Source organism: Oncorhynchus keta, chromosome 33, assembly GCF_023373465.1.
Source record: "Oncorhynchus keta strain PuntledgeMale-10-30-2019 chromosome 33, Oket_V2, whole genome shotgun sequence".
Classification (NCBI taxonomy): Eukaryota; Metazoa; Chordata; class Actinopteri; order Salmoniformes; family Salmonidae; genus Oncorhynchus; species Oncorhynchus keta.
Window position 1 is genome coordinate 20,193,268 of NC_068453.1, and position 144,179 is coordinate 20,337,446.

Genomic DNA, 144,179 nt, shown 5'->3' on the forward strand with positions numbered 1-144,179 from the left:
AACATACAGGAACTCAAGTCCTTCTGTTCACCTGACTTAGAATTCCTCACAATCAAATGCCGACCGCATTATCTACCTAGAGAATTCTCTTCGATTATAATCACAGCCGCATGTATCCCCCCCCCCCAAGCAGACACATCGATGGCCCTGAACGAACTTCATTTGACTCAATGTAAACTGGAAACCACATATCCTGAGGCTGCATTTATTGTAGCTGGGGATTTTAACAAGGCTAATCTGAAAATAAGGCTCCCTAAATTCTATCAGCATATCGATTGCGCAACCAAGGTTGGCAAAACCCTAGATCATTGTTATTCTAACTTCCGCAATGCATATAAGGCCTTCCACTGCCCTCCTTTTCGGAAAAGCTGACCACGACTCCATTTCGTTGCTTCCAGCCTATAGACAGAAACTAAAAGAGGAAGCTCCTGCGCTCAGGTCTGTTCAACGCTGGTCTGACCAATCGGATTCCACGTTTCAAGATTGCTTCGTTCACGTGGACTGGGATATGTTACACATTGCAGCGAACAACAACATTGATAAATAAGCTGATTCGGTGAGCGGGTTTATTGGCGATGTCGTACCCACAGGGTCAATTAAAACATTCCCAAACCAGAAACCTTGGATTGATGGCAGCATTCGCGCAAAACTGAAAGTGCGAACCACTGCTTTTAATCAAGGCAAGGTGACCGGAAACATGAAAAAATAAAAACAGTGTAGCTATTCCCTCCACAAGGCAATCAAACAAGCTAAGCGTCAGTATAGAGACAAAGTAGAGTTGCAATTCAATGGCTTAAACACCAGAGGCAGGGTCTACAGTCAATCACGGACTATAAAAGGAAAACCAGCCCCGTTGCGGACCAGGATGTCTTGCTCACAGACAGACTAAACAACTTCTTTGCTCGCTTTGAGGACAATACAGTGCCACTGACACGGCCCACTACCAAAACCTGCTGTCTCTCCTTCAATGCAGCCGACGTGAGCAAAACATTTAAACGTGTCAACCCTCACAGGGCTGCAGGCCCAGACGGCATCCCCAGCCGCGTCCTCAGAGCATGCGCAGACCAGCTGGCTGGTGTGTTTACGGACATATTCAATCAATCCTTATCCCAGTCTGCTGTCCCCAAGAAAGCTAAGGTAACTGAGCTAAATGACTACCGCCCCGTAGCACTCACCTCTATCATCGTGAAGTGCCTTGAGAGACTAGTCAAAGACCATATCACCTCCAACCTAGACACACTCCAATTTGCTTACCGCCCCAATAGGTCCACAGACGATGCAATCACACTGCACACTGCCCATACCCATCTGGACAAGAGGAATATCTATGTGAGAATGCTGTTCATCAACTACAGCTCAGCATTTAACACCATATTACCCTCCAAACTCGTCATTAAGCTCAAGACCCTGGGTCTCGACCCTGCCCTGTGCAACTGGGTCCTGGACTTCCTGACGGGCCGCCCCCAGGTGGTGAGGGTAGGTAACATCATCTCCACCCCGCTGATCCGCAACACTGAGGCCCCACAAGGGTGCGTTCTCAGCCCTCTCCTGTACTCCCTGTTCACCCACGACTGCGTGGCCATTAACTTCTCCAACTCAATCATCAAGTTTGCAGACGACACTACAGTGGTAGGCTTGATTACCAACAACGACGAGATGGCCTACAGGGAGGAGGTGAGGAAAATAACCTCACACTCAACGTCAACAAAACAAAGGAGATGATTGTGGACTTCAGGAAACAGGGGGGTGCTCCCTCTGCTATCCACATCGACGGGACAGTAGTGGAAAGGGTAGAAAGTTTTAAGTTCCTCTGCATATACACATCACGGACAAACTGAAATGGTCCAACCACACAGACAGCGTGGTGAAGAAGGTGGCTGAAGAAATTTAGCTTGTCACCGAAAACACTCAACTTTTACAGATGCACAGATGCACAAAAGATCATCAAGGACAACAACCACCCAAGCCACTGCCTGTTCACCCCACTATCATCCAGAAGGCGAGGTCAGTACAGGTGCATCAAAGCAGGGACAGAGTGACTGAAAAACAGCTTCTATCTCAAGGCCATCAGACTGTTAAACAGCCATCACTAAAATTGAGTGGCTGCTGCCAACATACTGACTCATCTCTAGCCACTTTAATAATGGAAAATTGATGTAATAAATGTATCACTAACCACTTTAAACAATGCCACTTTTACATGTTTACATACCCTACATTACTCATCTCATATGTATATACTGTACTCTATACCATCCACTGCATCTTGCCTATGCCATCCGGCCATCACTCATTCATATATTTTTTAATGTACATATTCTTATTCATTTCTTTACACTTGTGTGTATAGGGTAATTGCTGTGAAATTGTTAGGTTAGATTACTCGTTGGATATTACTGCATGGTCGGAACTAGAAGCACAAGCATTTCGCTACCCTCGCATTAACATCTGCTAACCATGTGTATGTGACAAATACAATTTGACTTGATTTGATATTCAGCATCTCAGTCTCGGTCTTCAGAAAGAACAGCACACTGCCAGCTCAAAGAACAGGGAGCTGTGAATGTGTCTCAGATGCTTCCCGCCCCTCGGATCCCCTCAACTAAAAAAAGAAACCTCATCAAAGTGCGACAAAGCATGTTGGGTATTTAAGTGCACTTTGATCTGCCGTTCCCTTTATCACTCGGAGGATATAAAAGAGCCATCTGGAAGGGCGGTGTCTGAGACAGCCAGGAAATAAATAAAGACCTGTCGGTATAGAGGTACATCAGACACATGCTAGGGATGCAGGGATACACACCTGGACACGTCTAGAGCAGCAGAGTAAGAGACAAACGAGAGCAGGAAATAAGGATCGGGTCACACAAGGAACCGTTTACTGCAGTGGGCTAAATGAGGGTCACACAAGGAACCTTTTACTGCAGTGGGCTAAATGAGGGTCACACAAGGAACCTTTTACTGCAGTGGGCTAAATGAGGGTCACACATAGTGTGGTAGTCTTAAACAAATCTAACTTGAAACAAAAGTACACACCTCACACATGGTTTTAAAAGAAAGAAGACACCTGTACCATGTCAGATATAGAGTTGAGATGTATTCAATGTTGAGTTTGCATCCCAATATTACACTTTATATACATCACAGAAGACTGAAATATAACAAAACTGTTTGACATAGAAACACCTGCTTTTAATAAAAATAAACAATTCTTTATTAATTATGAAATGATGAAAAATATGAATAACATTCCACCTATGAGGCCAAAGATAGTGCTTTGGTCACTGTCTGCAGGAAAGGGCTACACACATTCACTTATCAAGAAGGAAACTGTTTAGTATGTGTAAAAAAAAAAACAGTTTGCTTACAATACAATTTCACGTTACCTCTACTTTTATGAGCTGGAAAATAAATACTCTGAATCTGAAATGTAAAAATGAATTAAACTTTTAAACAAACAGAGGCACAGACCAATCCCTGCATCAACATCTCTAATCGTTCAGTTGGATATGGAGCCCATGCTATTCACAACTGTATTGGTTTGTTTGTCATTTGTTCAATTTCTTTTTGCCTCTTTCATTTTAGATAAGGGTGTAATCAGCCTTGTGAAGAGAACGTTGCAAGACACTGCGCATTGGAATGATTTCACACTAACAATGCAGAGACTCAAATCAAAGCGACGTGGCTTCCGAAATGGAATGTCACAGTGTTAAAAACGTGAATTTTCCATTCTTTTTGCCACTTTCTTTTCGCTCCACTTGAAATGAGTACAATTGTCGGTTCAGCGGAGATTGTTGTTCTGATGGATAGTTTGCCATGTTTGGGGATTGGTGCAATCCACACACGAGGGAGAGGATGAAAAATAGAAAAAGACAAATGGATTCCATTATAGAGCTAGTTTTGAATGTAATTATGCAGCATTTTTTAATGTAGAAAATGTGCTGTATACAGTGGGGCAAAAAAAGTATTTAGTCAGCCACCAATTGTGCAAGTTCTCCCACTTAAAAAGATGAGAGAGGCCTGTAATTTTCATCATAGGTACACTTCAACTATGACAGACAAAATGAAAAAATAAATCCAGAAAATCACATTGTAGGATTTCTAATGAATTTATTTGCAAATTATGATGGAAAACAAGTATTTGGTCACCTACAAACAAGCAAGATTTCTGGATCTCACAGACCTGTAACTTCTTCTTTAATAGGCTCCTCTGTCCTCCACTCGTTACCTGTATTAATGGCACCTGTTTGAACTTGTTATCAGTATAAAAGACACCTGTCCACAACCTCAAACAGTCACACTCCAAACTTCACTATGGCCAAGACCAAAGAGCTGTCAAAGGACACCAGAAACAAAATTGTAGACCTGCACCAGGCTGGGAAGACTGAATCTGCAATAGGTAAGCAGCTTGGTTTGAAGAAATCAACTGTGGAAATCAACAATTATTAGGAAATGGAAGACATACAAGACCACTGATAATCTCCCTCGATCTGGGGCTCCACGCAAGATCTCACCCCATGGGGTCAAAATGATCACAAGAACGGTGAGCAAAAATCCCAGAACCACACGGGGGGACCTAGTGAATGACCTGCAGAGAGCTGGGACTAAAGTAACAAAGCCTACCATCAGTAACACACTACGCCGCCAGGGACTCAAATCCTGCAGTGGCAGACGTGTCCCCCTGCTTAAGCCAGTACATGTCCAGGCCCGTCTGAAGTTTGCTAGAGAGCATTTGGATGATCCAGAAGAAGATTGGGAGAATGTCATATGGTCAGATGAAACTTTTTGGTAAAAACTCAGACTTGTCGTGTTTGGAGGACAAAGAATGCTGAGTGGCATCCAAAGAACACCATATCTACTGTGAAGCATGGGGGTGGAAACATCATGCTTTGGGGCTGTTTTTCTGCAAAGGGACCAGGACGACTGATCCATGTAAAGGAAAGAATGAATGGGGCCATGTATCGTGAAATTTTGAGTGAAAACCTCCTTCCATCAGCAAGAGCATTGAAGATGAAACGTGTCTCAGCCTCCAGTATTTATGCTGCAGTATTTTTATGTGTCGGGGGGCTAGGGTTAGTTTGTTATATCTGGAGTACTTCTCCTGTCCTATTCAGTGTCCTGTGTGAATCTAAGTGTGCGTTCTCTAATTCTCTCCTTCTCTCTTTCTTTCTTTCTCTCTCTCGGAGGACCTGAGCCCTAGGACCATGACCCAGGACTACCTGACATGATGACTCCTTGCTGTCCCCAGTCCACCTGGCTGTGCTGCTGCTCCAGTTTCAACTGTTCTGCCTTATTATTATTCGACCATGCTGGTCATTTATGAAGATTTGAACATCTTGGCCATGTTCTGTTATAATCTCCACCCGGCACAGCCAGAAGAGGACTGGCCACCCCACATAGCCTGGTTCCTCTCTAGGTTTCTTCCTAGGTTTTGGCCTTTCTAGGGAGTTTTTCCTAGCCACTGTGCTTCTACACCTGCATTGCTTGCTGTTTGGGGTTTTAGGCTGGGTTTCTGTACAGCACTTTGAGATATCAGCTGATGTACGAAGGGCTATATAAATACATTTGATTTGATTTGGCTGGGTCTTTCAGCATGACAATGATCCCAAACACACCGCCCAGGCAACGAAGGAGTGGCTTCGTAAGAAACCTTTCAAGATCCTGGAGTGGCCTAGCCAGTCTCCAGATCTCAACCCCATAGAAAATCTTTGGAGGGAGTTGAAAGTCCGTGTTGCCCAGCAACAGCCCCAAAACATCACTGCTCTAGAGGAGATCTGCATGGAGGAATGGGCCAAAATACCAGTAACAGTGTGTGAAAACCTTGCGAAGACTTACAGAAAACATTTGACCTCTGTCTTTGCCAACAAAGGGTATATAACAAAGTATTGAGATAAACTTTTGTTATTGACCAAATACTTATTTTCCACCATAAATTGCAAATACATTCATTAAAAATCCTACAATCTGATTTTCTGTATTTATTTTCCCTCATTTTCTTCCCCTCATTTTGTCTGTCATAGTTGAAGTGTACAGGCCTCTGAAAATTACAGGCCTCTCTCATCTTTTTAAGTGGGAGAACTTGCACAATTGGTGGCTGACTAAATACTTTTTGCCCAACTGTAACTATGTGTTATATATCTATGATTAACTTGGCTCTTTTTGGCACTTCTCTTCCGACAACGTTACCTCCTGCTACCTTGGTGTAGTGGAGGGTAAACACAGCTTGCCCACTTTCTTTTGTGGGACATTTTGTGGAAAAATGTTTTAGAAGTATAGGTAGCGTTACCTTTTCACTGCAACTGGTGAATCAGTTTACCCACATATTTTTGTAATACTATATCACAGTTAGCATATCCTCTATACCATTACAAACAACTTACTGCCCAGGGGTACGACTTCAGGAAGTACAAAAGACCTTCCGTTACCCTATGAGAACGTGCAGCAGTTTGATTCGCTATCGAGTCCAAACTCCTGGCTTAGCGAGTTCCATCATTAGCTAGACACTACTGAAGACAGGAATAGACTGTTTTCCAGGCTCTATAAAAGTCGGATGCATCTCACCCCAGGAGTCAGCCATCCTTGACAAATGAGAACAAATAAATGTGTGTTGTTTGTCTCCTCAGTCCTATTTTGAGGGATGTTTACACAAAGTTCCCACAGCGTTTGTAAGACAAATGCATTATCAGAGCTATGCAGACAAATGTTTTTGGAAATCGTCTTTGAGACTACCCTTTTCTTATCTCTAAGGGGTGAACAAACATCAGATGTAGAGTATTTGCCAAATAATCCCAACAAATTACAGTGCAGTACCAGATGCTCATTAGCACTAGTCAACAGTACAGGCTTTCCCATTCAAACAGGTCAAAAATACAATGACTTTCTATCACTCGCCGTGAGTCATACCTAATGAGAGTGTAACTTTCTTTTGATTTGCCCCAGAACTTCCAGCCTTGAGCTCATAATTGTGGCAGTAGTCAGTCAGTCACTCATTGCGGTGGCACCACCAATGAAAGGCACCTTGTTGCAGGACTCTTGGACTGTGGGGCGGGCCCCGGCCAGCACGATGACCTGTCACATTAATGCAGCGCTGTCACTTAGGGAAAGTACAGAGATTATTTTTATTCTCCCATGGCCCCCTTGCTCCTAAAGTGGTGTCTGACACGCTCCACAATGTAAGCATTTCGCCTCGCTCTGACAAGACGATAATAAGAATTACTCGCCCCCTCCCCTGGACTGGAAGGCATTATGTGTTCTTCCAAGTTTAGAGGGCATAATTGATGATAATTACAGTGCATAGAACCAAACATCTCCAAAGGGATCTTGCATGTGCACAACTATGCCAGAATTCTTTTTACAAATGAACAGAAATAGAGAAAATGTTGGATTTGAAGTAGTCTTCTCTGCTAATATGTGTTTTATATCAAATGTGTGTTTATACCTACAGTATTACATTTACATTTTAGTAATTTAGCAGACACTCTTATCCAGATCGAATAACAGTTAATGCATTCATCTTAAGAAAGCTAAGTGGGACAACCACATATCTCAGTCACGGTAAGCACATTTTTTCTTAATAAAGTAGCTATCCGTAAAGTCAGTGCTAGTAGTGGGGAAAAAAGTGAGGGATTATTTATGATACTCTTTGAAGAGGTAGAGTTTCAGATGCTTTCGGCCTCTGAGCAGAAGGGAAGGGCCGAGACAGCCAGGAGGAAGGGAACAGTGCAAGTCATAGGATGCGTAAAGGGAGGAAAGTGGTGACAAAGAAGCAGAATGAGGAGACAGGAGGGAGAAGGATTTAGCAGAAGGGGGAGATGATAGAATAGAAGAGGACAGGGTAGTGGGAGAGAGAGAGCGAAGATTGCGATGGCACATGACCATCTGGGCAGGGGCTGAGTGGGTGGGGTTGGAGGAGAGAGAGTAGTGATCATTAATAGTGAACTGGAGGGGGGTTGCAATGAGATTAGTAGGTGAACAGCCTCTAGTAAAGATGAGGTCAAGGATATTGCCTGCCTTGTGAGTGGGAGAGGTCTGGGAAAGGGTGAGGTCAAAATAGGCAAGGAGGAGAAAGTAAGAGGTTGAAAGAAATGAATCGAAGGCAGACGTTGGGGATTGAAGTGGCCCAGTGCGATGAGCCATCATCAGGAAATGAGCTTATCAAGGTGTCAAGCTCATTGAGGAACTCTCCAGGGGCACCTGTTGGGTGATAGATGACAACAGTGTTACACTTGAGTGACAAGTGATAGTGACAGCATGGAATGCAAATGAGAACATGGACAGGTGAGTGTGGGAGGGAGGGAGAGAAGAGAAAATCTCCACCTAGGACAAATGAGTAACCTTGTGCCACCACCACGCGCGACAACCGATGCTCTCCGACTATGAGAGAACACGTAGTCAAATGAAAAGAGAGCAGCTGGGTGATCCATGTCTCCGTCTGGGGGCAAAAAGTCTAGGGACTGAAGGGCAGCATAGAGTGAGATGAACTCTGCGTTCTTGACTGCAGATCAGCAGTTCTAACCAAACATTGCAAGAGACCAGGAATTATACATGGGTTGTGCTCGCAGGGTACACTAAATTAGAAGGGTTGCAGCCAAGGGGTGGGACGCATGTGTAAAGCCTACAGGAAGAGGAGTAAACAGGTATTGAAAACACACACATAGTTGACAAAGCTACAAAAGACATTTGATAATTTGAACCATACATTTGATAATCTGAAATATATATTTCATCGCTTGGAAGGAAGAAAAGCTGCAGTAATTTAACTTCCCACTAGTGCCGAAAATGCACTAGCGGGAAGTCTAAAGTAAAATATAGTTTTGTATGGGTCTTTATATTTTGTATGCCTCAGTGTAATGTGAATAGCATAAACAAACATAAAAAATATAGGTTATGTCAATGTGTAAATCACGACAAACTACAATCTCCCTTGATCAGTCTGACCAGACACAGTATTGAAGCTTCCTTACTCTTTCTCATCTCTTTCTGATGAGGATAATATGTACACTGGGCAGAGATGTTTTGATCTCTCAGTAAGGGTACCAGATAGCTCAACTTCCTTTTGATCGACAACATGGATAAAAACAGGCTAAAGAGGGGTGGTTCCATTAGTCTCCTTGGTAATGAAAGCTACCAAGTAGCAGTGTTCTCTGAGGTGAGGTCCTTTACTTTACTAAAACCCCTGTTAGCATTTAGATGCATCGATAGTCAGCGTTGGCTAATAGCTCCACATTGGCCTATTGATGCAACACGTCATTAAAGCTTTGTCATTTCCTGAGCGTCTGATAGTTCCTGGCATTCACTCAGCAGGACTGCTGTTAGAAGAGTACTTGGAGGAGAGAGGACTGGAATAACGACAGCAAACCACCTGCTACATCAGCTTCAATTTAGGGGAAATTGCAGAGAATAATCTCATTGTGCCCTCAGATTGTTAATATTAACGAGGTAGACGGCGGGGGAAAGGAGTGTTTTATCTAAATGATAAAGATACAATAGGGACGTGGCACGGTATGTCACCTGATGCTGTTCTCTCCAATAGGATGAGAAACAATACAACAAGCGGCCGTCTATTTCCGATCTGGTGATTTTCAATAAATTATTTCCTAAAATATAATTCCAAAAGCATCCATAGATAAACATTGCTGTTTGAATACAGTAAATCTGTGTTATGTCAAAACAGAGATTAGAATGCAATGCACACTGATTCACCAATGTCCAGGACCTATTAGTGATCTCACTGTTTTACTGATCTCACCTATCTCACTCTTACTGACAGCTGTGGCTGCTTCGCTGTTGTCTGTGCCCAATAATGTTTGTACCATGTTGTGTACTGCTACCATGTTGTGCTGCTACCATGTTGTTGTCATGTGTTGCTGCCATGCTATATTGTTGTTGTCAATGACGTGCCTACTGGGAGCGGAGTCAGATGCAGGAGAGCAGAGAGTTGTGAATAGGTAAAAAATGTGTTTAGGCAGGAGAAACCAAAAGACGGACGCCACTGCAGTCGAAACCTCCATCCAATATGCCAAAGTGCAAAAACGTGCAAACAGTCACAATAATAAAGTACAAACAAATAAACATACCTTGTGAACAATATATTGGGGAAAAACACACACCGGAAAATAGCAGTCAAAAATTACACGTAGCAAGAAACAATCACACACAAAGACATGAGGGGGAACAGAAGAATAAATACATGTAAAACCAGGTGTGCAGGGAACAAGACAAAATGAATGGATAAATAAAAAATGGAGCGGCGATGGCTAGAAAGCCAGGAACGTCGACCGCAGCCCGAACAAGGAGGAGCCGACCTCAGCGCAAGTAGTGACAGTACCCCCCCCTTTGACGCGCGGCTCAAGCGGCGTGCCGACACTGGCCACGGGGATAACCCGGAGGGCGAGGAGCAGGGCGATCCGGCCGGCAACGGTGGAGTTCCCGCAGCAGTTCAAGGTCCAACACAACCGCCACCGGAGCCCAGCACCTCTCCTCCGGATTGTACCCCTCCCACTCCACGAGGTACTGAAGGCCCCTCGCCCGACGCCTCGAATCCAGGATGGAACGGACACGGACGGAGTACGCCGGGGCCCCCTCCAGAGGGGGCGGAGGAAGCTCTCGCACCTCAGACTCTTGGAGCGGAACAGCCACCACCGGCCTGAGGAGAGACACATGGAACGAGGGGTTAATATGGTAATCGGGGGGAAGCTGTAACCTGTAACATACCTCGTTCACTCAGGACTTTGAATGGCCCCACAAACCGCAGACCCAGCTTCCGGCAGGGCAGGCAGAGGGGCAGGTTTCGGGTCGAGAGCCAGACCCTGTCCCCCGGTGCGAACACCGGGACCTCGCTGCGGTGACGTTCTACACTGGTCTTTTGGCGCAGCGCATCCTGCTGGAGGTGACCATGAGTGGCTTCCCATGTCTCCTCCGCGTGCCTGAACCAATCGTCCACCGCAGGAGCCTCGGTCTGACTCTGATGCCACGGTCCCAGAACCGGCTGGTACCCCAATACACACTGAAAGGGGGAGAGGTTAGAGGAGGAGTGGCAGAGCGAGTTCTACGCAATCTCTGGCCAGGGCAAGAACGCCGCCCACTCCCCCGGCCGGTCCTGGCAATAGGACCGCAGAAACCTGTCCACATCCTGGTTGACTCTTTCCACCTGCCCATTACTCTCGGGGTGGAAATCCGAGGTGAGGCTGATCGAGAACCCCAGACGCTCCATGAATGCCCTCCAAACTCACGAAGTGAACTGGGGACGGACAGCCGACAGAACGTACTGACGCCCGAAGAAGCGCACCCCGTGCATTGACTCAATCGCCGTGGTGATAAGAGGTGACTGTACCTCACAGTGATCTGATTTAGGCCTCGGTAGTCAATACACGGGCGCAGACCTCCATCCTTCTTCTTCACAAAAAAGAAACTCGAGGGGGCGGGTGAAGTGGAGGACTGAATGTACCCCGGACGCAGGGATTTAGAGACATATGTCACCATAGCCACCGACTCCGCTTGCGACAGGGGATACACGTGACTCCTGGGAAGTGCAGCGTCTACCAGGAGATTTATCACACAATCCCTCCGTCGATGGGGTGGTAATTGAGTAGTCTTCTTTTTAAAGAAGGCGAGAGCCAAATCGGCATATTCTGGGGGAATGGGCACGGTGGAGACCTGGTCTGGAGACCTGGTTTTTCCACCGTGGTAGCACCAACGGAAACCCCTACACACCTCCCGAGCACTCTCGCGACCACCCCGTGAGAGCCCTCTGTTGCCAGGAAATGATGTGGTTATGACGAGCCAAACAGGGAAGGCTTAGTACAACGGGAAACGCAGGAGAGTCAATGAGGAAGAGACTGATTCTCTACTCGTGAACCCCCTGCATCTCCATGGCCAGGGAGATGGTGGCCTCCCTGATTAACCCAGACCCTAAAGGTCGACTATCCAGAGCTTGTACTGGGAAAGGTCTAACCACAGGAATAATGGGGATCCCTAAACTAAAAGGGCTAACGCTCTGTCGATAAAGTTCCCAGCTGCGCCTGAATCGAAGAGCGCCTTATGCTGGGAATGCGGGGAAAACTCAGGAAAACAAACAGGTACAACCAGCTGAACAACAGAGGATTCTGGGTGAGAGTGGTGCAAACACACCTGGGGTGACGCCAGAGTGCCCTGCCTGCTGCCTCTACTCCCAGAGGGACCAACCCGGCACCGACCGGCAGTGTGCCCTCTGTGGCCACAGATGGTGCGAGTGAAGGCCCCTCCTCCAGCCTCCCTACGCGCAGCCCCTCCCAGCTCGATGGGCACCGGAGCAGGAGTGCTGGAAGATGGAACCAACAGAGCCCCCTCTGGACGTCCGCGGGTGACCAGCAGGTTATCCAACTGGATCCAACTGGATTATCCCTGCAGGCCAACTCCCGTCGGACGTCCTCGCACAGGCTGCATCGGTAGTGGTCGATGATTCCATCCTGCTCCGGCGGCCAAGGTCTGGAATTCCAGTGCAAACTCCTGTGTGCTCCTCGTCCCCTGCCTCAAATGGAAGAGCCGCTCCTCCGCCACTCTCCCTTCGGGTGGATGGTCGAAGACGGCCCGGAAGCTGCAGGGGAACTCCTCGAAGTGGTCCAACACCACGTCTCATTCTCCCCATACAGTGTTTGCCCACTCCAGAGCTCTCCCGAGAGGCATGAGATGAGGGCAGACACTCTCCCTTCCTGAGGGAGCTGGGTGAATGGTGGCCAGGTATAAGTCCAGTTCTAGGAGGAACTCCTGGCACTGTGCTGCAGTCCCGTCATACTCCCTGGGAAGGGAGAGACGCATCCCACTGGAACTGGATCCGGACGGGACGACCCCAATTGCGCTGGTCGAGGCGCTGGAGAGACTTCCTGTCTCTCCCAGCGGTCCATGGTCTAGACAACACGATCCATCATGGCACCGAGTTGGTGCAGCATTGCTGAGTGTTCCTGGACACGCTCCTCGACTCCTCTGACCGCGGTACCTGCTCCTGCTAACTCCATGGTGGGTGTGAGATTCTGTCAATGGCGTGAGTACTGGGAGTGGAGTCAGATGCAGGAGAGCAGAGAGTTGTGAACAGGCGCACACTTTATTTCGTCAGGAGAAACCAACAGACAGATGCCACTGCGTCGAAACCTCCATCCAATATGCCAAAGTGCAAAAACGTGGAAACAGTCACAATAATAAAGTACAAACAAATAAACATACCTTGTGAATAATATATTGGGGAAAAACACACACCGGAAAATAGCGTGTCAAAAATGACACGTAGCAAGAAACAATCACACACAAAGACATGAGGGGGAACAGAGGAATAAATACATGTAGTGTGATTGGGGAATGAAAACCAGGTGTGCAGGGAACAAGACAAAACAAATGGATAAATGAAAAATGGAGCAGCGATGGCTAGAAAGCCGGTGGCATCGACCGCCGAACGCCTCCCGAACAAGGAGAGGAGCCGACCTCGGCGGAAGTCATGACAGTTGTCTTAGGTCTCTATGTAGTGTTGTGTTGTCTCTCTTGTCGTGATGTGTTTTGTCCTATATTTTAATTTAATTTATTTTTATTTTTAATCCCAGCACCCGTCCCCGCAGGAGCCCTTTTTCCTTTCGGTAGGCAGTCATTGTAAAAAATGATTTGTTCTTAACTGACTTGCCTAGTTAAAAAAAGGGATTATATAAGATAACTATTATATATTACTGTATATAAAAGGCAAAAGCTAGTAATGACTCTTCAACAATAAAAAGCTCTCTATGTTGTGCAAAAAAATCATTATTCTGGATGTACTCTGTGGTGGACGGCTGTTTGATTGACCAGTGAAACGGGACTAGAAGGTGAAAGGTGAACTGATAAATGACATTGGAGCAGTGACAGACAACTGGCAGTCTGCCCTCTTTTCTCAATTAGAAGAAAAAAAACAGAACTCTACAGTGACATTATTATAAATGTGTCTTTTCTAACTTGTTTTATTATTGGAAGACATGGACATCACTTTATTTTTGTCCCCCGCGATGAGGAGGGGAGGGGACTGTGTATCTGTCTGTCTTTTTGTTTTTTTTATGTGTACATATATGATGATTGCTCTGTGTTATTGTTGGTTTGGTCTGTATGGAAAATGTCAAATCAAATGTTTGAAAGAAAGGACCATCACAGGTAAAAGGGTTGATGATGGTTGATGCCAGACTGTTATATAAAGCCATCCCATTAAAACCCAACCAGCGTTTTATAGACGGCACTTGGGAATTGCAATTCTCAATGATCCGAGTTATGACCATCTTATATAACATGTTGTCATGACTACCGTGCAAAACACCACAAAAGTAACAGAAGCAGGTATTTTGTTTCATTGCTGTTATTGCACTAATTTTTATTATTGCAATAATGTGATATAATTCTGTATCTTGACATGTACCTTGAAGGCGGCTTAGTATTTTCCCTGACTGTTTCCCTACTTTATTACTATCCCAGGTGTCAGTGCAATATGAATGATCTAGTCCACAAGGGTAGATATACACTGCCTTCAGAAAGTAGTCACGCCCCTCAACTTTTTCAACACTTTTTAATGTTACAGCCTGAATTTAAAATGGATTAAATTGAGTTGTTTTTGGTCACTGGCCTATACACAATCCCCATAACGTCCAAGTGTTTTAAGACATTTTTACAAATTAATAAAAAATGAAAAGCTGAAATGTCTTGAGTCAATAATTATTCAAATCCTTTGTTATGGCAAGCCTAATTAGTTTCGGGAGTAAAAATGTACTTAACAATTCACATAATAAGTTGTATGGACTCACAATTATCTGTAAGGTCCCTCAGCCGAGCAGTGAATTTCAAACAAAGATTCAACCACAAAGACCAGGGAGGTTTTCCAATACCTCGCAAAGAAGGGCACCTATTGGTAGATAGATCAACAGAAAAAAAGCAGACATTGAATATCCTTTTGAGCATGGTGAAGTTATTCATTACTCTTTGGATGGTGTATCAATGCATCCAGTCACTACAAAGATACAGGCATCCTTCCTAACTCAGTCGCCGTAGAGGAAGGACACTCCGGGATTTCACCATGAGGATAATGGTGACTTTAAAACAGTTATAGAGTTAAATGGCTGTGATAAGAGAAAACTGAGGATGTATCAAAACCATTGTAGTTACTCCACAATACTAACCTAACTGTCAGAGTGAAAAGAAGGAAGCCTGTACAGAAAAAAATATTCCAAAACATGCATCCTGTTTGCAACAAGGCACTAAAGTAATACTGCAATTAACTTTTTGTCCTGAATACAAAGTGTTATGTTTGGGGCAAATCCAATACAACACATTACACATTACTGAGTACCACTCTCCTTATTTTCAAGCACAGTGGTGGCTGCATCATGTTATGGGTATGCTTGTCTCGTTAAGGACTGAGGAGTTTTTCAGGCAAAATCCTAGAGAAAAACCTGGTTCAGTCTGCTTTCCACCAGACACTGGGAGATGAATTAACCTTTCAGCAGGACAATAACCTAAAACACAAGGCCAAATCTACACTGGAGTTGCTTACCAAGAAGACAGTGAATGTTCCCAAATGGTGGAGTTACAGTTTTGATTTAGATCTACTCGAAAATCTATGGCAAGACCTGAAAATGGTTGTCTAGCAATGATCAACAAGCAATTTGACAGATCTTGAAGAATTTTAAAAAGAATAATGGGCAAATGTTGCACAATCCAGGTGTGGAAACCTCTTAAAGATTCTTAAAGACCCAAGAAAGACTCGCTGTAATCGCTGCCAAAGGCTGCCAAAGACTGCCAAAGACTCGGGGGTGTGAATACTTATGTAAATCAGCTATTTCTTTATATAATTAAAAAAATATATGTAATAACTTTGTCATTATGGGGTATTGTGTGCAGATGGGTGAAAACAAATATAGATATTTAATCCATTTGAAAATAACAACTAAATGTGTATGAATGCACTGAAGGCAGTGTATATATAATATTCAGACTGGCAGACACAGGCTCATCAGTAGGAGAGACAGACACTGCTGTTATCTGCTGAGGGATTTCCCCTGATTGCAGCTCATCTAGAACACAGTGTATTGATTTCCTATTAACACGACTCTCATATCCGTGGAAAGAGGCTGCTAGGCCTGATGATAAGGTGGGGAAAGGTGGTGGTTAAGGAGGCGGACCGAAGTTATTAACTTCTTATTTCACCTGTATTCATGACATTATCTTGTTTTTGGACAGTAATTGCTTCAATCTTGTATTTGTAATAAGCTTTGACAAAGATTTTATTGTACCTTTTGTATTTCTGAAGTTACATTTCAATATACATGCGACTTGTATGCTCTAGTCGGCTGGCCCTCGCTACATATTCGTCGCCAGACCCACTGGCTCCAGGTCATCTACAAGTCCATGCTAGGTAAAGCTCCGCCTTATCTCAGTTCACTGGTCACGATGGCAACACCCATCCGTAGCACGCGCTCCAGCAGGTGTATCTCACTGATCATCCCTAATGCCAACACCTCATTTGGCCGCCTTTCGTTCCAGTACTCTGCTGCCTGTGACTGGAACGAATTGCAAAAATCGCTGAAGTTGGAGACTTTTATCTCCCTCACCAACTTCAAACATCAGCTATCTGAGCAGCTAACCGATCGCTGCAGCTGTACATAGTCTATTGGTAAATAGCCCACCCATTTTCACCTACCTCATCCCCACACTGTTTTTAATGATTTACTTTTCTGCTCTTTTGCACACCAATATCTCTACCTGTACATGACCATCTGATCATTTATCACTCCAGTGTTAATCTGCAAAATTGTAATTATTCGCCTACCTCCTCATGCCTTTTGCACACAATGTATATAGACTCCCCTTTTTTTTCTACTGTGTTATTGACTTGTTAATTGTTTACTCCATGTGTAACTCTGTGTTGTCTGTTCACACTGCTATGCTTTATCTTGGCCAGGTCGCAGTTGCAAATGAGAACTTGTTCTCAACTAGCCTACCTGGTTAAATAAAGGTGAAATAAAAATAAAATAAAAAAATATATATATCATCCAGTGGATGAAAGCAACAAGAAAAAGCTGAACCGAGGGGCCTGTGGAGCTGTCAGTGTCAACCACGGCTGTTGAAACCCTTTTCTTCCACCAGCTACCGCAATCACAGGGAGGAAAGATGAAATGCTGTGACGCAAACGTATTGATATAAGTGGCCCAAAATAGACGTTTTACCCCGCGGACAAGAGCACACTGAAATCAACTTTCATTACACTTCCCACCACACTGATTTGCTTTGACACAAGCATCCAGTCCCATGAATAACCACGACATGTTAATTCATGTTTACTCCGGCGATGGGGATTCTGAACTACACGTCTTCAGAATGAGAGCTGCTCAAGTCTCAGCAGGGTGCCATGTATGGGCATTTGGAGACAGCAACAGAAACTGGCGGAACATTTTATAGTTGATTATGCACTGAATGCGGTTGTTATTAATTAAAGTATTCTCCTGTGTTGTGTACATTGGGGATAGGGTCTGGGATCAAATGACATCCTGTGGTGAACAGGCCCCCATTAGAGAACCCAAACTATTTACTAGAAATAATTAAGAACATTTTATATCGAAAAAAAAACACATCTCTTCCTCCAATTCATCAAACTAGCTGGAGTATAGGTTATAATGTGCTACTATCCTAACTCCTAATTCAACTCTTGTTCTCTCTAAACAGTGTTTGGCCGTGACGCACACAGGTTTCTCTCTAGAGACCTCATCAGCCAAGGGAAAGACACAATGCCACCTGGCTGGTGTTCTGTGTACCCGTGTGCCTGAGGTACCCTGTTCCCTTGTCTCACAGTCAGTGCTTCACTAAAGCCTGTCTGAGAATGTGTCTGAGAATAGTAATTAAGGGACGTGGGAGGCCTTTTCTGTTTCTGTCGTTTAAATTGTAAACCTGAGCCATCACGGCCATCACTGTGTTATAACCGGTACAACAGGTGCAGTTTGGTGGTACACTCCTGTCACCGGCAAGTGATGATAACAGGATGGAGCTGGGATCAGAGCCCTCCACTTGTTGGGTTGATTTACATGCCGTGCAGAGATGGCGAGGCGGCGTGAATCACCGGGAGAGACAGTGAGAGGACACGGTGGGAGGACATGAACGTGACCCTTAATGCAGCTGTTCATCGAGTCCATCGATTCTCGGAGAGTTACAGCTCACCTCCCGGCAGCTCACTTATCCACAAATGTCCGCAGCAACAGCTGTGCTGGGAAAAACATCCCGAAAACACCACAAGCATGCAGAAAAACTGACGCTGGCACTACTAGGGCACAAAAGATTCCAATGGATCCACACACTACTTACTGGGCTTAGCTAACAATGACTAGTAGATGGATAGCAATTATTCACTAATGGAACACTATTTCTAAATGCAACTTTATCATGATGCATAACAACCACAAGTCGTACCCTGCATACCACAAGATATAGATATTTCAAAAATAATTTCTACTACAGGTTGCTATTCCAGAGCAAATCCCCTTGGGTCCTCTTCACACCAGAGTTCTAATTGCTTCCCTACATAGGGGTCCATTCATTGACGAGGCAGCCAGGTCAGTGGGCTGTGTTAGCCCTGCCTTGTTCGGCTAACACCTGCGCTAGCCGAGCAGACAGCTGATGTCAGACAACTTGTATTGCAGAGGAGCTGTGTTTTCTATGAATGCGCTGCCAGACTCCCACTCCTCTAAAGTGATGAGTCATCCATTGGCCCTGTGTCCTACAGTTTGTCCGTGGGCTCAGCTGACGGTCCGCTGTTAGGTGTAATGAAATGGGTTTATATTTAGTGTACCCCCACATGCCAGGGCGCACACACACACAAACCAGAGGAGCTGGTGGGAGGGGCTATAGGATGAGAATAGTAATGGCTGGAATGGAATCAATAGAATGGTAACAAACACTTCAAACACACGTTTGACTTCGTTCCTGTCACGTGTGCTCCCTCTCCGGCCTCTAGGTCACCAGGCTCGTTATGGCGCACACCTGTCACCATCGTTATACTCATCACTCACCTGGACTCCATCACTTCTTTGATTACCTTCCCTATATATGTCACTCCCTTTGGTTCCTTCCCCTTGGCGTCATTGTTTCTGTTTCATGTCTGTGTGTTGTTCATGTGTCTTGTTTTGTATTATGTCTCATTTAGTTATTAAAACACTCACTCCCTGAACTTGCTTCCATACTCTCAGCTCACATCGTTACATTTCCATTGATTCCATTCCATTCCAACCATTATAATGAGCCTGTCCTCCTATAGCTTCTCCCACCAGCCTCCTCTGCTACATACACATCTACAAAAGTAGAAACAATGCAACAACACAACGTGCACTACATCCTCAGAGGTTTTAGGGCTCTGCCTTAATGAATGAGCTTAACCAAAAAATGCTCAATTCAGAATCTCTGAAACAGAATGTACTGTGCATCTGTTTGGTTTGCCACTTAAGTACCCCTCATTTGTGCACTTACACTGAGACTCACAGAGTGCTAAGTACTGTGTTAAAGCAGTTAGAGATTTTGCGTAAAGTTCACAGGGATTATCCATCATAGTACACACATGAGATCACCCCTATCATCATGCACATTATAAAGCCTCACAGGCTGCTCGGTTGAATTATAGCAGTACATTATTTCCCCCACCTGCAATACAAAGCCAGCTAACACTCCACTTGAATGTCCTCTGAAAGGCCTATGATGAGTTGGGGAAGTGGTCCTAATGGTATGCATGCTGGAGGAGTGACACCGGCTCTTTAAATGGCCAGAGGGATCAGGGCCAGAAAACTCAGAGGAGACTAGGGAGGCGTGGAGATCAATGTCCCTGTCGGAGGGGCTATCTTCTTCATACCGCTGGCTGGAAGCAGGTCCCACCTCAATTTGGAGCTGGGTGGAGATAAGCCCTAATGACACTGTCTCCCGGGCAGACTCATTTATCCACAGGCTAGAGAGAAGCCCCTCTGGCGCACACTGTTTGTGTCACTGCAGTATCTCTGTCTGTGTGTGTATAATGTACAATAAACCTTACATCCAGGTAACAACCCAACCCCATATACCTACCTCACAAGTCTCCTGATTAGTCACAATAATCTAGCAAATATAATTAGCTAGATAAGATTGTTACCTCAGTGCCTCCCTGTGGTTCTCCTAATAGCAACTAGTGGGCTCAAATCAAGCCTATATTGAGGATTCCATACACAGAGGAATGTTTGTGAGTACTTCAAACACAGGTTATTTGATTTGGGTTCAACTCGAGAAAATGTGTGTCTTTCCAAATCCACTGTAAAGAGTGGCTCCTTAGTGGATTCAGCCCACTGTTCAGTGGTTGTTGGGTCTCCATAGAGATGAAAAGATAGACTTATAAACGGCAAATGAAAGAGGGCATAGCTCAGACACATGCTGTGATCACAAGGTGTTTGAAGTTTCTCTCCTTCACCCGCATTTCAATCTCTGTCCATTTTAAATCGATGAGGCTACTTACTCTTAAAATCACTATAGGCCTGCTGATGTGTCCTTTAGTCTACCAGGGATAGTATGTACCACATTCCCCTTGAAATAACAGTTGAGTCACAGATGCAATAACACATCGGCTGTGTGAGTGGCACAGCTCATAATACTTTGTGTCTGAAATGTGGTGGGTAGCCCTGACTTTCTGAGATGCTTTCCTCACTTTACCTTTTCACCAGAGGACACAGACAGAAAATAGTCTCTTCTATTGCGCTAGGTGGTTTTTATGCACACTTAGCTCGACAGAAACATCGGTACAGACTGAAAAGTTATGTTATTATAAGTTGTTTAACCAACTAAAAGTTGCGCTTTTGTAAACAAAAGGCTTCCGTGGATATTTAGCGCCAGCTCCCGATCCCCTGGAGCAGATGTGTTATTTCTCAATCAGTAACTACTTACAGGCTATCTAATCATGACTCCATTTAACCAATTAAAGGCCACTTTCCATTACTGACAATGGTAATCATTTAAAGGCAGCATGCAAAACCTGCAACACACAGGCCCTTAATGAAACTACAGGTGGATGTCTACAGTACAGTGGCATCACCACAGCATGATATCCTTTCAACCGCCCGCCAACCTTCTCTTTCTAAGTCTAATCATGGATCAAGTCCACATTTAGAAAACAGATTTCCTGTTCATAACTAGTATCAACTAAATGCTTGCGATTCTCTGTGTGATCAAGAGATAGCCCTGCCTTATGACAAGGGTGTGTGTTGTATATGAGTGTGTTGTGTTGTGTGTGTGTGTATATGTATGTGAGAGAGTGACAGCTGTCAGTCACTGTGTGCCCAGAGTGTCCTATTGCCTTCGCTGGGCCATAATGAGCAGGTGACCCTGCAGCTGCTGTCACTCCTCACACACACACACACACACACACACACACACACACACACACACACACACACACACACACACACACACACACACACACACACACACACACACACACACACACACACACACACACACGGATGCATGCTCGCACACACGCACATACAAATCTAGCCTCTAATCACACAAACAGGGTCACATTTCAAGAGTGTATGTGCATTCCAACACACTAACAGGAACAGTTTAGGATTTGAAATGCTAACTGATGCAGAATAGGTCTGGTTAGAGCTATATTGTTTTGAAAATGCTCTTGAACAAGCATGCAAACTTTTGATTGGGAACCATTTGTCATTCTGTCAGTTGATGTGAGAATAATTGTTAAGCTAGAGTATAAGACAGTACATTTCATTTCTCATTATCCGTAATGGGCGAAGATAAATAATTAGCAGTTACAGCTTATCAGTTGAACCCAAATACTACATGCATAATCCTTTAACCTAAACAAAGCACCTATAAATCATCATAAACATAACAATATTCAGCGACAATGGATGTTCATTCCATGAATTCAATGCTCACACACCTCCCCACATGGGCTTGCTTGCTGACGGAGAGGCTAACTCAAACTGAATCTAGTAAGTAGATCAACTCCCTCTGAACTGATCCTGTCTGAGCTGTAGTCAGTCCAGACGTTTCTACACTTCCATCAATATCAACTTCCAGCCCTATCAGCCGAGTGGGTAGGGAGGGGCCCTGATTGCAGAGTTGCCCTACCACACTGTCTCTATGGAAACCTGTTGGCATATAGCAACGCCTGGAAGGGTTTCATTTGTTCTTACGGTTACAAGCAGCTCTCGGCAATAGTGAGGCCAACCTAAATGACAATCAAAACCACCCAGCAGAAATATTGTCCCCTATTGCAATTCCTGTTATGATGACACAGCTTTCATTTCAGTTCATTGATTTGTTGTTGTCAAGTGACAATTTGATTGTTTTTCAGAATAGTTCAGAAGTTGGGGGGAGAATTGCCAGTAGAAGCAGGTAATTGTGAAGCACAGAGATAAGGGTTCACAAGGGTAGGGGAAAATGGGAGGGAAGGAAACCTCTTACGGATGAGGTATGTACAGTACTTGTTACGTCAATGAGTGCCAAGCTATGCATCCTATAGACCGTGTAAAGAAAAGAAACAGTTGAAGTCAGAAGTTTACATACACCTTAGCCAAATACATTTAAACTCAGTTTTTCACAATTCCTGATATTTAATCCTGGTAAAAATGCCCTGTCTTAGGTCAGTTAGTATCACCACTTTACTTTAAGAATGTGAAATATCCGAATAATAGTAGGGAGAATGATTTATTTCAGCTTTCACTTCTTTCATCACATTCCCAGCGGGTCAGACGTTTACATACACTCAATTCGTATTTGGTAGCATTGCCTTTAAATTGTTTAACTTGGGTCAAACATTTCAGGTAGCCTTCTACAAGCTTCCCACACTAAGTTAATGTTTGCCCATTCCTCCTGACAGAGCTGGTGTAACCGAGTCAGGTTTGTAGGCCTCCTTGCTCGCACACGCTTTTTCAGTTCTGCCCAAACATTTTTTTATGGGAATGAGGTCAGGGCTTTATGATGGCCACGCCAATACAGTGACTTTGTTGTCCTGAAGCCATTTTGCCACAACTTTGGAAGTATGCTTGGGCTCATTGTCAATTTGGAAGACCCATTTCCGACCAAGCTTTAACTTCCTGATTGATGTCTTGAGATGTTGCTTCAATATAGCCACAATTTCCCCCCTCATGATGCCATCTATGTTGTGAAGTGCACCAGTGCCTCCTGCAGACAAGGACCCCCACAACATGATGCTGCCACCCCCGTGCTTCACGGTTGGGATGATGTTCTTCGGCTTGCAAGCCTCCCCCTTTTTCCTCCAAACATAACGATGGTAATTATGGCCAAACAGTTCTATTTTTGTTTCATCACACCAGAGGACATTTCTCCAAAAAGTGTGCAGTTGCAAACCGTTGTCTGGCTTTTTTATGGCAGTTTTGGAGCCGTGGCTTCTTCCTTGCTGAGCCGCATTTCAGGTATATGTTGATATAGGCATCTTTTTACTGTGGATATAGATACTTTTGTACCTGTTTCCTCCAGCATCTTCACAAGGTCCTTTGCTGTTGTTCTGGGATTGATTTGCACTTTTCGCACCAAAGTACGTTAATCTCTAGGAGACAGAACACGTCTCCTTCCTGAGCGGTATTATGGCTGCATGGTCCCATGGTGATTATACTTGCGTACTCTTGTTAGTACAGATGAACGTGGTACCATCAGGCGTTTGGAAATTGCTCCCAAGGATGAACCAGACTAGTGGAGATCTACATTTTTTTATGGGGTCTTAGCTGATTTCTTTAGATTTTTCCATGATGTCAAGCAAAGAGGCACTACTTTTGAAGGTAGACCTTGAAATACAGCCACAGGTTACACCTCCAATTGACTCAAATGTTGTCAATTAGCCTATCAGATGCTTCTAAAGCCATGACAACATTTTCTGGAATTTTCCAAGCTGTTTAAAGGCACAGTCAACTTAGTGTATGTAAACTTCTGACCCACTGGAATTGTGATACAGTGAAATAATTATAAGTGAAATAATGTCTGTAAACAATTGTTGGAAAAATTACTTGTGTTATGCACAAAATAGATGTCCTAACCGACTTGCCGAAACTAGTTTGTTAACAAGAAATTTGTGGAGTGGTTGAAAAACAAGTTTTAATGACTCTACCTAAATGTATGTAAACTTCCGACTTCAACTGTACATTCACATGTTCAACTGCAAACTTGTCACTTAGCGCCCTCTAGTGATTGTCCAGGCTACTGTCTCCAGTAAGTACAAAACAGCCAGCATACGACACAACTCCAGCCAAATAACATCTCAGTAGTGCAAATTCATCTGATAATAATATGTTGGTTAATACTGTTTAGCACTAAAAGTGGTTGAGTAAATTATACAGCCTCATATATTGGATTGATATGTATTATCTACAGTACATCATTGCCAATGAGTACTATAGATACATCCATTATGTCTCCTGTTGATTGAATGGGGATGGCCCCTGAGATTCCTGACTATAAACACCCAGCAATGGAATGACAGGGGCAGTTAAGATGGTGGGCTCCATAGAAATAGAATTATGGATTATGGGTACACCCAATATGGCCGCCAGTCCACCCAACAGCCACTCATTGACTTGAATGGTGATACCGCTTATAGGAAGTTGAATTATATTTCTATGATGGGCTCATTTAACCCATAGTTAACTCCTTCTGGCCAAGACTGTGCAGGTCAATACAACTGCATTCCCCACCCTGAGCATGGCAGAGACTAAATGAGCTCTTTACAGTTCCATGTGTGCCACACCTGTCAGGGACGAGACACGTTTCAACCCTCAGAATTGGACCAAGACAAACAAATAAACATTCATGAGTTGTACTGTTAATGTAAAAAGAGACACATTTTGCAATGTAGTACATTATCCTTTGTCTTGCATTTGACCGTTTCAGTAACCCTCACAGTAGAAAGAGAGGAATTTAACTAACCAGCTACAAAGACTGCTTAGATATAATAACGACCAAAACTGCATCAAACATTCACATTTTATTCGAATGATCAATCAAAACTGTATTAACATTATTCAAACATTTAGCTTTATCTGTGAATACGATATCAGTAATCATATTCCTCGTGAACGACATTAAATGTTTACATCAGACAACTATAGTCAACAAAGAAAGTTACAGCCTGTGCAAAACCTGTGAATACATTATGTAGGCTGATCAGTTATAGACCTGCTTAGCTAACGTTATACTGTAGAAACCCCCAAACAAACAAACAAGCAGGCCTATAGCCAATAAAGCAGAAGCAGGTGATTGTACTTCAAACGGTCCAAAGACAGCTAGACTAATCTGATAATGTTGAGGTCATTGCTGTGTGACTAACGTAACTTCTTCGCCCCGCGGGTCGCCTTGGCCACCTTGGAGCCCCTCTGGTGGTCGCTAACGCGGTTCCGCAGCACATTCACATCGTACTTCTGCCTCTTCAGCTTCTCGGCCAGGTCAAACTTCTCAGCGTGTAGCTGGCGCAGCCACTGCCAGAGCTCGCGGCACTTCTCCGCCAGCCTCTCCTGGTTGAGGTGGTCGATGTTGAGGGGCTTGCGGCGTTCCAACAGAGCCTTGGTCTTCTTCTCGCGCCCCGTCAGCTTCTTGCCCTTCTTCACGTCCCCCTTCTGTATGTAGCCGCCGAACGCCTTATTGGAGAAGACGTTCTTCTTCCTGGCATCCTCCTCGGCGCGGAGCTTGGCCTCCTCTTCCCGTCGGGTCCGCTCCTCAGCAAGACGAGCTTGGCGCTCAATGTTCTGCTCGGCGCGCACACGCTGCTGCTCGGCACGGTCGGCACGGCGGCGCTCGATGCGGCTGCGGAGGGCCACCAGCTCTTCCTCCTCTTTCTGGCGGCTGGAGAAGTGCATCTCGATCAGGCTCTGCAGGTCATTGAAGTCCTTCTCTAGCCTCTTGCGGTGGAGGTCATCAAAGTCTAACTTCTCACCGTCGGGCAGCTTAGGAGGAGCGATGTTGGTAATGTACTTGGTCCGTGGCTTGGTCTCCCCCTCGCTCCCCTCAACGTGTTCCCTCTCCTCCTCTACCTCGTCCTCCTTATCTGCCTCATCCTCCTCCTGCTCTTCTTCAGCATCCTCTTCCACCGCAGGTGCCTCCTCTACTTCTTCCTCCTCCTCGTTCACCTCCTCTGCATCCTCCTCGTATTCCTTCACAATATCCGCTGTGTCAGACATGATGTTAAAGCCTGCCTCTCAGACAGTCAAGGAAGAAAGACCAGTTGAGACACACACACACACAATACTCAGAGACCAACTTGTGTCAAACAGTCAAGAGGGGAAGTGAAGTGAACTTTCGGGTGCGGTTGCTTGGGCTCTTTTAAAGCTTTACTCTGATCATGTGTCCAAACCCCACTGTCGAGGCAGAAATGTTCAGACAGATGGAATGGAGTCTATTTTCTCCTTCAACAAGTCTGCCCCCTCCCCTGAACCCTGACCCCAGACTCTCCCAATCATTCCTTTCTAAGGACAATCGGAGTGCCCTATTTCAGACGCACAACAGATGCACTCAGGTGCCACTCAAACCTGTGCTCTCCTTCAAGCCCACAATCGAATGTATGCATCACGGTCACAGCATGTTTGTTGTAGGTATCAAGTGAAATTCTTACTCATATACTATGGGGTTATTTATACACTTGGTCATCAAGAAGGAGAAAAAGAGTGACAGAGTATATCCTGTTAGAACTCTAGGGGCAGTATTTCATTTTTGGATAAAAAGACGTGCCCGTTTTTAGCGCGATATTTTGTCACGAAAAGATGCTCGACTATGCTTGGAATTGATAGTTTTGGAAAGAAGACACTCTGACGTTTCCAGAACTGTAAAGATTTTCACTGTGAGTGCCATAGAACAATATCTACAGGCAAAACCAAGATGTTTGAGTGACCAGGAAATCAACAGGATTTTTGAAGGCACGTTTTCAATGATCTCCTTATATGGCTGTGAATGGCACAGGAATCAACGGACACTTCCTATCGTTTCCCCAGGTGTCTGCAGCATTGTGACGTATTTGTAGGCATATCATTGGAAGATTGGCCATAAGAGCCTACAATTACCAAGTGTCCCGCATGGTGTCTGCGTGGAAATTGGTGCGCAAAAGTCAGGTCCCAGTATTTTTCCATCCGAATCAGAGAAGAATGCACGTGTCTAGGACTGGCATTTCAATGAAGAGATATATGACCAAACACCTTGAGGATTGATTCAAACAACGTTTTCCATGTTTCAGTCGATATTATGGAGTTAATTCGGAAAAAGTTCGACGTTTAGGTGACTGAATTTTCGGTTAGTTTCGGTAGCCAAATGCATAGTAACAAAACGGAACGTTGTGTCCTACACAAGCATCTTTCAGGAAAAACTGGACATCTGCTATGTAACTGAGAGTCTCCTCATTGAAACATCTGAAGTTCTTCAAAGGTAAATGATTTTATTTGATCCCTTTGCTGGTTTTTGTGAATGTTGCGTGCTAAATGCTAACGCTAAATGCTACGCTAGCTATCACCACTCTTACACAAATTATTGATTTTCTCTGGTTCTAAAGCATATTTTGAAAATCTGAGACGACAGGATTGTTAAGAAAAGGATAAGCTTGAGGACAGGCATATTTATTTCATTTATTTTGCAATTTTCAGAAATCGCTAATGTTGCGTTATGGTAATGAGCTTGAGGCTGTATTCACAATCCCGGATCCGGGATGGGGCGGCCTAACAGGATATAGTAAGTACAGCATTAAAAAAAAAGTGATATGTATTTATTGATAGTGGCCATTCATTATATATCTATAGATACAGTGACCGTTCATTATATGTATATAATGAATGGCCACTATATCAATAAATACATAATGAATGTCACTATATCTATAAATATATAATGAATGGTCACTATATCAATAAATATATAATGAATGGTCACTATATCTATAAATATATAATGAATGTCACTATATCTATAAATACATAATGAATGTCACTATATCAATAAATACATAATGAATGTCACTATATCAATAAATACATAATGAATGTCACTATATCAATAAATACATAATGAATGTCACTATATCAATAAATACATAATGAATGGTCACTATATCAATAAATATATAATGAATGGTCACTATATCAATAAATATATAATGAATGTCACTATATCAATAAATATATAATGAATGTCACTATATCAATAAATACATAATGAATGTCACTATATCTATAAATATATAATGAATGTCACTATATCAATAAATATATAATGAATGGTCACTAAATCAATGAATACACAATGAGTGGTCACTATCTATAAATATAAAATGAATGGTCACTATATCTATAAATATATAATGAATGGTCACTAAATCAATAAATACACAATGAGTGGTCACTGTATCAATAAATATATAATGAATGGTCACTGTATCAATAAATATATAATGAATGGTCACTGTATCAATAAATATATAATGAATGGTCACTGTATCAATAAATATATAATGAATGGTCACTATATCAATAAATATATATTGAATGGTCACTGTATCAATACATAATGAATGGTCACTGTATCAATAAATATTTAATGAATGGTCACTGTATCAATAAATATATAATGAATGGTCACTGTATCAATAAATATATAATGAATGGTCACTATATCAATAAATATATAATGAATGGTCACTGTATCAATAAATATATAATGAATGGTCACTATATCAATAAATATATAATGAATGGTCACTGTATCAATACATAATGAATGGTCACTATATCAATAAATATATAATGAAGGGTCACTATATCAATAAATATATATTGAATGGTCACTGTATCAATACATAATGAATGGTCACTATATCAATAAATATATAATGAAGGGTCACTATATCAATAAATATATATTGAATGGTCACTGTATCAATACATAATGAATGGTCACTGTATCAATAAATATATATTGAATGGTCACTGTATCAATACATAATGAAGGGTCACTATATCAATAAATATATATTGAATGGTCACTGTATCAATACATAATGAATGGTCACTGTATCAATAAATATATATTGAATGGTCACTGTATCAATACATAATGAAGGGTCACTATATCAATAAATATATAATGAATGGTCACTGTATCAATACATAATGAATGGTCACTGTATCAATACATAATGAAAGGTCACTGTATCAATACATAATGAATGGTCACTGTATCAATACATAATGAAAGGTCACTGTATCAATACATAATGAAAGGTCACTGTATCAATACATATATAATGAAGGGTCACTATATCAATAAATATATAATGAATGGTCACTGTATCAATACATAATGAATGGTCACTGTATCAATACATAATGAATGGTCACTTCCGGGTTGGAGCGAGCGGTCGCATTCGCACTTCGCTCTGCAGGTTGTATAACTTTTTCATTACATTTCATTATAGTACAACGGTTTGATTTGTCTAATCTTAGCAATTCTTCTTAGCTAGCTACATAGCCGTCCTTGTATCAGAGATAATTGCATAATTATCGTATTTCGTCGCCCTAACGTAGCCTTCACTGCTATTCGCCCAGGAGCTAGCAAACGCTAGCTAACGCCCACAGATTAGCATCACTGTAGTGCTATTCACTCAACTGAACGACTTGATTAGTTTAGTGTTAGCTAGCTACACAGCTGTCTTTGTTTCCAAGATAATTGTGTAGTTTAGAGTGTGTAGTCTTGGAGTGATTATCTTAATTCACTGAGGTTCGCTAGCCAGCTATTTGTCGTCCTTAACGTAGGAGACTCTGCTAGCTAGCCAACAGCTAACAGCTAGCCAACGTCACCACACACACGTTACTGAATCGAATTCAACAACCCGGTCAGGTAGTATCACATTTTCATTTCATTACAGTACAACGGTTTGATTTGTTTGATCGTAGCTAGCTACATAGCTAGTTACATAGCCGTCTTTGTTTCAAAGATAATTGTGTAGTCTAGAGCGATTTCCTAGGTTAGCTAGCCAGCTATTGTCGTTCTTTTAACGCAACGTAACGTAAACAACACTGCTAGCTAGCCAGCTAGCCCCCGAATAGTAGCACTGTAGAAACTATTACACTCAACGGAACGACTTGATTAGTGTAGTGTCAACAACGCAGCTACTGCCAGCTAGCCTACTTCAGCAGTACTGTATCATTTTAATCATTTTAGTCAATAAGATTCTTGCTATGTAAGCTTAACTTTCTGAACATTCGAGACGTGTAGTCCACTTGTCATTCCAATCTCCTTGCATTAGCGTAGCCTTTTCTGTAGCCTGTCAACTATGTGTCTGTCTATCCCTGTTCTCTCCTCTCTGCACAGATCATACAAACGCTCCACACCGCGTGGCCGCGGCCACCCTAATCTGGTGGTCCCAGCGCGTACGACCCACGTGGAGTTCCAGGTCTCCGGTAGCCTCTGGAACTGCCGATCTGCGGCCAACAAGGCAGAGTTCATCTCAGCTTATGCCTCCCTCCAGTCCCTCGACTTCTTGGCACTGACGGAAACATGGATCACCACAGATAACACTGCTACTCCTACTGCTCTCTCCTCGTCCGCCCACGTGTTCTCGCACACCCCGAGAGCTTCTGGTCAGCGGGGTGGTGGCACCGGGATCCTCATCTCTCCCAAGTGGTCTTTCTCTCTTTCTCCCCTTACCCATCTGTCTATCGCCTCCTTTGAATTCCATGCTGTCACAGTTACCAGCCCTTTCAAGCTTAACATCCTTATCATTTATCGCCCTCCAGGTTCCCTTGGAGAGTTCATCAATGAGCTTGATGCCTTGATAAGCTCCTTTCCTGAGGACGGCTCACCTCTCACAGTTCTGGGCGACTTTAACCTCCCCACGTCTACCTTTGACTCATTCCTCTCTGCCTCCTTCTTTCCACTCCTCTCCTCTTTTGACCTCACCCTCTCACCTTCCCCCTACTCACAAGGCAGGCAATACGCTTGACCTCATCTTTACTAGATGCTGCTCTTCTACTAACCTCATTGCAACTCCCCTCCAAGTCTCCGACCACTACCTTGTATCCTTTTCCCTCTCATCCAACACTTCCCACACTGCCCCTACTCGGATGGTATCGCGCCGTCCCAACCTTCGCTCTCTCTCCCCCGCTACTCTCTCCTCTTCCATCCTATCATCTCTTCCCTCTGCTCAAACTTTCTCCAACCTATCTCCTGATTCTGCCTCCTCAACCCTCCTCTCCTCCCTTTCTGCATCCTTTGACTCTCTATGTCCCCTATCCTCCAGGCCGGCTCGGTCCTCCCCTCCCGCTCCGTGGCTCGACGACTCATTGAGAGCTCACAGAACAGGGCTCCGGGCAGCCGAGCGGAAATGGAGGAAAACTCGCCTCCCTGCGGACCTGGCATCCTTTCACTCCCTCCTCTCTACATTTTCCTCCTCTGTCTCTGCTGCTAAAGCCACTTTCTACCATTCTAAATTCCAAGCATCTGCCTCTAACCCTAGGAAGCTCTTTGCCACCTTCTCCTCCCTCCTGAATCCCCCCTCCTCCCTCTCTGCAGATGACTTCGTCAACCATTTTGAAAAGAAGGTCGACGACATCCGATCCTCGTTTGCTAAGTCAAACGACACCGCTGGTTCTGCTCACACTGCCCTACCCTATGCTCTGACCTCTTTCTCCCCTCTCTCTCCAGATGAAATCTCGCGTCTTGTGACGGCCGGCCGCCCAACAACCTGCCCGCTTGACCCTATCCCCTCCTCTCTTCTCCAGACCATTTCCGGAGACCTTCTCCCTTACCTCACCTCGCTCATCAACTCATCCCTGACCGCTGGCTACGTCCCTCCCGTCTTCAAGAGAGCGAGAGTTGCACCCCTTCTGAAAAAACCTACACTCGATCCCTCCGATGTCAACAACTACAGACCAGTATCCCTTCTCTCTTTTCTCTCCAAAACTCTTGAGCGTGCCGTCCTTGGCCAGCTCTCCCGCTATCTCTCTCAGAATGACCTTCTTGATCCTAATCAGTCAGGTTTCAAGACTAGTCATTCAACTGAGACTGCTCTTCTCTGTATCACGGAGGCGCTCCGCACTGCTAAAGCTAACTCTCTCTCCTCTGCTCTCATCCTTCTAGACCTATCGGCTGCCTTCGATACTGTGAACCATCAGATCCTCCTCTCCACGCTTGGATTGCGTCCTACCTGACAGGTCGCTCCTACCAGGTGGCGTGGCGAGAATCTGTCTCCTCACCACTCGCTCTCACCACTGGTGTCCCCCAGGGCTCTGTTCTAGGCCCTCTCTTATTCTCGCTATACACCAAGTCACTTGGCTCTGTCATAACCTTACATGGTCTCTCCTATCATTGCTATGCAGACGACACACAATTAATCTTCTCCTTTCCCCCTTCTGATGACCAGGTGGCGATTCGCATCTCTGCATGTCTGGCAGACATATCAGTGTGGATGACGGATCACCACCTCAAGCTGAACCTCAGCAAGACGGAGCTCCTCTTCCTCCCGGGGAAGGATTGCCCGTTCCATGATCTCGCCATCACGGTTGACAACTCCATTGTGTCCTCCTCCCAGAGCGCTAAGAACCTTGGCGTGATCCTGGACAACACCCTGTCGTTCTCAACTAACATCAAGGCGGTGTCCCGTTCCTGTAGGTTCATGCTCTACAACATCCGCAGAGTACGACCCTGCCTCACACAGGAAGCGGCGCAGGTCCTAATCCAGGCACTTGTCATCTCCCGTCTTGATTACTGCAACTCGCTGTTGGCTGGGCTCCCTGCCTGTGCCATTAAACCCCTACAACTCATCCAGAACGCCGCAGCCCGTCTGGTGTTCAACCTTCCCAAGTTCTCTCACGTCACCCCGCTCCTCCGCTCTCTCCACTGGCTTCCAGTTGAAGCTCGCATCCGCTACAAGACCATGGTGCTCGCCTACGGAGCTGTGAGGGGAACGGCACCTCAGTACCTCCAGGCTCTGATCAGGCCCTACACCCAAACAAGGGCACTGCGTTCATCCACCTCTGGCCTGCTCGCCTCCCTACCACTGAGGAAGTACAGTTCCCGCTCAGCCCAGTCAAAACTGTTCGCTGCTCTGGCCCCCAATGGTGGAACAAACTCCCTCACGACGCCAGGACAGCGGAGTCAATCACCACCTTCCGGAGACACCTGAAACCCCACCTCTTCAAGGAATACCTAGGATAGGGTAAGTAATCCTTCTCACCCCCCCCCCCCCTAAAAGATTTAGATGCACTATTGTAAGTGGCTGTTCCACTGGATGTCATAAGGTGTATGCACCAATTTGTAAGTCGCTCTGGATAAGAGCGTCTGCTAAATGACTTAAATGTAAATGTAAATGTAATGTATCAATAAATATATAATGAATGGTCACTGTATCAATAAATATATATTGAATGGTCACTATATCAATAAATATATATTGAATGGTCACTATATCAATAAATATATAATGAATGGTCACTGTATCAATAAATATATATTGAATGGTCACTGTATCAATACATAATTAATGGTCAATGTATCAATAAATATATATTGAATGGTCACTGTATCAATACATAATGAAGGGTCACTATATCAATAAATATATAATGAATGGTCACTGTATCAATACATAATGAATGGTCACTGTATCAATACATAATGAATGGTCACTGTATCAATACATAATGAATGGTCACTGTATCAATACATAATGAATGGTCACTGTATCAATACATAATGAAAGGTCACTGTATCAATACATAATGAAGGGTCACTGTATCAATAAATATATAATGAATGGTCACTGTATCAATACATAATGAAAGGTCACTGTATCAATACATAATGAAAGGTCACTGTATCAATACATAATGAATGGTCACTGTATCAATATATAATGAATGGTCACTGTATCAATACATAATGAAAGGTCACTGTATCAATACATAATGAATGGTCACTGTATCAATACATAATGAATGGTCACTGTATCAATACATAATGAATGGTCACTGTATCAATACATAATGAATGGTCACTGTATCAATACATAATGAATGGTCACTGTATCAATACATAATGAATGGTCACTGTATCAATACATAATGAATGGTCACTGTATCAATACATAATGAAAGGTCACTGTATCAATACATAATGAAGGGTCACTGTATCAATAAATATATAATGAATGGTCACTGTATCAATACATAATGAAAGGTCACTGTATCAATACATAATGAAAGGTCACTGTATCAATACATAATGAATGGTCACTGTATCAATATATAATGAATGGTCACTGTATCAATACATAATGAAAGGTCACTGTATCAATACATAATGAATGGTCACTGTATCAATACATAATGAATGGTCACTGTATCAATACATAATGAATGGTCACTGTATCAATACATAATGAATGGTCACTGTATCAATACATAATGAATGGTCACTGTATCAATATATAATGAATGGTCACTGTATCAATATATAATGAATGGTCACTGTATCAATACATAATGAATGGTCACTGTATCAATAAATATATAATGAATGGTCACTGTATCAATACATAATGAATGGTCACTGTGTCAATACATAATGAAAGGTCTCTTATATTCCACATATAGAGTGATATATCAAGCACATATATGGGTCATGCACCAAAGATAGACCATTGAAAAGGCTTGTTGCTAGTTAAAGTAGCACTTCGTTGTTAGAATGTGAACACCAGACAATGTATTTGGGGTCACCTCACTTATGCCAATACGTCATAACCACCTCATCTCGACTGAAGTACATTCATCTAGATCCTTGTTTTTCCACTGTGACTTACAGAGCTTACCGCTGAGCATATCCAAGAGCAAAGCACATCATTACAATATATGAACTACCTTTTGCAAGAACACCAAAGCTGTGTATAATATTTTCATATACCCTGAAGATTTACGTCCTTCCTACAACTATTTTAAATATGTTCACTTTGCTAATTGACACCTCAAATGTGTATCTCTGTCTTTGTACATCAATTTACCCTTAAAATACATTTTAATAAATAACAAAGAAACTATAAAGAAATACTTGACCACTCTTCCATTTACATGTTGCACTGTGTGAAAAAAAAAAATATCTTCCAGTTTGCCAGCCAAAGACCACCCTACCATAGGAAATACTTTGAGCGCAAGCTTTCAACTGATCATCCTTGAGTTCTGACAGAAAACACCTGTCAAGGAAAGACGGGCCCTAAAAATACAACCTCCAACCAGAACAATTCCTAAACACTGTCTCGTCTCCACTTCGGAATGTAATTCAAACATTCTTGCAATGGAAGACTCCAGCTTTCAGGGTCGAGTGCATAACAAATTCATTGCTTTTTTAATGTTTACTTCTCCGGCACTGACGGCAACAATAGAATATATAGTGTTCAGCACTTAAATATCCAGCCCTTGAGTAAGGAGTGCAAAAGGACAAATGTGGTTTTAGTATGAGATAATTGACAGGGATAAACAGGTGCTGTGTGTTGTCCATGGGTGTCCCCCATGAACCCTGAGAATTCCAGTAAGTCACTGTGCTGTGCAAGATTGCTCCTCTTAGTGAATATGTAGCCTTTTCCTCAGAAGGGGACAGCAAAATGGCAGAGGATTTGGGGACAGAGAACGGAAAGATTTCGAAAGTGTCCCTGCACTCCACAGCCTAAGACTCACTCCTGAAGATTGCCAGCCATTACCCACAACTAAGAGTCACAGTATTAAGGCCAGTACGGAGCCTCATTAAAATAGTAATAGCATCAGAACAAGCATCGTGTGCAACACAGATGTCAGTTTAAATGGGTTGAGAGAACATTTCAATCGTTTGTGGACTAAAGCTCTTCAATTTCTAGGGGAACGCCCCCAGTCCTCCATACCTAACTATTTGCCAATTGACACATTTCAATGAACAAAAGAGGAACCCTCCATCCCAAAGAAAAAATGTGCCGAACAACCCTACTGACTGGTCAATTATGAGTAGCAGGTGGTGGTCTGATTTAAAATGAAACCTTTTGGTCACTGATATCAAGGGAACAATTGTGTCTATCAATAGGAGCAAGGAGAAGCACAATTGACCAGGCCTAGGCTATAAATAGCCACACTACTGCCTCCCCACTCTTCAGTATTAAGACTCGTGAAATGTGTCTTTTAATTTACAGTATTGTTAGTTGTGTTACAGTATTGTTCCTATTAAAATTAGAAGCTTACCTGTTTTTAAAACAGATTATCATCATCTATTTTGTAAGGCATTCCAGAGTAGTTCTTTGTCAGCCTCTAATTCAATTATATTATAAATAGATCCCATTTACGATTGTTGCATAGATCTGTCAGACCTAGTATACTATATAGTATACTATATACTACATCTCCAACAGGTCAACCCAAAAAATCATTTGCACTAGAAATTAAGGAAATGGTGCCCTCAAATGGTCAAACCATGTAGCTATTTTATACCAAAGTAATTGCTACATTCCAACACAGTACTGTATGACATAATAGGCCTACACAAATACAGTGATATATAAACTATCTTGAGGAATTGTTATCATTCAAATGATTAATGCTGTATCCTCTTATGTCTAATACAATCGCAGATGTCAAGGTACAGTTTTACCATTACAAACTCTTAACAAAACTGTGTCTGAAATGTTTTACATTAACAATAAAGACCACAACAAAAACATATCAATTCCCATAGAAATCATCTTCACACTTGTGTATTGTAGTGCGCTGTGGACAGTTTAGATGCTAGCTAGAACATGTAAACATTTAAAAAAGCAAGAGCACAAAAACAAAACATGGCCCTGTTTCTAACATCGAGAAACCCCTCATGTTACCCAATCAACACAATCCTTATCAAACTGCACCTTTCTGTTTCTCAACCTCAACGGACTCACACACTGGAGAATCCTGCAGTTCTTTACGGCTTACCTCTACTGGGTTTTGAATGGCCTCTCCACTACAAAAAAAACAGTGCCATGACTCTGCAAAGAATATGTAGTACCTTCAGAAAGTATTCATACCCCTTGACTTATTCCAAATTATTTTGTGTTACAGCCTGAATTCAAAATGTATTAAATGTATATATTTTATTACCCATCTACACACAATACCCCATTACGACAAGGTGAAAACATATTTTTTGAAGTTTTTGCAAATGTATTGAAAATGAAATACAGAAATATCTAATTTATGTAGTATTCACACCCCCGGGTCTTTCTGGGTTCATTTGCCCCTAATTATTTTCAAAAATGTTCAAGATCTTTCAAATTGGCTGCTATTGATGACTGCTAGACAACCATTTTCAGGTCTTGCCATAGATTTTCAAGTAGATTTTTAGTCAAAACTAACTCGGCTACTCGGGAACATCACTGTCTTGTTGATAATCAACTCCAGTGTAGATTTGTGTTTTAGGTTATTGTCCTGCTGAAAGGTGAATTAATCTCCCAGTGTCTGGTAGAAAGCAGACTGAGCCAGGTTTTCCTTCAGGATTGTGTCTGTGCTTAGCTCTATTCTGTTACTTTTTTATCCTGAAAAACTCCCCAGTCCTTAACAATTACAAGCATACTCATAACATGATGCAGCTACCACTATGCTTTAAAATATGGAGAGTGATACTCAGTAATGTGTTGTATTGCATTTGCCCCAAACATAACACTTTGTATTCAGGACAAAAATGTAATTCCATTGCACATTTTTGCAGTACTACTTTAGTGCCTTGTTGCAAACAGGAGGCATGTTTTTGAATTTTTTTATTATTATGTACATGATTTCTTCTTTTCACTCTGTCAATTAGGTTAATATTGTGGATTAACTACAATGTTGTTATCCATCCTCAATTTTCTCCTATCACAGCCATTTAACTCTGCAACTGTTTTAAAGTCACCATTGGCCTCATTGTGAAATCCCGGAGTGGTGTCCTTCCTCTACGGCGACTGAGTTAGGAAGGATGCCTGTACCTTTGTAGCGACTGGGTGTATTGACACACCATCCAAAGTGTAATTAATAACCAGCTCAAAGGGATATTACATTTCTGCTTTTTTAAATACTTTTTTTTATCTAAATTTAATCCATTTTGAATTCAGGCTGTAACAACAAAATGTGGAACAAGTCAAGATGTGTGAATACTTTCTGAAAGGCACTGTAAATATAATTTTAGACACAGCAGCAGAACATAATGATACTTGTCAATAAAGGTGTGTGTACACTGTTTGTCCTGAAGTTGCACAATGCTACCTCTCTCTCAGGGGTCCTCTGGAAAACAACAGCCAGAGAGATACAGTTCCAACGCAGAGGAAGAGGAGGAGGAAGGGGAGGAAAACCCACAAGGCTACTGGTACAATGGAGCGCTGATCAACTGCAAATAGGAAAAACAGAACCTTTACTTTCCAACAATCTACCCTTTCTTAAATATTATAAGTAAAAATAATGGAACATAATTTTGTGTTGAAAACAGAGCTGGAGATATACACTGAGTGTACAAAACATTAGGAACATCTGTCCTTTCCACGACAGACTAACCAGGTGAAAGCTATGATCCCTTATTGATGTCACTTCTTAAACACACTCAAATAAGTGTATATGAAGGGGAGGAGACAAGTTAAAGATGGATTTTTAAGCCTTGAGACAATTGGGACATGGATTGTGTATGTGTGCCATTCAAAGCGTGAATGGGCACGACAAAAGAAGTAACTGCCTTTAAAACGGGATACGGTAGTAGGTGCCAGGAGCACCGGTTTGAGTGTCAAGATCTGCAACGCTGCTGGGTTTTTCATGCTCAACAGTTTCCCATGTGCACTAAGAATGGTCTACCACCCAAAGGAGATCCAGCCAACTTGACACAACTTTGGGAAGCATTGGAGTCAACATGGGCCAGCATCCGTGTGGAACGGTTTCGACACCTTGTATGTAGAGTCCATGCCCCAACGAATTGAGGCTATTCTGAGGGTAAAGGGGGGTGCAACTCAATATTAGGAAGGTGTCCCTAATGTTTTGTACAGGCAGTGTATGTTAAAGTTCTGCAGAATGTATGCTTCAAATAAATTAATTAAATGTCAAGACGGCTAAGTTACACACGTCATTACCTTTATGCACATATAGGAAACCAGATGCTGCTCCGTATGAGTTGGACACCTCACAGCTGTACAGACCACTGAAGTCAGGGCCGAACCTTCACTAACACCAACAAGCCCCCAGTCTCATTGAGATTTGATATATTCAGTCTAAGACAAATGTAGACGCATAGCAAAACATAGATGTTGACACTGATCCTTAGAAAATGGGTTGGGGGAAATGAAATACTGTGAACAACTGACCTCTTCCATGTGAACTCTGTTGGAGGGTGGTTGGCGTCTACTAAACACTGAAACGCCGGTGCCTGGGGTGCGCGTTCATTCATGATTTTGACCGAATTCTTTGTCTGTAGAACAGGCAAAAAGTTGTACCACATTATTTCTGTGCTGTTACTGTTGTGTATAATATGGAGTAGAAACACTGCGGCTGTTGTCATTCAGAATACTCACAGTGTACATCTAGCTGGTAGGGGTCAGCTTCCTGCTGGCTCAGAGTGGTGTGGTTCACCAGGCACTGAACCTCCTGTTGGTGTAGGACTCTGGAGGGCTCTCCCTTCAGGTGGACCCTCACGTGGTGGTGTCGTCTGGGTTCAGTATAGTGTTGGTTGAGGTTGTCAGACTCAGTGGTTGTCTTGCACTGGCCGTGCTCCATTGTACGTCAGCGGGGGGCTTGGCGGGAGCCGCTGTGCATGTGGCCAAAATGCTCTTCTGCCCCTCAGCAACCACGGGAAGTCTCCATAGCAACTGAAATCACAGGAGGAACTATTGGGGGAAAAAAACACATTAAACACATTGACAATATGAATGTACCTTTTTATATACTTTAAAACCTAACCCTTGAATAGCAGGTAAAGGAACACCCTTAACATAATTGTATCAAATGATTAATTCCATTGGGGAAATACATGATAAATAACCTCTTACTTTTGACATTGAGGTGGAGCTTTGCCTTGTACGGCCCACTGGGGAACACAGTGAAGATGCAGGTGTAGACGCCCTCATCAGTCAGGGACACATCCCCCAGTCGGACAGAGCCCACCAGTGCTGTGGTGTTCCCAATGAAGCCCACCCTGTCCCCTCGCCCTTTGACATGTGATGGACCATAGCTAGGAGTGATGAGGAAGAAGTTGTAGTTGGCACGGTAACCCCTGGTACTCTTCTGCCATGAGATCTGGATGAGCTCGTCTGTCTCTAAGAGCTCACAGGTCAAGTCCATAGCTAGTCACTGTTGGGCGGCCATTGTAAGATGACTCTGATACTTAAAGGAATATTAGCAAGATGCATAAGAGAGCAAATTCTCAGACTCTTCTTGATATTGTGGAGAACAAATGTTATGGGTTTGCTTTGCATCGTTCCTACACTCACCAACTCCCGTCTGAGTCAGCATGAGAAATATGTTTGATTCTTCATTGGTAGGCTCGTGTATGACAACTTCAAGTAAACATTCTAATCTGGTGGGGGGGGGACAAAGTTTAGGCCTATGCATAAGCAAAATTAGAATGAAACGAGCCTGAGATGTAGACCAAGTGGAAAGATAACAACACCAGTAACCTAAATATGGGTCCAGGGGCGGAATGGAACAAGAAACCACACCTACGCATTCTTTTCCTTGAGGCCCCCATTATTAGCTATATACTGAGAATAATAACATGCAGGCTAATAATTCAATGTTATACTGATTGCAGCAATAGGCAGAGTTTATCATTACTCTGATTATCTTGATTCAGCATTGGGTCATAATCGAAGTTAGCACAAGCCTAGAATTCTGAGCAATCTTACTAATTATTAGGACATGTAAACACCTTAAATCGGAGTTCTAGCAGTGTATTGGATCTGCGCATGTGCTAGCACCAGCTAACCTCTTTTGCGTGAGTAAAGTCGGTTCTGAAAAACTTAAAAAGTATGCGTCTTAGAAATTGTTTTCACATTCAAACTTTATGTCCAAACTCAGATTGAAATAACCTTCCCAAAAAGAACATAGTCGCTGTGATAGAATCTTTATTTTGATTGCAGATGATTTTCAGCATTTATCATAGTCCCATCAGGTAGCTTGATTTCAGATGTGTCCATGTAAACAGGATTACTATGGAAATCGTTCTTCTTGCAAAGCATGTAAACATTTGAATCAAACTAATATATTCATCTGCAAACAAAAACAAGTTCAACAGGCCTATTGGGCTAAAAATGGACCAGCTCATCTGGCATTTGCCCAAAATGCCAAACGGCCAAATTCTCCATTATGTCTACTGGGAGAAGATTTAATAAAGTTCTGGAACTTCCGCTCACCATTGCTGTTAGCCTATATTTTGCCTTCGGTCAGAGCCGTGTCTATTGGTCTACTACAGGGTTCCGCAACTGGCGGTGGTTTTATTAGGCCCCCAAGTTTTGTTTTTGTAAGCAAGTTGCAAGTTTGAAATTACGAGGTTTTAGCCAAATATGATATCTGTTTGGGATGCTTGCGGTCAATTTGCAGTCTACAAATGATTTGTAATTATGTTCTGGACCCGTGACCATCCACTCAATAAAGGTTTTTATGTGAATGAATCTACACTGAACAACATTACAAAAGCAATATGCTACAATTTCTAAAAATTGAATGAGTAACAGTTCATATAAGGAAATCAGTCAATTGAAATGAATTCATTAGGGACTCATCTATGGATTTCACATATCTGTTGGTCACAGATACCTTAAAAGTAGGGCGTGGATCATCAAACCAATCAGTATTTGGTGACCACCCTTTGCATCATGCAGCGTTTGCACACGGATGTCGGTGATAACGCAGAACTGCAGTCAGGTCAAGATCCTGGTGGAAATTCCTGCAGTCGTGCCAATTGCACGTTCCCTCAAAACTTGAGACATCTTTGGCATAGTGTTGTGTGACAGAACTGTACATTTTAGAGTGGCCTTTTATTGTCCCCAGCACAAGGCATACCTGTGTAATGATCATGCTGTTTAATCAGCTTCTTGATATGCCACACGTGTCAGGTGGATGGATTATTTTGGAAAGGGAGAAATGCTCACTAACAAGGATGTAAACAAATTTGTCAACAACATTTGAGAGAAATCTGCTTTTTGTGCATGTGAACAATTTCTGGGATATTTTATTTCAACTTATGAAACCAACACTTACATGTTGCATTTATATTTTTGTTCAGTACAGTTGATAATCCCTGTGCTAAAGTGTAATTCCGATCCTGGCTGATATGTAGATTTGTATTTGATTGATAAAATATTTAAAAACGTCCGAAATAAATTAACAGAAATTATTAAATTAATTTCCATGACTTCTATCATTTTGCAAAACTTTTCCAGGCCTGGAAAAATACATTTAAAAATGCCATTACTTTTCGAGGAATTTCATGACTGTACGAACCCTGAAAGATAATTTGTTCTACAACTCGTGTGGCACGATTGAATGATCATAATATATACAGTACCAGTCAAAAGTTTGGACACACCTACTCATTCAAGGGTTTTTCTTTCTTTTTTCTATTTTATACATTGTAGAATAATAGTGAAGACTTCAAAACTATTAAATAACACATGAATTCATGTAGTAACCAAAAGTGTTCAATTCAAAACGTATTTTATATTTGAGATTCTTCAAAGTACCCAGCCTTTCCCTTGATGATAGCTTTGCACACGTTTGGCATTCTCTCAACCAGCTTCATGAGATAGTCACCTGGAATGCATTTAAATTAACGGGTGTGCCTTGTTAAGTTACATTTGTGTTATTTCTTTCCTTCTTAATGCGTGTAAGCCAATCAGTTGTGCTGTGACAAGTTAGGAGTGGTAAACAGAAGAGAAACAGAGGATAAGTTCATTAGAGTTAACTGCACCTCATATTGCAGACCAGGCACATCTCAACATCAACTGTTCAGAGGAGACTGTGTGAATCAGGCCTAAAAGGTCGAATTGCTGCAAATATACTAGAGGTCGACCGATTAATTGGAATGGCCGATTAATTAGGGCTGATTTCAAGTTTTCATAATAATCGGAAATCTGTGTTTTTTTTACACCTTTATTTAATAATTATTTAACTGGGCAAGTCAGTTAAGAACACATTCTTATTTTCAATGACGGCCTAGGAACGGTGGGTTAACTGCCTCGTTCATGGGCAGAACGACAGATTTTCACCTTGTCAGCTCGGGGGATCCAATCTTGCAACCTTACAGTTAACTAGTCCAACGCAATAACGACCTGCATCTCTATCGTTGCACTCCACAAGGAGACTTGCCTGTTACGCGACTGCAGTGAGTCAAGGTAAGTTGCTAGCTAGTTAAACTTATCTTATAAAAAACAATCAATCAATCAATCATAATCACTAGTTAACTACACATGGTTGATGATATTACTAGATATTATCTAGCATGTCCTGCGTTGCATATCATCTGACTGAGCATACAAGTATCTAAGTATCTAAGTATCTGACTGAGCGGTGGTAGGCAGAAGCAGGCACGTAAACATTCAATCAAACAGCACTTTCGGGCGTTTTGCCAGCAGCTCTTCGTTGTGCCTCAAGCATTGCGCTGTTTATTACTTCAAGCCTATCAACTCCCGAGATGCGGCTGGTGTAACCGAAGTGAAATGGCTAGCTAGTTAGCGCGCGCCAATAGCGTTTCAAACATCACTCGCTCTGAGCCTTGGAGTGGTTGTTCCCCTTGCTCTGCATGGGTAATGCTGCTTCGAGGGTGGCTGATGTCGTTGTGTTCCTGGTTCGAGCCCAGAGAGGGGCGAGGAGAGGGACGGAAGCTATACTGTTACACTGGCAATACTAAAGTGCCTAGAAGAACATCCAATAGGCAAAGGTTAATGAAATACAAATGGTATAGAGGGAAATAGTCCTATAATTCCAATAATAACTACAACCTAAAACTTCTTACTTTCTTATTGAAGACTCATGTTAAAAGGAACCACCAGCTTTCATATTTTCTCATGTTCTGAGCAAGGAACTTAAATGTTAGCTTTCTTACATAGCACATATTGCACTTTTACTTTCTTCTCCAACACTTTGTTTTTGCATTATTTAAACCTAATTGAACACGTTACATTATTTATTTGAGGCTAAATTGATTTTATTGATGTATTATATTAAAGTTAAAATAAGTGTACATTCAGTACTGTTGTAATTGTCATTATTACAAATAAATAATAAAATAAAGTCAAAATTTTCCGATTAAACGGTATCGGCGTCTTTAGTCCTCCAATAAATCGGTATCGGCGTTGAAAAATCATGATCGGTCGACCTCTAAATGAAACCACTACTAAAGCACACCAATAAGAAGAGACTTTCTTGGGCCAAGTTACACGAGCAATGGGCATTAGACCAGTGGAAATCTGTCCTTTGGTCTGACGAGTCCAAATTTGAGACTTTTGGTTCCAATCGCTGTGTCTTTGTGAGACGCAGAGTTGGTGAACGGATGATCACTGCATACACATGCACGGTTTCCCACCGTGAAGCATGGAGGAGAAGGTGTGATGTTGTGGGGGGTGCTTTGCTGGTGACACTGTCAGTGATTTATTTAGAATTCAAGGCACACAGCAATCTGCAGCGATATGCCATCCCATCTGGTATGCGCTTAGTGGGACTATAATTTGTTTTTCAACAGGACAATGACCCAAGACACCTCCAGGCTGTGTAAGGGCTATTTGACCAAGAAATAGAGTGATGGAGTGCGGCATCAGATGACCTGGCCTCCACAATCACCTGACCTCAACCCAATTGAGATGCTTTGGGATGAGTTGGACTGCAGAGTGAAGGAAAAGCAGCCAACAAGTGCTCAGCATATGTGGAAACGCCTTCAAGACTGTTGAAAAAGCATTCCAGGTGAAGCTGGTTGAGATAATGCCAAGAGTGTGCAAAGTATTTTTTCACTTGTTTAACACTTTTTTGGTTACTACATGATTCCATATGTGTTATTTCATAGTTTTGATGTCTTCACTATTATTCTACAATGTAGAAAATAGTACAAATAAAGAAAAACCCTTGAATGAGTAGGTGTGTTAAAACTTTTGACTGGTACTCTATATTCTGTTTTACTGGACTGATGGCCTGTGTAGCAGTGTGATGTTGTTCCCCTAGATTATGCACCAAATTGCACACAAGGACCAATTCAAATAGGCCAGGTCAAGAGGGGATGTTAATAATTTGATGATAATAATAATTCAGTGTGTTTTTTTTGTTAATTACAGCTGCATAGCTAATGTTTTTCTTTGGTGTACAAACACTTTTTCATATCAATATTGTACATACGTGTGATTGTAAAAGTTTTGTATATTTTGGTTTGGCCCATCGCGGGTTATCTGTATTTCCGTGACCCCTTATTGTTCTCTTTTGCCTGACCTTCGGCTAGCAAGGTGCCTGAGAGCTAGGACTGCACCAAGGGTTAACATAATGTGTGTTGTCTCTTCGTGTGCAGGGCAAATAAAAATAATTCAACTAGCAGACCTTCAGTTGTGGCAGCGTCCTAATTAAAAGTACACAATGCAGAACGAACCACCGTACAAACTGGTGCCGCGACCTGCCGACTGGTCAGCCCAAGCCGACCACCGGAGCTATGTATGTGGAGGAGATGCGCGATCTGCGCCTGCGCACTTGATGATTCGCTATAAGTGAATGTATACTGTAAATAGTGAAGGTGAATGTAGCATATTCACTAGATGAGGCTATTGGTGTTAATTTGCATGTTTTCAGGGAATTTGTTTATTGCTTTTTTTTTTTGTATTTGTCTGCAGTAAATTACATTGTATTTTAGTGCTCTAATGAGCCATGGAAGACTCAACTCCATAAAATGAGTTATGCTGGCGATTTTAGTGTGGGTAGAGGGAGGGGTGTCCTTGCATTTACACCACTTGTACAATCAGCTCCTGGGAGTAGTGTTTGCTAGTCCTGAGTTTACAAGCACTGGGAGGGGTAGGCTGTTTACTCCACCTGACCAGGGTATCCCACCTCTTGTCTTTTGATGTACCATCATCCCTAGTCCTCAGTAATAATGGGACACCTCCGAGTCAGCTTTAGTGACCTCATTAAGCAGATTGGTTCAGAGATACATTCTCCTATCAGAGCGAGTTTACTGCAGCCTGGGACTTCAAGTCTTTCTCCTGCCCATTCCCCTCACCAACCCAAGCAGTTTCCCCTGCCTGAAGAATGTGGGTCAACTTTTATTGATGCGCCCAAGCTGAATTTGGTTGTGAAGTCAGAGGTTAGTGCTCCACCTCTCTTTAGGGGTGATGGCACAGAGAAGTACTCTGTCCTGGAGTGGGAGGAGCTAATGGGAGTCTACCTAGAGAAGAGGGGTTGCACTGGGTCTGAGAATGTTGGGGAAGTGATGTCCAGGCTCATGGGGAGGGCACGGGATGTGACCAAAGTCTGGATGCGTAACAACCCTGTTGTCACAGATGTTAAGGCAGTGTTCAGTGTTCTCAAGCAACACTTTGGGGATACTGTCTGCTCAGGTATGCCATTAGTTGATTTCTATTCAATGAAACCATATGCTAATGAGGGTCCACTAGATTTCTGGATTAGGCTTAACAAAGCTGCAGAGGCAGCTGAACAGTACCTTGTAAGTGAGGGTAGAACCATGCGCAATCAGTTGGCAGTCATGTTTGTACGCAACTGTTCTGATAAAGAGTTGGCCCAAGTGTTCAAATGCAAACCCCTTCGTGACTGGACAGCCAGTGAGGTACAGGATCGTTTGGATGAACTGTTAAGAGAGCGTAAAGCATGTAGAACACAACTTTCACAGCAGGTGGCTGCTGTCCGACTCCCCCCAGGAGGAAGTGGATCCTGTGAGCAGACCTAATAGATCATTGTTTTCTCGATGTGGCCGTGAACCAGAACAGGCCCCATCTGTATCTGAGAGTGGGACATTAGAGAAAGTTTTGAATTTGTTTGAGAAGGCTCTTCTCAGCAATACTCAGTCTGTGAAAACAGTTTCCCAAATGTAAGCGTGAGTGCGCCGTCTGTGGAAGCACTAATCACTGGACCAGAGCTCACTGTCAGATGCACCAGCTGTGTTTCAAGTGCTTCTCTCCTGGCCACATGAGCTTTGACTGTAGTGAGACTGAGAAGCGGAAGAGCCCTGGGGATGGACAGACTGGCAGGTCTCAGGAAAACTAGAAAGCCTCCATTCTGATGAGGGCAATGTGGGGCGGTCAAATGTTTCCTCCACTGATGATGATATCCAATCCATTTATTCTTATTTTTGTGAGTCAGTACCCAAGAACACAGTAATTATTCAGAACACAATGACAATTACTCAGAATAACAGCTTGTTTTACACCACCGTGCTGGTACAGGATAAAGTTGAGCTAAAGGGGATGTTAGATAGTGGATCCATGGCTACTACTCTGCGCACAGATATTGTACCTCGGTTGAGGGAGGCATGAGTGGTAGAGGGGAACTTTCTAGCTCCTTCAGACATCAACCTGGTGGGTTGTGGTGGGACGCAAACTAGCCAAGTGGGCATGTGTGACTTAAAAATACAGCTTTATGGCTTCAGTTATGTAGTCCCAGTGCTTATTGTAGATGGGCAGGTTGATGAACTCATTGTGGGCACGAACGTGTTGAAGTCTCTGATTAGACAGTTCAAATCGAATGACAGCTACTGGTGGGTGGTGGGTACGCCAGGTCCTTCTGGCCAGTGTGATGACAGCCACTTCCTGCGTCTCCTATCAAATCAGGAGAGATGGAGAGGAGACTCCATTCCAGATAAAGTGGGCACCATTAAGTTGAAGAGAGCAGTAACACCCCAACCCATGAGTGAGCATCTGGTGTGGGGCCGCCTACCCCCAAAGACAAAACTCTCTGTGGGCAGTACTGTTGTTGAGCCCAGTCTCGTTGTGTGAATCGACACATACTAGTAGGGAGAGTAGTTACGCTTCTGTGAGGAGATGGGTGGCTCCCTTTGAAGATTGTGAATCCAACAACTTCGCCAGTTACCCTGAGACCAAATGCTAAAGTGGCAGAGGTGTATCCTTGCATTGCATTGGAGGATTTTGATGATGTCAAGCAGCAAGCAGCTTACCAGAACGTGGCAAAAGTACAATGTGACAGCTCACATGGCAGTCTTTACAGCTAAGAGTTCAGTTGGTGGCAGTGTAGTTAATGGCAACAGTACACTGAGAAATATTAGACTTCAAGGCCTGTCTGTTGAGGGGTGTCCAGTTTCTCAGTTCTGGAAAGACAAACTTGTCGGTTTAATTGAGAAGTATGACACAGTGTTCTCTAGACATAGCCTGGATTGTGGAGAGGCAAAAGAGTTCCGCCATCGCATACGACTGACTGATGACTGCCCATTTTGATTACCCTGTCGTAGGCTTTCTCCAGTTCATTACCACAAACTCAGGGAAACACTGGACAATATGGAGGAAAAGGAAATAGTCAGAAAATCCAGCAGTGAGTATGCCTCACCATTGGTGTTGGTATGGAAAAAGAATGGGGACTTGCGTCTATATACTGACTTTAGGTGGTTAAACGCCCACACAGTAAAGGATGCTCATCCCCTGCCTCTTCAGGCTGATGTACTGGCTGCGCTGGGAGGTAATGCCTTCTTCAGCACAATGGACTTGACCTCAGTGTACTACAATGTGCCACTGCATGGAGAGGATAAGAAATACACTGCCTTTTCCTTTCCTTTAGGTCTGCACGAGTACAATCGTTTACCTCAAGACCTTTGCAACAGCCCAGCTACTTTTATGAGAATGATGCTGACCATCTTTGGTGACCAAAACATTCTAAGTCTCCTTTGCTATTTGGATGATCTGATGGTTTTTGCTAAGACGGAGAAAGAGAGTCTGCAGAGACTTGAGATGGTTTTTCAGTGGTTGCAGGAGCACAATCTTAAACTGTCTCCGTCTAAGTGCATGTTTTTGAGGTCTGTTAAGTTTTTGGGCCACATATTTCTCAGGAGGGCATAGCCACTGACCCTGCTAGGGTTCAAACAATTTTAAATGTGACTGAGAGTGAGATGATGGAAGCTGATGGTGTCACTCCATCCCCTAGCACAATCCGTTCTTCCTTGGTATGGTAGTATACTATCAACACTACATTGAGAATTGTTCCATGGTTGCTAGGCCATTGTTTCAGCTGACTACATGTCAGAAGAAGCCTAGGAGAGGCAAGGGCAGAAAGAGGCCTGGTCCCTCTTGCAGGCTCACTGCTGCAGACTGGACTGCCGAATGTCAATTCGCTTTTGAAACTTTGAAAGCAGCACTAGTTGACCAGGCACTGCTGGCTCATCCACATTTTGCTCAGCCATTTTTACTTTCTGTTGATGCATCTACTAGTGGTTTGGGAGCTGTACTAACCCAAGTGCAAGATGGGAAGTCTCTTAATCATGCACAATCCAAGTATCCTGCTCACCGGCGAGAATTTCTAGCCATGAAATGGGCAATTCATAATAAATTCAGCCATTGGCTGCAAGGGCATAAGTTTACTGTGTGGACTGACAACAATCCACTCAAATATATTCTTACAAAGCAGAGACTTGATGCATGCGAGGAGAGATGGGTTGCAAAGCTGGCACCCTTTGATTTTGATATCCAGTACATACCAGGGCCCAAGAATGTCGTTGCTGATGCTTTGAGCAGAGAGCCATTTGTCCGCTCCAAAGTTCTGCACCGACTGACAAGAATTCCATATGATGTCCTGCTGGAGGAAGCCAGAGGTCTTTGAGTGGATGATGTACAAGACATGTTCCGTCTCTCCTGTGAAAAGCCTGAGGCTGGCTGTAGAACGTCAATGGCTCCTGGGAGTGAGTTGTGTAGAGCTGGAGATAATGTCAGTGGGTTGGTTTCCTGTGAAGAGGTGTCTGCTGTCCTCCATGCTCACCACTGATGGGATGATGGTGCCACAGTGAGGGCCGTTTCACATGTGCAGCATCTTGAGAAGTTGATGTCCATGGGTCAGAGCCCTTGACCTGTCCTTACACACAAGGAGCTGTGTGATAACCAGTCACTGGATCCTATCATCAGCAGAGTCATGTTCTTTGTAGATAGAGTCCGACGCCCATCTAGGAGAGAGCGAGTCCTTGAAGCTAAAGAAACAGTTTTCACTCTGGGGAAACCTCACCACGCAGTTAGGGATTCTGTATCGTGTCTCAAAACACCCAGTGTGTAATAAGAAAATATTCCAGTATGTCGTACCTGTGTCTTTGAGAGGCCTTGTGTTGAAGGAAGTTCATGATGATGCTGGCCATCAGGATCAGCAGCGCACATTGTGGCTCATGAGACAGCGGTTTTACTGGGAATCTATGGAGAAGGATGTCAAGGAATACATGGCCCACTTGTAAGAGATGTGTGTTGAGTAAAGCACTTGAGCCTGAAGCAAGAGCTCCACTTGTCTCCATTGTGACAACAGTGCCTTTAGAACTTGCATGTATTGATTTCTGGACTGCAGAAGATTCAAACAATAAAAGTCTATTGATGTGTTAGTAGTGACTGATCACTTTTACTAAGCTGGCCTGTGCGTATCCATGTCCAAACCTGTCTGCTAAGACTGTTGCTCGTGTTCTCTGGAATAATTTATTCTGCATTTATGAGTTCGCTGATTGTATTCATTCTGACAGGGGTGCTAACTTTGAGAGTTTACTTATTGCAGAATTACTTCAGTTATCTGGTGTTGAAAAGTCCCACAGCACACCTTATCATCCCATGGGTAACGGTCAAGCAGAACGTCTGAATCACACACTGGGTGGGATTATTAGAGCTCTGCCAGCTAGGTCCAAGGCTAAATGGCCTCAGATGTTGAACACATTGACATTCTCCTATAACTGTTCACGAGACTACTGGGTTTCCACCCTTCTTCTTGATGTTTGGACACACCCCTAGGTTGCCAGTAGATGTTATGTTTGAAAGTGTGCTGTTGGATGGGGACACAGTAGATGTGGATAAGTATGTCCAGTCTCTGGGTGAGGATATGAGAGAGGCCATGACATTGGCCCAGCAGCATGCCAGTAAGTAACAAAAGAGACAAGCCAAGGCTTACAACAGACGGTCTAAGTGTCACTCGGTGCAGAAGGGAGACAGAGTTCTACTTGCTAACAAGGGGGAGAAGCACCTCATGCACCAATTAATGCTGTTAATCCTATGACCAGAGAAAGTTAAATAGTCCTCGATATTAAAAAAGACAAGCCGCTACTAATAACAATACAAGCTTATCGAAACACTTTGCTATACTCATTCATTATAGCTGAAGTGCTGGTTGTAAGCGAGAGGAAGTAGGGAGAATGTTCAACACTTCTGAGCCATAAAATGTGCAAAGTGTTGACAGTTAGGAATAACAACTTAAACATGAACTTACTCATAAAAACAGCAGCTCTTTGCTGTAATCTTTGAGTCTCTCTCTAGTCAGTTTTAAAAGTTTTTAAAATGTCAAGTATCCATTTTGCTATGTGTTCGGGGCTTGTTTTTACAGTCTATGGCTCGAGGAAACTGAGCAGACGCAGTGATCTGATCTATCTGATTGGCCAGCGATAGACCTATAGGTGCTATTGATTTGATCACTGGGCTGCCAGGTAGACGGAGTACTACCTTCAGACACATGAAATGGTTCAAAATGCAAACATTTTTGCCTTCCCGGCGATAGGGCCACATAATCAAGTGCACCTACTGCCAACATCACAAAACCAAAAATAAACGCAAGGCTTTATCACAGTTTCTAAACCGAGGCGTAACATCTCCAGACTTCTGGAAACGCTTGCCAAGCAGACCAGGCCAGGGTTTGGGAAGTTAAACATTCGCCCTTCGTTTAAAAAAATAATAATCTAAAGACACAACCTATATTCGAGCCAGTGTCTTAAGTAGATGAACATGTTATTACTCCAAACCCATGAAAGTGTCAAAGCTTGTAAGGTGATTTAATGGCAATGTTAGCTAGCTAACCTAATTCTACAAATGAATTTGAATCTGGTCTTTCTATATACATCCCTGTTTGGATCAGTTGCAAAAACATTGACAACTTTGTATTTGTAGTCGACTTTGTTTGGAAGTTATCCTCGGTCACAGAAAAATCATGTAATTCTATTTTTAGGCCAAAAAAAAGCACTTAATGTTACCTTTTCTACAAGTGGTCTGTGTCAGGCGTTAGATTAAGAGCTTGTTCAAGTGCAATGGTTTGGGGAAACAGCTCGGAGATTTAACGATGCTCCTACAAAGGCTCTAATGATAAACTTGACCCTTTTTGGAAAACCCTTTTTGCGTTCCAAACACATAAGACAGACATTTTCCCCTCAGCCCTCAAATTAATTTGAGTTGACCGCCCTTGTCCGGAAATGTGCCATTCGTTCGTCCCATGGTTGTTTTCAGTGATCATGGAACTGTTGTGTGTGTGCTTTATATGCGCTACAGTCATTTGACTGCATTTCATATCTTGGCTAGAAGACAAAGCATGCTAGCCATCCGACAATATCAGGTAAATCGAAAATTACTATGTATAAGTGTGATGTCAGGGAAAGTTGTATGCGCTAGATAGTTTCCAAAAGCTAACTAAACAAAAACAATTACTTTTACGATACGTGTTTGTGCCATCATGTGCATTAGTAGCAACATTTCTCACTTATTTACATTTGTTTTTACTTACACGTGTATGTTGACTTTTCCATATGGATGTTGGTTTTAAATTTTGGCTGACTTTGTACATCCGTTAAGAAATCATCGCGAATTGAATTATGGGGCGTTTCAGCGTCCAGAGGGAACGGAGTTGTATGATCACGAACGAGGGCTAAGGGTTTTACGTTGCTAATTTACCTTGCTTTGCTAATTGTTTGGACAGCAAAGACTGCCTCGGGGATTCCCCCAAGGGCAAAAGGCGAGGGTAAATGGAGGAGGATGTGTCTATTCATGTGTTTGAAATGCAGCGCCTCTGTGGTGCGGAAAGTGGGAAACCAAAAGAGTTAATCTACAATTTATTTCATCCTCTGAAAAACGTGTTCGTACAGTGGCCTCTTCTGGACATCAATATTTTTCAGTCAGACCGTATTTATATATATTTTTTGTATTTTTTTTCTGACGGACAATGTTTAATTAATCAGCCATAATTAATTCCGACAATGTAAATTATTTGGGCCATGAATTTCTAATTGGGCAAAAATGTAAATTCATGGGCCAAATTGACATTATGAATTAATTAAACATGTAAAATACAAATATTTTACTTAAATTATCAAAATACGTGATACATTTTGTTGCTACAAAATAAAAAATGAATTGTGCAGAAGTTTCAGACCAGATTATCGGCTTTTTCTCTCTGCTTGCAATTGTCGTAAATGCATTGCAAAGCCACAAACTGTCGTGCTACTGCCCCTGATTTTCGGTGTTTGAAACCCCCTTTCGGTCTTTTCGTACGGCACTAAAACTGAAGACGGTATGTTCCCGCTTGAGCTCAGTTACAAATGCAAAAACATAATCTATTAATTATTTTTTGAAGGTAATCATTGTGATTTAATTGTTTCAGAAACATGCCGGCCAAAGGTCCTCTGCAATCTGTCCAGGTTTTCGGACGCAAAGTGAGTAAACTCTGAATTTATTCCACGTGTTGAGCCAACAAACTGACGACAGCTAGCTAGTACAGCCATGTTAGCCAAATAGACCAGCAATTTGTATTTGACCCCCCCCAAAAAAAAAAAAATTATAAATTTACATTTGGAAATGTAAGTGACCGTCAATTTGACAACTTTATTGTCAAGCGTCTAAATCTGCCTTGATTGCAGCCAGTGGCATATTGATATGAATAGCTACAAATGTTGCGGCCTGCTAGCTGCGTTAATCATTTAGCTAATTTTATGCCGGAGAGAATGTTCAGCTAAATCAACGCCAATTGTTTGATGTTGTGAGGTAGCTAACGTTTGTTCGCTGATTTATTATGCCACAATACTGCATTAGTTACACTAGAGTCGTGTTTATTTATTTTTTATTACATCGTCTTTAACTAATTGTACTGTAGCTAGCGAGTTGCCATGACTTGGTCCACTCATCCCTCATGATGTACCTCAGTGTTTGGTTAATACATTGGCTGGCTAATTAGTTTTGCTTATAATAGTACTGTTAATCAGCAATCCCCTGAATGCCTTTTTTGGGGGTGTAAAACATTTGTTTGTAATGTTAATTTTCTCTGTTTAGCCACACCTGCTTCATAGAAAAGTGCACGTGTAATTAGCGAAAACCTAGCAAATGGTTGTGAACATTACTGTATATTTTGGGTTAGTAGTGGTTAGTTTTGGGCCAGTAACTGAAAGGTTGCTGGATCGAATCCCTGAACCGACAAGGTAAAAAAAAAAACTGTCGTTCTGCCCATAACAAGGCAGTTAACCCACTGTTCCCCGGTAGGCTGTCATTGTAAATAAGAATGTGTTCTTAACTGACTTGCCTAGTTAAATAAAGGTTACACCTCTCTTTGCAGAAAACAGCCACTGCTGTTGCTCACTGCAAGAGGGGGAATGGCCTTATCAAGGTGAATGGCAGACCCCTTGAGATGATTGAGCCAGCCACACTCCAGTACAAGGTGAGTCCTTAAAGGCAGATTGAAATGGACTGTTGTTCAAAATAAGGGATTTGCTCTTCTGCTGGTATCTTTATGAGCAATGGCTTGACTTTTGATATTACCATAAAACAGTGTTGTATGGTGTGGCTATTATTAAGCTTTAGCTAATGCAGGCCTATGATATGAAGGTGGTGCGCCAACTGACTTTACAGGTGAACTTGAGGTGAGGAACACTCAGGCCTAACAGTGTTACCCCATAATCTAATTGTTTGTATAAAAAATATATTCTGTTTGAAAATTAATGCATAAGCCTCCTTTGCGTCTATCTGTAGATGCAGTAGCCTTCTGCCATAAAGAAATGCATGTTGGTGTCGTAGCATGCCACCGGCATATCTCTCGCTGTCTTCTGGGGTTAGTCCTAGTTTTTTTTTTTAGGAATAACCCCAGTGTGTTATATGACGCCTATGCGTGCAAATCCCTGATACATTTAGTGCTCAAATCTGCCAGCTGAACTGTGAAAGTAGCCAGAAAAACAATACAAAAATAGTGTATAAGGTTTGGCATATGCTACAATCGAAACACAAGGAATGGTGGTTTCTCATTTGGCCAATATCCCTTGTTTATTGAAGGCGCTGGCTGTGCCAGGTCGGCTCTGAATACATTTGGATGTCCGGTAAATTTAACCATTTTCCCTGCTATGTTGTCCGGCTACACATTTTCATGAAGGAAACTGAAATCGCATTGTTTTTATGGAGATTTTAGAATATTCACTCCTGCGTTGTCTTGGCTGTCTTGGCTATGTGACCCGTCCTGAGCCATCTGCAGCAGGTTTTCATCAAGGAACTCTGAACTTTGCTGAACTCTGAACTAGTCTCCCAGTATCTGCTGCTGAAAAACATCCCAACAGCATGATGCTGCCATAACCATGCTTTGCCATAGGGATGGTGCCAGGTTTCCTCCAGACGTGAGGCTTAGCATTAAGGCCAAAGAGTTCAATCTTGGTTTCAGACCAGATAATCTTTCTCATGGTCTGAGTCTTTAGGTTCCTTTTAGCAAACTCCAAGTGGACTGTCATGTGCCTTTTACTGAGGAGTAGCTTCCGTATGGCCACTCTACTATAAGGCCTGATTGGTGGAGCACTGCAGAGATGGTTGTCCTTCTGGAGGGTTCTCCCATCTCCATAGAGGAACTCTAGATCTCTGTCAGTGACTATTGGGTTCTTGATCACCTCCCTGACCATGGCCCTTCTCCACTGATTACTCAGTTTGGCCAGGAGGCCAGCTGTAGGAACAGTCTTGGTGGTTCCAAACGTCTTCCATTTAAGAATGATGGAGGCCACTGTGTTCTTTGCCATATTCAATGCTGCAGATACTTGCTTTGTCATTATGGGATATTGTGTAGATTGCTGAGAATTTTATTTATCCATTTTAGAATAGGGCTGTAAACTTAACAAAATCTGGAAAAAGTCCATTTGTCTGAATACTTTCCAAAGGCACTCTATTTTAAATATGGCTTCAAAATGTTTAGTCTGTTTACCTCTAGCTGATTGTTTGCAGCTGGCTCTGATCTTAGTGTAATGTGACTGGCAGGGAGAGAAGAGCTTGCCTGGTAGTCAGCGAACCCCCAGCCTTCTGGCTCATAGACCTGTAGCATTGACTGTGCCACAAACCATGGTGAAGTGGCAGTCGATATCCACGTTTAGAAACACAGGGTTGTCATTTGCCTCAAACATTATTGAGTTAATTCTGGTGGGAGGGGGGGTTCCATTTATTTTACTGTACAAGTGGAGGGTCATGTGAGGGGGAACACATTTTGTTGGTGAGGGGGTGCATTTTGACAACTTGAGTTGGACCAGTCCCCTTCTAGTGAATTTGTCCCTTAGGAAACAGTTGCTAACTATTTCATGTATGTGTAACGTGGCTTCTTATAGAGCTGCTGTTGGTTTACTAAGCCCAAGTTCAACATGGGTCTTCATTCAGCTAAATGTCTGGTTGTGTTTACTTGCTGCATGTGTGTCTGCAGGATATAGACATTGTGTGCATCCTTGACAAAGTTTCTCTCTGTTGTAGCTGCTGGAGCCAGTGCTGTTGCTGGGCAAGGAGCGTTTTGCTGGAGTTGACATCCGAGTCCGAGTGAAGGGTGGTGGACATGTAGCACAGATCTACGGTGACTTGTTTTTACAACTGGAAGCTGCTCTACTTCACTTTAGCCAGATCATCTCAGTAGAAACTGATGCCTTGATTTGAAATAACTGTACTTGACTGAATATGGCCGTTTGTCTTACGCTGTGCCTTCTCCTTGCAGCTATTCGTCAGTCCATCTCCAAAGCCCTGGTCGCATACTACCAGAAATGTAAGAGAATAATTTTACTGTACACAAAATAATGCATAATCTTGTTTTCAATGGAATATTGCCTCTGTTGATAAAATATTTGAGTGTTACTTTGGACTAATTTTTGCAGGAAGCAATATTGCTATGTTGGGTTTTATCCCTTTTGGATGATGGCGGGTGCATGATTGCTGCATTTCCATTTGGTCAAGAAAGATGGTTCACTAACTAACCCGTCCTGTTAATATCCCGCCAGATGTGGATGAGGCCTCCAAGAAGGAGATCAAGGACATCCTGATCCAGTATGACAGGACCCTGCTGGTTGCTGACCCTCGTCGCTGCGAGTCCAAGAAGTTCGGTGGACCAGGAGCCCGTGCCCGCTACCAGAAGTCTTACCGTTAACCTCTGTACATTTTCATGTAATAAAGTTGAGGGAGAAAATATTTATGGCCTGTTTCTTTAAACTTGCTTGATGTAATAGTTTCATTAATGACCATCAAGCACTACTTGTAAAGTGTTTTAAAGGTAGACTGCGATAGGATGTAGATGCAGAAAGTAACCGGCATATGGGGTATATTTCCACAACCAAGAGCGTTGAAGCATGGGGCTCAGCTGTTTTGGTCCCGTGGCAACCACGCTGTGAACGGCGTGAAGCGAACCTGTGCAGATGGTGACCTATGAGGGCAGTCTTGCATCGCTTAATATCTGTGGTGCTGCTTCTGGCAATGCCATTTTATTGTCTACCTTTTTTAGTAGTTAAACACTAACCTCTGGGTTTCACCCAAATACATTCAATTAATTGCTAGACTAGAACTGGGTTGTTGAAATGGCTGAAGTGAATAAGCATTATAGCAGGAGTATGTTATGCTTGCTCTGATACTACATCTGCTGTGGGGAACCTTGAGTATCACTGCAAGCGTCCTGTCATCCCACGTCTTTTCAGCTTGGGGCCATTTTACTAGGCAAGTCAGTTAAGAACAAATTCTTATTTTCAATGGCTGCCTAGGAACAGTGGGTTAACTGCCTGTTCAGGGGCAGAATGACAGATTTGTACCTTGTCAGCTCGGGGATTCGAACTTGCAACCTTCCGATTACAAGTCCACAGCTCTAACCCTGCCACCCCATTGTGTATTTCAGTCAAATCTTGAATTTGGAATTGTCATTCCAAAAATTATACTTAGTTATAATCAATTTTAGAGGAGTGCCTTTCAATGTCAGCATTATACTGGTCAAAACCATGAGTCTGAGTCAGGACATACACTGAAGAAAAATATAAATGCAACATGGTAAGTGTTGGTCTCATGATTCATGAGCTTAAATAGAAGATCCCAGAATGTTCCATACCTACAGGCTCTCATTTTGTGCACAATTTTGTTTACATCCCTGTAGTGAGCATTTCTCCTTTACCAAGATAATCCATCCACCAGAAGGGTGGTGTGTATCAAGAGACTGATTAAACAGCATGATCATTACACAGGTGCACCTTGTGCTGGGGACAAACTGCCACTCTAAAATGCCGTTTTGTCACAACCCAATGCTACAGATGTCTCAAGTTTTGAGTGTGCAATTGGCGTGCTGACTGCAGAAATGTCCACCAGAGCTATTACCAGAGAATTTAATGTTTAATTTCTATACCATAAGCTGCCTCCAATGTTTTAGAGAATCTTCACCTACCGGATCATCTTGAGACCAGCCACCTGAACAGCTGATGATACCGCTACACTTCTGTCTTATAAAGCCCTTTTGTGGGGTTCTGATTGGCTGTGCCTGACTCCCCTGTGAGTGGGCCTATGCCCTCCCAGGTCCACCCATGGCTGCGCACTGCCCAGTCGCGAAATCTGTAGATTATGCCCAAATGCATTTATTTCAATTGATTTACTTCTATGAACTGTAACTCAGTAAAATTGTTGCATTTTATGTTTTATATTTTTGTTCTGTGTACTTTTATTGTAAACATGCCTATTGTAGGCTCCCGGGTGGGGGCAGTGGTCTAAGACACTGCATCTCAGTGCTAGAGTTGTCACTACAGACCCTGTTTTGATTCCAGGCTGAATCACAACCGGACGTGATTGGGAGTCCCATAGAGCGGCCCACAATTGGCCCAGCGTCGTCTGGGTTTAGGCTGTCATTGTAAATAAGAATTTGTTCTTTAACTGACTTGCCTAGTTAAATACATTCATTTTGAATGGACCAAGTTGTCTTGTTCTGCGTTCAGTGCTCAGTTTGTTTTTCTTCTCCTCCACCTAGTCCTAGAATGAACAACGGCCTACCTCCAGTATATGGGGTACATATACCTCCGTCTGTAACATGTTTCTAGATTTGATACTAGTTTTTAGATTTGATACTAATTTCTATTGTACTTGTGGAATGGATTGGACAGAAGCAGATTTGTTAGATACCTAACTTAAATTTCTCTGATTTCAACTGCTCCCTTTTCACCAGAAGAGGGTGCTGTGTGACAAAGTACGAATCCAATCCCACAAACATGTTAACAGCTCAAAATCGAGGCAAAGCTTTGCCTGTTCCACACAGCGCAACGTTCTTCTGTTCATTAAACTCAATTTCTCTGATCATTGATTCACTCAACTTATTTTCCTCAGTGTGAGCCCCTCACGGGGAAACTATCAGCTATCCATAAGGAGTTTTGGTGATGGAAAAATGTATCAATCAAGAGATCAGAGTATTGTTGCTCCTAAAAGTCAGTTAAATTGTCTTATTTTATATAGTCTCCACTATGGTCAACAGATAAACAGAAATGAGTTGACCATGGAGTTCTCTGTCTGGTGATGAACAAAGACCACCACAGCCACAAACATTGTGCCTGTGCAGATAAAAAATACTCACTTTGGAAGGAGCAGCGTACTGCATGTGGGATTGTTTGTTTCCTGTGCCCAAGGTGTTATTAGGTCCTTCGGGTTTTGTTCATTAACACATTTGCAGGAGAAGCTGTAACATCTGTGGCTGGTTGACCTTGAAGCACAACAGAGCAAAAGGATTGTGGTCTTGGTCTCGTTTTTCCTGATTTAAATATAGCTGGTAAACATACCGAAGGTGTAGGCCTACCTCTCTGTTTTCAGTCACTGGTTATGATACATCCTGTGCAGTCTTTTTACTGAACCATAAATTGTTTGTTCTGCTGCTGCCTCCATTTAAAGTGTATACCAACCAGTGCAGATGCCCAGGTGAGCGGTGTTGAGCTGAGCCCCAGATGTGCTGTCTTTGTCTAGGCTATGAGCAGGCCTATTTACTGCACTCCAATAATCAACCCAGCAGGGAGACCCACTGCTACTGTTGTTTACTCTCTGCTCCTGGATCCCTGGCTCTAAACTCTCCTCTACGGCCCTATCTGGCCCTGGTCGTTGACATCAGCACAGAGAGAACCCGCAGTAATATACAGTCGCTGTTAACTAGCCTAACTACCCTACTCAACAAATTGGATGCAGTCTATCACAGTGTAATCCGTTTTGTCACCAAAGCCCCATATACTACCCACCATTGCGACCTGTACGCTCTCGTTGGCTGGCCCTCGCTTCATACTCGTCGCCAAACCCACTGGCTCCATGTCATCTACAAGACCCTGCTAGGTAAAGTCCCCCCTTATCTCAGCTCGCTGGTCACCATAGCATCTCCCACCTGTAGCACACGCTCCAGCAGGTATATCTCTCTAGTCACCCCCAAAACCAATTCTTTCTTTGGCCGCCTCTCCTTCCAGTTCTTTGCTGCCAATGACTGGAACGAACTACAAAAATCTCTGAAACTGGAAACACTTATCTCCCTCACTAGCTTTAAGCACCAACTGTCAGAGCATCTTACAGATTACTGCACCTGTACATAGCCCACCTATAATTTAGCCCAAACAACTACCTCTTTCCCTACTGTATTTAATTTATTTATTTATTTTGCTCCTTTGCACCCCATTATTTTTATTTCTACTTTGCACATTCTTCCATTGCAAATCTACCATTCCAGTGTTTTACTTGCAATATTATATTTACTTTGCCACCATGGCCTTTTTATTGCCTTTACCTCCCTTATCTCACCTCATTTGCTCACATCATATATAGACTTGTTTTCACTTTATTATTGATTGTATGTTTGTTTTACTCCATGTGTAACTCTGTGTTGTTGTATGTGTCGAACTGCTTTGCTTTATCTTGGCCAGGTCGCAATTGTAAATGAGAACTTGTTCTCAACTTGCCTACCTGGTTAAATAAAGGTGAAATAAAATTTTAAAAATAAAAACTCCTTTTGGGATTGGGATGCAATGGCAATTATAGAATATTTACTTTGAGAGTTGTAGAATATGTAATGATATTTAATCATTAAACTTGTTAGGTAAACATCTTTGGTGTGTCCAAATGATGTCATTTACTTATTTTATATAATCTCCACTATGGTCAACAGATAAACAGAAATGAGATGACCATGGAGTTCTCTGTCTGGTGATGAACAAAGACCACAGCCACAAATATTGTGCCTTTTGCTCTGTTGCTCTGTTGAGGTACAGTGTGGACCACATTGGGGTACTAAACACTTGTACACACACTGGTGCACCTGGATTTCCTCTGTTCACACCTCATTTTGCCTCCGCTAATCACACAAACAATAGAGGTGTTGGTCCTACGCCCCCCCCCCCCCCCATACACACACTTTCTCTATCAGTGGCCTACTTTGAAGAGAGAGGATAGTCATTAGCATTCCTCCCCCTTAAGGGTTCTTTGCCATGGGTGAGTAAATAACAATTGATCGAGCAGGGTGTCAGAGAGCCTGGGATAACAGGACAGTAGCTCGTACAAACAGATGCTGGGTTGGCTGGAGAGGAAATATAGCTTAGCCAAGCAACACGCCAAAGTTTGGGCTTGGGTGTGTTATTGAGGGACGCTCCCTCCCTAGCTCCAATCGCTCTCTCCCTAGCTCCTATCGCTCTCTCCCTAGCTCCTATCGCTCCCTCCCTAGCTCCAATCGCTCTCTCCCTAGCTCCTATCGCTCCCTCCCTAGCTCCAATCGCTCTCTCCCTAGCTCCTATCGCTCCCTCCCTAGCTCCAATCGCTCTCTCCCTAGCCCCTATCAGACTGTCGCTGGGAGAGGGAGAGAAGTAGCAGGGGACGGCAGGTAGCCTAGAGGTTAAGAACATTGGGCCAGTAATCAAAAGGTGGGCACGGCTCTTAACCATAATTGCTCCTGTAAGTTGCTCTGGATAAATGACTAAAATATACAAGAGGAGAGGGGAGGCTTTATTCAGCCAGGGTACAACAGCCCTGGACACTGTTATTTTCTGGGTGGAACAGACAAAGCAGATGTCCTTTTTTCTGTTAGAGCAGGCTATTGTGATTCGGTAAGCCGTGTCGGATCATACCTGTGTGGAGCTTCCTGAAACACAGGCATGGAAAATGTTCACAGGCATGGAACATTTTTGCAATGATTAGCTTTTTTTTTACAGGCCCAGTAGAGCAGAGTAGTTGGCATTTTCTTTTGGCCTTGGCTTTTGTGAAGGAACACAGTATTTTGTGATAAAAAAAATAAGAACTTGGCTGAAATGGCAGCAACCACCTGTGGTTGAATAGCATTTGCCCCCACAGACCTGCCTGAGCCCTGGCCTCCATCAGCAAAAAGCTGTGTTTTCTATTGTAGCTCCCTTCATATGGTTCCTTACTCCACTCGCCTTCACCCAGAGTCGCCGACCAATCCTTTTTAGTGGGCTTTTGAACAATAGAGCCAGAACAGAATGTTGAGCCGATGATTGATTCATCTCGACTGTTTTGTTCCAGACACAGAGGCCTGCCCTCCCATGCTCACACCAGCACATCGGGGTTGTTTTTGGGTCTGAAACCAGCCAGAATCAGGCCCGGAGTTATTGACCCTGAGCAATTAGTCACACTTTGGCTCGCCAGCATTGACTCATTCCCAATGTATTTACCCCTAGACTTGAACTAAAGTGGAATTAGTCCCACTGAACTCACACCGCTCAGCTTTTGTCTCCCATTAACGGCCCTCTCTATCGCTCCCTCCCTCCCTCAAACACACATACACACATGGTTTGGGCAGTGTGGTGGCACTGAATGTGGCCTTGGAGTGGAGCCCCATGTGTAACGAGACAGGGGGTCAGGTTGTGTTCCCCAGAGTGTGAACCCCTGACACCCGACCCAGGCTGAGGGTCACAGGGTTCCCCGTACACCCAGAATCACCCCCATCCCCTGGGCTGGCGGGACAGAGAGGTCTGGACCTGTGATGATCCCCAAAAGCGCCAGGGCTCTTGAGGGGTCAGACAGCCTGCTCAGGCCCTCTGTAGACATAACATATTGACTGGACTACACTCCACACTGCCACCAGTACCACACTAAGACAAGAGCTTTAAGCACAGAGAAACTGGAAAACACTGCTCTGAAAGAATTGCTGTTTTTAACACAAACATTATGACAGTAGCATGCTCACATAATGATTGAGGATAATGGGAACACATGGGAGAAATCATCAGAATGGTATTTAGGGTTAACTGCAGAATGTCCTCATGGTGTGCTGTTGTGCCTACAGTACTGTACCAAGTGTGGTCCCTGCAGGTCCTGAGGCTCTGTGTCTATCAGGCTCTGGGCAGATAAGGGACATGCTTAATTAAACGCCCTAAAGGCTGTTGAAAGGCACCGGACGCTGCCAGCACGAGAGGACTTGACATCCGAGTGTCCGTCTTTCACTGAGGTGGTTGTTCAACCAGGAAGGGGGGGGGGCTAGGCGTGACGGGGCCCAGTTACAGCACCATGCCTGCCAGAGTCATCACAGAGCTGGGGATGGAGGGAGGAGGAGGGGAGGTTTGTGGTGTAAAATGTAATGGCTTATCCAGATACTCTGCCAGCTCCTAGCCTCGCTCTCTCTCTCTCTCTCTCTCTCTCTCTCTCTCTCTCTCTCTCTCTCTCTCTCTCTCTCACTCTGTCACTCCCCCTCCTCTCTCTCTCTCTCTTTCTCCCTCTCTCACTCTCTCTCTCTCTCTCCCTCCTCTCTCTCTGTCTCTCGCTCTCTGTCTCTCTCTGTCTCTCTCTCACTTTGGCCTCGGTGTCCATGGCTCCAAGGCTAGAAGAGAGCCCTGCGCCCCAGAGACCAATGGCCCCTCTTCTCCCCTTCTGCATACACACACAGACATACACATTCCTGGAGAAAGGGATGGGAGCGTGACAATCGGGAAACAACGGCTGTTAGTTACAGAAAATGCATTACACTGTGGGCTGGGGGAGAGGAGCGGAGGAGAGGAAGTGCTGGGATTAGGCAGTTTGGAGACAGAGAACGGCCCATTTTTACCATCCGGTAAACTGCTCAGATTTATAAGATCTCTGGGGACGCTGATGCCCCATCCTTGTCAGCTCCTGATTTAAAAATAAGCCTAAATCGGCGCATGGCAGTTGTCGGTAGGCCATGTGTAGGTCAGAACTGTCATTCACAGGAAAAATAAAGAAAACTTAAATTCTCATCAGGTTGTAAAGGTGTTTGAATAACAATTGTTTGAATATGACATTTCAGACCCTCTACTAAAAACCTTAGTGTGTCTCAACAAGTAAATTAAGGTTGTGTTTGGATTACAATTATGTTAACAAGTCATGCCCCTTTTACCAAGCTCTAAGTTCAACTGGCCCCTCTGCCCACTTCGCTTCATTTCATTGAATGGGGTTCCGTTGTTTCATTGCCCCCAACGCGTTCAAAAGATCAGATGTTTTTGACTGAAAAGCCCTATACGGATTGACCATGCACTTAATGCTTCCAGTAGGATGCACAGACAGCTAGTTTGCATGCCCTTTCCGAAGGACCCTATAATGTGGAATAGGTGGTTGGAGTCCGTTGGTCCCCAGTGGTGGCGAGTATACCGGTAGCTAGACTGCTGGTTATGTATCTGGTTTTGTATATTTTGAGACTCGTTATCACTATCATCGCTAGCATAGCGTTAGCCTACCTCAATGCAGATTTGGCTTGGAAACATAACATTTCAAAAGACTAAATTAGTAAGAAAACCTTTTTTCATGATTGTAATGTCGCCACATTGACTTTAGACAGCTAACTAAGATTGAAGACACCACTACATTTTAGCATGCTAACATTAGCATTACTAGCTATTTTTGACAAACTTTGCTAGTAACAGTAATCACATCTCTCTAAAGTAAATTTGACATCATAATATGGCAAAGTTGTTTCCTACAAATTATTGTCATACTTTAGCAATGTAATCGTATTTCCATGCATTTCTAAGTTAGTGGAATTTAGATGAAACACTGTTTCAGAAACAGTCACATTAGACTCCGAGGTGCAACCCATGTCTAGGGGAGAAATACATATTGTGGTACTAGACAACTCATTTCTGACTACAGCAGTGTACAAACTAGCAGCAACAAACTCAAACCAACCCAGGGATATAGCAAAACATGTCACAGTTGGTTGCATAGTGTGACAGCGTCTTCGGCCTGAATCAAATAGAATCCTGAGCCAGTCAGTCTACATCTGTAAAACATAGAATCAGCTTCACATCTGAAGTTAAATAGAAAGGTGAATGCAGGGATCAGGTTGGTTCCATCAAGCTAATCATAACCACCATTGATAATGTAATCAGTGTGTTTGTGTGTGATCGATCAGTATCTTTTGATAAGGGGTCAGGAGCTGATATGCGCTGCCATGCCTCTCAATGGGGCGCTGCCGGCAAAAGACCTCACCTCCAGCCGCACTTCTTGTCTGCTCACCAGTGGTCGTACATGGGGAGAACAGATTTAGGTACGTGATGTCTGACCTGTTCAGATATCACCTATCTCTAACTGCCATTGGTAATAGAACAGTGATTGTGTGTATGTGTTCACAGATACATGAGATGCTGGCACTTAACACACGAGGCGATTACTAATAATACAGCTGTGTGTTCACAGAAACATGTATGGAGTCAGTACATGGAGACTTGCAAGAATGATGTGATGAAGTCTACACTGATAAATGTGCTTGATACTGATGTCCCTGAATGAAGAGAGACCTGGCATTAACATTTTACTATAAACAACTTTTACTTGTCAGTCAATATTGGGTGGGAGAAAACGTGTGTATTCTGCACCAGGATCTGGAAACTCCTGTAGTATACGGGACACCACACAGGAAGGCATGACCACTCTGACATGTTTGCCAAAGCAGCCCCATTTACCAGACAAAATGCCAACAGGCATAGTATCTGTATCAGCTGGGAATAACAGTGAAAGGTGCACATTGTTATATTAGCAGAACATAATATAACAATATATTATGGTAGGGGGGGGGGGGGTTGACAGATGGGTGTGTCTTGATGGTGGCAATGACACACCCAAGAAACACCCACATCAAACCGCACCCCGAAGTTTGGCTTCTGTCATGGCCGCCAGCATTTATTGAGCAAGCTAAGGAAAAAAACACGGGCAAATCAGTGGGTGCATTTTCCCTTTAAAGACATCCTCCAGTGATTTTTTAAAAACTTTCATGTTGTGATATCCAAAGAATAAATCAAGTAAAGTACACACACTAAAGGGTAAAAAAAGGGGTGGGGACTCAAGTGTGAGTGTTCGTTCATGAAAGTGTTTTTTTATTTAATGTATTCAGTCTTTTCTATATGAAGTGAACTCATCTCTTTCACCATCATCCTCTGGCCCTCACAGCAATAAATAACACCACTTTCTCTGTTTCCCTCTCTCCCTACGTCCCAAAACAGCTACTGTTCAACTGATGTATGTCTTTTACTGTGACAGGCCCTCAACCACCGGATGTAGAATCTCCTGTGATCACCCCAGGCCTCGGAAGACCTCTTCAACTACAACAGGAAGCAGTCATACGACCGGGTCACGACCCCTCTTTATAACACCATGAGTCAAGCGGAGCCCACCCCGTGAGCCGCAGTGGAAGGTTCCGGTCCCACTGAGGAGCAAGGTGTGGAAGGATTGTCAGGGGAGGAGAGGGAGACCTAGTCAGCGTGTCAGAATGAGGAAAAGAAAGAGAGAGAGAGGAGGAGGAGGAGGAGAAGAGGAAACATCTGTCAGATAGCAGCCGTGTAACATCATTACACACAAAGCCCACCGGCTCACCTAACACAGCCACAGCTGGGTCTAATACAGCCTCCATCCACAGGGGAAACTACTGTGTGACCCGCCATAGTCAGAACTATGTACACATCCAGCCAGGAGGCACCAGGGAGGGGATGAGGTGATGCCTAAGCCAACAATGGAGACTCATTGGGGAAGTGTCTGTGCCAGAGCCCCAAGCTTCTCGCCTGATCATGTGGCTGACATTCAAATGTTTTTGTTAGCCCGCACTGGTTCTGTAGCTCAGTTGGTAGAGCATGGCGCTTGTAACGCCAGGGTAGTGGGTTCGATTCCCGGGACCACCCATACGTAGAATGTATGCACACATGACTGTAAGTCGCTTTGGATAAAAGCGTCTGCGAAATGGCATATATTATTATTATTATATTACTTCATTTTTTGCATTTTTTTGTTTTTGAACAAGAGGAGAGAGGCAGTGACTGAGGAGTGTGAGAGAGAGAGAGAGACAGAGAGAGACAGAGAGAGAGAGAGAGAGAGAGGAGAGAGAGAGAGAGAGAGAGAGAGAGAGAGAGAGAGAGAGAGAGAGAGAGAGAGAGAGAGACAGAGAGAGAGAGAGAGAGAGAGAGAGAGAGAGAGAGAGAGAGAGAGAGAGAGAGAGAGAGAGAGAGAGAGAGAGGAGAGAGAGAGAGAGAGAGAGAGAGAGAGAGAGAGAGAGAGAGAGAGAGGAGAGAGAGAGAGAGAGAGAGAGGAGAGAGAGAGAGAGAGAGAGAGAGAGAGAGAGAGAGAGAGAGAGAGAGAGAGAGAGAGAGAGAGAGAGAGAGAGAGAGAGAGAGAGAGAGAGAGAGAGAGAGTAGTCTGCCGCATGTGTTGGATGTTAATAAGACTGATTAATTTAACTGTGTTTTGTTTTAACAAGCGAGATTTACACTCATTAAACTCTTCTATAGAGAATTGGTGAATGGTGAATGATATAACGTTGCTGTGTGATGTTGATGTATTTCTCACTGGCCTTATCACACGCCGGGTAATTCTAGAACTATCTGCTCCTTTACAGTAATAGGCATCCTTTTTAACAAATGAGCCAGGTTTCTTTTGTTGGATTTATGCCTTGCCAAACTCTGGTATTTGTCCCTGTGCCAGCTGTTTTCTTAGCTGAGGTAAATCTCGATAAATCAATAGGAGTTAATCTGCTGAGAAGACTGTGTGCTGGCCTGTTTAAAAGGCCACTTCATCTCTATTGGTTCCAGAGCATGAATCAAGCCCTCAATGAAGAATCAACAGAGAAGTGAGTCAGATAGCAGACTCTGTGTTCCTGAGCAATGATATGGGAAACAGAGAAGTCCCATATTTTAAAGGGGTATGGTATAGTGCTGGACCCAATATCCCAGGTATGCATCTTTTTTTCAGGAGGTCGTTTCAACTCCAACATAAAACCATTCTTCCTCTAGCACTGTCTCAATTAGGCAGATGGTCTATGTGTCTGTATGGTAAGCTGATCGGAATGCTATGTTATTTGACATGTAACCCTAGCTTCACCTCCACAGTGAACGAGGATGGTTCGAGGTGATATAGAGCAGGAGATGGTTGCAAATCATTTCTATGATCGCTTGTGTGTCATGCAGGGTAAGGCCTTGGAATTCCATGCATTCTGGACTGTTTCATACTGAAAGATTTCACCTTCCGTACATTGGCAAAATGTCACATAACCTGTCGCTGGGGGTGAGGTAAGACCAGTCTGAGTTCAAAATGGACTCCTTCAGATGTCTCCTCTCTATTGCAACATATTCAAAGACTGTCTTCGTACTGTAGAGAAAGGTCAAAGGTGCTGATTTGACCTTGTGTGCATCAATCACTCCTCCATACTGTATGTCAGGGGCAGAGGGAGGGAGGGATTGGAGGAGGGCGGACTGTGGCCCAGTGGGGTGTATGTATATAGGCTGATCTAGCTGAAATCTGATGAGGAGCAGGGGAGAAAGAGAGAAAGAGGAGGAGGAGAGGATTTCAGGTTCTCGGGGCTTGAACCCAGCACGACCCCAGTGTGTTGACACAGGTTGCCCTCCTGCCCCTTTAACCCCACACCAACACCACCACTCTCCCACCCCCATACAAATCTTAGGGAATTATTGAATAGGGTCCCTCATTGATCAAGTCAAATTGTTACCCAGTTTCAGTTGCAGCATAAGGAGACAGTTATCATTCAATCTAGTTGTATGCTGATTAAATTATAAAATAAGACATGTTTCATTTTCATTCATCATGTTTGTTTTGTTTGGTCAAATCAATGGGGTAATATTACATAGAGACTGAAGGTAGACAGAAGATGGTTGTGTTTGATATACACAACCGTTCAGAAGTTTGGGGTCACTTAGGAATGTCCTTGTTTTTGAAAGAAAAGCACATTTTTTGTCCATTAAAATCACATCAAATTGATCAGAAATACAGTGTAGACATTGTTAATGTTGTAAATGACTGTTGTGGCTTAATGGAATATCAACATAGGTGTACAGAGGCCCATTATCAGCAACCACCACTCCTGTGATCCAATTGCATGTTGTGTTAGCTAATCTAAATTTATAATTTTTAAAAGCTAATTGATAATTTCAAAATCAGCTTTTTTTTAGCACAGCTCAAAACTGTTGTCCTGATTAAAGAAGCAATAAAACTGGCCTTCTTTATACTAGTTTGAGCATCAGCATTTGAACAGTAGTGTAGGTTGTCTCAGATCGCGGTCCTCTACTACCATCTGATCCTCTGGGACCATGGTGGTAGCTACCCACTGGGCACAGACATCAGTTCAACGTCTAGTTTTGATTTACATTTGATTGAGTTATCAACTAATGTGAATTCATGAAATCAACAAAAAATGTCACCATGTCATTGGATTTAGGTAAAAAGGTGAAATTCCCTTACGTTGATTACTTTTTTCAAAATTCTAAATTTTTGGGGTTGAAATTACGTGGAAGCAACATTGATTCAACCAGTTTTTGCCCAGTGGGTAGTATGTGAGAAGAGGCGAGCTGTGTGGCAGTCAGAAACCTCTCATCAGGAGGTTGTTATTGAATCCAGGTCCCCTGGGATCCACACAGTGACATGACATCACAGGGTCTCCGTTCAATAACAACATCTACACGACCCTCTTTGAATCTGTTTGTTTTGACGCACGTATGAGTGATGGGTCACTTGGAATAAAAGTACAATGATTCCACAGGAATCTTAAGATCTTAAACCATGACCACCTCTTTTTAGAAAACGTAACTCAAGACCTGAAGTTAGAATCGGCAAAGATACAATTGCACTTATCTGATGTATTTGACAATAAAAAATATTTAAATTGCCCATTCTCCATTCCTACACAGACCACATATTTCCAGTGTGGAGAGGCACATTCCTCTGTGGTGTTCCTCTGAAAGGCGTTGGCCCAAAAAAGTGATGATATACAAGCAGTCTGTCTGGGACCTCGGTGTGTCCGAACTGAGAGCACAACAGGGGCACTGCAGACCTCTCCAATCCCTCCTATGTCTCATCCTCTCCTTGACCCTCATTACTTCTTCATGTGAGAACCGTGAAGAGATGACTAAAACACAAGCATTCCCCCCCAAATGAACTCCTCACTCACTAAGAATGTCAACTGACCAGGGTGCTACAAATCTCTTTAGCTCTGTCTCATAAAAACAACGTCTGAACCCGGAAAATGAACTCACGCAGACAGAGGAGTGTTGTCTTTCATCGCTGGCACTGGCAGTGTGTTGATGCACTATTTAAGCGATGTATAAGTCATAGCTTAACGTTACCGGGTTTGTGTTTTGATAATTCGATTGGAGCCAGGGAAGAGGTTCTTCCCAGTGTGTTGGAGCCAGGGCCTGTGATGAGTGGGCACGCTGATTAGCGAGTTAGCGAGGGTGGCTACAGATGGACCCTAGCTCGCGCTACGGTTTCAGCGCACCACTGTTGTAAACTGTGGGTGGGCATGGGGATAAAACAGCCCAGGTTAAGCATTGTTTATGCTAGGTGTCTGTGGTTCAACATTCACCACAGGGGTGTGCAGCGCCCTTATGTCTCCGTTAGCAGTAAGATGCTAGAACCACCTACATTGAAGCTAATATCCAAGTTACCATCAAAACTTATGTTTATTCAGATTTCACCCCTCTTAGAATAAGGTAAATATTCATATACAAAACAAGTAAGTTATTATGGCACAGGCTTGTTGCATGCTGTTGTCCCTCGTAACTCTGAGTCGTTGCGATCTTTGCCTAATCCACCTCGACAGGGTAGTCTGCTGGAGGTCTCTGGATGGCCTCCCAGGCTGGAAGTGTGGTGTGTGTGGGGGGGTGCTCCACCTGTCTCCCTGCCCCGAGCACTGAGGGTCAGCCTAGAGCCTGAGTGGTGGTCCTCCACCCCATCAACGCTAAACAGTGTGAAACAACAAATTAACTGCAGCACCACCCATGCAAATGTTAGCTACAACAAGCGCTGGCTTTACAAACGACCTGCCACACACCCAGGATCCTGTTGTGTGGTCTCATATGAAAATACTCTGAGTATACCAAGCATTCCTAATACCCCCCTCCATTTTGCCCTCACAACAGCCTCAACTTGTTGGGGCGTGGAATAGAGGCTTAAAAACCCATCTTTAACCTGTCTCCTCCCCTTGATCTATATATATTTATTTAACTTCATCTACACTGATTGAAGGGGATTTAACAAGTGACATCAATAAGGAATCATGTCTTTCACCTGGATTCACCTTGTCAGTCTATGTCATGGAAAGAGCAGGTGCATCTATGTTGCAGTCTATCATAGTAACTGTGATCTTAGATGAACACACCCCAGCAAAGTAAAGTAAAATTTGTGATATTCATCGTACTTTGAAGATTCACATCTGAAGTTTGCAGGGGTCCTGTGACTAGGTGTCACATTCCTGACAATGCCGTTACAGATGCTTAGATACATAGCCATTGGTTGCCACATACTGGCAGGAGGTATCAGACCAATAGTGCAACCAAGCATCCCATGCCTCAAAAGTGGACCATAATAGTATTTCATTGGCATGTGGTCTCATGTTTTGGTGATGTGTGTTGTTGTATTATGACATGATGAGATGTCAGATAAGCATCTTACGCGGGGGTCCAACATGTAATGCCAGGGTGTTCAAGTGACACGGTCACCTCTCTGAGAAGTTTGTGAAAGTGCATGCGTGTGTGTTTTGCTTGTGTGTGTGTGTGAGCACAAGTGAGAGTATGTGTATGAATGTGTGTCTGTCAGTGTGCTCTGTGAAAATTGTGAAATCCATTGACAGGGGAGAAGAGAAGAGGGGGGGGGGGTTAGTAGGCAATGTTCTGATTCCGGAATCCTTGCTCTCCCCTCGCTACCGTTCCACACATAAATCAGGGGAGCGTGACTAAACCCACCGGTAACAGGAGCCGGGCCGGCGCTCTCCCGTGGATCCAGGGCCTGCACATCAGCATTTCAGCACGCCCTGCAGTAAGGCCCCGCCGAAGCCCCACGGGCCCCGGAAACCCCTGGAAACCAAACAGTGAGGTCAGCATTGGGCTCAGAGAGAAAGAACACACAGAGAGAGAACACAGAGATCTAGGGCCTGCAGGGCCACGGCCAGAGAGACTGAACCTGGGATTAAGTCATTAAGGACAGCCATCACCTTAAGCCACCGCTGGGGATCCTCTGTGAAGCTGCTGTAAAAAGATACTCTCTGTTCTCATGTATTGATTTTATCTCTGCAGAGAATTGGCTGTGACTTTCTTCTGTTAGCTCAGAGGCAAGGAATATTCTTGGAGGAGTGCTGGTGTTTGAATCAGATTTTTTTGAAGATTTCTGCTACATTGCTAAACCACATTAAAACACACTTAAGTATCTTCATGTGTGAATTTCCGTTTGATAGATGACTGCTTCGGTGGAAGAACAAAATAATAAAAGAGTTGTGAACGTGCCGAGAATTATGCTTTTCCATTGTCTCTCTCCTGCACCCTGTACTGGACCCAGTATTCACTATCATAGCACTGGGAATGAGGCTTTTCCATTGTCTCTCCTCTGCACCCTGTACTGGACCCAGTATTCACTATCATAGCACTGGGAATGAGGCTTTTCCATTGTCTCTCCTCTGCACCCTGTACTGGACCCAGTATTCACTATCATAGCACTGGGAATGAGGCTTTTCCATTGTCTCTCCTCTGCACCCTGTACTGGACCCAGTATTCACTATCATAGCACTGGGAATGAGGCTTTTCCATTGTCTCTCCTCTTCACCCTGTACTGGACCCAGTCCCAGTATTCACTGTCATAGCAGTCCTATTATCACCTGTCCATATAATTCCTTATAGTCCATTTTCCTACACACCCTCCTGCACTTAAATTGTACACACGTATGTAACACTATATCTAATAACATCCACCACAGTAACACTAGAGCTTTTACAGTATTAAAACAGGTGGGGGTGACGGTGATGGTGCAGTGTGTGTGTGTGTGTGTGTGTGTGTGTGTGTGTGTGTGTGTGTGTGTGTGTGTGTGTGTGTGTGTGTGTGTGTGTGTGTGTGTGTGTGTGTGTGTGTGTGTGTGTGTGTGTGTGTGTGTGTGTGTGTGTGTGTGTGTGTGTGTGTGTGTGTGTGTGTGTGTGTGTGTGTGTCTCTAGGACAACTAAGAGATGGGATAGCTGATCCATCCTATCCTTGCCTTATTTGTTTTCAGACTTGTTTACAAGAGGTCCTTCCTGCAGCACGTGGAGAACTTGTATGTCAACAACAACACTCACCATCCAGGAGGACCTGTCTGCCAACAACAACACTCACCATCCAGGAGAACCTGTATGTCAACAACAACACTCACCATCCAGGAGGACCTGTCTGCCAACAACAACACTCACCATCCAGGAGGACCTGTCTGCCAACAACACTCACCATCCAGGAGGACCTGTCTGCCAACAACAACACTCACCATCCAGGAGGACCTGTCTGCCAACAACAACACTCACCATCCAGGAGGACCTGTCTGCCAACAACACTCACCATCAGGGAGGAATGCCTACCATGCCTGCTGCAGTTGGCCCTGGCTACAGCACAGCATACCTCCCACAGACACACACGTGGTCAGACAGATGGACGGACAGACAGATGGACACACCGCCAGCGCAGGCAAGCACACACATGCAAGCCTGCACACACACACATACATACACACACTCCCCTCACTCACTCACCATGCCATCATCAATACCCAATTACCACGTCCTGTGTTTGGACAGTAAACTTAGATCATGCAGGTTGGCTCCCTAGGCCCTTCCAGAGCAACCTGTTGAGTGTAATTCATGTGAGTGTCAAATGTGGGAATCCAGGGATACTCTTACTATTGGTGGACCACACATCTGGATGGGCTGGGCTTCAGCACTTAGCCATTTATCACCATTATATGGATCAATTATAACTCAGATTACATGTATAGCCATCACAAGGTAGAGCAGACCAGCATACCAGACTTTTTAGACAGGGATTTAGAGGGATCAACATCTTAGCGCAGGGTCATTTATACTTATAGACAAGTTGGTGTGCACAAGCAGCGCAACTATAGGGCAAAACAGATGGGGTTGGCTTAGAATGTTGACAGCGTGCAAACTAAACTTAGTCTCCAATGTTTATTGAAAACATAAATACAAATGCACAATGAGCACTTGTCTCTCAAATTCATCATTACAGTTGTTGGTTATACGTATAGCTAACACATTTTTGCCATATTAGCATTGACATGAAATCAGTCAAAACACAGACATGGTAGTAAGAACAAGATGAAACGAGCCACTTACAATTCCCCACGTGGCAGTTTCTTGTCATTGTTGCAAGCAGTCTGGCCATCTAGAATCACAACAACACGCTGATTTCTGCCCCATTGAGGGGTGTGCATTGATTTTGTGACGTTGTCAGTTAACCCACCTATTGGGAACTGGTCACATGTCACAGAGAGACAAATACATCTATAAATCATGGTAAAAGTGAATAATTAACTTCCTCGTTTGATCTTCATGTCATGCTTCACACCATTTTATATTTTGGTAATGGAGGCTCAAAATCAGAATTGAACAAATGTTTAAGAAGAGAATTTGGTCCAACTAAAATATGTAATCTTCAAAGCCAGAATGCTTAGTTTGCCTTTGGGACACTGTAGAAGTTAGTCAACTCCAAATTAATGGAATACCCTGAGTGGTGTACCCTGAATGGAGTACCCTGAGTGAAATATATATATTTTTTAAAGGGTTTTCTGTTTCAAAGACTTCCAACACTGCTTTAGGAGACATGACTTTGTTCTTTACCAACAGTGGCTTTATGGCTATCATATTCTAGCATCCATTCAACTAAAGATTCATTTATCCTACTAGCTGTTGTTTTAATGACATGGACCCAATATAACCAATTACACAAGACAGCGGTAGCCCTCTCCTCAGTCTTTAACACTGACATTTGTCAATATCCTATTAGTTTCTCTTGGAGCCTGTGAGTTTATTCTACAAAGCCTGTTGTTGCTTTTTATCCCATGCCTACATTAGGGCTGATTTTCATTGTAACCAAAACGGTATACTGGGTTACTGACTTCTAGAAAAACTAATATTTGGGGCCATTGTCTCGGTGGTTGCTATGGCGACCGTCACACGTTCTCTGGTGATTGGATTTATTTCGGTCTTATCGCTGGCTACATCATCATTCCCCCCCGCCAGAGTGATATTAATGATAGCAATGTCTCACCAGATCATTTACAGCCGTTTACATTGAAGCACACTGCTACAAAACACCCAAGTGTCATTAAAGTGCTCTGCTGGTGCCCTTTGTTTTAAAACTTTCTCAGTACCGTTCATGACATATTAGTTTTATGTGTTTTACACATATCGTCTCAACTGTAAGAGAGGCCAGGGTGGGGGTAGGGGGTTAACATTTTGCCCCTCTGTCCAGATAAGGGGTCTCGTCTAGGGGTCAAGGCCAGCACCCAATGACCCCCCTCTAAGTCCACATGAGTGACCGTGTCTGGATACACACAAGCCACTGGCTAACACCCACAATCCATCACTCTGCTGAATGAGGACAGAATTAATCCCCAAGGAATGTGATTTGTCCATACTAAATCAGTATTGTCTGTCAAGTGACAAGCTGTTGAGTCCTGTCCACACTGTTGAAGGAGACATAACCTGTGATGTGGATTGTAAAAAGACATGTAACACATGTCCTCCGTCCAGTAGCCTGTTCTGTTCTGTTGCTTGTTATTGTTAGCCTCCATCTTCAGGGAACAACTCTATGAGCCAGTCCATCAGTAACACACCGTTTGTGTGGGTCTGTAATGATCAGTCCATGGCCAGGTTGCAACACTCTCATGATTCAGCCTCATAATGTAATGATGTGATTGTGAGGTCATAGAGAGTTAGCTAGCAGCGTGTAGAGCCTGCGCCAGCCTCTCTCCCTTGCTAATTGATGCACTTCAGCCGCTGGGCTCTTTGAACTGAATCCCCCGCGTCCACCCGGGAGAATGCAGATGGCATCATTATTTCCCCCTCTGCTTTGAAACTCAAGCCCCCGATGATGACCCAGAGCTCTTGGCGCTGCCACGGCCGCCAGTGAGAGGACCCGTCTGTTTGCTTTGCATTAAGAAACCGTGTGCCCTGGCCCCATGTCGCTGGCTGCACCACTGTTGTTGCTTTCTAGTACACTTGACATGGGTCTGCGTTTGAGGGAGCCAGCCATCGTGGCTTAGCATTGTTGTTGGGAAGAGATGCTATCATCAGTAGCCACAGACGGGGCAGTAGCCCTGAGAGTCCCTGGGGGACGCTGCATCATAGCTGGGCTGGGTCAGGGAGGAGAGCCCATGTTTGTGTAGTGCTTTAGCCCCTGTGTGATAGCAGAGATGACTGGCGGTACTCCAGCTCGGCTCCACTCTCTCGTATGAGCTGGGCAGGGCAGCTGTTACACCCTGATCCTGCCTATTCCCCTCCATTCAGAACCAGCATTAGGCTTTAAGACTAGTCCCCACACAACTGCAGCCTGGTATCTGTGCAGACCGGATTCTGAGCCTCCTAGGGGGACATATGGGCAGGGGTTGTATCTGGGGTGAAATACATCCAGGGCTTGAGGCCATTTAGAAGAGGAGAGAATGGACTTCTACAAACATGTCCTGTCAATGTGAAGCGCTGCAACCAACGTGTCTCTGGTTTCTGTCTCCCCTGGCAACGTGAGGACAACGTATTTTAATGACAACACCTCACGGGACAGGTTTGTGATACCGTTGACGATGTATTTGAATTATGAAACTAGGAAACTGTAAACGGTCAATGGATGAAGAGGATAGAAGGTGTATTTAAACATTATAACATCTAACTTCTACCTCACACGTCCTGGTTTACATACTGTATCCTCATTGTGAGATGGGGCCTCTTTCCCAAACATTAACGAGCCTAGTCACCAAGCCGATGGGGCTGATGACTTGGAGGTCAAAGGTTCATGACCTCAGGTGAGGCACTGTCATCGTGTCCATGACCAGGCTACTTAACCTCTCATTGACTAAGTCAAATCCCAGGTGTGACCGTGTGAGACTGCTGGGTAATATACAGTGTGTCAGTCACGCTGGGTTCTGGCTTCCTCTAAAACAGCCCAATGATTGTGTAGTCTGTCTGAGCCAGGAGGTCCGGTCAAGCAGGGAGAGAGGGGTCGGCAAGGGATGAAGTCCCCAAAGTTCATGTTAATTTTTCAGGCCTGTTTATGACCCCTGTGTCAGCACCCCTCCAGATCTCTCCTTCTCACCAACTGACTGACACTCAGAGAACATACAGACCATGTGGAAACATCTTGTTAATGCCCTGACCAGCAAGGACATAAAGAGAGGGAGATAGAGAGGGAGTGGGGAGGGAGGGTCGAGCCAATACAGGGAGAGAAAGGGAAAGAGAAGGGAGAGAGGGAGAGCGAGAAAGAGCGGATTGGACCAACGGCGAGTGTAAACGTCCCACCTCAGTCATTAGTTGAGCTCTCTGTAGATTTCTCGTAAATTTCCACATTAGCTGGAATGTGCCAGCAGGCCCAGCTCTGGGTATTGTCATGTGTATTTATATCCTCCTGTAAGGCTATCTCCTCCATGTCTTTGGTGAGGGGGCTAATACTGGGCTTATTGACCATGTTGCATAAGGAGGAAGAGGACAGCAGCACGAGGTTACTGTTAACAGCTCAACAAATGCACTAGAATATTCCAGTAACGTGACCTGGTGAAAAGGAAGCATGCCTTGACAGTTGAAAGTTTCAAATCACGTTGCAGAAAGTGTGAAAATGTGAGTGCGTGCGTCCCTTAAGTAACAGTCATGTTTTCCTGTTATATGATATTCTCTCTCAGTACTCTGGGCACGTAGTGGGGTCTTTCCTGACATGTCGAGGAAGAGGCCTGTTGATGTACCTGGTCAATTATTAACCTCTGAAGAAGATGGAGTCTCTGAATGCCATGCAAGGTGAGCATTTCCCTGTACACAACACACCATACTGTAGGTTCAACTTTATCATAGGTCAGAGAGGGGCCCTGAAGCCAAGTAAATCACACCTCCAAACACTGACAGACCAGGAGTAAGGTGATGTTGCCCATAGACACTGATCTTGGGTCAGTATTGCATTTCCCCCACTATGGGTTAAGGTTAGGATTGGGGGAGGGGTAGTTGATCCTAGATCTGTACCTAGAGGAAACTTCACTCTGGAGCGAGTGACCAACAGTCAACTCTGAACTCAGTACATTATCTCTGTTACGTCGAGTGATGCAACACCATGCTCAGTTACAGGGCAGTTATTGGATTTTAATTCCAGAAATAGTCCGTTGACCGATTGAGGTTGAACTACAGGAGCAAAACCACCTAAAATGTCACAATGTCATCAGTTCAAAAACACAGCTTTGTAACCTTTTCACATTATTTTCCTGAAGATTTGTTGACTTGATCGCCCCTGTTGCTTCTCTGGGTCTTGAGATTCCCGCAGTCCCTCTCTCTGTATCCGTCCCCCTTCACCAGGAAAGCTAGACCCTCCCTGCGCTTTGGGTTTCTTGGCAGCGTATCCCGTGACTCTCCCTGACAGCTGAAACGTCACCCCCTTGACACTGGCGGTGATTTATGGGCATTTGCAGGATAGACGGTAGCCCTGGGGAGAGCAGGACACTGGGGTGACACTACACTACAGGACACTGGGGTGGCCTGAGAGGATCAAGTCCCTATCTACACCATCAACATCATCTAGCAGAGAACTCTGTCTGGCACCATTTGGTCTCCGATAGACAATGAGCGGAGACTATGGAGAGAACTCAGACCTTTATGGAGGCTAGTGAAGTATCTCTGTCCTCCTGTCCTCTCCAGCCACCAAGCCACATCTGTTCCGTCCTGAGGAACAGACAGACAGGAGGCCACTGGACATGTTGCACAAGTAACTGAAACGGGTCTGTGTCCCATTATCCGCACTTGCATACTACAGTGTGTGAACCAATATCTTAAGATGAACGGACTAACTGTAAGTCGTTCTGGATAAGAACATTTGCTAAATGACTAAAATGTCAATGTGAAGTCAACTACAGGGTCTGAACATAGTTTTTATTCACCCAATTGTCTGGAACCAGCTCAGCAAGATATATTTTGTTTATTGTCTTTGCATGTACATTGATAAAGAGATACTAGAGTCTCGTGACTCAACTGACATCATGTTGATTGAAACTCCTAGTTGTGTTTCAGATGCGGGAATTGTGATTTGTTTTTGTTTTTCTAGAATGGAAATGTCACACAGTTTCACTCAACCAAGAAAGTTTGAACTTGTATTAAGGCCTCCCAAGTGGCGCAGTGGTCTAAGACAATGAGTCACTACAGACCCGGGTTCTATCCCAGGCTGTATTGCAGCCGGCCGCGGCCGGGAGATCCATGAGGTGGCGCACAATTGGCCCAGCGTCGTTCGGGTTAGGGGAAGGTTTGGCTGGCCGGGATGTCCTTGTCCTTGTCCCATCGCGCTCTAGCGACTCCTTGTGGCGGGCCGGGTGCATGCACTCTGACTTTGGTCGCCAGCTGTATTGCGTTTCCTCCGACACATTGGTGCTTCTGGGTTCCGGGTTCCGTTAAGCGAGCAGTGTGTCAAGAAACGGCTTGGCAGTGTCGTGTTTCGGAGGATGCATGGCTCTCGAGCTTTGCCTCTCCCGAGTCCGTAGGGGAGTTGCAATGATGAGACAAGACTAACTACCAATTGGGGAGACAAAAATGGGTAAAAGTAAAATCATGATTTGTATGGTAATTAACAGTCAAATGAATGATGTGAAATTATGTGGAATCGGCTAATTTTCCCCAGCTGAAAAGTACGTTCCCCTTTTACAAAATGGTGTTTTCAAATTGGTATTATTGTGTGCAGTCTATCTTGTCACGGCTCCTCCTCTGCATTGCAGGGGCGGTTCCTCCTGCAGGCAGAGGAGGGTCGTTAGTGATTGGAGTCACCTGGGATCAGAGTATTTAAACTGTCACTAATCACCTCTCTCTCTCTCTCTCTCTCTCTCTCTCTCTCTCAGCTCTTGTTTTGTTTGTTATTTTGTAGTTTTGCATAGTTTTCACTCAGTCATTCACACACACAGATTCACAAATCCATACACTTTACATTATGATACTTCCACACCTCATTTCTTTTTCTTAGTTTAGGGTTAATAGTTTTGTTTACAATAAAGATCATTTTTTAAATTGGCCTATACCTGTTGTTCGCGTCCCCTCATTTTTGCCACAGGCTATGAGCCGGCCTGTGACAATCTCTTCAGAGAAACTGTCCTCAAGTACAAGACAGAAACCAACATGATCTGGTGATCTGTCAGCAAGAAACCAATCAAATCTATATTGGCTTCCACATGTGAATGCTCCCCCAGACCCTTGTAAACAAAACGGAATGGGCATACATGTCATGAACTGCTCACCATGTACTGTATATCCAGTGATCGAGACGACAGTTCTTCCTCTACTACTTACTGTGGAAATGTATCACGTCTTTATGTACATCATTAACTTTCACATGTTCTCTGAAATTGAGTTAATTTCATCCACACAATCCATTCTTCTCCTTCAAACATACTTATAATCTATTGTGAAGTGGATCTGCAGCTTCTCCTTGACCATGACCTTCAGCTCAGACTCCCTGGGGTTGTGTGAAAGAAGGCCTGACCTGACTGCAGTAGAATAGTACCATTGAACAGGCCAGAACCAACCGGCCTATTGTCCTGGATGGGCAGCTGCTGATCCCAGGAGGATGTTGGAATGATCAACGAACCCCGAAACCCCAGCAGGATTAGGAGCGCTCCCTAAAGTGTAAGTTACTGGGAGGGATGAGTACATTTACAGGCTGGAAGAGAGCTGTAGAACAAAAGAATAGTGTAGTGGATGAGGCATGGATTGATGGTTGGTCTGTAACAGGGTTAACTTTCATTCCTCTAAGGTTATCCGAATGCTAAGGTAAAGGTCACGGATACAATATGTAGAAGAAATTGTGTATTTGATCGGCAATATTTAAATTGAAATCAACTTTAATTTGGGTAATTTACGTCAGGGATATCTTATCCAAATGGGTTTAGAAGAGATTACTTGACATGGGCCAGCGAGATGTCTCACTGACTGACACAGGGATTCCAGAGCCCTGACTTGAAAGGAGTCCCTAGTTCTCAGGCTTCCACAACAAGGTAACTGGAGCCGAGGCACAGTGTGACATCCATGGGACATCCATAAGGTTTAACCAAGTGTGGTTGCACAACAGTATAGGACACACTGATCTGGAATGTACTCAATGCACTGCTTATCATATAGTATGATATCACACACACACACACATACACATACACTACCGTTCAAAAGTTTGGGGTTACTTAGAAATGTCCTTGCTTTGAAAGAAAAGCACATTTTTTTTGCCCATTAACTTAACATCAAATTATTCAGAAATACAGTGTAGACACTGTACCTGGAAATGGCATATTTTCTATGGACTATCTACATAGGTGTACAGAGGCCCATTACCAGCAACCATCACTCCTGTAATCCAATGGCACGTTGTTAGCTAATCCAAGTTTAGAATTTTAAAAGACTAATTGATCATTAGAAAATCCTTTTGTAATTGTTAGCACAGCTGAAAACTGTTGTCCTGATTAAAGAAGCAATAAAACTGGCCTTTAGACTAGTTGAGTATCTGGAGCATCAGCATTTGTGGGTTTGATTACAGGCTCAAAATGGCCAGAAACAAAGAGCTTTCTTCTGAAACTCGTCAGTCTATTCTTGTTCTGAGAAATGAAGGCTATCCCATGTGAGAAATTGCCAAGAAACGGAAGATCTCGTACAACCCTGTGTACTACTCCCTTCACAGAACAGAGCAAACTGTCTCTAACCAGAATAGAAAGAGTGGGAGGCCCCGGTGCACAACTGAGCAAGACAAGTACATGGAGTGTGTAGTTTGAGAAACAGACGCTTCACAAGTCCCCAACTGGCAGCTTCATTAAATAGTACCCGCAAAACACAAGTCTCAAGATCAACAGTGAAGAGGCGACTCTGGGATACTGGCCTTCTAAGCAGAGTTGCAAAGAAATTTTTACTAGGATTAAAGGTCAGGAATTGTGAAAAACTGAGTTTAAATGTATTTGGCTAAGGCGTATGTATATACAGTTGAAGTCGTAAGTTTACATACACCTTAACCAAATACATTTAAACTCAGTTTTTCACAATTCCTGACATTTAATCCTCGTAAAAATGCCCTGTATTAGGTCAGTTAGGATCACCACTTTATTTTAAGAATGTGAAATGTAGAGAATTATTTATTTCAGTTTTTACTTCTTTCATCACATTCACTGAGTCAGGTGTAGGCCTCCTGTCTCAAACACACTACTTCAGTTCTGCCCACACATTTTCTGTAGGATGAGGTCAGTGCTTTGATGGCTACTCCAATACCTTGACTTTGTTGTCCTTAAGCAATTTTGCCACAACTTTGGAAGTATGCTTGGGGTCCTTGTCCATTTGGAAGACCCATTTGTGACCAAGCTTTAACTTCCTGACTGATATTTTGAGGTGTTGCTTCAATATATCCACATATTATAATTTTCCCACCTCATGATACCATCTATTTTGTGAAGTGCACCAGTCCCACCTGCAGCAAAGCTCTCCCACAACATGATGCTGCCACCCCCATGCTTCACGGTTGGAATGGTGTTCTTCGGCTTGCAAGCCTCCCCTTTCTCCTCCAAACATAATGATGGTCATTATGGCCAAACAGTTCTATTTTTGTTTCATCAAACCATAGGACATTTCTCCAAAAAGTATGATTTTGTCCCCATGTGAGGTTGCAAACCGTAATCTGTCTTTTTTATATATAAAAAATATATGCCATTTAGCTGACGCTTTTATCCAAAGCGACTTACAGTCATGTGTGCATACATTCTACGTATGGGTGGTCCCGGGAATCGAACCCACTACCCTGGCGTTACAAGCGCCATGCTCTACCAACTGAGCCACAGAAGGACCGAGTTTTTTTTATGGTGGTTTTGGAGCCGTGGCTTCTTCCTTGCTGAGCGGCCTTTCAGGTTATGTCGATATAGGACTAGTTTTACTGTGGATATAGATACTTTTGTACCTGTTTCCTACAGCATCTTCACAAGGTCCTTTGCTGTTGTTCTAGTATTGAATTGCACCAAAGTATGTTCATCTCTAGGAGACAGAATGCATCTCCTTGATGAGGGGTATGACTGCTGCGTGGTCCCATGGTGTTTATACTTGGGTACTATTGTTTGTACAGATGAACATGGTATCTTCAGGTGTTTGGAAATTGCTCCCAAGGGTGAACCAGACTTTTCGAGGTCTACAATTGTTTTCTGAGGTCTTGGCTGATTTCTTTTGATTTTCCCATGATTTCAAGCAAAGAGGCACTGAGTTTGAAGGTAGGCCTTGAAATACATCCACAGGTACAAATGATCTCAATAAGCCTATCAGAAGATCCTGAAGCCATGACATAATGTTCTGGAATTTTCCAAGCTGTTTAAAGGTACAGTCAACTTCTGTATGTACTCTTCTGACTTCCTGGAATTGTGATACGGTGAAATAATCTGTCTGTTAACAATGGTTGGAAAAATGACTTGTGTCATGCACAAAGTACAGTAGATGTCCTAACCGAGTTGCCAAAACTATAGTTTTTTTAACAAGAGATTTGTTGAGTGGTTGAAAAACAAGTTTTAGTGACTCCAATCTAAGTGTACGTAAACTTCCGACTTCAACTCTGCTGTATTTTATACCATCTACTGCAACTTGCCGCTCAGCCATCGCTCATCCATATACTTATATGTACATATTCTCATTCACACCTTTAGATGTGTGTGTATAAGGTAGTTGTTGGGAATTGTTAGAATACTTGTTAGATATTACTGCACTGTTGGAACTAGAAGCACAAGCATTTCGCTACACTCAAATTAACATTTGCTAACCATGTGTATGTGAGCAATAAAATTAGAAAACAAAAAATACAAAATCGCCCCTTATCAAACCTAACAACACCCGTGCCCTAGCCCATACTACTCCGGCAAAGGCACAGTCCCAAAAGACATGGCGCACAGTCTCCTCCCTGCCACAAGAGGATCTTGGACAGGTGGGGGATTGCACCAAACTATACCGGTACATGATGGAACGTACCGGCAAGCACTTATGGAGGCTCAACCAATTCAGGTCCTTGAGCCTGTTGTCCAGACCCCGCGCCTGCACTCCCTCCCAGACCACTCCCGAGATGCCCACTACAGGCGCCGGACTCCTGCCTTTCTGACCTCCTCGTACAGGTGCCTGTGATCTAAACCTACTCAGGCAACTTCAACCTCATGACCAAAGTGCCACGGCAGCTGTTCCGCCCAAGGACCCGTGTTAAGACCACACCATTACGCTTCTCGCCTGATACGAGAAGAACACCCGCAGGAGGTAACCGGACGGGTGTATCACTGGATGAGCAAGCTCCGTTAACAAGAAAGAAACAAAAATTGTGTCCAGCTTGAGGGGGAAATGTGGTACCCCCTACCTCCCTCCCCGATGGGACAGATCATGCGTGAGGATGCAGGATGCAGCTATCCCCCTATTCCTAAATCTGTATTAAAATCCCCCTATCACTAATTTCCTATTTGTGACACATAGGGGCGTCAGACAGTCCACCATCTCCCTCCTGTCTGCCACCACTTGTGGCCCATACACCACCACTAATCTAAATTTACAATCCCTTATCGTGACATCCACCCCTATAACCCTCCCCACTCCCTCTTAAACCTACTAACATCCCCTCCATCCCTCAGGTGAACCTCCTGTAAAAAACAAAAATCAAACCCCACACCCTCCAAATAACTAAAAACCCTCCTCTTAACAAATTCCCTTAAACCCCTTACATTTAAACTAACAAAAGTAAAATTAGACCCCATGAAAGAATAAAATAAAAACATGTAATACACTCAAATTCTAAACCCAGACAGAAAAAAACAAAACCAGGAGACTCACCCGATGCTCCCCTGCTCCATATCTACCGGTGAGAACACCATCCGTACTCCCGACATCCCCCCTCTTCCTCCATCTCACCAACCCAGGATGCAGGAATAGTGTTTGGCTCCGGGGTGCCCTGCACCCTGGGTCTACCCCCACAATCCTCCCCCTCCCCAGTGCTGCAGCTGGATTGGGAAAAAAATCGGGTCCCCAAACAAAAAACTCCCCACCTCCTCCTGTACCCAGTCCTGAGTCTTGTTAGATGTGTCCCCACCCAACAGAAGTTGAGGGTCTGGGGAAACCAGCAGCAACCCAGAGGTTTCTTCCACCCCGATCACTCTCTTGGCCATCCCCTCCCTCTCACTGTCAATCGCACCCTCCTCTTCATTCTCTTCTTTGTTGATGGCGGCAGTGGAGAGATACCCCCCCCCCGCCAGCTCCTCCACTATACCCCTCATCTCTTCCACCAGGGCACTTTCCCCTCAGTCCACTTGCTCTTCCACAGTCTCCTTCTCCAACACTCCTCCCTCGCTTTCTTCTCTCTCATGCTCCTCCACTCGGTTGCCTTCTTCCTCCACTTTTCCTGTTTCTCCTACTCCCGTGCCTTCCGTTTCCTTCTCTCTTCCATCCTCCGCTTCTTGCTCCTCCTCCCTCCTTGCGGCCTTCCCCTCTGGACCTGTACTCTGGTCATGAGGCGTGCTTCCTTCCCCTCTTCTTCCCCCATCCCCCGCTCCTGCTCCCCCCCCAGCCGCAGACGCATATGACCTCTGACGAGCTGGGCACCCCCGCCACAGGTGTGCTGACGAGCCACACCCGTGGCACGCCTTAGGCTTGTCACAATCCCTCGCCTCGTGTTCCTCAGATCCACAAAATCTGCATTTTCTTGTGCTACACGAAGCGAATATGTGGCCGTAGGCCATACAGCGCCTGCAAAATGGGGGCTGACGTGCATAAAACAACGTCCCCTGTCAGCCCCTAGGGAGAACATAGCAGGAGGATGGAGGTCGCCACCATGTCCCTTTGGGTCCTCCCTGAGGAGTGCCTGGAAGCATCTCCTCCCATTCCAAAACCCAAGGGAGTCTTTGAGGTGCCTTGCTGAGGAGAAGTGATCCATGTATCTCCCCAGAAAGGCCCTCACCTCTTCGTCCTTAACGTATGGGTTGTAAATATTGACAGTTACAACCCTAAAGTTGTTCTTCACTAGGCTTGTTATTTCATAGTGGCTCATCGGCCTCTTACCTCCCACTGCTCTTGCCCTTCTCAGGATATCATCGTGTTTCTCCTCTGTATATAGTGCCACGTCGTATGCTCCCTCCAACGAGTTACCTTGGAAACAAAACACGTCCTTCACCGTCAGCTTTAGAATCCCCATCAATATTATCCTTCCAAAAGTTTCCCGTCCTAAAGGCTCCAACTCCTTTTCCTTCCAAGCAAACCGAATCTTGTTGGCCAGCCCAACCCCAGGGACCGACCGTGTTGATGTATTTAGCACCATCTCCACAAGGAGAATGGCGCTCGTTCTCTTCTCTTCCAAAACAAGGAAAAAAGAAAACCAAAGTGACTGAGCTTATCTTGTGACAACTAACACAGAGATAGGAACAATCACCCACAAAATACTCAAAGAATATGGCTGCCTAAATATGGTTCCCAATCAGAGACAACGATAATCACCTGACTCTGATTGAGAACCGCCTCAGGCAGCCATAGACTATGCTAGACACCCCACAAAAACCCCATGACAAAAACGCACCACAATAACCCATGTCACACCCTGGCCTGACCAAATAAATGAAGACAAACATACATACTTCGTCCAGGGCGTGACACAGATACTCAACTAGTCTAAAGAAGGCCAGTTTTATTGCGTCTTTAATCAGAACAACAGATTTCAGCTGTGCTAACATAATTGAAAAATAATTTTCTAATAATCAATTAGCCTTTTAAAAGATAAACTTGGATTAGCTAACACAACGTGCCATTGGATCATAGGAGTGATGGTTGCTGATAATGGGCCTCTGTACGCCTATGTAGATTTTCCATTAAAAATCTATCTATTCCAGCTATAACAGTCATTTACAAGATTAACAATATCTACACTGTTTTTCTGATCAATTTGATGTTATTTTAATGAACAGAAAATGTGCTTTTCTTTCAAAAACAAGGACATTTCTAAGTGACCACAAACTTTTGAATGGTAGTGTACATAGACACACACACACATACATGCACGGCACACACACACACACACATAATAGTTTCATAAATGTTCAGGTAACCCCAACGCTAATACTATAAATGGTAAACATAGGCCAAAAGGGTGACTAAAATATACTTGGCTAATTTCTTGGCACATGTCATGGATACCATATCTCTTGGCAGAAACAGGAGCCCCCAGCGACCACTAGTATCCCAGCTGAGAAGCAGACTTTGCAAATCATAGAGAAAAAAAATGTCAAAGGCCACATAGCACCACTGAGAAGACTTTCATCTATTTTATGGATTTAAGATGAATGAGTCCCAGATCTTTTTATACTGCCTAGATATCGTGCGTGTCATTTTGACTGCACATTCATATCTATTTATGATTGGACATGGCACAAGTTACAACTGCACTTAACCATTCTTGCTGTCTAGGATATGTTTCTTTGAAATGTCATCATCTATATTGTAGAATTTCTGCCTACAGTAGGTTGGGAATTGAGCTTAAAAGTTGAAGGTTTTGATAAGACTAGTCAACAAGAACGAATATACTTTATTATTATTATTAGTTATGAACATAATGTTTTTGGAACTTTGCAAGTCAGTTGAGGGCCAATATATGGTCCACTTAGGGGAGCCAACGTCTTGGGGAGGGCCTGAAGATTACATTGACAGTTATCTTGCAGGTTGAGAATGTTACCGTTTCACTGTGAAACAGATATTGAAAACACCTGTCGTAAGTTTGAAGTGACGTTTTAACTTTCATTGAGAGGTGTTAACGCTTATTTATTTTATACACAAACTCGCTTGGTAGTAAAAAACCCCATTGAGAAAAAAAGGTTGATGCACTGCGACAGCTAAGCGCTGGATAGAGTTTCAGTTTCTATATATAAGCCTGGTGACTTGTGTCACTGGGCTATTTAAATGCCATGCAGTGTCCCACTGTCAAAACATAGGCCGTACGAGGGTACAACAGTATGGTGGACCTTTTTGAGACCAACACTTATTTCTTCAACGATCTGCGCTATCTCGAGGGAGATCATGGACCATTGCAGCACTTGGACATGGCGGGGGTGTCCCCTTTGTACCACGGGAATGTCAGCCCGTTGTCGCCTGGGGGGGATCCGTCTGAGACTGGATGTGACAGCAGCGGAGAGGAGCATGTCCTCGCACCCCCTGGTCTTCAGCCACACTGCGAGGGACAGTGCCTCATCTGGGCTTGTAAGGTTTGTAAAAGAAAGTCTGCACCGACCGACAGGCGCAAAGCGGCCACTCTCAGGGAAAGAAGGCGGCTCAAGAAGATCAATGAAGCATTTGATGCGTTGAAGAAAAAGACCGTGCCCAATCCGAACCAGCGGCTGCCCAAAGTGGAGATTTTACGCAGCGCCATAAACTACATCGAGCAATTACAGGACCTGTTGCATACACTGGATGAGCAAGAAAAAACGCCTCAAAATGGCTCATATAACTATAACGTGAAAGAACACCATGTAAGCTTCATTTGAGTAGTATTTGCATCTGCATTTTTTTATGTCACTTTATGCATACAATAATTTGCTTTACACTTAAAGGGAACATTTCCACAATGAGAAATATCTTACTGTGCATTATACTTGTAGGCCTACTACTTTGTATAATAACACGTGTGTTAGTAGACACTTAAGCTAATATATGTGTGTGTGTGTACATGAAGGCGTCCAATAAGGAGTACCATTGGAAGAAGAACTGTCAAAACTGGCAGACCTCAGCTGATCATTCCAATGCACCAATGACGAATCAGAGAGAAGGTTGGAACCAATTATGAATAGTAAATTAAATCTAAATTGCTCTTTTTGCAACTCATCAACTGATTGTACATCTTATATATTTGATTTCTATATTTCAGGCTTCACGGAGTCTTCAGCGTCCACCAGCCTTCTTCGCCTGTCATCAATCGTTGACAGTATATCAAGTGAAGAGAAACCGACTTGCAACGAAGAAGTCTCAGAAAAATAAATCATGATTTATTGGAATTTTGTAGCCTTTATAAGCGACGTCAGCATTTCATATTTCCATTGTCTATTTCGAAATTATTTTCACTTCTTTATTCATATGTTTTAGTTTCCATTTACTTATTCATTTGTGCAAATTAACGGGCATTTTGTAGTCAATGTTTTCTTTTAAATTGTATGAATGGTCAATATTTTCTTTCTAAGGTATGACAACAATGGAACTATAATATTTTATTTCCAAATGGACATTTGATAATTGTAAATATTTTATAATATATTAACAACTTAATTTATTTTACATATGAAAGGCAGAAACACAACCTCAAGAGATTCATTGTTGTATTTGAGTATTTCTATATGAACTGACCAACAAATAAATTGTAAGCATTGTATCTTACAAGGCATCTACAAGTTTTGTTCTTAACTATCTATGCACTTCATTATTTATTTTAAATACTTGTCAGGTATTTTAAGGCATTTTTAGTTTTTACACATTTTGATATAAAAACAAATTACATTTTGTACACTATATCGCCTTGACACATGTAGTATAATATAGTATCACGAAAACCATGCATTTAAAACCTCAGGTATTCAATTTTGAATTATCCTATGTCATACCAGTTTTTTGTAATTAGACTTGACTCCAAATACTGTAGATTCATTTATGCTGTATTGCTACTTAAGGTAGGTCATACTGAGTTCAACCTCTTTGCAGGTCATGTCATTCTTATTATGTGACAATCTTTCAGCCATACCTTTCAGGTCTCATAATGATATCCGAGAATATCCCTAATGTCCCCACTAACCCACTTGATCATGTGGAATTTGAATAGAGATATGACACTGTACATGCAAGCATCAGCCACAAGTTCCCCCAGTACTCATGGGTATTAGAAGACCATAAAATCCAACGGGACCTGAAATAGCCTGGGCTCCTTTCTTTGATCCAGCTGGCAGAGAGCTAGCCTGGGCTCCTTTCTTTGTTCCAGCTGGCAGAGAGCTAGCCTGGTCCACTTCAGTAGCGTTACACTGACGTGTTAGTCATTTAGCAGACGCTCTTATGCAGAGCGAATTACAATTAGTGTGTCCATCTTAGGATAGCTAGGTGAGACAACCACATTTCACAGTCGTAGCAAGTATATTTTCCCTCATAAAGTAGTTAGCAAAGTCGGTGCTAGTCGGAAATTAATGTATTAGAAATATATATGATTAAATATTATTACTATTGTTATTTTACAATTATTATTATTTTGTCACCTCTAAACTCAGATATGCTTCGACATGGAAACTTGGCCAGGAGGCAACGGTGCAAAGCCCTCGGTGATAATGCAGCCATCTATTAGGTCCTAATTCATGATCACTTGTTTGATCATGCACATTAGCACAACGTTTACACATAGTTTATACGGGACTCCCTGAATGTATGTTTGATATGATGATCTCTTGCTCCTACATGTTGACTTGGGGAGTCCTACTTGTTTATGATCCCACAGTGCATTGCTGTGCTGACCTAAGCCTGCATCACAGTGAGCACTGCTCCTCTCCCTCTCAGGTCTCTGTGGCTGACACACTGCCCTGCTGACCCCTGTGTGTCCAGCCTGGTGTCATAGACTAGTCATAACATAATGTTAGCCACAACAAATTGGAATTTGTAACATATCAGAAGAATTGTAAATTCAAAACATAACTTGTCATATGACATGTAATACGTAAAATATCATACGAATTGTAATTTGTAACATATAATAAGAAATGGATGATGAACATCCAGAAATTAACACGTCATACCAAACGTAAAATATCATCCTAATTTCAGCGTACCAGATTTTTTGTTTACTATGTTATGTCCACCCGAGTCCAGGTTGTTCTGTCTGCCTTTCCCTCAGCCCTCACACTAATGTAAGCATACACACACACACCCCACACTGACTCATGACCCCAAGCACACACACAACTTATTAGTGACTCATCCAACAGTCATTTGAAAAAGAGGCCATAATAGAGATGCACTGGGGTCTCTGTGGGGTGTTGTTTTTGTATTGCCGCTGAGTACATTCAAATTGATTAACCTTACAGTTCTTTGTATAAAGGCGTAAAAGGCTTTAGGGTAGGGTACGTTTTGGGTGATTTCTCAAAACAGCAGATTGCATATCCAATGTACCAACCTTTATCCAAATCACAATGTCAATCCACCCACGCTCCTATTTCTAGTGGGATTAAACATAGATTTAATGAGCACTTCAGTGATGCCTGATACAGTAAGTACTATCAAAGGATATAGGGCCTGTACTTCAAAGTCCCTTCACATCTTTCCTTTTACTTCTGACTCTCTCACTGAACCAAACTGAAACTAGATAGCTCCAACAGTAATGTTGTTTTAATGGGATCGAAGCAGCTTTCTCACAGTGAGTTTGTGAGCCTGTTTCCCAGTGTCCATGAGAATTGTCCAGCGTCTTCCTTCCAAATGAGTTCTAAGGCTCTCCTAGATCCCACCAAATGACCTTGTCAATCTACTGTTTGTTTTTGGATAATATCGTTGATATGTTTTACCAAAATCTACCACCTGCTCAACATTGAGACCTAAACCTTGGGAAAATAGCAATTACCACCTTTATGTTGAGAGGGACGTCATTTCTTTGGGACCTGTTATTTTAAGATTTAGATGCGAATTGATCAGTCTGGGGTTTAATAGATGTGATTCCTATGCTAATGTCTATGATTACTGTCTTATTTATGTATAATACAGTCTTTATAAGTTAGGTGTTAGAGATTCAATTGTTTAATCCTCTCTCTGGGTGTTTTAAATGGAGGATAAGTGCAGTATGATGTATTATATAATATTATTATATTATTATTATATTATCACCATTTGACTTGTTAGTAGACAACATCGGTCTGCAATTTTACAGAGATTTCCTTGTCATTTATGATGCTATCGAAATGGATTTTGCTGTGAAGGATGTGTTTAAAAAGTCAAGGCCGATGAAAGGGGAGATTTTATAGGGGAGGATAAGCCTTTGGGAGAAATGCCTTGATTTATCTGGCTTTCCTAGAATATCCTGCTATGAAATGATTCCCTGCAACATTGTAGTTGGCAGCACACTGCAACTCCCTGCCAGACAAGTGGTGTTGCCAATCAAAAACCCTCGTCATGTGATATGATCTAATGCACCCATTAAAGTAACTGTCCAGTGAAAGTCTCACTTTTAAAAGTTAATATTCTGTTAACTCATACCCAAATCATCTTACTCATACCCAAATAACTCATACCCAAATAATTGTTGACTCATCCAATACTCGCATTTGTGGCCAAAGCCTAAATTGGACAAACAAAAAAACACTTCAACAACCCCACCTCAAACTTCTATCTCAAACAGACCATATAAAAAATGCTTGCTATTTCCTCATAGAGTATGATGTCATACTCCTGAGGAGGATGAGCTGGCCAATCAGTTGTCTCTTTAGACATGAGCTGGCCAATCGGCGGTCTACTTGCATGAATATTTTTAATGCTTACATTAATATTTTTAATGACCGGTATTTGCCCAAAACATTCTATTGCTGAGGTACACCCACACCATTCCAACACAGTAAAGATGATTTTTGAATACATAATTACACTTTTTGGAAGGAAAACTATTTCACTCATATTGTAACCAAAAGTTGGTCATATTTCATAGAAATCTGGAAACACTAGACAGTTACTTTAAGAAATGGGCTTCCCACCATATATAAAAACAAACATTGTTTAACTGGAAAAGTGAAATACTATACATGAAGGATTATATAAAGTGTGATTTAAATTATTGTATCAGTCCGAAACATGTTGTTCATCAGACAAAATTGAGATGATTTGTCACCATACTCCACATCTTTCAGAAATATAACAAAAATACGTGTCCATCTATGGCATATATAATCTGTGGTAAATAAACCTTTATGGAACATTTGATATATGACCCCTATGGAGACCGGATAAGAGGGGCACAACATCACATGAAATCAAAGCTTAAGCAAGTTTAGAAGAAATAAGGGTTTCATGTGAGGGGAAAGGGACATTAAATCCCAGCTAATGCCCTACACTTAACTCTGCCTCTGACCCCCGACAACAACTCCGGAATAGAGGCGATAAAAAACAAACCCCCTAGTTCCCAAGAGACACCACTAGCACTGCAGATCACAGAGTCAGAGTGAGTGTGTACAACGACTGGAGCAGCGCATAGGCTTCTGCTAGATGTATCGCCACTAACACCATATGCTGGTGCAATCGTATCCTATAGGCTCAATTAACTGTCGGTTGTTGCCAGGTTTTCTCGTTGTCCATATTGTTGGGAATTGTTCACAGTCAATATAGCCTTTGATCTCAACCGCAGCATCGAGGGCCAGGCTCATGCCAATGTCTTCTTCAGCTGTGCGCAATACAAACTCGGACCGCAATTCAGTGGCAGGTACTAGAGTGTTTTCTTAGGTGTGCGCGGTTCCCAGAGATAGAGGAGGACAAACGTTTTGACACGTTGTGAGAAATATCCACATTGTATCCGTGTAGGGTGTCAACAAACACAACGCTCGAATAATTACTCCGACGACTGAAACAGGCAGCTCATCATGGCTGTTCATCAGTTTTTGTTCTAGCTAGTTTCTCATGCGTTATTAGGTTATGCACATGTTGTTCGGGCGCAAGCCGCCTCTTTCGAGATGCAGCTTAAATAATGAATATAGCATGCTTATTAACATGTATTACAAGCCGAATATTTTAAAAGTTAACACAATTGTAATGCCAGATTTCTAATTTTATTGAGTAAAATGTATCAAGGATACAATGCGATACAGGTCTTTTAAGAGGGGCCTCAAAACTATACATTATTAGACATTGAGACCTTTCCAGGTGCAACAATTACAGTGCTGTGAAAAAGTATTTGCCCCCTTCCTGATTTCTTTTTTTTTTTGCACATTTGTCACACTTGAATGTTTCAGATCATCAAAGAATTATTAATATTACACAAAGATAACCCAAGTAAACACAAAATGCAATTTGTAAGTGATCACTTTCTTTATTAAGGGAAAAAGCTATCCGAACCTTCATGGCCCAATATGACAAAGTAATTGCCACCCTTGTTAAATCATGAATTTACTGTGGTTAATCACATTTTTTGCAAAGCTGAGTTCAATTTCACTAGCCACAGCCAGGCCTGATTACTGATGAAAATGACAAAGGGAGTGCAGCGACGACTCATCAAAGAGGTCACAAAAGAACCCACTACAACATCTAAAAAACTGCAGGCCTCACTTGTCTCAGCTAAGGTCAGTGTTCATGACTCAACCATAAGAAAGAGACTGGGCAAAAATGGCATCCATGGCAGAGTTCCAAGGCGAAAACCACTGCTGACCAAAAATAACATAAAGGCTCGTCTCACTTTTGGCAAAAAAAACATCTTGATGATCCGCAAGACTTTTGGGAAAATATTCTGTGGACTGACGAGACAAAAGTTGAACTTTTTGGAAGGTGTGCATCCCGTTACATCTGGCGTAAAAGTAACACAGCATTTCAGAAAAAGAACATCACACCAACAGTCAAATATGGTGTTGGTAGTGTGATGGTCTGGGGCTGATTTGCTGCTTCAGGACCTGGACGACTTGCTGTGATTGATGGAACCATTAATTCTGCTCTCTACCAAAAAATCCTGAAGGAGAATGTCCGGCCATCAGTGACCTCAAGCTGAAGCACACCAGGGTTCTGCAGCAGGACAATGATCCAAACCACACCAGCAAGTCCACCTCTGAATGGCTTAAAAAAACAAAATGAAGGTTTTGGAGTGGCCGAGTCCAAGTCCGCACTTGAATCCGATTGAGATGCTGTGGCATGACCTTAAAAAGGCTGTTCATGCTCAAAAACCCTCCAATGTGGCTGAATTAAAACAATTCTGCAGTTATCGCAAACGCTTGATTGCAGTTGTTGCTGCTGAGGGTGGAACAACCAGTTATTAGGTTTTGGGGGCAATTACTTTTTCACATAGGACCATGAAGGTTCGGATAGCTTTTTCCCTTAAATAAAATCATCACTTAAAACTGCGTTTTGTGTTTACTTGGGTTATCTTTGTGTAATGTTTACATTTGTTTGATCTGAAACATTTAAGTGTGACAAATGTGCAAAAAAAAAAAAGAAATCAGGAAGGAGGAAAATACTTTATCACAGCACTGTATATGTACATGTTTAAATGTATAGGCCTATCTGTTTGGAATATAATTTGACATGGCTATAATTAGAAAACTAGGTCTTGCAAATTATTCACGAATTGAAGCCCTCGTGTTAATTGCTCAATTACCTATTTTAATGAGCTTTAACAAACACGGACACCCCGTGTATGACACCTTCAATGATGAGTTAGGACCGGTTAGAGGAGTTACCGCAGCAATGTGAATGATCGGGATTTGAAATGTTACACCTCCCTTTGCAGCTGGGCTGCATCTGTAACGCTGCTATTTGTCTCAAGCATAAAATTGGCCTGCGAACTCTTGTACATGGTTCACCTCGTTGCTATTGGTCAGTTTCAGAAAACTAAACTAATCTCCATTATTATCACACATATTTGTAAGATTTTGAATGTTGGCTCATTGCAATATTAGTAGTGTATATAATTACAAATGGGTATAGAAAACATACTATTTTGTGCGATCTGAGAGGTAAAGTTATTCTCCTCTTTACCTGTTCAACTATTGGTGTTCACCAACAATTACCTTTACTCAAAATAGGTCTGTTTCTTACAGAAAAGGGTCATGTAGTGGTGTAATGAGTGGGAAAACACCAGTGAGTGCAGATGTGGGGAACTCTGCAGGGTACTGGGGGTGAGGGAGCGGGTGGGGTGGAGAGCTGAGCTAACCCCAGCCTGCCTGGGCCAATGGGGCATGGTAATTAGATCTGGCCAATGTGGGCCTTGGGCTGTGGACTGGGGGCATATAAGGGGGGCCCCATGGCAGCAGCCCCCTCATATCACTCAGAGGTCTCCTCTCTCACCCCACTGCTCTCCCAAAGCAGAGAGTTATTTCCTTCCTTTCTTCAACCACAACAACAGCCCAGCCATGGATGTCTTCTCCCCATCCCAGGTCTTCTATGACAGCGCCTGTGCCTCCTCGCCAGAGGACCTGGACTTCGGCCCCGGGGAACTGGATGGCTCAGAGGAGGACGAGCACGTCCGGGTCCCTGGGACTCCTCACCAGGCGGGTCACTGCCTTCAGTGGGCCTGCAAGGCCTGCAAGCGTAAGTCCAGCACAGTGGACCGGCGGCGGGCTGCCACCATGAGGGAACGACGCCGGCTGAAAAAGGTGAACCACGGCTTCGAGGCTCTGAGGCGCTGCACCTCAGCCAACCCCAGCCAGAGGCTGCCTAAGGTGGAGATCCTGCGCAACGCCATCCAGTACATCGAGAGCCTCCAGGAGCTGCTCCATGAGCATGTGGAGAACTACTACGGCCTTCCTGGGGAGAGCAGCTCAGAGCCTGGGAGCCCCTCGTCCAGCTGCTCCGACAGCATGGTGAGACTGAGACCAGACACACACGGATTCATATACAGCTTCACTCACTGTCTCCTCATCTCTGTGCGTGCAGCACACAGAGGTTTTATCAGGTCCTGCTAAGTGTCTGCTGAAACGCTTTCCCTCTTTGGACTAATTCAGAGTATTCTATTTGCATGATGGATCACATTCCTGTTAGCCTCTGTCTTGTTGTATCTCCCAAGATCTTGAGTTAAAAAGCTTTTGTTTGCGACTCTAGCTTAGTAGCTTAATTCCCGATGTCTCTGAGCATGCATATTGTAATACTAATTTGCATTTAGAGTATCTCCCTGGATCTGAAGGGGAACAGGCTCACTTCAAATGTAGAATGTGTATTGCATAGACTTGCACTGATTGTGCTGTTGGGGGATCTCAATTACAATGTTCCCTTTTCATCTTCTTTGGCTGCTTCATTAATGTAAACATCTCTTTTGCACTGTTATATATGCATGATGCATTACGTTTCACATGCAAATGCTATCCTTTTTTTATTGGTGTGTTTGGTGCATGTACATTACCCCAGTGCATGCATGATACTTTCTCAGTTGGCCAGTCAAGATTAGACTCAGCTCTACAAAACAGTGGTTAGAAGGTGATGCAATGCTAAATAATAGAATGGATCTTTATGATGGCGGATGGAGTAATGGCTTTCCCACCATTGTACACGTTATAGCCTAATAAACCCTGCTAAATCCACCTTACTGAAGTCTGGCAGGAAAGACTGTGCTTTTCTGCATTCCATCCTGACTGCATGTTCTCCTCCACTGCCAGGATTTTCTGCAGATTTACTGGGAGAAAGTGTCATCTTGCACAAACTGGTGTTGCTTCCACTGATACAATCGATTCGCCACGGCGAGAGCCCGGGCAGATCATGGGAGTAGCCTGCAACTTTGGCCCTGAGGTGGCTGTGAAATAAAGAACCCTAGCCAGACAGGCAGGAACACTGTGGATTTATCAGTCTGGCAAGATGACCAACAATTACATTATTTACCTATATTTTATTATTATTTCACATTTGTATGTTCTTATCTTAGTAGCTTTCTTTATTGTGCACCATTTACAAACCTCAGTTGAGGAAAATGCATTTCAGACACTTCAAAATGTCTGAAACGTAGAAAGGGGAATAATATCACGTGCTTTGTCATGACTGCTGTGCTAACGTCAGTTTGCTCTGTTTGTTTCCTTGTAGATCGACTGTAACAGTCCTGTTGTGTGGCCTCAGATGAACACAAGCTATGGCAATAACTACAGTTACATTAAGAATGGTAAGACACATTGATTAATATGTTTTTTTTTGTTATGTCATATAAAACTAGAGACATTGTCTAATGAATATATGTAATGGACTTATGTTAGGCTATGGTCTGGCTACCACCTGTGTATGCTGAGTATTGTAAAACTTGCCAGGTTTACATTCATTCGTTTTGATTCGTACCATAAAGACACAAATTATGTTCCAAGTTACGTGAATAATTCTGCCTTTCCATTTAAGTTCACCATACACATAAAATGACTCAATTGGACATGGTAGTTAACTGATCTCATCCATAAGATGAGCTATCTTCATTGTCTTGACTGACCTTGTCCTTCCACTGTTTGTCCTGTCTAGTGAGCTCTGGAGAGAGAGGTGCTGGTGCCTCCAGCCTGGCCTGCCTGTCTAGCATAGTAGATCGCCTCTCCTCGGTGGATGCCAGTACCCCAGCAGGGCTCAGAGATATGCTTACCTTCTCGCCCTCCAGCACCGACTCCCAGCCTTGTACTCCAGAAAGCCCCGGGACCAGACCTGTGTACCACGTGTTGTGAAGAAAACCTGCATTAGAATATAAATAATCTGATGGCCCTGATCTTCAACCGCATACCACTTTTGCTTCCTATTTCGGTGATGGCTAAGATCGATCAACACCTGCCAACTTTTGTATTGTAAATAAGATTGTAAATATGTACTGTAAATGTTCATTTATTTTAAACAATATTATACCAAATGTAACATATTTAATTGATCCTTTTCATGTGTCTGTCCTAATATAGACCCATGCATCATTGAAACAAGTTGTATTTAAGCTATTGCATTTGTTAGCTTCACGTTTCTCATGATCAATAAACGTTTCAACAATTCTAGAGTTCCCACATCTGTTGGTGTAAATGTTGTTTAATCCATCTAATACAGTGACTACAGAAGAGAGAGTAGCTTGCATTCCATTCCTGGTCAGAGTGTTGGTGTGGTGGGTGGAGATGGGAAGGGGAGGAGAGAGGGTTTGTGTACCTGTTTTTTCTTCAGTAACAAATGTTTCTCATTGTTAACACCCCTAACTACACCCTAAACACTATGGCTTTGAACAAATGGCCTGAACGTAACACTTGAAATTGTGTGTAAGGGAGGGGAAGGGGTTACTAGTATCATATGTTGCGTGTCATCAAAGCCTATAGCTCATAAAATCAAAGCGTTACAGTCTTTTTCCTGTTGTATTGTGACCCTATTAGGCTAAAAGGATTTCCCTCACATTTATACCACATTTATAATAGAAGAACACAGTCCAATTGAATGTGTCACTGCAGTTTTTTTTTACATGGGTTTGAAAGCAACCAACAGATTATGTAAATCCTATATCACTTGTCCTATGGCAGCACAGCACACAGTCACGCCCATGTGAAAACATAGAAACCTGTCTCGTTGTGACACAACCTTCGAGAGATACGCAAGTCTTCATGTTTATGACAAGCACCTTCCTATTGTGACACCAGAGGGAGAGACTCAGTGGCGAGTGGGCCATAATGGTAGTTAAACACTAGCTCTGCCTCTGTGGCATTATGCTAGATGGCTCTGTGGCATAGCAGGCATACCAGCGAGGGCTTCTATTTCAGTAAGCCACACCGCTGGCTACGAAGCTCCCCGCGCATTGAAGTAATTTTCCATGGCTAAACCTTGGATATAGTCATAAATCACTCATGCACCAGACATGTGACGTCATGAGATGACAAGAGATATAATCTTTGTTTCCACATCAACAGATAGTATGACCCAAGGTTACAACAGGGGGGGGGATTTGCATCAAGTACTTTATTATTAGAATATCATTAATCTATTTCCTTTTGATTCCTCTTCCAACCTGGACAATGTAAGGACTAAACGTAGCCTGACACAAATCACTCTAATGTGAAGTACTCTGGCATTTCTCACAATAGCCAAAGCCATTATTTGCAGTACTGAGTATACACTATCACCACAAGAGGGAGGTATTTCTAATACTTGACTATGAGATGTCACTTGTCATGCTCACATGACTCTCTAGACTCTAGACTCTAGCTGTGATATTGTTTGTGTCATACTCCAGTTAAACAATAACTACCTGACAAATTGATACAGATATAGGATCTTAATTTTACTCAGTTTATTACAACAGGAAAATAATTCTGCAGCAACAGGAAATGAATTATTATGTGGATTATAATTAACAGACATTTTTGTAGGGGTTGACACATTTTTCACAAGGGAAAATCAAGTCTGAGATTTCATAGTGTAAATTACAAAGTCAGGAGTCTTATTAAACCTCATATGTAGTACACGTTTTACATTTCCTGAATTGCAGGAAAGTTCTCCTGGAACAGGGTGATCAAATTAAATTTGACAGACATTGTGCTCTTTTAATTGGACATGTTGGGATGAAAGGTGGACAGTTAACAATTCAATTTCTCTGTAGGCTCCTTCAAAACTACAAAACCCACGTGCTCAAGTGGAGCCAATGTTGTCCTCATGCTCACTGCAAATCCCTCCTTTAAATTATGAGACGGCTATGAGGAGGTTAGCTAGCTGCCAGACTCTTACATTAAATATATTTAACAATATTAAGTGAATAATCACATCAATACAATATAATTAGCATGGTGCATTTTTACCTTGACAGCTCAGGGATTTGAACTTGCAATCTTCCAGTTACTAGTCCAATATATGCCGATGCTCTAACCGCTAGGCTACCCTGCCGCCCTACCTTTGAGTGAGTAATCTAGACATCATGTTGATTTATCCCACTGGGCACAGATGTCCATTCAACGTCTATTCTACATTGTTTAACCAACGTTGATTCAACCAGTGTGTGCCCAGTGGGATTTTAGGCTATAGCTAGTTGTCTAGTTAATAATAGTATACACCCCTCAAATTCAAATCTGGACCTCAAACCATAAAAAAGTCCCCTCTAATCAGTGACTGATTTAAACTTGGGACACCAGGTTTAAAGGTTAAATAAATAAATACTACACAGCAGGATCAATCAATCAATCAAATGTATTTATAAAGCCCTTCTTACATCAGCTGATGTCACAAAGTGCTGTACAGAAACCCAGCCTAAAACCCCAAAGAGCAAGCAATGCAGGTGTAGAAGCACGGTGGCTAGGAAAAACTCCTTAGAAAGGCCAGAACATAGGAAGAAACCTAGAGAGGAACCAGGCTATGTGGGGTGGCCAGTCCTCTTCTGGCTGTGCCGGATGGAGATTATAACAGAACATGGATGTTCAGATGTTCAAATGTTCATAGATGACCAGCAGGGTCAAATAATAATAATCACAGTGATTGTAGAGGGTGCAACAGGTCAGCACCTTAGGAGTAAATGTCAGTTGGCTTTTCATAGCCGATCATTCAGAGTATCGATACCACTCCTGCTGTCTCTAGGGAGTTGAAAACAGCAGGTCTGGGACAGGTAGCACGTCCAGTCAACAGGTCAGGGTTCCATAGCCACAGGCAGAACAGTTGAAACTGGAGCAGCAGTACGACCAGGTGGACTGGGGACAGCAAGGAGTCATCAGGCCTGGTAGTCCTGAGGCATGGTCCTAGGGCTCAGGTCCTCCACGAGAAAGAGAAAGAGAGAGAGAAAAAGAGAGAGGGAATTAGAGAGAGCATACAGGACACCGGATAAGACAGGAGAAATACTCCAGATATAACAGACTGACCCTAGCCCCCGACACATAAAAGATTGCAGCATAGATACTGGAGGCTGGGACAGGAGGAGTCGGGAGACACTGTGGCCCAGTCCGACGGTACCCCCGGACAGGGCCAAACAGGCAGGATATAACCCCACCCACTTTGCCAAAGCACAGCCCCCCCACCACTAGAGGGATATCATCAACCACCAACTTACTATCCAGAGACAAGGCCAAGTATAGGCCACGAAGATCTCTCCCACGGCACGAACCCAAGGTGGGGTGCCAACCCGTACAGGAAGATCACGTCAGTGACTCGACCAACTCAAGTGACGCACCCCTCCTAGGGATGGCATGGAAGAGCACCAGTAAGCCAATGACTCAGCCCCTGTAATATGGTTTGAGGCAGAGAATCCCAGTGGAGAAAGGGGAACCGACCAGGCAGAGACAGCAAGGGAGGTTCGTTGCTCCAGTGCCTTTCCGTTCACCTTCACACTCCTGGGCCAGACTACACTCAATCATAGGACCTACTGAAGAGATGAGTCTTCAACAAAGACGTAAAGGTCAAGACCGAGTCTGCGTCTCTCACATGGATAGGCAGACCATTCCATAAAAATTGAGCTCTATATGAGAAAGCCCTGCCTCCAGCTGTTTGCTTAGAAATTCTAGGGACAGTAAGGAGACCTGCGTCTTGTGACCGTAGCTTACGTGTAGGTATGTACGGCAGGACCAAATCAGAAAGATAGGTAGGAGCAAGCCCATGTAATGCTTTGTAGGTTAGCAGTAAAACCTTGAAATCAGCCCTAGCCTTAACAGGAAGCCAGGGTAGAGAAGCTAGCACTGGAGTAATATGATCATATTTTTTGGTTCTAGTCAAGATTCTAGCAGCCGTGTTAAGCACTAACTTAAGTTTATTTAGTGCTTTATCCGGGTAGCTGGACTTTAGAGCATTGCAGTAGCCTGACCTAGAAGTGACAAAAGCATGGATTCAGTTTTCTGCATCATTTTTGGACAGAAAGTTTCTGATTTTTGCAATGTTATGTAGATGGAAAAAAAGCTGTCCTTGAAACAGTCTTGATATGGTCGTCAAAAGAGAGATCAGGGTCCAGAGTAACGCCGAGGTCCTTCACAGTTTTATTTGAGACGACAAGATTAATTGTCAGATTCAACAGAAGATCTCTTTGTTTCTTGGGACCTTGAACTATCTCTGTTTTGTCCGAGTTTAATAGTAGAACATTTGCCGCCATCCACTTCCTTATGTCTGAAACACAGGCTTCCAGGGAGGGCAATTTTGGGGCTTCACCATGTTTCATTGAAATGTACAGCTGTGTGTCGTCCACATAGCAGTGAAAGTTAACATTATGTTTCCGAATGACATCACCAAGAGCTAAACTATATAGTGAAAACAATAGTGGTCCTAAAATGGAGCCTTGAGGAACGCCGAAATGTACAGTTGATTTGTCAGAGGACAAACCATCTACAGAGACAAACTGATATCTTTCTGACAGATAATATCTAAACCAGGCCAGAACCTGTCCATGTAGACCAATTTGGGTTTCCAATCTCTCCAAAAGAATGTTGTGATAGATGGTATCAAAAGCAGCACTAAAGTCTAGAAGCACGAGGACATATACAGAGCCTCGGTCTGATGCCATTAAAATGTAATTTACCACCTTCACAAGTGCAGTCTCAGTGCTATGATGGGGTCTAAAACCAGACTGAAGCGTTTCGTATGTTATTGTTTGTCTTCAGGAAGGCAGTGAGTTGCTGTGTAACAGCACATTTTTTTTAGAGGAATGGGAGATTCAATATATGCCGATAGTTTTTTTATATTTTCTGGGTCAAGGTTTGGCTTTTTCAAGAGAGGCTTTATTACTGCCACTTTTAGTGAGTTTGGTACACATCTGATGGATAGAGAGACATTTCTTATGTTCAACATAGGAGGGCCAAGCACAGGAAGCAGCTCTTTCACTAGTTTAGTTGGAATAGGGTCCAGATGGCAACTTGAAGATTTAGAGGCCATGATTATTTTCATCAATGTGTCAAGAGATATAGTATTAAAAAACTTGAGTGTCTCCCTTGATCCTTGGTCCTGGCAGTGTTGTGCAGACTCAGGACAACTGAGCTTTGGAGGAATACGCAGATTTAAAGAGGAGTCCGTAATTTGCTTTCTAATCATCATGATCTTTTCCTCAAAGAAGTTCATGAACTTGTCACTACTGAAGTGAAAGCCATCCTCTTTTGGGGATGCTGCTTTTTAGTTAGCTTTACGCAAGGTTAAATTGAGTTCCTCAGTTAGGTAGTTAACTGACTTTTGTACTCTGACGTCCTTGGGTAGGTGGAGGGAGTTTGGAAGGGCATCAAGGAATCTTTGGGTTGTCTGAGAATTTATAACACAGCTTTTGATGATCCTTGATTGGGATCTGAGCAGATTATTTGTTGCGATTGCAAACGTAATAAAATGGTGGTCCGATAGTCCAGGATTATGAGGAAAAACATTAAGATCCACAATTATTCCATGGGACAAAACTGAGTCCAGAGTATGACTGTGGCAGTGAGTAGGTCCGGAGACATGTTGGACAAAACCCACTGAGTCGATGATGTCTCCGAAAGCCTTTTGGAGTAGTTCTGTGGACTTTTCCATGTGAATATTAAAGGCACCAAAACTCAGTGAGGAATGCTGTATATGGCCCAGGAGGCCTGTAAACAGTAGCTATAAAACGTGTTTGAGTAGGCTGCATAGATTTCATGACTAGAAGCTCAAAAGACGAAAGCGCAGTATTTTTTTTTTGTAAATTGAAATTTGTTATCGTAAATGTCAGCAACGCCTCCACCTTTGCGGGATGCGTGGAGGATATGGTCACTAGTGTAGCCAGGAGGTGAGGCCTCATTTAGCACAGGAAATTCATCAGGCTTAAGCCATGTTTCAGTCAGGCCAATCACCTCAAGATTATGATCAGTGATTAGTTCATTGACTATAACTGCCTTGGAAGTGAGGGATCTAACATTAAGTAGCCCTATTTTGAGATGTGAGATATCACAATCTCTTTCAATAATGACAAGAATGGAGGAGGTCTTTATTCCAGTGAGATTGCTAAAGCGAACGCCGCCATGTTTAGTTTTGCCCAACCTAGGTCGAGGCACAGACACGGTCTCAATGGGGATAGCTGAGCTGACTACACTGACTGTGCTAGTGGCAGGCTCCACTAAGCTGGCAGGCTGGCTAACAGCCTGCTGCCTGGCCTGCACCCTATCTCATCTATCTCATCTCAATGAGTTAGCCAGCAATTTTGGGGGGGAAGGATAAGCTTGAAATGGACATGGTCAATTGACTCCTCAACTAAAAACACATATCTAAGTTTAGCTTTCTTAATGAACCAGAAAATCGACCCACGTGACTAATAATAATAATAATAATAATAATAATAATATATGCCATTTAGCAGATGCTTTTATCCAAAGCGACTTACAGTCATGTGTGCATACATTCCACGTATGGGTGGTCCCGGGAATCGAACCCACTACCCTGGCGTTACAAGCGCCATGCTCTACCAACTGAGCTACAGAAGGACTACAAAGTGAGGTGTGACTGGAAGACCTCCAGACCTGGTGCCAGACAGACTACTATACTATAGGCTTCAGTCTAATCTTCTGTATAGCAGACTTTATCATCATTTATGTTAACACTACATAACCTTTCTAGTCTATCCTACAGATAGTATCCTACAGATAGTATCCTACAGATAGTATCCTTGGCCCTTTCTTCTTCATTTGCTTCCATGGGGAATCATACAAAGTATTGTTTTATCACCTACCTCCAAATGTCTGTGGCACAAAAGCAGTGTTTTCTGCCTCTAGGTTGCCACGGTAGACCAATAGGGTATCACATCACACGTAGTGCCTCTACACTATAGAGTCCCCCCCACCTGCATCTGGAAGTATGTTGTCACGGAGACAGAGAGGATGTGATTTCACCTGGTTATGAAGTAAGTGGTGTGTTCCAGCATTACACAGAAACACATCAATTCACACCAGTCATATCAGTGTGAATACCTTACAGTGTTATACAGTGAATACATATGCTGGCTATGCTGTTATTCATTTGCATTAGACTCATCAGATCAATCTGATTCATTTAAAGGCTGTGCTAATGGAAATGACTTGTAGCCAGGAGTCATATGTCCAGAAAGATGAGATTAGATGCATATAATGCAATGTCATTCCCGAGGGCTCAAATGTCAGTAACCACGACATGACCCTTTCTCTGTAGTTTATACATTCTCCAACATAAGCCCTCTAGACTATATGAAGGTCTCTGTAGTGTGTAGCCTACTGATTGATGAATTCAAGCTGAGATCTATTCATTTTACTGAATAAGAATGACAGATATGAACACATTTCACTGATCTCTCATCAGTGATGCCTAATTATGAGTTTTGGTTTCCATCCTCACTACTTAGTTCATTAGCGCCGTGGAATGAGAAAAGAGGTGATTAAATAGATAGATGGATTGCGAGGATGAGTCGTGTTTGTGAATTAGACATTCCTGATGGAAATATTCCTTTGATTCTATCTGAGGGAGGTAGAATTAAGCAATAAGTCCCGAGGAGGTGTAGTATATGACCAATATACCATGGCTAAGGGCTGTTCTTAGGCACAATGCAACGCAGTGTCTGGAAACTGCCTTTAGCCGTGGTATATTGGTCATATATCACAAACCCCAGAGGTGCCTTACTGTTAATATAAACTGGTTACCAACGTAATTAGAGCAGTAAAAATGTTTTGTCATAATCGTGGTATACGGTCTACAGCTTCAGCCAAGTTTATAATAGCACACACAGCCTGGTTTGTCTAGTGATGTAAAAAAGACATGTTCCCTTTGACAAACACAATAGTAGGCCGATACACACTATGTTCTATATAGTCAGTGTAGGCAAGCAAATCCACATCCTCAGCTTGAGTTTCCTTCCTCCATCTTACAAGAACCACTGAGCTCCGGCATTAGTTTCAGTGTCTGCCTTCTGTATTGACGTCCATTGGCGATTGGGTTTATATTCAGATGCTTCAATTCAAGGGGGAATTATAATGTAAAAGCGTCATCCACAGGCATTTCATCTCAGTACAGTGGAAGGCAGTGTCAGAACCAGTGACCCCATCACTGAGAGACCTTAATTGCTTTGGAAGAGTGCTACACTGCTGCCCTGTAACTTCCGTTCACAGCTCAAACAGACAGGGGTCAGGAGTTAGCTGTAGCCTGCTTCCCCTTACCCCAGATTTCAGACAAGCACAATAGACACAGTAGAAGAAGCAGTTCGGGGTCAATGAAGTCATCAATGTACACACGCACATATATTTATTTATACAAATATAATATGTATAACAATTGCATATCACCTGGTGTCTTTTTTTCTGTATAATCAGGAAGTACAGTACGTCCAGTCAGGAAGTACAGTACGTTGAATCAGGAAGTACAGTACGTCGAATCAGGAAGTACAGTACGTTGAATCAGGAAGTAAAGTACGTCCAGTCAGGAAGTACAGTACGTCCAGCCTAAAAAATGCAAGTCGGCAATAAGAAAGAGAATAAGTAAATGTACAAAAGGGATCTGTCAGAGGCAAGATGAACTGCTCAAAAGTTGAGGGACAAAACACCTTCATAGCCCAATCTGGTTGGACTATCAGGATGGCACATTGTACACAGTATGGATGTTAAATGATCTTTCACTACTTCAATACCCACCCACAAAGGAACTAGGCCTATATAGAACATACATACTAGAGTTTGCTACTAGGAAAACCATCCAATGTATTGTTTGTCTGACAGTACTACAGATACAAGACCACTTTTGAAACAGTGTTGATCATCGACTGGTTTTCTAATAGCTTTCAATGAATCCACAGTGCAACTTGTTATACTTAGATATGGTTTCTTGCCATGAGAATACTATGTCAGACGATAGGTAGAGGGTTGAAGGAGAGAGTTTAAAACAGAGGTCCCTTAGTGATAAGACGACTAGAACATTCCACAGTCTCTTACTCACAATGATTGTCAAAATGTAAAGGTGACGACGCAGATCCAGGAGAATGAGTCCATTAACCATACTATTCTGGTACGAATTATACACTGGGCTATAGGTCTTGTACAATTCAATATTTTAAATAATCATCTGCATGTTAACAAACACACACACATACCTTAATGAAATGACTTTATGCAAAACTCAGATTGTAAACAATAAAATAGATTGATTTAAAAAATAAAGACAATTGTACCATTTCATTAACCCGCCAGGTAATTAATATACATATAAATGTGTTTGACATTCCTCATATAAATGAAATTATATTGATATATGTAGATTTGATATGATTACTCTATATACTCTCTGTATATATTCATTTGATGGGAGTAGATGACTAAAAATCATTAAACGCCTGACTTGAGAGCTGAAAGTCAAGATATGAAATTTCACGATAATTGTACTTGTATTCAATTGTATGAATACAATTATCTCTGTGTATTCATCCACTTTACATACCTCTCTTTTAACAGCCGTTTGATTTTAATGTCAGGAGCTGCCTTATGACACACAGTGCATAAGATACAGTTGACCGAGTATTACATGGTTAACTTTTGTATCTTTCCCACATACTGTATATCTCTAATCGTTACTCTTATGTGAAATGTAAAACCAACGAAAGTCTGTTATTGCTAAATCTACAAGTTTCCATACAAAATATTTTCTCGCTGCAATATGTATAAGGTAAAAAAAAAAAGAGTTCACATTTATCCAAAGCAGGACAAGTTTGAGACAAAAAAAAGCAATGTTCATTCATACATGGACAAGTACAGTATAGAAGAAACAATAGAAATATCATTGTTCAAAGCTATAGCAAAACCAAAGTCAGGAAACAAGTGAAATGAATTCAAAACAGATAACAAAAAGAAGTAAACTATCACAAATGACAAGGAGCATTGTGGAGGGTTACAACTTTCAACTGTTAGAGGACAACTTCAAATGAACACAAACAAAATATGGGTTTCAGTGCTAGCCTCCAATCTCATGTCACAAGCACCGTTGTTTACATTTCAGAACAGATATCTTTCAGTTTTGCTTCATTCTGTTGGTAGTACATTGAAGGGGAGAGAGAGTCTTCACTGCTTAACAGTATCATATTCTCCTCTACCAGGTGGTTCCGTCGGGATCCTCAGCACATAGAGATGGACTCAGAACCTTCCTTTCAGTGTCCCTCACTTCTTCTTCTTTTGGAACAGCCTGTGAGAGGGACAGGTGTAAGAAAAGCTGAGAGCACTTTGACAGGTCGGTAAAGTGAGATGCTAATGTCATATTCTGGTCCAATAAGTTACAAAAAAGTGTAGTGTACTCTGCTGTGAATTGCAAAAAGCCCATTGAACTGTGAAAAGCCAATTAAAAATGATTGTGAATGAACCTTTTACTGCATTGGGCTAAATCGGGGTCACACCGAGTGTTTCTTGGTAGTCTTAAACAAATCTACTTTGAAACAAATGCATATACTTCTCACACATGGTTATGGACTTTAAAAAAAGAAGACACCTGTAGCATGTCAGATAAAGAGTTGAAATGTATTACATTTTGAGTTTGCATCCCAATATTACACTTTAGATACATCACAGAAGACTGAAATATAACAAAACCATTTGACATAAAAACACCGGATTTTCAGTCAGGTTCTAGAATGTTTAAATGTAAATGACTTAAATGTAAATGACTTAAATGTTTATTAATTATGAAAAATATGAATAACATTCCACCTATGATGTCTGTGGAATTCCCACTACTACTGAGAACAGAGATATAGCAGAGCCTATTGTGTCCTCGGGCCTTGGTCAGCCTGGCCAGGTATGCGAGAGAGAGACAGAATGGCCGGGCAGCGAATCAGAGAGGAAGGCTACATGACGAACAGATTCCATGGTGCTTTCCACCTAGCAGACGGCGCGTGTCGCCTGCTTGGCCACCGGCCTCTTGGCCCCTGTGGCAAAGCCCTGTAGTCAGCATGCCAGGGTTAAAACAACATGATCCCTGCTCAGTCCCCACTCCATGCCTCTACTGCACAGGTCTACAAGCTCACACATACCACCCCGAGCTAAACGAGGGCTACACGAGGAGGGTTACTATCAAACGATCAGTGCCACTGAGGATCTCTTAGCCTGCAGGTGGTGTTAAGTCTTTTGTGATGTGGCCCAGACAGGCTTAGTATTACTACTGCCTATTTTCAGAGTTGTCCTTATTTTAGCTTTATCACCTCCAGCAATCCAAGCAATGACGGGCTATATTTGTATACCACAAGTCTGCCTCAACTTTGCACTGATGCAGTCAAGTCTGCTCTGTGATATGTGTTATAAAACATGTAGCATCCCATGAGCGTCAGCTCTTATTTGCTCAGCTATATCTAAAATAATTCACAAGCCACACGGCTGAATTACTGACACAACGGTTATGACTGTACAGGGGATTGCAACTGCTAAGTTAACAAACACCCGGACATAGATTAAGCGCTCATTCCAGGACCTTAATGTGTGCTGCAAGGAAATGTTTAATGAAAAATTGAAACGCTTGATGTAATCCTCTGTAACTTTTACCCAAAGGACAAGGCCTGGTATCATTGTGCAGTAGGAGCCTCTCTGACAGGAGCCTCTCTGGTACTCTCTCTGGGTATAAAGAGCCCAATGGGTTTTAAAGAACCGCTGAACATGCCGATTGGCACTTCTGTTTTTCTGTTGCTCATTAGAAAAACAAGATTTTAGTCTTAGAGGTTTGTTTCCAGACCGATTCCACGCTTGGTTAATGATGTTTGTCCCGCATGAGACACTGTAGACGCAGAAGCCTATTTCACTTCCTCAAAATCCCAAGAATGAATCGAAGATAACTCAAGAAATCTGTAATTACATTTGGACGTTTTTGCCAAGGATGTTTAAGTTGCGCAATTTTACATTTCACTAAGGTGTTTGTTGCAGTATTTCTCAAGTAAAAAAATGCACAACATGTTGTCTTATGTAAACAAAGCCAGGCTGCTGGGCAGGTCTGTCTCACTGTATGCTATTGAATAGAGAGCAATCACTGCAGCTGTTCACCCCATGTTAATAGGCAAATGTACTTAGTCTAATCCTTCATTTGCCTGTTGTGACACACAATTGTTCCAAACACTTTGTAGTCAATTTGGACACTAGAATAACTGTTTCTGACTCATATCGATGCCACATAGACAGTTTTCAAAGGCATTCGTTGCGCTTTAAATGCTGTTGCTCTTTCAATGGTGCAATGTCTATCTCCAGACAATGCCAGCCTCCGTCAGTTCACCCTATTCCCCAAAAACCTTTGAGGTGCTAAAGAATCCCGTGTGGCTCAGTTGGTAGAACATGGCGCTTGCAACGCCATGGTTGTGGGTTTGATTCTCACGGGGGGACAAGTGTGAAAATGTATGGACTCAAATTGCTCTGGATAAGTGTGTCTGCTAAATGACTGAAATGTAAAATCCCTGTCAGATCCTTAAAACAGTTTCAATCTAAATTAAATCATAGAATGGCAGGTTTAGAGGACTGGTCTTCTTACTGTACCAGCTGTTTTCTTCATCCGTGTGGTTCAACTCCTTCTCCTCGGTGGTCCCAGATCTGGTTTGTGCTGTCTTGCCAACACCTACAGTCCTTTTTGGTGTGACAATGCCCATAGGAGTCGGCATGACAGTACAAATAGATCTAGCACCAGGCTACGGTCCCCCACCCTTAAAGCAATGAAAGGCCTCACCTACGACATATGATTCTGCTGGGTAGTGAGGTTCTGCTGCTGCTGAGCCTGCATGAGGAGCTGCTGCTGCTGGCGGCGGCGGGCCGTGCGGAGCTTCTCGAAGCGCGCCTCCATCTCCTCCAGGACCTTGGGCGTGTAGCGTACCACCAGCTTCACACTGTCCTTGGCAGCCTTCAGAAGCTCCACCGCCTTCTCGTGGTGCTCCCCCTCCACACTCTGGGGAGATACAGTGAAAGAGAATGAGAGAGAGAAGAGACTCAGCACATTTAAGAAATGTGGTGGCAATGTGTTAGTGTTGTAGTGATATGGTCACTGAAGTCTGCCTCAGTTTCTTAATTGGCATGGACAGAGAATTAAAGAAACTTTGCCAATACTTTTATGTTAGCAACAGTGACACAGTTACACAGCAGCAGCTTCAGTTTCTAAATGGTTACAACCAATTACGTTTGAACTGGAAGTCAAATGTATTTTTACTTAGTTCAACAAGCATTGCATATTGGTATAATTAGTACTTCATCCTCAAGCCCAGAGTAATATACAGTACCAAGCAACATTTTGGACACACCTACTCATTCAAGGGTTTTTCTTTCTCTTTACTATTTTCAAAAAAAATAATAAAGACATCAAAACTATGAAATAACACATATGGAATCAAAAACGTGTTAATTAAAAAATATATATTTTATAATTGAGATTCTTCAAAGTAGCCACCCTTTGCCTTGATGACAGCTTTGGCATTCTCTCAACCAGCTTCATGAGATTGGAATACAGAAGATAGCCCTATTTGGTAAAAGACCAAGTCCATATGATGGCAAGAATAGCTCAAATAAGCGGAGAGAAATGGCAGTCAATAATTATTTTAAGACATGAGGGTCAGTCATCCTGGAAAATGTCAAAAACCATAGACCGTTACTGTCACGACTCCTGCCGAAGTTGGTCCCTCTCCTTGTTCGGGCGGCGTTCGGCGGTCGAAGTCACCGACCTTCTAGCCATCGCTGATCCTCTTTTCATTTTCCTTCGGTTTTCTCTTGTCTTCCATCACACCTGGTTCCAATTCCCATCAATTACATGTTGTGTATTTAACCCTCTGTTCCCCCTCATGTCCGTGTGGGTGATTGTTTATTGTAAGTGCTTGTGCACGTCTGTCCTGGTGTGCCTCGGGTTTTGTACCCATTTGTTCATTGTTATGTTTTCCGGTGGGTTTTGTTATTAAACTGCACCGTTTGGAAACACAGTTTTTGCTCTCCTGCGTCTGACCTCTGCCGCCAGTACGCACCCCGTACAGCTACGATGAAACTGGCTCTCATGAGGACCGCCACAGGAAAGGAAGACCCAGAGTTACCTCTGCTGCAGAGGATAAGTTCATTAGAGTTAACTGCACCTCAGATTGCAGTCCAAATAAATTCTTCACAGAGTTCAAGTAACAGACACATCAACATCAACTGTTCAGAGGAGACTGCGTGAATCAGGCCTTCATGGTGAAATTGCTGCAAAGAAAACACTATTAAAGTACACCAATAAGAAGAAGAGACTTGCTTCGGGCAAGAAACATGAGCAATGGACATTAGACCAGTGGAAATCTGTCGTTTGGTCTGACGAGTCCACATTTGACATTTTTGGTTCCAGTAGGGGAAGGGATTATCTCTGCATGTGTGGTTCCCACCGTGAAGCATGGAGGAAGAGGTGTGATGGTGCTTTGCTGGTGACACTGCAAGTGATTTATTTGGAATTCAAAGCACACTTACCCAGCATGGCTACAACAGCATTCTGCAGCAATACGCCATCCCATCTGGTTTGTGCTTAGTGGAACTATCATTTGTTTTTTCAACAGGAAAATGGCCCAACACATCTCCAGGTTGTGTAAGGGTTCTCTGACCAAGAAGGAAAGTGATGGAGTGCTGCATCAGATGATCTGGCCTCCACAATGACCCGACCTCAACCCAATTGAGATGGTTTGGGATGAGTTGGACTGCAGAGTGAAGGAAAAGCAGTCAACGAGCGCTCAGCAACAGACCCCGCCCTGTGCAACTGGGTCCTGGACTTTCTGGCGGGCAGTGGTGTAAGTAGGAAACAACATCTCCACCCTGCTGATCCTCAACACTGGGGCCCCATAAGGGTGCGTTCTCAGCCATCTCCTGTACTCCCTGTTCACCCATGACTGCGTGGCCATGCACGCTTCCAACTCAATCATCAAGTTTGCAGACGACACTACAGTGGTAGGCTTGATTACAATGACAAGACGGCCTACATGGAGGAGGTGACGGGCCTCGGAGTGTGGTGTCAGGAAAATAACTTCTCACTCAATGTCAACAAGACAAAGAAGATGATCCCCCCCCCCCCATCCACATCGATTGCACAGTAGTGGAGAAGGTGGAAAGTTTAAAGTTCCTTGGCGTTCACATCACGGACACACTGAAATAGTCCACCCATACAGACAGCGTTGTGAATAAGGCGCAACAGCACCTCTTCAACCTCAGGAGGCTGAAGAAATGTGTCTTGTCACCAAAAACACTCACAAACTTTTACCAATGCACAATCGAGAGCATTCTGTCGGGCTGTATCACCACCTGGCACGGCAACTGCACGGCCCACAACCACAGGGCTCTCCAGAGGGTGGTGCGGTCTGTACTAAGCATTGTAGGTGTCTTGGAGGGCAAACTACCTGCCCTCCAGGACACCTAGAGCACCCGATGTCACAGGAAGTCCAAAAAGATAAATCAAGGACAACAACCACCCGAGCCACTGCCTGTTCACCCCGCTAACATCCAGAAGACGAGGTCAGTATAGATGCATCAAAGCTGGGACAGAGAGACTGAAAAACAGCATCTATATCAAGGCCATCAGACTGTTAAACAGCCATCACTAACATAGAAAGGCTGCTATCAACATACAGACTCAAATCTCTGGCCACTTTAATAAATTTACTTAATAACAGTATCACTAGTCACCTTTAATAACGGCACTTTAATCATGTTTAAATATCCTACATTACGCATCTCATATGTACAGTGCCTTGCGAAAGTATTCGGCCCCCTTGAACTTTGCGACCTTTTGCCACATTTCAGTCTTCAAACATAAAGATATAAAACTGTATTTTTTTGTGAAGAATCAACAACAAGTGGGACACAATCATGAAGTGGAACGACATTTATTGGATATTTCAAACTTTTTTAACAAATCAAAAATTGAAGAATTGGGCGTGCAAAATTATTCAGCCCCCTTAAGTTAATACTTTGTAGCGCCACCTTTTGCTGCGATTACAGCTGTAAGTCGCTTGGGGTATGTCTCTATCAGTTTTGCACATCGAGAGACTGACATTTTTTCCCATTCCTCCTTGCAAAACAGCTCGAGCTCAGTGAGGTTGGATGGAGAGCATTTGTGAACAGCAGTTTTCAGTTCTTCCACAGATTCTCGATTGGATTCAGGTCTGGACTTTGACTTGGCCATTCTAACACCTGGATATGTTTATTTTTGAACCATTCCATTGTAGATTTTGCTTTATGTTTTGGATCATTGTCTTGTTGGAAGACAAATCTCCGTCCCAGTCTCAGGTCTTTTGCAGACTCCATCAGGTTCTTCCAGAATGGTCCTGTATTTGGCTCCATCCATCTTCCCATCAATTTTAACCATCTTCCCTGTCCCTGCTAAAGAAAAGCAGGCCCAAACCATGATGCTGCCACCACCATGTTTGACAGTGGGGATGGTGTGTTCAGGGTGTTGCTTTTACGCCAAACATAACATTTTGCATTGTTGCCAAAAAGTTACATTTTGGTTTCATCTGACCAGAGCACCTTCTTCCACATGTTTGGTGTGTCTCCCAGGTGGCTTGTGGCAAACTTTAAACAACACTTTTTATGGATATCTTTAAGAAATGGCTTTCTTCTTGCCACTCTTCCATAAAGGCCAGATTTGTGCAATATACGACTGATTGTTGTCCTATGGACAGAGTCTCCCACCTCAGCTGTAGATCTCTGCAGTTCATCCAGAGTGATCATGGGCCTCTTGGCTGCATCTCTGATCAGTCTTCTCCTTGTATGAGCTGAAAGTTTAGAAGGACGGCCAGTTCTTGGTAGATTTGCAGTGGTCTGATACTCCTTTCATTTCAATATTATCGCTTGCACAGTGCTCCTTGGGATGCTTAAAGCTTGGGAAATCTTTTTGTATCCAAATCCATCTTTAAACGTCTTCACAACAGTATCGTAGACCTGCCTGGTGTGTTCCTTGTTCTTCATGATGCTCTCTGCGCTTTTAACGGACCTCTGAGACTATCACAGTGCAGGTGCATTTATACGGAGACTTGATTACACACAGGTGGATTGTATTTATCATCATTAGTCATTTAGGTCAACATTGGATCATTCAGAGATCCTCACTGAACTTCTGGAGAGAGTTTGCTGCACTGAAAGTAAAGGGGCTGAATAATTTTGCGCGCCCAATTTTTCAGTTTTTGATTTGTTAAAAAAGTTTGAAATATCCAATAAATGTCGTTCCACTTCATGATTGTGTCCCACTTGTTGTTGATTCTTCACAAAAATATACAGTTTTATATCTTTATGTTTGAAGCCTGAAATGTGGCAAAAGGTCGCAAAGTTCAAGGGGGCCGAATACCTTCGCAAGGCACTGTATATACTGTTCTATACCATCTACTGCATCTTGCCTATGCCTACCATTAGTCACTTTAAATAATGGCACCTTAATAATGTTTACATATCCTACATCACTCATCTCATATGTATATACTGCTCTATACCATCTACTGCATCTTGCCTATGCTGCACGGCCATCGCTCATCCATATATTTATATGTACATATTCTTATTCATCCCTTACATTTGTGTGTATAAGGTAGTTGTTGTGAATTTGTTAGATTACTTGTTAGATATTACTGCATTGTCAGAACTAGAAGCACAAGCATTTCGCTACACTCGCATTAACATCTGCTAACCATGTGTATGTGACCAATAAGATTTGATTTGATGTTTTGGAACTCCTTCAAGGCTATTGAAAAAGCATTCCAGGTGAAGCTGGTTGAGAGAATGCCAAGGGTGTGCAAAGCTGTCGTCAAAGCAAAGGGTGGCTACTTTGAAGAATCTAAAATATATTTTAATTTGTTTAACACTTTTTGGCTACTACATGATTCCATATGTGTTATTTCATAGTTTGATGTCTCCACAATTATGTAGAAAATAGTAAAGAAAAACCTTTAAATGAGTAGGTGTGTCCAAACATTTGACGGGCACTGTATATTTTCACATCACAATTCTGGATGTTATGGAAATCCTTTATGAAGCTTGCTTTTTACATTTTTAAAATATATTTTTCTCCCAATTTCATGGTATCCAATTGGTAGTAGTTACAGTCTTGTCTCATTGCTGCAACTCCCATACGGACTCGGGAGAGGAAAAGGACGAGAGCCATGCGTCCTCCGAAACACAAGCCAGCGCAACCAAGCCGCACTGCTTCGTGACACAATGCACATCCAACCCAGAAGCCAGTCGCACCAATGTGTCAGAGAAAACACCGTACACCTGGCGACCTGGTCAGCGTTCACTGTGCCCGGCACGCCACAGGAGTCGCTAGTGCGAGATGAGACAGGAATATCCCAGCCGGCCAAACCCTCCCTAACCCGGACGATGCTGGGCCAATTGTGCGCCGCCCATGGGCCTCCCGGTCGCAGCCTGGGCTCGAACCCAGAGTCTCTGGTGGCACTTTTATGTCCAAACACATCCTGACATTACCATGCAAATTGGTTTTCATTTGATGGTGTAAATGGACAGTTACGGAACAGGATTCAGCAAGGAGTGACTTTGAAAGGCGAAACCGCTAAGCCGTGTGAAGCTTGGAACACTTTGCTCATGGTGACATTGGCTGCTTCTAAAAAACTGTCTCTTTGTAATAGCTTTTGTTGTTGCCCGTTGCTTTAGTCGTAGATAGCGCTCCTGTATCTTGGACGCTGGTTCACTATAAGCCTATTGTTATTTAGGTCTTCAGAAAACCAATCACTCTGCTTGACCCAATCCATATTGTGACAGTTTGACTCAAGGTTTAGACAAAATGCTTCCCGGCTCGGATGTCAAGCAAGATGAGAAAATGAATACCTGGAAATATTAACTACAGCACACAACTGTGATTGGGACTCGTAATATACAAAATATACACAAATTCACAGAATATCATAAATAGGGTACAGAGTTATGTGACTAGACCTAGCGGTAATCGTAAATAATCTATACATACCACGCCATTGACAGACAGGAGCTGGTCCCCTCGCTTCAGTCCCCCATGCCTCTCAGCCAAGCCCCCTGGAATGATGCGGGAGATATAGATGGGAGAGTTCTGCTCCTTGCCACCCATCACATTGAAGCCCAGCCCCTCCTCCGTCTTGGGCAGCTCCACCACTCGGGGGTGAGAGTGACCCTCGCTGGCCGCAAAGGCTGCAACTGTGGCCTGCAGAGAGAGACAGAAGAGAGGATAACGATCAGACCATTATTGGTGTGTTCGGCACTAACTCCATGCCCTATACCACCCTATTCTGTCTACCACACAAATAGATTAGATAATGAAGATACTAAGTGCATGAACTGGGATTGCATTTCTAAACAGCCAAATAAGTGTACAGACTTAAATTCGCTCTGTGGGTGGGACCTTCTGACTTCTCTCTCTAAACAGGGCTTAGAGACGTCCAGTAGGACTAAAATAACAAAGTGAGAGCCAAGGCGATGATGATGATGTATTGTATAGCCATGTGAGATGTTTTCTGGCTCTGTAAGAACATGGATTAGCACATATCTGTCGCCGTTGGAGAAGAAGAGGCAAGATAACTTTCACCCCAACTAACTAAATGTCTGTGAGCCTGCTTTACTAAATTCCACTGGCTTGGGATGGCTTTCAAGTTCTAGACAAATCTTCTTCTCGCCTTGTCGTCTGAAACAAAGTGTGCAGGAGCTTGTTAGCCCAGCCTGGGAAAGGAACAGCAGATGTACATCGCCACAGGTGCCGGTCTGTCAAGTCTGTCTCAATATTATTATTAAGCAATACATTCTCAGGAAACTGCCGGGGAAAAAGGCCTCTGTTTCAAAGCTTGCCGTATGTGGATTCAAAGTTTTCCCTAGCAGGTGAAAGCCCAAAGCTTTGAGATCCTCCACTTTTCCACCCCCCTTCCATCTCTCTCTCCCACTGTGAGGTAAAGAAGCACTGTGCTCAGTATGCCACCATCACCTCTCTGGCTAACGGCATAACAACCTTCACAAGTGTATCTGCCTTCCTGGGAGGAAGAAACTAGGTTGCATACGGCTGCCTCTTCCAAACGCAAAAAGTGTCCGAACCAAAGAAAAATGAAAGCTTACTGGGAAATTGCCTAAGTAATGTCACCACAGTACATATGGAAATGACTTAATTTCAACAAAATGTTATTATCAACAGCCATCAGTTCAGCTCAGTCTTTTCTCTGGAGCACCATAGACTAAGTGGTCTCCCATCTCTGGAAGATAAAAGATAAGAACCTCAGGCCAGGAATTACAGTCTGGAATTGATTCAATTAACGGTACTAAACTGAATCAAGTGCTCATGTTCTCAGGTGGAACACATTTTAATTGGTAAACGGTCACCAGCAACAGTTCACCAAAGGCATCTAAAATAACATCTTGCTAATGCCTCAAGATTGCTGGTGTATCAAGGATCCCTGCTTTTCAATAGGACTATAACACATTTTTTTAGGCCCCCAATTTCCTACTTATTAAAGTGGTTCATGTGAAATGTGCTGAGTGCTGCCCTCCAGGCCTTTGGTCAGCGATGTACTTGAGATGTACTTGGAGAGGAGGCTGATGAAACAAGCACCGGCTCAGCTAAACGGAAACTCTCAAGAGGGCGGCACTTTCAAAAGCAGCGCACCATCTCATTTCGATGTCATCCATTGAAATCACTCACGTGGGCGTGGAAGCCAGTGAACGGACTTTGCTCAATGTTAATTGCTGCTCCGCTGGTGGCTACATTTACTATGCTTTTGAAAAGACTGGTGATGGACAAGGACAAAGTTGAAAGAAACTTCATGATGTTGTCATTGCTTTCTTGTGTAAACAGTGTCATAAGGACAATCGTGTGTGCTTTAACACTGTGAAGTACAAGCACTTTCATGAATTGTAAAGTAGTTTGATAAGAACGATCTACATTATCTCTTTCAAAACAGCCTTTGAATAAGCTTTGGAGAAAAAAAAAGACTTGTTTATGATTATGTACATTATAATGTTGAACAGAGACTTTGAATATTCCACAAATGATGGATATTTGAAGGGAAATTAAAAGGACACGTCACTGTAACAGCAGCATACCATCAACCTCAACACCATTTGATCTGAGCAGGTTAGAAAGACTATTTTGATATTCCATCAACATCAGACACAGTGGTGTCCTTCAATAGGCCAGTCGGACTGAAGTCGGAAGTTTACATAATGAAATAAACAAGTTTACATGTTGAAATAATTAAAACTTGTTTTTCAACCACTCCACACATTTCTTGTTAACAAATTAAAGTTTTGGCAAGTCAGTTAGGGCATATACTTTGTGCATGACACAAGTCATGTTTCCAACAATTGTTCACTGTATCACAATTCCAGTGGGTCAGAAGTTTACATACACTAAGTTGACTGTGCCTTTAAACAGCTTGGAAAATTCCAGGAAATTATGTCATGGCTTTAGAAGCTTCTGATAGGCTAATTGACATAATTTTAGTCAATTGGAGGTGTACCAGTGGATGTATTTCAAGGCCTACCTTCAAACTCAGAGCCTCTTTGCTTGACATCATGGGAAAATCAAAAGAAATCAGCCAAAACCTCAGAGAAAAAAATGTAGACCTCCACAAGTCTGGTTCATCCTTGGGAGCAATTTCCAAACGCCTGAAGGTTCCACATTCATCTGTACAAACAATAGTACGCAAGTATAAACACCATGGGACAAAGCAGTCGTCATACCGCTCAGGAAGGAAACGCGTTCGATCTCCTAGAGATGAACGTACTTTGGTGTGAAATGTGCAAATCAATCCCAGAACAACAACAAAGGACCATGTGAAGATGCTGGAGGAAACAGGTACAAAAGTATCTATATCCACAGTAAAACAAGTCCTATATCGACATAACCTGAAAGGCAGCTCAGCAAGGAAGAAGGCACTGCTCCCAAACCACCAATAAAAAAAGCCAGACAACGGTTTGCAACTGCACATAGGGACAAAGATCATACTTTTTGGAGAAATGTCCTCTTGTCTGATTAAACAAAAATAGAACAGTTTGGCCATAATGACCATTGTTATGTTTGGAGGAAAAAGGGGGTGGCTTGCAAGCCGAAGAACACCATTCCAACCGTGAAGCACGGGGGTGGCAGAATCATGTTGTGGGGGTGCTTTGCTGCAGGAGGGACTGGTGCACTTCACAAAATAGATGGCATCATGAGGTAGGAAATTATGTGGATATATTAAAGCAACATCTCAAGACATCAGTCAGGAAGTTAAAGCTTTGTCACAAATGGGTCTTATGGCTTATTTATTTATTTAACGAGGCAAGTCAGTTAAGAACAAATTATTATGTTCAATGACAGCCTAGGAACAGTAGGTTAAGTGCCTGTTCAGGGGCAGAACGACAGATTTGTACCTTGTCAGCTTGGGGGTTTGAACTTGCAACCTTCCGGTTACTAGTCCAATACTCTAACCACTAGGCTACCAACAAAGTCAAGATATTGGAGTGGCTATCACAAAGCCCTGACCTCAATCTTATAGAAAATGTGTGGGCAGAACTGAAAAAGCGTGTGCGAGCAAGGAGGCCTACAAACCTGACTCAGTTACACCAGGCCTGTCAGGAGGAATGGGCCAAAATTCACCCAACTTATTGTGGGAAGCTTGTGGAAGGATACTTGAAACGTTTGTCCCAAGTTAAAAATTTAAAGGCAAAGCTACCAAATACTAAATTAGTGTATGTAAACTTCTGACCCACTGGGAATGTGATGAAAGAAATAAAAGCTGAAATAAATCATTCTCTCTACTATTATTCTGACATTTCACATTCTTAAAATAAAGTGGTGATCCTAACTGACCTAAGACAGGGAATCTTTACTAGGATAAAATGTCAGGAATTGTGAAAAACTGAGTTTAAATGTTTAAATGTCAGGAATTGAGTTTAAATGTATTTGGCTAAGGTGTACGTAAACTTCCGACTTTAACTGTATGTCCTTGTATACCTTTCATCCAAGATGGAAATTCACAACACAATCCAGTCTGATGAAAGTCATTAAAAAAGGTTACCCTGTTTACTACTCCTTTAGAAAGGGACTGAACCATAGTCAAAGTTTTACAGAGCATTTGCGATTGAAGAGATGACGTTTCGCTGACAAAAAAAAGCGCCCTTTTGGAATTGTATTCCACACCAGCCCTAGTTATTTACTCATCCTGCTTGCCCAGTGCTGTCAATCAATCTGTGTCCTACTCCTCTGTGTGCCCAGGCCGTGTAAGAAGATGGAGGCAGCAGTCTCTGTGTAACGGATGTGAAACGGCTAGCTTAGTTAGTGGTGTGCGCTACATAGCGTTTCAATCGGTTACGTCACTTGCTCTGAGACCTTGAAGTAGTAGTTCCCCTTGCTCTGCAAGGGCCGCGGCTTTTGTGGAGCGATGGGTAACGATGCTTCGAGGGTGACTGTTGTTGATGTGTGCAGAGGGTCCCTGGTTTGCGCCCGGGTATGGGCGAGGGGACGGACGTAAAGTTATACTGTTACATTGGTGCCGTGACCCGGATTACTGGTTGCTGCGGAAAAAGGAGGAAGGTCAAAAGGGGGGTGAGTGTAACGGATGTGAAACGGCTAGCTTAGTTAGCGGTGTGCGCTACATAGCGTTTCAATCGGTTACGTCACTTGCTCTGAGACCTTGAAGTAGTAGTTCCCCTTGCTCTGCAAGGGCCGCGGCTTTTGTGGAGCGATGGGTAACGATGCTTTGAGGGTGACTGTTGTTGATGTGTGCAGAGGGTCCCTGGTTCGCGCCCGGGTATGGGCGAGGGGACGGACGTAAAGTTATACTGTTACATCTGGAAGGAGCAGCCAACTGTATCAGTCAGTGTGCGTACCTGCCTACGTTGCCCCATCTCTTCTTCACTCACTCTCTGATGTATTGGTGACACTGGGAAAGAGGACTGTTATGCACTCCTCTCTCTCATCTCACCCTCCCTCTTGATTCCCTCTTTTCCTGTCCCCCTTTTACTGTTAGATGTCTGTTTTATTCTCCTCCACAAAAGAAGCTCTCCTCCGAAAGAATATGAATGAGCGGTGGAGGAGGGACTCATTGGTGGAACCTCTCAAGTGTTTACATCCAAGGTCTGCTAATGAGTCATTAATTGTGCACCAAACCTGCTCCACTCTTTGATCATCTGATGGAGACATGGGTGTTTATGTATCTAGGCTACATTGTACAGTATCTGTCAGCCTCAAGTTTGGTCAATACAGTCTGAGATTAGAGTATGTTTGCTCACCTTCGCTGTAGCCCGTGCCTGGTACTCCGGACAGCCATTGACTGTGATTGTTTCATGCATGTACTGGTACACCTGAAAGAGATAAATGGACAAACCATGAGTGTATTTTCTCAGTACTTTTGAATTTTCTGTAACATTTCCCCAAGTCTCGTGCATGTTCAATCCATGTCGTAGACTACCAGACTTGGTAGTTGGCAGGGTTAGGTTTTTGATTTTCTATTTAAACCTGTATTTTGAGAGTGTTTATTCTTGCAAATACCTTTGTAGATTATGTAGATGTTCATTGGATTTCTTCATCCACCTGGGTCAACCTCTCGCTGTTAATAAACTGCACACTATTTGGTGCCTGATCCTGCTGCCTCCTGCTACTTACTGCCCTTAAGGCTGCTCAAACATCTGGTCCCTATGACAATTAGCATAAGCAAACCGTGATGCATCAGTAAGTACAAGATACTCATAGGACACTGTGGTGTGGCGCTACTACCCCTTTTGGTTTTCTCTCATGTGGGTAACACATGGCACTGAGTAAATAAACTGAAGAGAGTGGAGTTTGGAACGGAGTAGTGAGTGGAGCTAAGACTCTTGGTACTGTAGGTGAATTTCCACTAAGGATTTCCCCCCTGTGTTTTACCAAAAAGTCTCAGATTTGTCTGTTTCCAGCTCCACCGCCCGGCCCCTGGTACTCATTGGGCCATGGCCTCAGTGGACTTGTCCTGACTTGGGGCCAAGGCAAGGACACTGGGGCTTTTCACATTATTTTTCGGGCATTATTTAAAATTATAAACGCAACATGCAACAATTTCAGCGATTTTACTGAGTTAAAGTTCATATAAGGAAATTAGTCAATTGAAATAAATTCATTAGGTCCTAATCTATGGATTTCACATGACTGGGTAGGGGTGCGAGCAGGGGTGCAGCCATGGGTGGGGCTGGGAGGGAACTTGGGAGCCAGGCCCACCCACTGGGGAGGCAGGACCTGCCAATCAGAATGAGTTTTTCCTCACAAAAAGGCTTTTTTACAGACAGAAATACTCCTCAGCTTCATCAGCTGTTCAGGTGTCTGGTCTCAGACGATCCCACAGGTGAAGAAGCCGGATGTGGAGGTCCTGGGTCACACGTGGCCTGCGGTGTGAGACGTACAGCCAAATTCTCAAAACAACGTTGGAGGCGGCGTATGGTAGCGAAATGAACATTACAATTTCTGGCAACAGTTCTGATGGACATTCCTACAGTCAGCATGCCAATTGCATGCTCCCTCAAAACTTGAGACATCTGTGGTATTGTGTTGTGTGACAAAACTGGCCATTTTAGAGTGGCCTTTTATTGTCCACAGCACAAGGTTCGCCTGTGTAATGGTCATGCTGTTTAATCAGCTTCTGATATGCCAAACATGTCAGATGGATGGATTATCTTGACAAAGGAGAAATGCTCAGTAACAGGGATGTAAACATAAACAATTTGAGAGAAACAAGCTTTTTGTGCATATGAAACATTTCTGGGAACTTTTATTTCAGCTCATGAAACATTGGTTGTGGTTCTATTTTTGTTCAGTAATACATAACAATGGCTAACTGTGAACAATGTTTAACACCTTTTCACAAAGCAACTGTTTTGTTTATGCAGAGGTTGTTGACTCTGCTCTTCACAAGTCCTCACTGTCAGCCCTAGCTTCGGAAACACAATGTCCTTAGTACAACTTAAGGAATGGAATCACAACGTCCCTAGTACAACTTAAGGGTGTATACACTAGTGGAACTCTGGTGTTACAGTCAAAAAGCAGTACTTTATTTTTCAGCTGAGCAACTCTTTGATTTCCAATATTGAACACCATCTTGGGACCTTATACCAGGACACCTCTTCCACATCTACAGTGTGTTCTAACCTCCTCTAAAGAAGAGTCAGCATTACGAGCCAATGGAAAGCTTTCAGGTGTAAAAGAGCTATTTTGAGTTGTTTCTATACAGAACATGACATACTGTATCGACACCATTTACAATAACACCCCCAGCGTATAGTATGACATTATCACACCTTCTTCTGGTGATCCAACAGAAACAACTCGAAACATTATGAATGCTCTGACTAGTGTTGCAGTGTTGAACATTACATGATACATTGGCCTACATCCCCATACGGGGTCATGTAATTGTTTGATGTGACTCATATGAGCCCTCATTCGCTGTGTGTTTTAGCCAAGAGCCTTGCGACTGGTCCATTCTATAAACATTTTGTCAGTGCATCGTTTGTCATATAAAGATACAGCATCCATCCATCCCTGTGAGCTTGATTTAAATACACTTAAGATGTATGGACTGTTGTGTATTCAAGGTCTCAGTGGATGCCTTGCTGTGAGTCAGGAGAATCGTGTCTAGGAAACACGTGAACAACAATAAAAGCTATTTCAATTTGTAATTTGCTTAACTATATGCACAAACATCCACGAGTTGAAGTGCAAATTGGATGTACCACTAACTACTGCTGAATTACTCAACAAGCAAATCAAATTCAATTGTAACGTCTCAAACGCTTCTTAAAGAACAACATTGACTTTTTCATTTGCAGTGAATTGTATTGTTTTCTCTGGAATGGAAACTAATAGGGATTTTACTCATCAGCTCACACCTCGGTATGTCTCGACACAAGGAGAGCATGTGTTTTCTGGGCTCAACCATCATTCAATATTTCTGTATGATGAGCTGGAGAAAAACTAAGGCCCTTGCCTCTTTGCGACTTCAAAGTGCTTCATCTGTGTTTCAACAATAAAACAAGTGGTTTCATGTCGCCTGGGTATATCTGACTGATGAAAAACAAAGTCTGTTGGTTAATATGAAAATAAAAGAATAACCGCAATCCAACAACAAAATAAATCAATGGGATTTTGTTTTGAGCAAGCAGTTCACATACAAAAATAAGATATTTGAGCTTTTTAGGTTTACCTTTATGAACCCAGTTGAACTTAGTCTGACAACACTGTTAATGAATGAACATAACCTTCTGTTCTGATAATTCATTGGGGGAAAATAATCTCCAATAGCATAAAGAAAACAGTCACAACATGGAACAAATTGCTGTGTTCTTTTCACTGTTTCACTTTTCACCAGGGAACAAACAGATTCAAAGTGAGGGAGAAAGAGAGTGAGAGAGAAAGAGAGAGAGAGACACAGAGTGAGAAACAGGCAGTGAGAGAGAGATTTGAAAGACTTGCACTCCTGAAGGCATCATTTCTATCTCATTCCCCCTCCTGTTGCTATGCATCCATCTTTACCTCTGAACACTACTTTCTTCCTGTCCCTCCTGAATATACTCTCACTTTCTCTCTTCCCCCTCTCTCTCCTGACTCTCCGGTACACTGGGCGTTTTACCACCCTCCTGAATATACTCTCCCTTTCTCTCTTCCCCCTCGCTCTCCTGACTCTCCGGTACACTGGGCGTTTACCACGGCAGGCATTCATTAACCCAGATCTATCTAACCTCTGTGGAAGGCTCATTGTGCTTGATGGGCTGGGGGATCCCAGTCTTACCGTCCGCCTTACGAGGACGCCACAATGATGGGCTGGGGGCTACCAGTCTTACCGTCAGCCTTACGAGGACGCCACAATGCCTGACAGTGGAGAGAGCTGCCCGGAGGGTGCCTGGCACGACGCGTGTAACCATGGCTCCCCGAGCAAAATGGGGAAGGATGAGACGGAGAGAGAGCTTGAAGAGCTCTCCTTCTCCTCCCTCTAGCTGACTGAGTTTAAAGGGGTCCTTTGGTAGAAGCAAAATGGCATTTAATAACTATTCATTCACAGACCTCCCTCACTCTGTCAGCATGACACAAAAAGAGAATATTAAACACACAGAGATAATTAAATGAAGTGGCTTTCAGCCTTCAGCTCACAGTAAATGTAGTAAGAGACTAAGGTCTGCTCTCAATGGAGCGGCACACAAATCCTTTCCTTTATATGAATTCAAAGTGAGACCCGTATTCATATGCCCTGTTCCATTATCATCAGGCTACTACAACTCTTATGATCACATAATTGATTGAGTTCATTGGAACAGACTATGCTTTTTTTGCAAGGAAAAATTACCTGCATTGTTTTGTGACTAATGAAAGTCATGATTCGATTTCATGTGTGGTTGAATCGTTTGCTCGGGCCTCTCGGATGATTTTCATCAGGACCAGTTCTTGATATGCATAACGCTTTAAGTCAAGCCAACAGCGTGGCTGGAAATCATCATAATCTCCATCATTTCCCGCTGGTTAGCGCTCCCAGTCGTCTTCCCTGGTGTCCTTCCCTTTCCATTTGCAAAGCAGATTGACTCGGACAACTCATTCAGGGACTTTCCCTGAGCTCTGAGATGTCATTGATAGACAAGGCTGGGAAGAGCAACGCTCCTCCTCACTCCATCTCTCTGTAATTGGGGGTCTTTCACCTTAGCAGGCATTTCCATCCCACATCAATTTCCCCTCTCAACAGTTAGCCAGTTAACCCCCTCACCCATAGCTAGGCTGATTCATGTGGCTGTAAATACTATTGACACTGTGAAGAAGGTTTTCAACCGGCTCACCTCTGTGACTTTCTACAGTAGAGACATGATCAAGCTACCCTGGTCTGTGGGATTCTGTGTCTGCTCATCAGACCATGAAATGAGCTTCACAAGCAGATATGAGATGAGGGGAACAAATCTAATTGCTCAATTATAATACCTGGTGGCCCCAGCTCAACGCAGAATAGGTCATCTGCATTAATGAAATTACACGCAGGTGAATCCCAATACCGAGCAACTATACATGGCTCTGACACAACCCTTAATCTTCCTGTAATAGCTGTGGAGGAAATGATTTAATGACCTACTATGTTGTTTAATTGAACATACTATGCTGTTTTTACTTGGAGAATTGTCCTTTGTTATACATTAGTATTTTTCTGATACAGGCTTGTCTTGTGTGACTTAGTCATTTGTCTGGGTGTACAGATAAGAGCCGTTTAGGTGTGACTGCAGTATGTGACATTATGGAACCTAGACGTGTGGAAACAAAATGCAGGACGGAACAGACAACGTTCAGTGGTTGTTATTGATTGCTTCATTTTTGCAAATCTAATAATAAAGTTGTTTTGAAGAATACAGTCTCTCTCCTTTTGGTTAGAATCCCCACGACGTGGCTCTCTCAACTACAAAGATTTCCCATCTGCAGACATATTCCAGAGACAGAACAGGGGCCAGATGAGGGCAAATGTGATTACATTACGATTAACTCGCCAATGTAGCTCAAAAAGGCTCAGCAGTCTAGTCCTGCTATGTCAGGGTATTAAGAGCGAGCCGCAGGGAAGTGTTTTTTACGATGCTCGTCACTATCCATTGTCCGGGAGAAATGTGCGTAGAATCATTTGCATGTGTAATAAAAGTGAATACAGGGGTTGTGACCGCATGTTGGATTGTAAACACATGCGACACAGCACGTATGGCAAGGTATTGCTCAGACATGGGAGTATTTATTGTCTTGGGAGGCTGTTAAAACCACTGACATGAACGCCACAGCTGTTGAATGTTGCTGGTAACGACCACTCATCTTCACTCCCCAGCTCCTCTAGCAGTCAGACCTCTACGAGAAAGAGCCATTCTGCACCGTGGCAAAGTGTCAGCTCACACAAGAACGTAATTGACTGGAAACTATGGCCGGTCAGCCTCTGCAACCAATCCAAGCGGATCCTCTCTAGTTTCCCTGGTGACTGGATGTTTTGTTGGTGGTTGAAGTGTTTCTCTCGCTCTTTCCCTCTCAATGACCAGCTGTTGTAAAAGAGTCTGTAGGGTGCTGCCTAGCTGCTACTCCTGGCAGAGACATGACGCCTCCCCCACCACCAGGCAGCACCAGGCTCCAGTGTCTTTGCCTGACTCCCAGGCCAGGCTTCTCTCATCCTGCTGTCCAATGAAAGGGCCAGCCCACCCTGACATTTCCTCTAGTAGATTACATTTCCTACTAGATGACCTCAGTCTGAGAATTGATGGCCCTTACTCTTCAGTCTGTGTGTCTGAGCTGACCATGTCTGGGAAAACATCCCTAAAAGTCTGCATTGTTGTGTAGCCACATGTATTCATTCAAATAACCATCAGTCACCTGTGGTCAATTTCCCTGTGTTGGCAGGAGCAAAAGGACCCTGGGGCCGTGGTGCAGGGGAATCGACTCACCTCTCGAATGGCTGTGCAGAACTCACTCTGCAACACCAACTTCAGGGACTGCAGCTTGTGACCCGGGACGTCTCCGGACTCCTGTAGCTTCTCCAGCAGCTCAATCGCCCTGGCTACATCTGACACACACACAGAGAGACAGAGAGAGAGACAGAGAGAGAGACAGAGAGAGAGACAGAGAGAGAGACAGAGAGACAGAGAGAGACAGAGAGAGACAGAGAGAGACAGAGAGAGAGTGAGAGAGAAAGGTAGAGAGCGGTGGAGAAAGTCAGAGAGAGAGCGAGAGAGGGGGTAAGAAGGGAAGAAAAATGCCCCATTGAATTACATTAACAGCAGAGCCTTGAAAAAGAAGTCCGGAGCGAATCGATAGAGAGGATAATGGCAAAAAACTGAGTCAGGGCCAAGGGGATCAAGAGAGAGAGAGAGAGAGAGAGAAAGCAATCCCAGCGTAGTTTGTATTAGGCCTGCTCCACGCATGAGAAAATGGGGGGTGGACTTCAAGGTAGAGCATCGTTCCGTTCAAAGCGAGCGAATCATGGCATGAGCGGGCACCGCGGTCATTAGATCCTTTTAAAACAAACCCATGATGCCCTAAGTTAAAGACTTTGACTCCTATGTCTAGTAAACTCTCCACTCCTAATTATCATCCCCTGAAAAAATCCAGCATAAAACAGATTATTTTCAGGAAAAAATGATAGAAATGAGAGTACATGCTGTAAGGGGAGAGGAGGGATTTGATGCTTAGCCTAATCGTTGGGTCAGTTGTTTTAGAAGAAACAAAATAAAAAGCAGTTGGTGGATAATGTGCATCTGTCAACCCTTTATCCCTTCAGCATGTGCAAAAACCAAACTACACAGTTTGCAACCAGCGAGTCGCTGGAAAATGATCAAACCACTTGTAATCGACTACAGATATTCGATTTTTCATACCCAGCTTGATGTCGAACACAGTGACACAGTCCCAATCAGAAGAAATAGCAAGATTATGTTTTGGAGTTGATAATATAGTTTAGATGTTAAAAATCTAAAAATGTCAAATCGTTAAGTGAGTCTACTTTATTAATCCAAGAAATATCCAACTATTTGTAGCTCAACTATATGTAGACTATATACATTCTTTGAATAGCAAATGTATACAGAGGCTAAGGTCAAGGATTCTGAACAATCTTAAACACCATTACCCTGGTGTTGAACTAGCGCCACGCTCTGTACAACACCAATAGAGAGAGGTAAACAACCGACGATGTTTACAAACATCACGCCGAACCCAGGGAGGCTGGACTGAGGGAAGACAATCTAGTTTAACCCGGTGAGGCAGAGAGGATGCAGAAAAGCTATTACTGTTTACAGACCTAGGGCGAACAAGGTAAGAGGAGGGAGAACTGCATACACAGAACCTGTGGTTCTTTAGGCAGGTTTGTTTTGTGCCCGTATTTAAGCAGTCAAACAAGGGCACAACATTTACTGTTAGTACACAAGTATACATGGAGAAAGAACATGATACCCAGAGTACCAGCGTGGATTACATTAAACCAGAAGAAATGGTGGGGTCAATTTCCATCAGGATTGGTTACTGCAAGCCACAAAGTGTTGTCAGGGAGATCTTTACAGGGCATTCATCACCCTAATTCCACGACTCCACTCAGCATCTTCTGTAATGATGGCCAAGTGTCAGCCAAGATAATATCACATAGAATGTTCTATAGGATGTGCAAAAAATATATGTTTTATTGTCACGTACACCGGATAGGTGCAGTGAAATGGATTTTTTACAGGGTCAGCCATAGCAAATTAAGGTTTACGTGCCTTGCTCAAGGGCACATCGGCTGATTTTATTTCACCTTTTCGGCTCAGGTATTGTTAGGGATTTCCTCCTCTTCTTCCGAAGAGGAGAGGCGAAAAGGATCAGAGGACCAATACGCGGCGTGGTAAGTGTCCATGGTTCTTTTAAAAGGAAATAGTCCACATGAACAACTGAATACAAAACATGGAAAACCTAAACATCCTTTTTTTTATAAAAAATAATTTATTATCTTCAATACCATTCATTCTTTACAACACATAATTTTCATACATACTCAAATAATGGTATTTTAATTAAACTAATTCAACTAAACAGAAACCCCAAACAAAACCTCAGGGGAGCATCTTCCCTCCCCGTCACCCTACAAAATACCTTTCCCTATCTCCCCGTCCCTAATCTATCCCCTTACAAATCTAAATGACACCCAGCCCTAAACCCCCCTTCCACCTCTCCCTAGCAGCATGCTGCCCCCACTTCCTCTCCTCCCTCTTCATCCTCCCCCTCAAATCTCCTTCCACCCTCCTCACTATCCCTTCCAACCCCCAATCTCTCCCTGTCTTCACCATGTTCTGCCTTGCTTCCCACAGCCCCCGTTTAAAGAGACTCATGAGAAGCCAGAGCAGAAACCTGTCCCTATCCGTCCCTCTCGCTCTCCCTACACCCCTCTCTAATCTGGCCCACGTCAATACAAAATCCCCCTTTACCAAACCTAACAACACCCGTGCCCTAGCCCATACTACTCCGGCAAAGGCACAGTCCCAAAAGACATGGCGCACACTCTCCTCTCTGCCACAAGAGGATCTTGGACAGGTGGGGGATTGCACCAAATTATACCGGTACATGATGGAACATACCGGCAAGCACTTATGGAGGCTCAACCAATTCAGGTCCTTGAGCCTGTTGTCCAGACCCCGCGCCTGCACTCCCTCCCAGACCACTTCCGAGATGCCCACTACAGGCGCCGGACTCCCTGCCTTTCTGACCTCCTCGTACAGGTGCCTGTGATCTAAACCTACTCGGGCAACTTCAACCTCAGGGTGCGCACGCAGCCACATGACCAAAATGCCACGGCAGCTGTTCCGCCCGAGGACCCGTGTTAGACCACACCATTACGCTTCTCGCCTGATATGAGAAGAACACCCGCAGGAGGTAACCGGACGGGTGTATCACTGGCTGAGCAAGCTCCATTAACAAGAAAGAAACAAAAATTGTGTCCAGCTTGAGGGGGAAATGTGGTACCCCCCTACCTCCCTCCCCGATGGGACAGATCATGCGTGCCCTGGCGACCCACTCGCACCTGCCACTCCACATGAACTGAAACACAAGCCTCACTAGAAGCCTCCTCAGACAAGCCGGCAATGGTTAGATGTACGCCAAATACAAAAGAGACGGCAACACATCCACCTTTAGGACCAGGACTTTGCCCATAAAAGACAAATACCTAGCCTTCCACATTGCTAGCTTCCTCTGTACCACTGCGATACGCATGTTCCATTCACAGAGAGATAACCCCCCAGGCACATCCGTTCTACCGCGCCATCTTCTGAAAAACTTGACGGAAGACTTTGCATGGTTCAGAACTGCTCCCGACGCTCGGGTGAAATCCCCAAAGATGGCAAGGGACCTTGTCAGGCACGAGTCCTTGCACAGCAGCAAGGAAGTGTCGTCGGCGCACTGCGTCATCTTAACACGCAGCCCACCACTTCCAGGGATCAGCAAGCCTTCCACGCCTGTGTCTGCCCTAATGGCAGCCCCCAGAGGCTCCATGTACAGAACGAAGAGGAGAGTCGAGTGGGCACCCCTGCCTGACCCCAGACGAGAGGTCAAAAACGTCACCCAAGTGACTATTTACACTAACTCGGCACCCCGCTCCGACATATAATGTACGAATCCATCCTATGAACTTCACTCTGAATAAAAAGGATCTATTCACGCGATCGAAGGCTTTCGCCTGATCTAGCGCTGCTACCATTAAAGGCAGTCCTCTATCTTCAACCCAAGCGATGGAGTCGCTGATTAACTGTAGGTTCCATCTAATAGAGCGTCCCTCTACCCCGCACGTCTGATGCTCATGGACGACGTAGGGAAGGGCTGTGCGCAACCGGTCTGCTAAAACCTTTGCAAGTAGCTTGTAATCTACACACAGCATGGTCAACGGCCGCCAGTTGCCAAGGTCTGTTACTTCCCCCTTCTTATATAAAAGTGACAGCACACCAACAGCCATTGATCCCCCCGGGATCCCCGTCTCAAGGATGGCCTTCAAGACTTCTAGGGCCACTGGTCCAAGTATACCCCAAAACTTGAGATAAAACTCAGCTGGCAGCCCATCCATCCCAGGCACCTTTCCTTTTCCCATCCTCCAAAGAGCGCTCTCAACCTCTTCTAGTGAGATCTGGGCCTCCATCACTTCTCTAATGTCCTCCGGCAACCGCCTGGACAAGTGTTCTAAAAACACATTTCCCTGCTCTACATCTATTTCCCTTTCCTTAAATAAACATTGGAAATGATCAGTTGTCACCCTAACCATATCCTCTGGTTCTCTAACTATACTACCATTTTCTTCCCTAACACCATGCATTACCTTCCTACTCTGTCTGGCCCTAACCGACTTAAAGAACATAGCAGAATAAGTATCATTATGTTCTAGAAAGCCACTATGCGCACGTTCCAGGAAAGCTCGAGCCTTCCGCTCCTGCAACTCCCTGAGCTGCGCCTTTAGGGTTGCGGATCTCTCCCAGTCAAACGACCCGCTGAGGTTGCCTGCCTCGTATTCGAGTTCAATTAACCGTTGGATACGATCTACCTCCCTCCTCTCCTCCATTTTTTTCCTCTTGCAATACCCTATTATAAAAGCCCTAATCCTCACCTTAACTAATTCCCACCACTAACACCCTCTCGCACATGGACCGGAGGCCTTCAAGCCTCCAAAAGAAACCATAAAACCTGTCAATAAAAGCCTGCTCCTCCAGCACATCCCGATCTAACTTCCAGTACCCCCTACCAAAGAGGCAGACTGGCGACCCCACCTGCAGGAGCACCCCGTCGTGATCCGAAAAGAAAACAGGCAACAGCCGCCCAGACAAGTTACCCAAAGACCTGGGTACAAAAATATAGTCAAGCCTCCGCTCAACCCCCCTGGAGTTGCGCCATGTAGGACCATCCATTTTCGGAGTAGTGTGCAGACCACCATCTACCAGACAATGGCAAGCCATTAGCCTGGCAATGGCACCTGCACTGCTATCCCCCCCTATTCCTAAATCCGTATTAAAATCCCCCCCTATCACTAATTTCCCATTTGTGACACACAGGGGCGTCAGACAGTCCACCATCTCCCTCCTGTCTGCCACTACCTGTGGCCCATACACCACCACTAATCTAAATTTACAATCCCTTATCGTGACATCCACCCCTATAACCCTCCCCTGCATTACCACAAAAGAATCCTCCACTTTTACCTCCTTGTGCCCACACAAAATCCCTACCCCCAATGAGTGCATCCCCCCCCAATACCCCAAACCGACTCCCCCTTGTCCCACTCCCTCTTAAACCTACTAACATCCCCTCCATCCCTCAGGTGAACCTCCTGTAAAAAACAAAAATCAAACCCCACACCCTCCAAATAACTAAAAACCGCCCTCCTCTTAACAAAATCCCTTAAACCCCTTACATTTAAACTAACAAAAGTAAAATTAGACCCCATGAAAAAATAAAAACATGTAATACACTCAAATTCTAAACCCAGACAGAAAAAAATAAAAACAGGAGACTCACCAGATGCTCCCCTGCTCCATATCTACTGGTGAGAACACCATCCGTACTCCCGACATCCCCCCCTCTTCCTCCAACTCACCAACCCAGGATGCAGGAAAAGTGTTTGGCTCCGGGGTGCCCTGCACCCTGGGTCTACCCCCACACTCCTCCCCCTCCCCAGTGCTGCAGCTGGTTTGGGGAAAAACATTTGGGGAGGCTGAGTCCCCAAACAAAAAACTCCCCACCTCCTCCTGTACCCAGTCCTGAGTCTTGTTAGGTGTGTCCCCACCCAACAGAAGTTGAGGGCCTGGGGAAACCAGCAGAAACCCAGAGGTTTCTCCCACCCCCATCACTCTCTTGGCCATCCCCTCCCCTCACTGTCGGCCAATCGCACCCTCCTCTTCATTCTCTTCTTTGGTGATGGCGGCAGTGGAGAGATACCACCCTCCCCCTCTGCCAGCTCCTCCACCATACCCCTCATCTCTTCCACCAGGGCACTTCCCCCCCAGTCCACTTGCTCTTCCACCGTCTCCTTCTCCACCACTCCTCCCTCACTTTCTTCTCTCTCATGCTCCTCCACTCGGTTGCCTTCTTCCGCCGCTTTTCCTGGTTCTCCTACTCCCGTGCCTTCCGTTTCCTTCTCTCTTCCATCCGCCGCTTCTTGCTCCTCCTCCTTCCTTGTGGCCTTCCCCTCTGGACCTGTACTCTGGTCATGAGGCGTGCTTCCTTCCCCTCCTCTTCTTCCCCCATCCCCCGCTCCTGCTCCCCCCCCAGCCGCAGACGCATACGACCTCTGACGAGCCGGGCACCCCCGCCACAGGTGTGCTGACGAGCCACACCCATGGTACGTCTTAGGCTTGTCACAATCCCTCGCCTCGTGATCCTCAGATGCACAAAATCTGCATTTTCTTGTACTGCACGAGGCGAATATGTGACCGTAGGCCATACAGCGCCTGCAAAATGGGGGCTGACGTGCATAAAACAACGTCCCCCTGTCAGCCCCTAGGGAGAACATAGCAGGAGGATGGAGGTAGCCACCATGTCCCTTTGGGTCCTCTCTGAGGAGGGCCTGGAAGCCTCTCCTCCCATTCCAAAACCAAAAGGGAGTCTTTGAGGTGCCTTGCTGAGAAGACGTTATCCATGTATCTCCCCAGAAAAGCCCTCACCTCTTCGTCCTTAACGTAAGGGTTATAAATGTTGACAGTTACAACCCTAAAGTTATTCTTCACCAGGCTTGTTATTTCGTAGTGGCACATCGGCCTCTCACCTCCCACTGCTCTTGCCCTTCTCAGGATATCATCGTGTTTTTCCTCTGTATATAGTGCCACGTCGTATGCTCCCTCCAACGAGTTGCCTTGGAAACAAAACATGTCCTTCACCATCAGCTTTAGAATCCCCATTAATATTATCCTTCCAAAAGATTCCCGTCCTAAAGGCTCCAACTCCTTTTCCTTCCAAGCAAACCGAATCGTGTTGGCCAGCCCAATCCCAGGGACCGACCGTGTTGATGTATTTAGCACCATCTCCGAAAGGAGAATGGCACTCGTTCTCTTCTCTTCCAAAACAAGGAAAAAAGAAAACCAAAGTGACTGAGCTTATCTTGTAACAACTAACACAGAGACAGGAACAATCACCCACGAAACACTCAAAGAATATGGCTGCCTAAATATGGTTCCCAATCAGAGACAACGATAAACACCTGCCTCTGATTGAGAACCACTCCAGGCAACCATAGACTTTGCTAGATAACCCCACTAACCACAATCCAATGACCTACAAAAAACCCCAAGACAAAACACACCACATAAATACCCATGTCACACCCTGGCCTGACCAAAATAATAAAGAAAACACAAAATACTAAGACCAGGGCGTGACAGGTATTCGAACCAGCGACTTTTCAGTTACTGGCCGAACACTCAAAGCTTAGGCTGAGACTCGGTGTGGGTGGTATAGTCCACCCTAGAGGCAGGTTGTTGCCTGAAATGTCAGACTTGGTCAAGAACCCGAAACTACGGGGAGACGAGAGCAGAATTACAGCTGGTCCATAGGGAGTCGAACACAGGAAAGGGGACACTTTTCTCTAAACCTGTGAGTGTGTATGGAGGGATAAAACAGTATTCATTACTACTTTACATTACCCCTGCAACAGAGCTCTGCAATGGTAATGTAGCTAATGTACATAATTTCCATCAGATTTAATAAGCGTCCAATGAGTCCGTAAGTAAGGTGAATGAGGTTGTACAATATTGTGCACCATATCTGTAAAAAAGAGAGTTAGCATTTCACTAATGAGTGGCCAGTAATCTGCTGGTATTATTCCAAGCAGCCTGGTTAGTTTTATGAGTGTTTATTTCTCATTATAGCGAGGTCAGGGCCAGATCAGGAGAGATTTTGCCTTCTCTCATTTGCCCATTACCACCAATTTCTTCATCCTCGTCAAGGTCTCTGATGAGGCCTCCAACATCGAGCAACGCTTCAACGATTAAGATTTCTAAAACATTTTTGTTTATAGATGGGATTTCTCGGGAGGTCAGTTTTTGTACTTTGACACAGATCAAAAACAATAGTTGGGAGTCTCCACCTGTTCAGCACCACTTTCAAGTAGTTTGGCTTTCAACTTCGGTCTGGGGAATTAAATAAATGCATTCTTTGAAATAAACTGGGTTATAGGCTAAGAAGCTATTTTGTAAAAGTAAAGCAAACCGTGTTTGGTTGCTAAAGGGAAGGATTTCGACCGGGTATCAAGTTGTTTGAAAGGAGAAAGAGAAGAAGATCTGGCAGTCCGGAAAGGAAATGTTTTAGGCTACAAGCAATCAAAGGCAGTAATTTAGACCTTCATTTGAATATCAAAAATATCACAAATACCGTAACGAGGCCATATGTGTCATGCCCCATCTCCCCTATTCAGACTGTCCAGTGTCTATGACCAATCAGCCAACACCCCAGCAGTGAATAGGGATTGTTGCTACCAGATGTGACAGTTGTTATCCCCCTAAACCAGAGATGAGGGCTAGACTACAGCAGAGCCTCTCCTGCTCCTAGAGTTATTACAGGTAATCGGTCATAAAAGCCTCTCCTCTCCAACAGTCGTTAAACCCACTGGCTACAGGTCATCTACAAGTCTCTGCTTGGTAAAGCCCCGCCTTATCTCAGCTCACTGGTCACCATAGCAGCACCCACTCGTGGCACGCGCTCCAGCAGGTATATCTCACTGGTCACCCCCAAAGCCAATTCCTCCTTTGGTCGTCTTTCCTTCCAGTTCTCTGCTGCCCATGACTGGAACGAATTGCAAAAATCTCTGAAGCTGGAGACTCACATCTCCCTCACTAGCTTTAAGCACCAGCTGTCAGAGCATATTACAGATCACTGCACCTGTACATAGCCCATCTGTAAACAGCCCATCTATCTACCTACCTCATCCCCATACTGATATTTATTTATTTATTTATTTTGCTCCTTTGCACCCCAGTAACTCTACCTGCACATTCATCTTCTGCCGATCTACCATTCCAGTGTTTAATTGCTATATTGTAATTACTTCGCCATCATGGCCTAGTTATTTCCTTAACTTAGCTCATTTGCACTCACTGTATATAGACTATTTGTTTTATTTTGTTCTACTGTATTATTGACTGTATGTTTTGTTTATTTCATGTGTAACTCTGTGTTGTTGTATGTGTCGAATTGCTACGCTTTATCTTGGCCAGGTCGCAGTTGCAAATGAGAACTTGTTCTCAACTAGCCTCCCTGGTTAAATAAAGGTCAAATAAAAATAAAATAAATAAATAAATAAAAAGTTGCATTTCATTTGCTGCATGGTGACACATATCATGCCCATCATCCACCCTGCTTCCCTTGGTCTGCTAGCTCATCCACTCTACAAGCACTTGTCGTGTCGATTTGTTTCAATAAGTAGATGGCTATTTGTGGACAGAATGTCTTGGACAGACCATGGATAGTGTTGTGTGATAATTGGTGTAGAACATGCAGCAGTAATAGAACACCATCCAGTCCTGTGAGGAGGTGCCTACGTCAGGCATTTCTGCTGGAATCCTGTATTTTGTCTACGGTGTGAGGAGTGAGACATCAAATGGTTTCCTCTGTGTGTGATCTAAGGGGTATAAACCCCCAGGGTATAAGATTTGCTTGGCAGCCCTGGGTGATTTGCTGGTTCAATAACTATGGGAATCCAGGTACAGAGTTATGTCACATCCACATAGCTTTGTCTGCAACGACTCCCAAATAAGACACGTTATAATGACGCATCACATCAAATCCCTGTGTGGTGCATTCAGCCACATCACCTAGGAGACCAAGTGAGACCAAGTCCTTACTAATCTGACCTTATAGTTGGCTATGTAGACACACACAGACCAGTAAAACCATGGTCATATTGAGCTACACCACCACTAGCATCAACATTATACCCTGACTACACCGCTTGTGTCGCGTGTGCGAGCGTTGCAAAATAAATTTAGAAATCTATATTATTCAATTATTGCACACACACACTGCTCGCGCGTGCCAACAAGCATCTGCGTTGCCAAGGGCTAAAATCTGGCCCAGTTCTACTTGTGACGCAGATCGCGCTGCAAGTCCTGCCTCTCCCATCTCCTCATTGGTTTATAGAAGCAGGTACCCACATGCCATCTCCTCATTGGTTATACCCACATGGGTGACTGAAAGATGAACGAGGTCGGTGGCGGTAATGCACCTAATTTATGAAAGCTGCCAATCGCAATATAAAGTCCAGAGAAGAAAAGGCCTGGAAGGAGGAGAGATGACTAGAAACAATTCGGTTTACCGTTTTATGTGTGGATTAATTGTTGGAGTAGAGGACCTTGTGCATTTCAGGTAAAATTACAACTCAATGTTTATATCCCAGGACAAATTAGCTAGCAACAGCAAGCTAGCTAAATAGGACAAATTAGATAGCAAGTGCAAGCTAGCTAAATTGCCATAAACGTGTAACGCTTTTCGACCTGTCCCCAAATTAATGTAATTGGTTCAGAGTTTGTTTTGATATTTTAACCTGCGTGTCGTGATCGCGTTTGGTGTGAGGGGGACAAAATTAATTAATGCACGATGGCGCACACGCGCAGCCGGTTTGGGTTCCGTGTTGCTGTCCCTCAGCCTACAATGCTACTAAAAAGGAAAACTGCTCTGTAAGAGTAGCTCTACACACCACTAAGAATACCATCACCGCCCACATGGCGTGGCCTGTTACCAAGCCGGAGCCACTCCATGAATAACTACAGTACATCTGGAGGGTAACACACAGTCAGCCAACACCAACCTGGCCTGCCTTACTAACTAACACTCCAACCCATCTGAGAGAGGAACTTGAGAGTATGCATGGATCTGGCCCCCTCTCTCTCTCTCTCTCTCTCTCTCTCTCTCTCTATTCCACTTCATTATAAGAACGTGGCTCAGTGAAGCCCCAGGATAGGATACCAGTCCTGTAGGCCTACAGATCTCCTCTCTTTGGATTTCCTCACTCCACTGAGATGGATTCATTTCAAACCAATGGAAGTCAGTGGTTGGAATCCACTCAACTACTAAGTCATTAGCATCCTCCTCGTCGTTCCTCTTCTCCACACTCCAATGAGATGGATTCACTCAACTACTAAGTCATTAGCATCCTCCTCGTCGTTCCTCTTCTCCACACTCCAATGAGATGGATTCACTCAACTACTAAGTCATTAGCATCCTCCTCGTCGTTCCTCTTCTCCACACTCCAATGAGATGGATTCACTCAACTACTAAGTCATTAGCATCCTCCTCGTCGTTCCTCTTCTCCACACTCCAATGAGATGGATTCACTCAACTACTAAGTCATTAGCATCCTCCTCGTCGTTCCTCTTCTCCACACTCCAATGAGATGGATTCACTCAACTACTAAGTCATTAGCATTCTCCTCGTCGTTCCTCTTCTCCACACTCCAATGAGATGGATTCACTCAACTACTAAGTCATTAGCATCCTCCTCGTCGTTCCTCTTCTCCACACTCCAATGAGATGGATTCACTCAACTACTAAGTCATTAGCATTCTCCTCGTCGTTCCTCTTCTCCACACTCCAATGAGATGGATTCACTCAACTACTAAGTCATTAGCATCCTCCTCGTCGTTCCTCTTCTCCACACTCCAATGAGTGGATTCACTCAACTACTAAGTCATTAGCATCCTCCTCGCCGTTCCTCTTCTCCACACTCCAATGAGATGGATTCACTCAACTACTAAGTCATTAGCATTCTCCTCGTCGTTCCTCTTCTCCACACTCCAATGAGTGGATTCACTCAACTACTAAGTCATTAGCATCCTCCTCGCCGTTCCTCTTCTCCACACTCCAATGAGATGGATTCACTCAACTACTAAGTCATTAGCATTCTCCTCGTCGTTCCTCTTCTCCACACTCCAATGAGATGGATTCACTCAACTACTAAGTCATTAGCATTCTCCTCGTCGTTCCTCTTCTCCACACTCCAATGAGACTTCAGTCCCCTTGGCGCTTCACCAACTCTAGAGATGGACTCAAGGGGTCCAGATGTGTGCAACATCTGTGGGACTCAACCCTCCTCCACGAAATGAAAATATTCACAGAGCAGTTACTGTATGTTCAGCTTTAACGCCGACACAACGGCAAATCAATGTTGCCATTAGATCATCTGCAAGGCATGTTTGCAAAAAATAAAAAATCCACTTGACACATATTTTCAAGGGAAGACAGGTGTCCAGGTGATACTGCTGCTCTTATTGGAGGTGTCATTGAGGATGGGAGCAAGAGATGAAAAACAATGGTTGTTAAAAGTTAATTTACATTTATTCAATCTGTGAAGTTGGAGAGGCATGTTTCTTGCCTCGGTATTCTATAACTAAATAAAGTATGAAACACCAGTACATTGCTATGCATTGAGTAGTCAGGAACGTTGATGCTACTAGCCAAACATCTGACCTAGTTTAACTTCTCTTTGCCACACAGCAGTGAGAACACATTACCATTGCCTGATTGGTTGAGCTGAAAGTAACGAGACGTGTTCTTTGGAGCGGTCACATAGGGCTCTCATCTACCATTTTCTATTTCAACAATCACTGGTTAATGACACATTTCTCTATTTGAAAGGTTTATCATCCGTCTCCAATTACAACAGAGAGTGAAGCAAACTGACTGTTTACTGAAATCCCTGTGGCCAACTTGAACCAAAATGATACTATGCGTCCTTCAGTGTACGTATGAATATATTCTTAATGGGCCGACGTATGTGTCCCTAACAGTAATAAAGACAGAAGTAAAAGCAATAGAACAAAGGCCAATATAAATCATATCTGAATTCTTTGTGGGAAAGATTTCTTGAGGCAGCCAACAAATAAAATATTTATGCTAATTCTAATTCATGTTCTAAGGCAACGATGAAGGTGTTTTAGAGAGTACCCAACTTTGGGAGAGAAATATTCTTGAAAGTGCTGTTGAAGTGTTACTGAAAGCAGTGTCCTCTAAAAGAGCCATTTCCAAGAGGAATCAATTAATTAATAGTGCGTATCTAAGAAGCTATTAGTCCACTAAAGTCTGTTTCTGTGACTGAAAATGTAAAGACGTTTAGTGGTAAATCTGTTTCTGTGACTGACAATGTAAAGACGTTTTGTGGTAAATCTGTTTCTGTGACTGACAATGTAAAGACGTTTAGTGGTAAATCTGTTTCTGTGACTGACAATGTAAAGACGTTTAGTGGTAAATCTGTTTTTGTGACTGACAATGTAAAGACGTTTAGTGGTAAATCTGTTTCTGTGACTGACAATGTAAAGACGTTTAGTGGTAAATCTGTTTCTGTGACTGACAATGTAAAGACGTTTAGTGGTAAATCTGTTTCTGTGACTGACAATGTAAAGACGTTTAGTGGTAAATCTGTTTCTGTGACTGACAATGTAAAGACGTTCAGTGGTTAATCTGTTTCTGTGACTGACAATGTAAAGACGTTTTGTGGTAAATCTGTTTCTGTGACTGACAATGTAAAGACGTTTAGTGGTAAATCTGTTTTTGTGACTGACAATGTAAAGACGTTTAGTGGTAAATCTGTTTCTGTGACTGACAATGTAAAGACGTTTAGTGGTAAATCTGTTTCTGTGACTGACAATGTAAAGACGTTTAGTGGTAAATCTGTTTCTGTGACTGACAATGTAAAGACGTTTAGTGGTAAATCTGTTTCTGTGACTGACAATGTAAAGACGTTTAGTGGTAAATCTGTTTCTGTGACTGACAATGGAAAGACGTTTTGTCGTAAATCTGTTTCTGTGACTGACAATGTAAAGACGTTTAGTGGTAAATCTGTTTTTGTGACTGACAATGTAAAGACGTTTAGTGGTAAATCTGTTTCTGTGACTGACAATGTAAAGACGTTTAGTGGTAAATCTGTTTCTGTGACTGACAATGTAAAGACGTTTAGTGGTAAATCTGTTTCTGTGACTGACAATGGAAAGACGTTTTGTCGTAAATCTGTTTCTGTGACTGACAATGTAAAGACGTTTAGTGGTAAATCTGTTTCTGTGACTGACAATGTAAAGACGTTTTGTGGTAAATCTGTTTCTGTGACTGACAATGTAAAAATGTTTTGTGATGAATCTGTTTCTGTGACTGACAATCTCAAGACATTTAGTGATACATCTATAATATACAGTACTGTGCTGTGTGTTACCTTGAGATTTCCTAAAAATCAAATCAATGACGGACGACCACAGAAATGATGGTATTATGTTGATCAAATACAATGTTCAAACTATAAACAGCATGGTGTCTAAAACAATCACCAGTTCCAGAATGAGTCAGCCTTTCAAATACACAGAGTTCCCTTTCTGCTCTGTTTTGATGACTGGATCTACTAATGCAGCCACCACTCGGGATGTGTCATAAATAAATGTGAAGACCACAACAAGCAGCAACAATGCTGCTGTGCTGAAACACACCAGGTCTGTGCTGTCCTGCCTTAGGCACGGCTTATTTCACTCTTCCTGGGGTCCAAGCCTTTCCACGCCGCAGTATTAAACAATGAGTGCTTCACTGCTTTCTACACTTGAGTAAGAGTCTAAACATGATTTTGAG

General features: G+C 43.4%; 5 protein-coding genes and 2 long non-coding RNA genes across 11 annotated transcripts in view; 3 read left to right on the top strand and 4 right to left on the bottom strand.

Moving 5' to 3' along the window:
- Window positions 1-24,985: 24,985 nt before the first annotated feature.
- tnnt2c (troponin T2c, cardiac) lies at window positions 24,986-26,311 on the bottom strand. Its single transcript, XM_035748196.2, has one exon. The coding sequence runs from the start codon at window positions 26,181-26,183 to the stop codon at window positions 25,332-25,334; it is 852 nt and encodes a 283-aa protein (XP_035604089.1). The 5' UTR covers window positions 26,184-26,311; the 3' UTR covers window positions 24,986-25,331.
- Window positions 26,312-36,428: 10,117 nt separating this feature from the next.
- Window positions 36,429-42,576, bottom strand: LOC118366368 (uncharacterized). Its single transcript, XR_004821934.2, has 5 exons — window positions 40,025-42,576; window positions 39,551-39,862; window positions 39,344-39,447; window positions 39,113-39,250; window positions 36,429-38,385 (listed from the first exon to the last, which is right to left on the bottom strand). It is a non-coding gene; the product is annotated as an uncharacterized LOC118366368 (long non-coding RNA).
- A 34-nt stretch (window positions 42,577-42,610) lies between these two features.
- On the bottom strand, window positions 42,611-52,815 carry LOC118366370 (uncharacterized). Of its 2 annotated transcripts, none has more exons than XR_004821936.2 (3): window positions 52,683-52,815; window positions 50,249-50,353; window positions 42,611-50,139 (listed from the first exon to the last, which is right to left on the bottom strand). It is a non-coding gene; the product is annotated as an uncharacterized LOC118366370 (long non-coding RNA). The 2 variants fall into 2 exon arrangements; XR_004821935.2 differs by lacking the exon at window positions 52,683-52,815 and adding an exon at window positions 51,405-52,344.
- On the top strand, window positions 52,491-57,352 carry LOC118366369 (40S ribosomal protein S16). 3 transcript variants are annotated; one of them, XM_035748987.2, is made up of 6 exons: window positions 52,491-52,514; window positions 53,556-53,607; window positions 54,501-54,602; window positions 56,651-56,747; window positions 56,886-56,933; window positions 57,166-57,352. In XM_035748987.2, exons 2-6 carry the CDS (start codon window positions 53,560-53,562, stop codon window positions 57,309-57,311), a joined length of 441 nt encoding a protein of 146 aa, XP_035604880.1. In that variant the 5' UTR covers window positions 52,491-52,514; window positions 53,556-53,559; the 3' UTR covers window positions 57,312-57,352. The 3 variants fall into 3 exon arrangements, with proteins under 3 accessions (XP_035604880.1, XP_052348368.1, XP_035604879.1); XM_052492408.1 differs by lacking the exon at window positions 52,491-52,514 and adding an exon at window positions 52,823-52,916; XM_035748986.2 differs by lacking the exon at window positions 52,491-52,514 and adding an exon at window positions 53,319-53,465.
- Window positions 57,353-88,562: 31,210 nt separating this feature from the next.
- On the top strand, window positions 88,563-90,015 carry myf6 (myogenic factor 6). Its single transcript, XM_035748197.2, has 3 exons — window positions 88,563-89,114; window positions 89,318-89,411; window positions 89,510-90,015. The coding sequence occupies exons 1-3, from the start codon at window positions 88,602-88,604 to the stop codon at window positions 89,617-89,619; spliced, it is 717 nt and encodes a 238-aa protein (XP_035604090.1). The 5' UTR covers window positions 88,563-88,601; the 3' UTR covers window positions 89,620-90,015.
- A 6,604-nt stretch (window positions 90,016-96,619) lies between these two features.
- myf5 (myogenic factor 5) lies at window positions 96,620-99,288 on the top strand. The gene is made up of 3 exons (XM_035748198.1): window positions 96,620-97,145; window positions 98,353-98,428; window positions 98,773-99,288. Exons 1-3 carry the CDS (start codon window positions 96,696-96,698, stop codon window positions 98,964-98,966), a joined length of 720 nt encoding a protein of 239 aa, XP_035604091.1. The 5' UTR covers window positions 96,620-96,695; the 3' UTR covers window positions 98,967-99,288.
- An 8,108-nt stretch (window positions 99,289-107,396) lies between these two features.
- The window catches only part of LOC118366371 (protein lin-7 homolog A), a 40,911-nt gene continuing 4,128 nt past the window's right edge, over window positions 107,397-144,179 (bottom strand). The window contains exons 2-6 of one of the 2 annotated variants that reach the window (XM_035748988.2): window positions 129,531-129,649; window positions 123,357-123,428; window positions 118,096-118,305; window positions 111,863-112,074; window positions 107,397-109,350 (exon numbers count right to left, since the gene is read on the bottom strand). In XM_035748988.2, the coding sequence (XP_035604881.2) occupies window positions 109,326-109,350; window positions 111,863-112,074; window positions 118,096-118,305; window positions 123,357-123,428; window positions 129,531-129,649 (638 nt within the window). In that variant the 3' untranslated portion in view covers window positions 107,397-109,325. Of the gene's footprint in view, window positions 109,351-111,858; window positions 112,075-118,095; window positions 118,306-123,356; window positions 123,429-129,530; window positions 129,650-144,179 lie in introns of both variants that reach the window. The other variant, XM_035748989.2, reaches the window with a different exon arrangement.

What these genes read in the sequence shown, in the direction of transcription:
- myf6 (XM_035748197.2), top strand. Translation starts at nt 88,602, where the DNA reads ATGGTGGACCTTTTTGAGACCAACACTTATTTCTTCAACGATCTGCGC. An exon ending in ATAACGTGAAAGAACACCAT is followed by an intron (nt 89,115 to 89,317) that starts GTAAGCTTCATT and finishes GTGTACATGAAG; the next exon opens with GCGTCCAATAAGGAGTACCA. An exon ending in AATGACGAATCAGAGAGAAG is followed by an intron (nt 89,412 to 89,509) that starts GTTGGAACCAAT and finishes TCTATATTTCAG; the next exon opens with GCTTCACGGAGTCTTCAGCG.
- tnnt2c (XM_035748196.2), bottom strand. Translation starts at nt 26,183, where the DNA reads ATGTCTGACACAGCGGATATTGTGAAGGAATACGAGGAGGATGCAGAG.
- LOC118366369 (XM_035748987.2), top strand. Translation starts at nt 53,560, where the DNA reads ATGCCGGCCAAAGGTCCTCTGCAATCTGTCCAGGTTTTCGGACGCAAA. An exon ending in ACATGTAGCACAGATCTACG is followed by an intron (nt 56,748 to 56,885) that starts GTGACTTGTTTT and finishes TTCTCCTTGCAG; the next exon opens with CTATTCGTCAGTCCATCTCC. An exon ending in GGTCGCATACTACCAGAAAT is followed by an intron (nt 56,934 to 57,165) that starts GTAAGAGAATAA and finishes ATATCCCGCCAG; the next exon opens with ATGTGGATGAGGCCTCCAAG.
- myf5 (XM_035748198.1), top strand. Translation starts at nt 96,696, where the DNA reads ATGGATGTCTTCTCCCCATCCCAGGTCTTCTATGACAGCGCCTGTGCC. An exon ending in CCAGCTGCTCCGACAGCATG is followed by an intron (nt 97,146 to 98,352) that starts GTGAGACTGAGA and finishes GTTTCCTTGTAG; the next exon opens with ATCGACTGTAACAGTCCTGT. An exon ending in CTACAGTTACATTAAGAATG is followed by an intron (nt 98,429 to 98,772) that starts GTAAGACACATT and finishes TGTCCTGTCTAG; the next exon opens with TGAGCTCTGGAGAGAGAGGT.